The sequence below is a fragment of the Hippoglossus stenolepis genome, chromosome 9 (assembly GCF_022539355.2).
Source record: "Hippoglossus stenolepis isolate QCI-W04-F060 chromosome 9, HSTE1.2, whole genome shotgun sequence".
In the NCBI taxonomy this organism is placed as follows: Eukaryota; Metazoa; Chordata; class Actinopteri; order Pleuronectiformes; family Pleuronectidae; genus Hippoglossus; species Hippoglossus stenolepis.
In genome coordinates, this window is record NC_061491.1 from 26,737,674 (window position 1) to 26,858,699 (window position 121,026).

Consider the following 121,026-nt stretch of genomic DNA (forward strand, 5'->3'; position numbering starts at 1 on the left):
AAATGTGGTGGAGTAATAAGGAAGCGTGGAAAAAACTATAAATCCTGAAAAACCATGTGAAATTCAAATTTAAATGTGACTAAATACTAATTAATTACCTGAGTCAAAGTCGATTAAAAGCCTTTAAGAGTTTATTTCACTGCAGCGAACACGTGAAACACGACACACACATTCAGATCCAGTTCCCGTTTCCCTGCTTCTCTCCTGAAACATCCGAACAAACCGCCGCCGCAGTCTCATCATCTTACAGGACTCGTAAATCTTTTATCAGCATTTATGGTATATTGGGCTTTAAAATTCACAGGGAGCTCACGGGGAAAAAAAGAGCATCGGGATAAAGCTCGGGAAATCCTGAACCGTCGAGCTCGGCTAATCCCCCAACCACCACCTGCATTTCCCACAGCCGTCGCTGAACAGCAGCCCCGCGTTTCGCCTGAGAAGGGGATTTAGTTGTAATGCTCTCAGAAACACAATGCATAAAATCAAGTGTCAACTCTAACAAGCTGTTGTGGGGGGGGGCCGGGCCGGGACCTCGGGGTCCTGAGGGGGGTCCCAACACTTTCCCAAAATTTCAGGGGACAACTGTGCAAATCAGGAATAACCTGGGAAGCCAGACGGGGTGGGGGGTGGGGGTTGCAACAGCTGCTTGAGTCTGCTCGCCGCCTGCCAGAGAAACTTTATCAGGGGAAGTGGAGGCTGAAGTTTTATGGCACTAAAGCCGCCTCCATCAAATTGTGAAAACAGACCCTGGTGGCGCAGCTCAGGGCGGATTTAGGAGTGTGCTTTGTGTTTCCTCGGCTGTTAGCGCTAATACAAAAGTGGGAGAAAAAAAATTGCAAAGAGCTTCGGATGCCGTTGTCCTCGTGTGCCACTTTTTACCGTTCGGACGACGGATCGACTCGAACACAACATCCTGTTCCTCTGTGGATCCTGAGAGAAACTCTCGTTGCAACGTTGCTGCGGCGACGCTTGAAATCTGAGTCAAAAACGAATTCACATCTTCAAAATTCAAAAATTGATATTTGTGAATTTCTCTGCAGCTGAATATTTGCAGCGTCTAAGCTTCTTTAAACACGCAGCATCTTTTTCTTCACTCTCCTCTCACACGTCTTTGATTTGTTCACATCACAGCTCTGAATACTGAGCTCCTCATGATGTACGAGCTGGAGCGGCAGGTATAAGATACATGTACATGAAGACAATTCAACAAACGAGTGATTCTTCTTCTTCCTCTGAATATAAATATGTCCAGAGGAGTTTTTTTGTTTTAGGTTTAATAAGTTGTTTCTAAAATAACACGTTAATTCCCGGGTTTTGTTTTTCTTACGTTGTTTTTAAAGTAATTTGCTGATATTTTTGCACGATTTTGTCGGTTTACCCATTCGACCACTTTTATCTTTTATCTAACTTGTGTATTTTTATGTATTTTCAGAGAGAGAAGATGAGACCGAAGGAAACGACAGAAAAGTTACTGTACAAAATGTTCAGAGAAAGAAAAAAACTTCACATCTTCACACTGTAAAAAGAAAAACTGTATGAACTGAGAAGCTCTGAGAGTAAAGAGACAGATTTGTGAACAGTTGAGTTTTGGGTTTGAATCTCGTCTGAATCTTTAAATAAACTGTGATGAGCTCGTTCTGCGGAAAGCTTTGAAGTCAAATTCAGACACAATGATCACATGAACCTTTACAGAATCACGTCAGCAGCACATGACGAGTCTGAGATATGATGATAGTTAAATATTAGAAAACAAAATACTTCTCTGTTTGATAAAGTCGTTCAAATTCTCTGAATCTACATTAAAATCCTAAAATGAATCTGAATTTTATTCTCTAAATGTTCAGCGATGGAACGATTCTCACAGTCGTGACTTCAGCTGAATGAATTCTAACGACACGGTGTCGCTCCACAAACTGTGATGAGAGGGAAACTCTGATATTTATGAAACTGGACATCAGACAAAGATGATTCTAACAATGAGGAAGGGTTATTGTACACACACACACACACACACACACACACACCTCAGCTGGCATCTTGTCACACTATGCAAATGTGGATAAAGCAGAAGGTGTATGAGCGCATATTTTTACTAAATGCAAGACCTCATTTTTGGGGCGTTGGAAACCTTAGGGGTTTTTGTATACGTGTGTGTGTGTGTGTGTGTGTGTGTGTGTGTGTGTGTGTGTGTGTGTGTGCTGTGCCTCCGGTGACTGACTTCACAGGGGGAGAGGCTGCACACTGTCCACTCCTCTGTCCACACACACTCTGTATAATCACGTTCCCTGTCGGGCCCTATAAATCTGTAAGGGCCCAATTAAAGATGGCCTTCAGCGTGTCCACCCCTACCAGCGCACACGTGTTAAAAAAAAAACACAACAGCACACACACTTTTTCCTACAATGTGTATTTAACACAACAGGGTTTATTCGTCTGAAAATACAAACAGTGTAAAACTCAACAATACAAAAAAGCCATATTTGGTTTTTTTTGGGGTTTCAACTCACACGTGTGAGTTGAACCTGGAATCAAAGGTGCTTCGTGAATATGAGAATATATAAAAAACACAATCTTAAAGACAATGAAATGATAATTTACAGTCGATGAGTTGAAACTGAGCAGAAACCGAAGCAGGCGAATGACATTCAAGCTACAATCTGGTTGAAATGTGGATAAAAAAATAAAATAAAGACGCATCAACGACTTGTTTTCGACCCGAACTGTTGAATTTAAACTGTTGAAAAGTTAAATGTTTTAAAAATAAAAGTAAACTTATCTTCTCTTTTTTTTTTTCACTTTTGAATCTTAAACAATAAAACAACTTTATTTTTAAAAAAAAGCAGAAACACAAAAATACAAATTTTTCATCAAAAACATTCATTTACAACAAAAATATTTATTTTATGTACAATAAAAAAGTGTTGGACAATTTAAATACCGTGTGCGTGCGTGTGTGTGTGTGTGTGTGTGTGTGTGTGTGTGTGTGTGCGAGGACACACAAGGGGACATGTGACGTGTTGCTGCCGTGGCGACGTGTGTTGTGACGGTTGTGTAAATATCTCATTAGTCCGGGTTGAAAACGTCCTCGTGCTCCTCGTCGTAACAAAGACGACAAAAACGAAAACGTCCTCGTCCAGAAAAAACGCTGACGAGCCTGTGAAACATCCGCCCGCAAAAATTATGCAAGAGGCTAAAAGTGTTGAAGTCGGACATAAATACCAGTGCACCCCCCCAGGATTTGATTGGGTTTATTTACGTCCCTCCGATCAGGACGAAGAGGAAACAAAGGAATAATTAGAGCGGCGTGTCGCGCGGCGCCCGCCCGCCCGCACGCGCCCCGCGCCCACCGACCGGGAGACGCCCATTCCCCCCTGAAACTTGATGGTTGTTGAACTTATTTTTAGTGTCATTTGATAAGCTTCCCTGCTTGCACAGAGACATCCCACTGACCCAGCCACTGGTCATTGTCTATACCGCTTCCCGTCAAAGCCGCCGCGCTTTGTCAGGTTTCGACTCGAATATCCATTTTGCATCTGAAGTACGGAATCCGAAGTGACTGGATCATTCGAGCCTTTTTCTTCAGCTGCTGCCCCCTTTCCTCCCCCACAGTGTTTCCGCTCACGCTGACATCATTTGGGATTGGCGTCATGACAGCGCGCTTGAGAAATCCACAATATATATAAGTATATATCCCCTGCTTTTTGGGGTGGGTTGAGGGGCGGGGGGGGTCACATAATTTCTGGAAATGAACAATACTTATCCGTCCATCGCATCCGTTGCTTTTAGTTTGCGTTTCGGAGGTGGCGCGGCGTCACCGCGGCGCCGTGTCCTCTTTTTCCTGAGAATAACGCGGTATTAGGTCATCCAATGTCAAAAGGCATAAAAAAAGAGGCTTCACAGGCTGCTGCTTGCTGTTGCCTTTAATTATTTTAATTAAACTTTGATATTCCGGTGCCGAGAGAACCACCGGGTCGTGACGCGGCCCGGGCCCCTCAGAGGGATTGAGACGCCGGGGCCGAGCGGCGTCGGGGCGGCTGTATCTATATCTTGGAAGTCTTAAGTGATGGGCCTGTTTATGGGCGGTGATGTGCTACGCCTTGCCGAGCAGAGAGCAGACTGCGCTGGAAACAGGGGCAGGAAACACCAAGCGCCATGTCAAGGTCTTCAAGGCATCAATCCCTCAAACGGAGCCGAGGCTCATCGTGGCGAGGAGGCTGTCCCGCGGTCGAATAACGCTCTATTAATTTCCTTGTCCCGAGTGCATAATGAAAGGAAGGTGTCTTAAAAAAAAAAAAAAAACTCAACTACAGGGCGAAGTCTTGATGCCTTTCTAGTACCTTGGGGCATCCTGTCCACAATTTGTCATGCGTGTGCACTTCTCAGTGTTAAAATGACAAGAGGAGCCCGTCAGAGGGCGGCCGCCGGGCACCCGGCCCCGCTGGAGTTGGACAGGAGTCGCGAGGAGACATTGCCAAGAGGCAGTGGACTTCTGCACTGGTGAGGCCCCACTGGGATTGTTCCCACTTCCTCGCCGACGGCAAACAGCCCCTTCCCTCCGTGGTTTTTATTTATTTATTTATTTATTTTGTTAGATAGCTTCCGTCTGTGTACGTGAAATGTGGTTTTTCACAGAAGGCACAATATGGTCAGAATATGTGAAGCCTTTGGTAACGGAGTCCGAGCGCCGGCTTCTGGGGCGACCCTTATTAAAATAAATTAAAACCTTATTTTTTAAGTGCACGTGTGTTTAAAGAAAAGCTTGTAAATAACTTAAGGAATAACAATATTAACATTTCAGCCGTCGTGTGTGTGTGAGCTTCGAGCGGAGAAGCAGAAACTTTGTGCACAAAGTGAAGCGGGGGGAACAGGAAGTGGTTTTAGCTGCAGGATTATACATCTTTTAAAAAAATAAAAATGGAAATAATAAAAATAAAAAAACCTGAAACTTCTTCTTCTCGAGTTGCTTGTCACTCGCTCGTCTGTGTTTTCTACTGATGCTGCACTCGGTTGAAATTAATACAGCGACCCTGAAAACAAGAGACGAGACAGAGAGAGAGTTAACACTTTCAGAATTAACATCAAACTTATATATGACTTCAGTTTTTCACTTTATTCTGAATATTTGCTCATATTTATTATTAATATTTACCATTAATACTATAATTTTTCAAAATATTAACATATTCTATTAATATAGATTTTAGTAATAATTGTTCTACTTTTAACCCCTTAAAAAAATATATATTAAAATAACAAAAATAAAACAGATAATATTCATTGAACAATTACAATCTAATATTTAATAATGATAAATCCTCTTAATTCATTGTTCTCAGTTTTTCGACATCGATGTTTCAGCTGCAGTCGAACAAAACATCATCAACTGATGAACCTGCACCAACGTTTTTACTGTTCATTCACTACCTGAAAATACAACAAAAACACAGTGTGTGTGTGTCTGTCTGTCTCTGTGTGTGCATGTGTGTCTGTCTGTGTGTGTGTGCATGTCTGTGTGTGTTTGTCTGTGTGTATGTCTGTCTGTGTGTGGAGCAGTTGTCTGAGCCTCAGTGCAGCAGTAGGCCAACTGGCACCAAGAGGGAGCTCTCGCACAGTGAATCCTCCGCAACTCGTCGGCCTGCAGCCTCACACACACACACACACACACACTTTCTTACACACACACACACACACACACACACTCTTACACACACACACACACACACACACACACACACACACACACACACACACACACACACACACACACACACACACACACACACACACACACACACACACACACACACACACACGTGTTTACTACTACAACTGTATTTCTTTAACGTCATAAAACAGGTAGTTGTAGTTTTTACGTTTTAAGGAGCAGAGAGACAAACTGACTGACTCCAGATCTGAGGACGAATTCCTCCACAAGAGCAGCAGCAGAGTTTTCCTTCGTGAAAAGTAAAAAACCCACATAATCACACTTTCTTCCAGTTTCATCGTTCCATGCAAACGAACACTACAACAATACAACGCAGGCGAACGGGGATTTGACTTGTGCTTCTCACAGCTGAGGTTCTCCGTGGTGTCTCTGCTCATATCGGGATAATTAAGTCCATTTTAACGATTCAAACAGAAAAGAGATGTTTTGTCTTGTAACTTTAAGTCAAACTCCAAAACAGAAGCCTCCAACTGGCTTTGAACTCAGAACCTTCTGGGTGTGAACTTCTGAGCCTCTGTGAAGGTTTAATGTCGAGGAAACATGAACATGAAGACACACATCAGGATTTCTAGGGTTTCGAACGTGCACATGTACGTAAATAGTTTTATTGTGAAGGTGAGTGTGAGTGTGTGTGTGTGTGTGTGTGTGTGGACATGCGATATCTTCCTCATGCTGCCGTGGCTCAGTGAGTTTTTATGTCCTCTTCCTCCTCTTCCTCCTCTTCCTCCTCTTCCTCGTGTTTTGGGACTTAACTGTGCATCTCCGCTCTCTCACTGTGTGTGAGAGTGTGACGCCCTTTTTACTTGTGAGTTATTTAATCTTTAAATCTTACAAATATTACTTGATATAATCGTGTACAAATAAAAACTGCTCATGTGAATTAAATGTTCTTGGACAGACGTGATCACAACAAGTGGCTTTTCGCTGTGTCGACGGTAAAAACAAGAGTAATTAATCTGGTTTCTCGCTCGGACGTGAACGCTGACGTGTTCTGGGTCGTTCTCTTCCGTCAGCCGTCACTGTCCAGGCCCGATCTCCGAGGATTCATTGTTTTTGGAAAAAGTGTGAGCACTTACACTACTTTGGTTGTCATAGTAACCGTGCAGACCCACACTTTTCTGACCTTCTCTGTCCAGCATCTCATGCTACAACCCCCCCCGACATTTTGCTGCTGCTGCTGCTACAGCACAAACAATAATTTTCAGAAAATATAAAACGTGTCAGTGAGTCTTGAACCTTGTGCCAACAGGTGACGTCATGTTCCAGGTATTCAGTCGTCATGGCGACTCAGAGGGTTGACTCGAGTTTTACAGCCACAGTTGTTGAATCACAACAATATCAACAAATGCTGCAGCTTCTTCTCTCCTGCACGACGCCGTCCGGAGGGAAACCATCCAGGAGGAGCTGAAAACCATGCAGGCACATTCTCGCACATGCAGGCCGCACCCCGTCCAGGTGGCAGCTTCCTTACGGAGGCGTCACGGACAGAAATGACCACGAGGCGCCGGTTCGTCGGCCGCCTGGTCAACGCAGACCTGCCAGTTCCTCGCAGTACAGTATCAGCACTACAGTCTGGCTCGGGAGCAGAAGTGTGCATGGGCCGAGTGTGACGAGGGCTTTAGACAAGCTGGAGAATCTTCCATTCCTCATTACTTGGCAGGACGGCTGGGTGTTTGGTGGGGGGGCGGGGGCTTCGCTCCATCTCTGCATGGTAAGCCCCTCAACGTGTACCCTCTGCAGCTAATCTCACACAGTCAACAAATAAGGCACATCAGATGCTGTTTTGGCCGCGGCCATCAGAGCGGCTAAGTTCAGTGGATTTCGCTGGTTTTACGGCGTGGAGGAGGGAGGGGGACTCAGCGAGGAAGGGGCGCTCTGCAGCGGCAGGATGGGAAGGCAAAGCAGGGGGATCTGGAGCGAGGGGCGAAGCAGGTGACGGTCAAACCCATTCCAGCTCCTCGGTTCCCCGGATGAGCGGGGCCCGACTTGGCAGCGAGCGCTGCCTCGTAACTGGGCCACGCTGGAGAGACGGGGGGGGCCCACCTGTGCCACGCGGAGCGGCAGAACAATAGTCTGAATATGTCAGCACGGAATGTCAGTGGAATCTCATCAGACAGACGGGAGGGAGCGTGACTGCAGATAGACGGGTGGATGAGTCAGGTGGGGAGACGGAGAGGTGAAGAGACAAGAGGAGGGGGTCAGGGCGAGAGGCAGCGACTTCCAAATGAAGACGGAGATTAATCAGGTTCGTTACTGACGCTCCACCGGCATTATGTGGAAATAAATGGAAATATACTGAACGGTGACACAGGACCGCCGGACACGGCTCAGGAGATCCAGCAGAGAATCTCAAATGCAGACGACTGCGTCTGTTTTTGTCTGTTTATTCATATTTAATCTATAAAATATCAAAAAAATAAGAACAAAAAAAGTTGATTCACTGGTTAATTTTCAGCCAGAATGGAGCCAAGCAGGATTCTTGCAGATTGAGCGTAAACTGAAGCATCTGAACTCGTCCTGTGGCGTCTGGACTCCGTGTTGTTGTAAACTTTTCCTCTCTCAGAGTCTCGAGTTGAGCTCGTATCAGATGACGAGCTGCAGAGGTTCTCATTAGTTCAGGCTTTGATTGTTATCTCTCAGTGTTTGACCAAACTCTGTCCCTTTTCTTTAAGACAAACAGATACTGTTCTAATTACCACAGACCTCAGTCTATCTCCTGGATCTGCCTGTTTCTCCTCATCCTGAGGTCAGTGGTTGTTCTCTTGGCCCAAACCGCTCCTTCCACCGAGGCTCAATGAAATCAGCTCAGCAGACAAAACAAAAAGAGAAATGGCAGTCGGAGTTCTCAGACCTCCACCTGGCTGATTGGCCACTTTAACACCATATTGCATAAACGTGTATTGAGATCAGATACATTCAGATCAGTATCTGGATCTGCAGCTGTTCATAGAGACGAGCGGATATATTTATTATTTCTCTCCGGATCGTTTCTTGAGAATTAAAAGTAAAAAACACCCAAATGTTAAAGAGAAGTTGTCTTTGCATAATCCTGCTGACAAACTGACAAACAATTAAAACATTAATTACCTCCTTGCTGGAGCTAAATATTTTTTCAAAACACAAAACTGCTTTTGTAAAAACTAATGAGTTTTGATTTTTATTTGAAGATAAACCGAATGACTGGTTTCTAACTGGGTGACGATGTCCCTTCTCTTAAGTTGTGTTGTGTCCACTTTGCTATTTCCTGGCTTCCCAGTGGGGTTTGGACAGAACACGTCTCGAGTAAACAAGTTTAGATAAATACTAGAGAAGATGTCAAACCACCGTATGAACCCAGGTTAGTTTATTACCCTGCAGCCATTTCCCAAAATCGACTCCCCTCTCTCAGCAAACACGGAGAATCAGAGAGAGAATAACTGAACCAAGACTAAAGCCTTCTCTTGAAGAAAGTGAGAAAACAAGTCCTTGATCTGGCCCCAAAATTTAATGGATTCCTCCCTTTCCCCCCCCACAACTCACCCTTCCACCAAGTTTCATTAAATTGGTTCGGTAGTTTTTGCGTAATCCTGCTGACGGACAGCATCAGAAACATAAACTGAAAAATGAAAGTTGATGCTTTTCTAATGTTTTTCTTGACATGTTCACATTTGTCTGTAAGAAAAAACCTTCAGTGAGCGGAAACAGCTGAAGGTTGAGTTTCTTCATCTGGTTCCACAAAAAGCCTTTGAGTGAACATTAGTCATGTTGTGAGAGAAGGTGCTTCGTCTCAACTACGACAACTTAATATTCACCTTTCAAATCAAACATCAGTCATTTTTCTTTTCAGCTGACAGGATCTGATCCAGTCCTCGAAGTTTCACTCGTACATTTGAATGTTTCCTTCTCTAATATATTAAATCAAGCGTTTGTCTCTCGATGACGTCGGCTCAGAAACAAGTTTCTCCTACGACAGTATTTAGGAGGCAAATAACAGAAAACAAACACAGCTGATCAGGAGTCAGCTTCCTTCCAAATGTTTGCACTGAGCTCGTCGTATTAATCGATTGTATAGTTTGTCACATTTGTGAAATCAAAAAAAAAAAGAAAAGAGAAGAAGCCTAAAGGAAGCATCCATTTAGGTTACAAACAAATCTCCCATCTGGACTGGAGTGCAAAAACACTTTCAAGCATGGGAGTTGTAATCCAGTTGCAAGATGCTTATTTTTGCAGTGATAAGCTTCAGGCTTTGAAAGATTTTATCACCAGAACAGAGACTTTTCTTTTTTTTTTTCCTTCTTCCCACATTAGAGCTTTGCAGCTATACAGTATCTTAGTTAATCCAGGGTTTAGTTAATCCAACAGCAACAGGACGACGGCTACATTACTCCAACACTTGTCTGTTGTTGTGGTAAAAAAATAATGACGAGTTGAACAAGGGAAAGTATTGAAACTGTCGTACGCGTCTCAGAGCACGTTCGACGGCGGCCGAGGGAACTCAGCGCACTGCAAATTATGAAAACACGTGCAAATAGAAACGTCACACGTGCAAATTAGGAAAACAAATGAGCTGCAAAAAGTCACAACACATGCAAATACAGAAACGTGCTGCGATTTGGAAACTGAAATGTTTCCAGGGGACGGAAAAAAGGGATGAACCGACTCTAGTTCAATACTTTGTGAAGTTCAATGACAACTGACGAGTAGCAGACTTCAATAACTTCACAATACTTACTAATACTTTTACGTTTGACTAAATCAAGAAGAGTCAGTCACAAGCTCTTCTTGCGGTCGATCACAAGACACTGTGATGTTGACCTTTGACTTCTAGGAAATAAATTCGAATTTTTATACAAATATTTGTATTAAATTTGTGTTTTGTGAGGCCACAGTTATATTGACCTCTGCACCGAAGTAAAGGCAATTTCGTGAGTTCTTCATATGCAGAATCATAATTAGGTCAGTAAGTGAATATTAATGCCAAAGTGGAAGAAATCCCATCATAGTTTCTGAGATTTCATGACTTTGTGATGCACGTATGGACGAACACGCCGAACAACAACCTCAGCACGACGACATTAACGGAAGATTAACCCAAACTTCAACTTAGAGCCATGTTGGTGCAATTCACCAAACTACTTCTCAGTGTTAGAAATCCCCCTTTGACAAAAAAAAGTGTGAACTGTTCCTTTATCAGATCCACAGTCGTCCTCTCTGCACAGTGTCGTCTCCGTCCTCCGCGCCCCCTGCCTGTGAAACCTCGGCCTCCAGACATGTGTTCTGTTTTACTCCGTCCTCTGCCACATATTGAACAAATTAAAAGTTCAAGTTGGACGGACGAAGCACAGCTGCACGAGGACAGAGGAGGACGCCAGAGTGTGAGCAATCCTCCCTCCACGAGGCTGCTGGCCCTCTTCTCACAGCACCTCACACACACACAGACACACACAGACACACACAGACACACACACAGAGACAGACACACACACTGCCCACACAGCGCAGCCATCTGGCCTGCTGGGAAATCAGAGCCACCTGAGACTCGGCCAAATACATGATGCTTGCTGACAACTCGGGCATTTCTTCTTCTCATTGTAAAGAGATGAACACAGATTGTACAGGCACATAAGGTACATGGGAGGACGACGTTAATAAATAAAAAACAGTTACTCCTTTACGATGCTGCGGAGTTGAACCCTTGCATACGACGTATCGGAGCTGAAATCTACCTCCTCTTACAAATAAGTGAAGAATTATCAGCCTTTGGTTTTGCCACCAACCAGTAAAGTGTAAATAAACACATTGTTTTTTCCAGATTATCATGAGGTCACTGTGACCTGTGACTGATGCATCTTTGGTTCCAAGTGATAACCGACAACAATTTCCTAAAGACAGACTTGAGACATCATCTTCAAGAGGCCAATGACTCGACCCTTGAGCACCGGGAATCTAACCAGTTAATCAGTGAGTCCAAGTGAACATTGAGCATCTCGTTCACTTGCTCTTTGGAAACAACGGTGATCACACTCGAGTCTTTGAAAAACTGCAGGACGTCAGATGTCAGGATCGAAAATCGTAGGCTTTTAGATCGAGCGACAACGAGGTGGAAGTGTTAGCTTTGCATTCACCGCTTGTCGTCAAGTTGTGACTCGATCAGAACAAATCAGGTTGAGATGCCGATCCAGAATACATCCCCAGAGATTTTGAACCAAAATGGCGCAAGAAGCATGTTCAAACTCTGCAGTAACGTGGACAAGAGGCGTAAATGTAGCACCAGTGAGGCCGTAGTACTGTGGATGGAGCGTTGGGCTAAATTCCTCCATTTCCTATTTGCTTCTGAAGCATTTATCAGCCTGTATGTGTTTATTCTTGCAGCTCGTCCCCGGTCAACGTGCTGCGGCCAAACGTCTCCAAAGCAAAGCGCGAAGCAGCTTCTGACCCTGTATCAGCTGTCTGCGACTGCAGGGATAAGTGCTACCTCGTGAAGCTTGAACACGGACGCCACACTGTACTGTAGGTGCAGCTGTTTCCTGTCTGGGCCTCCTGCTAGCCCGCCCTCCCAAGCCTCGCACAACTCCCCACCCCGCCCGCCCTGGTTTTTGTCAGAGTAAGCGCACATCATTGGCAGCTAAAAGCTCTGGGCACCGTCCCTCTGGTTGTTCCAGGGAAATGCCAATCGTTTTGGCGTCGACAGGGCCCTCACAGACGGTGCAGGAAGGCACAGATGGCACTAATGGACGCGCAGAATCCAACCGAGGGACCGGGACAGAGCCACACCGGAGCGCCGTCCAAATAACTGTAGTGTGAATGTACTGTATGGCCAACGCGCCACTCTGCTCTAGCGGGGCCGCTGCCACGGCGATGCGGCATAAAGAATTTAAAATGATAAAATAATCATAGGAGAGGGAGGTGGTGGGAGGAGCGGCGTGGAGCGGCGCCAGGAGGATCAGACAGAGGAGAGATTGTTCTGAGGCCGATATGTGTTTAAGTGACTGAGACAGGCCTCCTCCGGCTAATGATCTGAGATGAGAAGAGCCAGTTAATAGACTGCACCTTCTCCTGGTACAATGATACTTGTGTAGAAGGTGTAAACCAGCTGATAGCCTGCTTCGTGACCCCCCGAAGCGATAGACTCTCTCTCCCTCCCTCTCCCACGTGAGGCCCACATGCTGCAGATTTGAACATTTGTTGTGTAACGCATTCACAAAAAGACACTCCAGTCCTGTTTAGCTGGTGGTGCTAAACAGATGCTTGTAGGAAGAGCTCGTCGGTCGCAGCTTCTCGGCCAATGAGAACCTGTTTGGAGCCGCGTGTTCTTCGGATAAAAGTTTGAATACGTCAACCGGGTCGTGGCACCTTGAGTTTCAACCTTTTTTTTCAACCGTCTGTGTGTTTTTCTAAAAATGTAAGTGGCGAGCGGAAGAGCAGTTAGGTGGGAGGATTGGAACCGGAGAAAGGAAAAGCGTGGCATTTGGAAATGTATGGAGAAAAAAAAAAACTTTCTCAGGTGCTAATTGGCAACGGAAAATATGTACGAGAAAACTGTTTTCTTGCAAAATTCATCCTAGAAGAGCGACTAACGTGAAAAGACGACGATTTAAACTGCAGCAGCACCCGAAAAAAAAGAAATAGAAGCCAGTTGTGCAGTGGACACACAGACACACAGCTGCTCCGTGTCCCAAACGCTCAGATCTGCAGCACAACGCGCTCAGACAACATGTGCAAACCTTCTGAACTCGACTCCAAACTAAAAAATAAAGAAGGAGGGGGCCCCCCCCATTTGTTAATTTCTCCTTTGGGTGCCACCGAGTATCAGCGTCCTCAAAAAAAAAGCCAGTGGGCTCATCTGTACTTTTAAATTATGTGTCATGGCCACAGCCCGTCCTCGCAGAGGGGCCAGGAGAGACGCCACAAACACTCAGAGCTGCACCAAAAACATAAGCTCACTTCATGTCTCCGGGTCACGGCCCCATCAACAAGCATCTCGTGCCGCTGTAAAGTATGTGCACAGTTAGGTTCTCTGCTCTGTGCTAAAAGGGAGTGAACCTCGCTGACGCTCGCAGCTCAGGGTCCTTTTTGTCCTTTTAGATATTTAGAAAGTGCACGAAAAAAATCGGGATTAACAGCAATCAAGGAAGCTGGTGAGAATTTGAATTTGAGCAAACTTGCCAAAAAGATGTAGTTTTTCTTCTTCCTGCACGAGAGAAAGACGGAAACAAAATCCATCTGCAGAGAAGTCATCTATTGATGATAGATTGTCGGTTGTTGTTTTTTGTGCACGTGCAAATTCACATCTCATAAATCCGTGATGCAGTGAATGTGTATTATAGACCTGCATTATTACCAATATTGTATTTTAGAGTTTTAATGTGATCAACAGTGAATCTGACACAATCTACACACAACTATTGAATTCCTGCAGACAAGCAGAGATATTTACAAAAAAAAAAAGTGACCCGAAAATCTGCCATCGCTCTGCTCGGGCCACAAGTTTTGTCCAACTTGACCTGAACCCAGCAGGGATTCAGTGTTTTGTGATATAAGTTCTGCCCAATATAAGGCACATGCAGCATAAAGAAGTCAAGTATTCCAGCCAACGGGACCAAACGTGACACAAACACAAACGTCACTTCAAAATTTTGGTCAGAATCCGGCTCAATATCTTCTCCTGGGCTGTTTTACCAATACTGCAAAGGGTAGAAAAGCTACTTCGGCTAAAATATAGTTTATATATATGTTAAAGGTCCGGGTCCGGACTCTGATCCACTTTTCACTGACCTCTGTTATCGGCTATAACAACAGAAACAACTTTGGGCCACAGGTAAATTCACCAGCAGGTAAAAATGGTTTCCTGTCACTTATTAATAACAACGTACATTTCACACCAGGTGTTTCTGCTGCTTCAGACGACCGACGGAACATTTCTTCCGTTCTCGTCTGGAGTTGAAGACAAAAACTGTTTCCATCCAGATATAAATATGTTTAAAGTCCATCTGGGCCCAAACTTTGTTGCCTTGAATTTTAATCTGTCAATATTTTAAAAACAGACGATTCAATCTTCACAAACCTTTTTGTAAATAAAGGTCTTAGTGCGACTCATTAGCAGCAATGTGCTTTACTCTGATGCCAGTCGTGTTTCTGTGTGAGCGAGCAGATAAATTCTCAAGTGCTGAAGATCTTGTTTTGGAATGGAACTCTTTGATTGGCCTCGATTTTTGGAAAGTGTCCCTTCAGTGTGTGTTAATGTGTGTGTGTGTGTGTGTGTTAATGTGTGTGTGTGTGTGTGTGTGTGTGTGTGTGTGTAATGTGTGTGTGTGTGTGTGTGTGTGTGTGTGTGTTACTGCTCCTGCTCCCTGCATGGTTCCCCCTCTTCCCCCTCCACCGGCGGCATGCTGGACGGGGTCACATGCGATCTGCTCTGAGCGGAGATGCAGGCCATGCGACAGCGAGGGCCAGTAATTGGAGTGAGCTGTCAAGACGAGGTGGTGTGTGTGTCTGTGTGTGTCCGTGTGTGTGTGTGTGTGTTGTGCACGTGCCAGGGCGGCTCCTCTCCTACAGGGTGGCACACATTAAAGTCCCTGATGAGGCTAATGCAGGAGGAAATGGTTTTGGCGTGGCGCCCGGCTGAGAGGTGAGAGGGGAAGGCCGGGCTGGGGCGACCCTGACCTCGACTGAATCTGGAGCAAGTGCAGGAAAAAAATAAAAATAAAAGCATAGAAGAAAGTAAAAATGGCAGAAGATACTGTATATGTGTTAATATTTATTCTGAATATAAAAAAAAGAGAAATTGCAACTTCAGGAAGAAGATATGGACGTTCATGCACATGCAGGACAAAAAAAAAAGCTAAATCTCCTTTAGTTGTACGACAATGAATCTGCTGAACTTGCGTAGATGAAGCCTGTTTTGTATAATTCTGTGTTTTTGTCCCCGTCATCTGCAGATATGTGTTTTTAATGTTGAATTTATGATGGTTTGCATGTGTTTATTTAAAACCTGCCACCAACACAATGTCCCTCGTGCACGATAATGAATAAAAGCTTTTTTTAATTGGTCACCTGAGTTTAATTTTAAACAAATATTCATGTATATTTTTAATAGCGATTCTGAACCTTAGAATTCAACGCCTCATATTTGTGTAATTATTGAATCATTGAACCTTCAGACGTAATAATCCAGAGAGAGATCACAGCCCTCGTTTCTCCGCTCGGAGTTAATCAACTCATTAAAGATGCAGATTTGCAGCTAACGACGTGTCGACGTGAACTCGCCAAGAAAACAGGCGACGTCTTCCTGCCGTCGACGTGATTAACAACAATTACAGACAGAGAAAGTCAGAGAAGAGCATTAATGGGACGCTGCCTAATCACAGGCACAGCGGGGATAATTGTGTTGTGGCTTGATGAATTAGTTATTATTAGCTTCTCTGACAATTTGGTGCGTTTCTCGTCAGCACGTGAACATCTGTAGCCGCGTTGTTAGTGTTCGACTCTGACGGACAGAAAAGTTACATTTCAAAACACACATTTTCATTTTTCTAATATTTTAACAATTAATTCTGCGACATTTTGGGTGTTTGAGGTTTTCTGCTTTATTATTTTGCCTTTAAATAATCATGAAAGATGTTGCTTATTCGTATTCTACATTAAATGTGTCGTTTAACTATTGAACATAAAACAGTCTTTGATAAAAAAAGAAAGATTTCAGATGTGTGGCTGCGTGGCAAAAAAAAAGGCATATATTGTATTAATTTATTTGTATTAACTGTGTTGTAGTTGCTGTTTATATTCCAGGAGGTGTTCTGCTTATTTAGCAGAGCACAGTTGATTTGCACCAAAGGTTCACGGCTCATAATTCACGACCAAAATCTGTCTTCATGTTCAAAGTTGAATTTGACTTTACAGCAGAAACTCTCAGCTTTAAATCTCAGCGGGAGAACAAGTTGTTATTTACGAGGCTGTAAACTAACGGGGTTGAAACGCGGGCGAGCGGCGGCGGCGGCGTCCTGCTACAGCGGGTGGACGAGCTCGGTGATAAAGCATCTTGTTAGCTCTACTGAGGAAAATATGCTTATCAAGCCGCATGTTAATACAAGCAGTAAATAATGTGATCATCGGCCAGCGATGCTGGAAATATAACAGCGTGAAGGAGCCTGAAGCTACGCTGACGACAGGGAGGTGTTTATGTGTCTCTCTTTTTTTCCACATGGGCTCCAAACTGTGAGAACTGGGCTAATGTGACCTGAGCGTGGAAGACATGAGCACTAACACACACTGGGTGGACCAACTGCAGGCTATTTACCCAACATGCACGGAGGAAACCTCACTCAGCTGCGTTAAGGCTGCGGAAACAGATACAAATCAGTTTAACGGGATGAATTTACACAGGAGACAAACTAGAAACAGATTTTTTAATCAGGAGATTTTTTTTTACTGCTGCTGAGTTCTGATGCTGGGAAGCTGTAAAATTCATGTTTTATGAGGTTTTCCGGTGAAGTGAAGCTGCTGCAGCTTCGTTTTTATGAATTATCTCGAGCTCAGTTGGAGGAAACATCCAGGATACTGTACGTGCACGTCGGGACTGAGCACTCAGCATCTTCCAGAAGACTGAGATTAAAATGTTTTCACACACAAACGTATGTTATGCACATTAAGAGGAAGCTGCAGTGAAAAACTTAAAGAGTTTGGTGTCATGTGATGCACAACAGTGAAAAACATCCGACTGCCTTGAACTGATATTAGCAAGAAAGAAATCAGGCTTATCTGGGGACTGGTTTCTACAAGTGGGTTAATTTGGTGCAACTTGATTAAATGTTGTTGGTTATTGGTGCTTTATATCTATTTATATATCTTTATATGTCTTTATATCTCTTTATATCTCTTAATATGTCTTTATGTCTTGATATCTCTTGTCCACATCGCACTTCCTTGAGCTTTGAACGATTCCCACGTCAGTTCCGAAGCCGATAACATAAACAGCCTTTTCATGTAAACTCTAATTGCCAAAACAATAAGCAAAATGGTCTCTAAGTTGATTAAATCGGGTGTTTTGAGATTTTATTTATTTTAGAATTGACCCATTAGCCCTGATCTTCCCTCCAGCTCCCTGCTCGAGCCCTGACACAAAACTGTGTTGAGTTCCCGCTTGCACTCTATCTTTAAGCCGCATGGTGCCATGTGCAGCTGAGCTCTCCGAGTGTGCGACACCTAAATCAGTCCAGATGAAAACAACTGCTGTGGTGCATCTGCTTCTTTTAAAAAGGGGGACGGCCCTCATCAGCTGCACCAACACTGGTCAACATTCTCCACTGTGACAAACGCGCCTGTGAACCCGAGTCGACTCTGGTTGACCTGGGAGTTGGTAGAAGAACGGGGGGGGGGCCTTGATTTGCAGGATGATGAATCGTCGCACGGCTCAAACCTTCCCCAAGGCCCGGCAGTGAAATTAACAAGTTTGGCAGAGCGGCGTTGCCTTCGCAGGCGAGCGCTGCTTCGGCAGGCGGAGGGCGGGTCGCCCCGCGTCTTTGTCTCAATGGAGACAAATCTTTGGCGGCCTGTTTGTTTGGAGAGGGGGTGTGAACAGTGCACGAGTCTATCAAATCAATTAGAGTCTTATGCAGAAATGGCCTGGCCTGGCCCGGGTCTGAAGGAGCTTGGCCCAGATCTTTTGTGAGGGGGTTATGTGAGTCAGAACGTTTCCACAGCCAACAGTCATGATTCGTGTACTCACAACACCAGCACGAGCGGGGTTGGGCGGGCGGGGGGAGGAGGGTGAAAGCTTGCATATGGCCAGAGCCAGTGTGTCACATTTGGGCTAGAGTTCACATTGGGCTCAGACGCTCACACCAGTGAAGCGATGCGAGGATCGGCTGCGGCACCGCGGCCGCGTCTGAGGGCGAGATTTAGCGGCTCAGGGAGCGGCGGGTAGAAACCTGCACCACATGTCCGCTGACATCACCTCCGTGCGCACATTTCTCCTCCATCTCCTCCTCGACTGATACAACGGACAGTGTTTACCTCTTTACGTCGTAAAGAGGAATGAAGCGTCAAGAGCTCCTCTCACGTCTCTGTGTGCCACTCGGGCTGCTCCTGCACGGCTGCAGGGAGGAATCACTACTTCCTGTCCGTCAACGGTGAAGCTTGGATGTCGTCCAGATCAGCGTCAACGCGGAAAACCATCAACGCACCACCGTTTGATTCCCCAGGTGACGGAGCCCTTCACACCTTGACTTTCTAGTTTTTTCGAATTTATGCAAACGAGTCTGTTCTCACTTTCCAACATGTCTGATTTTATTTTTTCTCTCAGTGGAAACCGACAGACAAAACACGAGGCTGCGGGCGAATCACTTCCTCTGAAGGCGTGAGCGCACATGTGTGTTTTAGTAACACGTAGTACATGTTACTGTGATTGACACATAGTATGGAAAGAGTGAAGTATCTTCTCTTTCATACAAACTTCCAGCGGAGGAAGCTGCAGAGTTGACCTAAAAAGTTCTGTGGCGCTAACAACGCTACACATCTTTGTCACATACACGCGTGTTGTTTTGGACACATCAAGAATTTATACTCTACGTTAGATACGTACATACGGGAACAAACAAAGACGTCTGTTTGCACTCGACGTTCGTTGTGTATTTGTGTACGTCTTTCTGAAAGGTATCGATACACATGAAACAGCAGTGCAACCAGAAATCCTGTTGGGGGCAGTGCAGGCAAAAGTTCCAGGTAAACGACACACGAGGAAGAAATTACAACAACGGTGCAACTATGTGAGTTGAGACTTAAAATCTGTTTAATCCGTTAAAATCACTTATCGAGCAGAATTGCGGGTTTAAGAAATTTTGAAATTCGTGATTTACGTTTGTTTTCTTCTCTGATATTTAAAAATCATCAATAATTTATTCAAAACACAAAGAAATCAATAAATAAATCCTCAACAGTTTAATGGATAAAGGAAATCATGGCTTAGCTGCATTGGGATGTTGTGAAAGGTCCCGTTAACACATCAGACACGACTGGAACATCTAATAATATAATATCCGGAGTGGAATCGTCCTGTTGATTTATCAGTCAGGCTCCGAATGTCGACTTCTGCGCCGCTGCTCTTTTCCTGCAGTAACACTGATTGCACTGTTTAATTAAGCAGGTTTTCAGACTCGGCGTCGGGTCAACACTCGCCTCAACTTCTGCTGCCGCCGTCAGCGTAAATCTGAGAGCGGCCTGCATTATCTTAATTTATTTGCATATGTTGGAGACCACAGACATTCACAGTCGCCCGAGGCCTCATCTCGAACACTCGGTATTGAGTGTAATTATTCAACAGGGTGGCGCGGCTGCGTTTTCTATTACGAGGCATTAAAAAGGCTAATGTCGCCGCTGTTTTCCTAATGGCGAGGTTGGTGGCCACGGCATTTATTACCGCGTGCAGATACTGCGAGTCTCCGAGGATATTTCACCGGGAGGACGCACATATGATGCTGCGGGGACGGGCCGTGTCTTTGCAAGTTTGCAAGTTTTTCGGGGGAGTCACGCTGCACTGTTTGGGGCGACGCGCGTCTTTAACTCAGCGTGTCAACATCACTTCCACTGAAGGGAAAACGCCAGCTACCATGTTTTATGCATTTGCTTTTCAGTTCAACTTCTCGTTCACGTCGCCGCAGCGAGACGCAGCTCGACTCGTGCTTCAGCTTTTATATTTTTACAGAAAACAGGTTTCATACGTTCGCTGCGGACGCGTCGGCCTTGATCGCCTGCCAGACGCCGAGACGCCGCCGAGAGGCGATGGAACGTGACACAGACGTGGCGTCTGGATGGGAAAGTGTTTGGATTCAGCCTCATTTCATCTTTGTCTAGTTAAGACAGTAATGACTTTAGGGTTTTCCCTCAATGGGGTAAAGAAAAAAATTGTGTTTGTGGATCAATTAATAATTTAAAAAGATGCTCTCGAAAACAAAGGGAACACAGAACGACAACAGGCGATGACAAACAAGAAAATGTCTGTTACATGACTCAAGTATTGAATAGACACTAGAATTTCATGATACCCTGTCTTAATTATCTTAATTTGGGGGTCATAAGCATGTTAATATATTATATATTTATCTTTGATGGATGTATTAAATACAGGAAACTGTTTCAATCTAACCCAAAGTCTCAAAGAATTTCAATTTTAACAGATAACTCTGGATTATTCCCTCAGTAACTCTGCTGTAATCACAAAAATATTGATAGATCTGTTTTCTCCAATATCAATATAACTAATTATACAATCTCCCACATGATTCAGACAAAACCTGTCACAGGATCATGAATTTGACCTAAATCCTCACAAACCTGATATGATTCCACCTGAAAGTCCATAAAACACAATATGGAATCATCTCCCAGCCTCAGTGACGATTCTACGACATATGAGCAGGAGGCAGCGGCCGAACCATCACAGCTACAGTACCAGAGAATTAACTTATCGGTGACAGAGCAGAGCAGCAACTCTCACGCACCCGATCTGTCTAATTGACTCAAATATTCTGCCCTGAAATCCCAAAGGCCTCGAACGCTGCGCACACACACACATACACACACACACACACACACACACATACACACGCACACACAGACACACACACGCACACACACAGAGGCCCCCTGTCCCCTCTGCTCTCTCCTCCCTCGCCCCGGCTTCATTAGCAGCGGTTTGCATCATCCCCGGTGAAAACGTCACATGTCATCAGTGACTCCATTCTTTATCACTTCCCGCGGTATAGACAGTGTAACCTTCAGAAACCTGCTGCCCACAGTTTTACGTCTTAATTAGGCGCACTGTCACAGGCGCCCAGCGCCCCTCGTCCCGATGTGAACGGACAGAGAGCGATGGAGACGGAGAGGGAGTGTGAAAGACGCAGAGGAGGACAAAGTCACACACCGAGGCAGCAGACAAAGGCCGAGCGAGAGGGAGAGAGTGAAGGAGACGATGTAGAGTGGAGGAGAGAGAGCGACGGGAGCAGGGAGAGGAAGAGGAAGAGGAGGAGGAGGAGGAGGAGGAGGAGGAGGAGGGTGAGGAGGGTGGAAGTTGATGTCCTGCAGTCGATCGGATGAGAGAAAGTAAAGGTGGAGCATTCTGGGTGAAGTTAAGTTTTGACATGTAAAACAGACAATGAAGAGTTTGATGTGATTTTAAATGAAGTAAACTTCCAGAAGAACATTTAAACTAAGACCTGGCGATCAGGGCTGAGCAATAAATCAATATCAGTAATTATCGCAATATCATTTTCATCAAAAACTTTAAAACAAAAAGGTTCAATATACATGGATGTGAAACTTGAGGCAGAAAACTAAATTCCTCTCAGATTTGTAAAATGTTGAAAAGTGAAAAGTCTCTGCTCATGAAGGAGTTTTAAACCACAACCTTCATTCACCAGTAAAAATCCATCTTTAAACTTAAAATAAATAAATAGTAACGCAACATTTATCATGATAATTGGCGATATCGACTCTATGGAATTGTTTTTATTGCGGTATAATTCAGCATGGCAGTATCGTCAGCCCATACTGAAGAACAATTAGAACTGCAGATGACAAAATAACATCTTTTAACAAAAGCACAATAAAAAAATGTTTTCTACAAACATTTTCCTTTTTAAAATCATGTTTTCACACAAGCAGCTGCAACATTTACTCAATGAGCAAAGAAAAAGCAGAAAATCTAAAAAAATAAAAACAGAAACCAGGTCACTTTTGGTACTCAAGTGTTTTTTGATATTCGGTGCTAGAAACACCATTTTCGTGCGTATTAAAAAATAATATTGAATCTCGCTGTCCAACCAAATGAGCTGCAAATCTTCTAGATTATTTAAAAGCCAATAAACTTGTCCTACAAACACACAAAAAAAAAATGCTCCAGTTTCAGACTATGAAGCTTAAGTTGCTCCTGAAGTATAAAAACAAAGTGTGAGAACCATCGAGCCTCTTCTCCTCAGTTACGTTCAAGCTTTGTGATTAAAACCTTATTTTTGAAATCTGGATTCTCATAATTAAAAGCATTTTCATGTAGGTTTTGTCGCAGAGAGCAGAATTCAGTACGAGAGCACGAAGGAGGAGGAGGAGGAGGAAGAAAAGCAGAACAGAGCGGAGAATTGTGTTGGCGACTTGCTCGGCGAGAAAAAGAGTGAAAATCCGGCTTAGCGGCGAAAACACTGGAGATGCTTGTGTCCTCGGTTTGGGGACAGCTGACGGGTTAACACTATTAAGACGGCGGAGAACACAGGACTGAATGTGCATCTGTGCCTCCGAAACACTGCGACCGAGCGGAGACACGGACTCGCAGACAGACGGACGGCAGAGGAGCGAAGGGACGACGCAGGAACACAGATTCTTTCTGTTTTCTTTTTGTTACTCCACGTCCATGACGCCTCTTTATCTTTCCTGGAGGCGAAACACAGCTTTAACAGTATTTTGTACGTCCTCATTTCGTGTTTCCTCTTTTCCACAGTAACATAAAGTATTTCTACATCGAATAAAAAAGATCCTCTTGGCTCTCGGGCCCCTGCTGCCGCGGCCCCCGAGAGCAGACGTGTAAACAGACAAACAGACAAGGAGGGAAAAGCCCACAGACGCTCCTCTGATGAGCTGCTGTACGGCCATGGAAGAAAAAAAATACCATTACAGCACTTAGGCATCAATTAAATCTGTATCATCATTACTCAGTGTAATTGAAGGTGAGACAACCTATCAATTGTAAAAGATCACACTGTCATTAAGGTTAATAAGCTGTTTTATAAACTATCGACATTAACATCGGATACATCTATTATCATGATGAATGACATATTGATAAAATAGGCGGTGAAATTGTCGTCTTCCTCCGGAAAAAAGACCGCGACTCAAACTGCGGAAAAAGTGGAAATTTCCCCCCGAGCTGGGACCCGAGAGGGAAACGACAACTACATCTGGAAGCTCGTCAGCGATGCTTTCAATTAGCCGCCGTGCAGTTTTGCCAGCGATTATCACATCTACAGCTTTTCTCTCAAATCAATTATGGAACGCTGTGATTTATTCATGGGACACTCAGGCTCACGAGGAAGTCGACCCCTGGACTGACGGAGAAAAAACATGTGCAGCGGCATCCTTAAAGAAGACATCTGTTTAAATCAGAAGACATCAGTCAATAAAAAAAACTATTTCAACTATGTGAGCTGCATTTTTTTTAAATCAGAAAAGTCAAATTCTGAGTTTTCTTTCCAGGACATTACAATAACTTATGAACTGTGATGAGACAAAACCACGTCGGAAGCGTCTGAGGTTCTTTTCCTCGTCTCGTCCGAGGTCACTTCACACAAGGAGCAGCAAAAAAAAATTAATTAGTGTCAAATACAAATTAAAACGTCTTTAAATTGCTGTTGAGCCCACAGTTTGGGATGAAAGCGCTCGTGCTTAAGCTCATTAGCGTAATTAATCTCACGTTAAAGAAGTGGCAGAGGCCCGGCGCTGAAGGAGTTAACGAGGTGGAGCCAGTAATTGGACGAGGAGCGACCCTTTCACGGCCAGTGACGCCGACATCCGCTAATTCACTTAAATGGTCACTAGAGGCCGAAGAATTTGGATCCAGAGAGAAACAGTGAGCGGCATGGGGGGGGGGGCCTTAAGAAATATCACATTTTTTTATATTTTCAATCATGATGACACCAGAAAACTGAAGCTTTAATATCCACTAGCTTGTAATAATGCACGACTGTCTGGTCGAACACAGAAACGTCACAAATCAGCTGCAGCCGGAGTGAAGAAGAGATCTCTGCTGTACCATCGTCCTCAAACTGGTTTCCTGTCAGTTTTTAAGTCTTTTACTGGTTTTTAAAGCACTTGTTTCTTGCAGCAGCAAACACACGTCTCACATGCTCCCAGTGTATGAACCAGTAACGGCTCCTCAGGTCAGTTTGCTGAAGGTGAAGCAGGTTTTTAGCTTCTATGCTCCAAAGCTGCCGGAGCACCGAGGACCTGAGAGCAGCCGGACGTGTTGAAACCTTTAAACACAAACTTAAAACCTCTTCATTTTGCCTGGTTTGTTGTTTATAGACGTCTTAATTTATGATCATTTGAAATATCTGGCTATAAATATGCAAGGTGTACCTAATAAAGTGAACAGACATGCTGGGAGTGGACAAGAGCTGAGTGAGAGAAATTTAGGTTTATTTATGTCATATTTACTTCACACTACGAGACACAAACCAATCAATGTTGATAAATGTTCAAGTTATTGATGTGATACTGAAATCACACGTTCATAACAGATCTGAATAAACTGCGACGGTTCTTTAGAGCTGACATCGACGTTTAAAAAGTGAGTGACCTGTCGGAGCTCCACCGTCAACCAGCTTCAGAGGATCAACAGGACACGAGAGACGAGACGGAGAGGAGGAGGTGTGTGTGTGTGTCGGTGTGTGTGTGTGTGTGTGTGTGTGTGTGTGTGTGTGTGTGCGTGCACAGACTCGGGCCTGCAAACCGACCAATAGAACCACATTAGTGACACTTCACCGCTCTGTTCATAATAGAGACGAGGGGCTCAGAGGGTGAGACGTTCGGGTCCACGAGGCCAATTAGTTTATTTTCTGAGCAAAACAAATCATAAATAAAATTTGCTTTAAAGCTCCGAACGAAGGCGAAACGTGTCCGTGTCTGTGGAAAGAAGTAAAGATATTCTAGTTGAGGAGAAAAGTGGAAACAACGTTCAAACTGGAGGATGAAACAAGTAAGAAAGCTGCTGTTGTTATGTTCCGTACATACAAAGCACATATTTACATGTTTATTCATAACGTACGTCTCTTATCAAACATTTCAGAGCGGATCACATTACACGCAGCTCCATGCGAGGGCCCTTCACTACATATTAGCCGGCGCCGTCACACCGTTACATTTATGTATACAAAATACGAGCGGCCTAATTGAATATTCACTGTGAACATATTCCCTGCATAACACGACTCCCCGCTTCCATCACTTTAAAAATTCAAATCAATGGGAGGAGAGGAGGGGAACATTAGAATACATTACTGCATGTATGTGTGATCCTCCTCCTCCTCCTCCTCCTTCTCCTCTATATGTCTGTCAAGAGGTGAGGAGGAGGAGGAGGAGGAGGAGGAGGGCAAAGTGCACGCGACATCGCCGGCCTCGGCAAAGCTGACGTTAACAATAATGTAATTTAATTAAAGCCAAGATCCCAGCGGTCCTCTCCAAACGACGGGGGCTTTTGATTTTAATAGGTGATGAAGAAAATGGCTCGGCGCACGGGCGGACACCGCCACCGACCAGTCTGAGGGACTCTGAGATTTAAAAAAAAAAGGAAAACGGCACAGGCGGGACATCAGTTCAGATCGTATCAGGCGGCGGTGCAGGGGGGTGCAGGGGGGTGCAGGGGGTGGGTGGGTGCAGGTACCAGCCCCGGCCACCCAAATACAACAACACCGATCAGCTAATGGAGAGGAAGAGGGAAGGACCCTGAACGCACCACGGGCCCGGACGGTCCCGGGAAAAACAACAAGGCTGGAAAATACAAAAATACTCGTGCGGCACAAAGCTGCGTCCAAAGTGGATTTCTGCCCCCGAACAAGATTTAAAAGACGAGAGGATGAGGAACAACAAGAGCTAATCCGAAACCGATCGAGAGCGGAGATCAGAGTCAGAATCTTTACATGCTGGTAAATGACATTAAATCTGGACGGATATTAAAATCTCACACAGACAGATTGTTTTCGCTTTGTTTTCAGGCGACGTGTTGCCGGAGAAACGGTTTTGTTTTGTTTTTGTTGTTGTTGGAAAATCTTTCACTAAAGTAACATAAATGAAGAAGAATTAGAGTTTTCATATGTTTCTATTTATTGACTCAAACACGTAAAAATGTGTGCATATGAAAGTGTGTATTCAAAGTATAAAAACACTAATGAGCCTTTAGAGTCAGAGAAGAGTCTCAAACATGTTTTTAATGCTCCTGACCTCAAACAACAAGTCTTAAGAATCAAATTTATACATATTATTATGGAAAAATATTTGTAACAAGAGTTGTTTTTAACTGAAAACAACCTTCGACGACTCAAATCCAAGAATCAGATTCAGAGAAATTTGTGAAGAACATGAAGGGATTTGTTTCCCGACGTCTCTCTAATCATTTTCTCATTAATTCTCTCCATTTCCCACATTAGGCTTAGTTTTCACTTTACTCCTCCAACCAGCCGCCACCAACAACAATTATAACACACACACACACACACAGACACACACACAGACACACACACACACAGGGTTCCCTCATTGGTAATCCTGTTACCAGCCAGGTCCCAGCCTGGACTTGCCGTACAGGGCCGTGCATGAGGAGGAGGGGGGAGGAGGGTGGGTGGGGGGGGGGGATTAACATGGTGGTCATTATCGAATTTACAACCAGTCATACAGACATCTGCCCTACTTTTCCTCTGTTAATGTAAAAAGAACTAATCTGGTTAAGAGAGCACGGGCGCGGCCCGTAAATCGGCGGCGCCTTCGCCATAGTTAAAGCTGTCACTTCTCTTGTGGGGGTTGCGGGCTGAATGGAGCTGTCAGCCGGCTACTTGTTAGGGCTAACAAGGCCGTCCACTGATAGGACTAATGAGGCCCAGGGCTCGCCGCTACCCTGCACAGCAGCCCACCGCCGCCGCCGCCACCACCACCGCTGATGCTGCTGCTGCTGCAGCGCTCTGTGCTGTGCAGCGTCTTAAGAGCTCCAACGTGCACAGATCTACATGGATTATTATGAAAAGACAGAAAAAATAGAGCACCTTTCCTTTTATTAGGAATTATCATCTAAATCTGTTGAATCGAGAAACAAGAAGCCGTCAAGATACCAACACTGGATGTTTTTATGTCTTTACTTGTAATAGAGTAGTAATATAATCTGAAAGAGAGTTTGGATAGTTGGGTTTTGTTCAGGAGAGTTCATTTTTATATTAAATTCTCTTCTACATTCAGGAAGAAGAAAATACACAAATACGCGTGAGACAAAAATATTAAATATAAATAAGATGAGAAACATAAATGACTGAAGCAAACATCTGATCTACTAGAAAAACAAAATTCCTTCAGCACTTTGCACCTTTATATGCAATAAATCATACTTTTTGAATCACGTGCTTTCCCGGTTTCTTTGGTTCTGTCCGATATCACATGAGCAAGAATCTCCACTGTTTTTATTTTAGATAATTTTCTTTTAATTTTATAGAAATTGCTATTATTTTCACATCTCTAAAGCAAAGTCACGGAAGAAAAGATCTATAAAATGTCTAAATATGAGAGGCTTTATTAAATGTATTAAACTTTAACTACAAAACTCACAGGAATCAATGGATTCTATGTTATCACACGAGATTTGCTCGAAAAAATACAAGAACTGGGCAGCGACGGCCACGAGGAACCAAAACTTCAAAAGGTTAAACTGCAAAATGATTTCTAAAGAAAGGAAATGTCTTAGAACCCGGAGATAAACTAAGTGTAAGACTTCCCCTGTGGCCAGAGAGTAAAGATGAAGTTCACCCAGATCTCACACATCTTATTTCCTCCTCGAGCCGAACCCACACGACGCTGCTCCTCCCTCAGCGAAAAACAAAACACCCACCGACTTAATTCCTCCGTTTTCACACAGAGGTAAATTAGACGCCGGGTTAAATGTCAAGCATGAGAATGTTTTTTTCTTACTCCACTCATTTCATCTCTTCTCCCAATGCTTCATTATTTGTGACGCCCTGGTTTAATTCCAATTACCCCTGTTAATTAGGAAATCTCATGCTCTCTGATCTAGAGCTTCATTTCAACCTAATGTCATTTGCCAGGTTGTTTACTTCCGATTAAAAGCCCTTTTATTGTGAAATTAGGTGTTACATTTGTTTCGCTGAGGTATTTATCCGTGTGATGGTAAATATCCCGTCTGATGTCAACACGTCGACGTCCCCTCGCATGCATTAGCCCGTGTTTATTCTACATTAGCGCTGCTGTCAACTCTTTCTTTGGGCATATATTAGTACCACATTAGCATATTGTCTCATCAGACGTTTAGGTACCAAATTATTCTGTCCACCGGCTGTGGAGGGAGCCGAACGTGGGCCTTCCGCCACGCCGCACACCTTCGAGACCGCGACATCTTCGCAGGCATTTTTTAATCCTAACGCCGAACAAATGCAGTTTGACGGCTTGTATTAGTTTCAAGAAAAGATGTTCTCACCATATTCAGCGTGGCATTGTAAAAGACAAAGGCAGGAACAGAAAGGGAAGCGTGAAAGGATGAGTGTGTGTGTGTGTGCATCTGTTTACATTTGTTTTTTCCTTTTTCTTCAAAACGATGCCGAGCAAATGTTTGCTCTGCTTTACATCTGAAGATGAGGCGACAAAAAGATGCAAAGCAGGAAGCTGCCGAATACATCTTTTCTATGTTCGATTCCGTATAAGACTGAACAAGCAGTCTGTCGTCGTGCACGGAGTAAATTCCTCCATATCGTTTTCTCCTCACTACAAATGAGCCTTTAAAGGTTTTTCACCTCTTGCAGGATGTGAACTGGGTCATTGTGTTTTTATCTCGGCCTGCTTCAGTTCCTGTGAGGCGGCCGTCTCCTCTCCTGGACCGCGGCCATGTGACCAGCCTGCCCAGAACATACCGATACACCAGTTCACTGCTGATCCTATGGCGTGGCTACTGTCCAATATTTAAATCTGTATTTAAATCTGTATTTAAATCTGATTTACTGGTGCAGTGAGTCGGGTCGATCTAATCTACTGTTGGTAATATTTCCTTTGGTCGTCCGATCTCTTTCTATTTCGACGACGCAATTTAAAGAGCACATATCATATTCTCGGTGCTTTTATTTTGGAAAAACAGGATGAGCTAAACAACAATATAAAACAAGATCACAGTAAATTAGAAGAGGAACCTAAAACTAAATCATTCTAATCAACAAGTATGACAATAAAATAAGGTCATGGTCTTAATTTGTAATGGCAAAATAAATTAGGATCTGTTGGTGATGTTACGACAGACGACACCATGTTCTATCTCTATTTATGATAATTAATGGTTAAACCTTAAAAGCAACTCTGAACAACCAGTAAGGTTAATATCTAAAGTTGGATGATCAAATTTAAATGAATGGAAAGTAGGAAATCTAAAATCCTGCTTGGTTGACAGTCATCTGTAAAAATGGAAACCGCTCCACAAAAGACTCCATTTCCCACAATCCTCTCTCTCAGTTCTCATAACAAAGACGTGTGTTTTGATCATGGCTGTGGAAGACTATAAACATATTGGAAATATAATTTTTTTTCCCGCCACATTAAATCGTTCGCTCCTCGACCGTCTGCTGTCGAGAGAAACTTTCACTGGGAGAACATTTTCCCACAAAACGTGACCCAGTGGCTCACGATGTAAAAATGCAGTGTAGAGGCCAGAGGGAAGCTGCCAGCACTCGGAGTCATGCTCATTGTTTACCGTCATTATTCTCCCTTCGCCGGCTGAATGACTACTGATGACTTACTGATGTTAGAACCCTACACGAGGCTCCTTCAGTGAAACACTGACAGTTAAAGAGCAAACACCTACGTCCAGCTCCCAGTCTAATGCTTCACTTGGCTCCGGTTCCAAGCAAACAATCACCTCGCAGCCTCCTAATTGAGCCCAGAGAAACCGGCGGCCGCTGCCGAGGAGGAGGGAGAAAATAGACCCGACATGTATTTCTGTGACCTCCGAGGACAGCTCTGCCATGCCATGCCGTGCCGTGCCGTGCCAGGCTACGGCAAGCAGACTGTCACCTATACCCTCGGTGGCCCTCGGCTTATGCCAGCCTCGTCCTCGTTATTTATTTTTCCGCCTTACATCCGTCCTTCTCTCTCTCTCCCTCTCCCTCCCTCTCTCTCGCTGCTCCCTCCGTCTGACGGGACTCCTCCAGAGCAGGTCCGTGGAGTCCCTCTGCTCACAGTCACTTAATTAAACGCTCCCACAGCTCAGGCTACGACGTGACCGACGGCTGTTAAATTAAGATGCTGTCACAGCCGGGGCACGGAGCGCTGGCAGGGTGAAGGAAAGATAAAAACAGCTGAGGGAAGAGGAGAGGAGGAAGGAGGAAGGAGGGAGGCAGAGAGGTGGGAGGCTGGTTCTACGTCCACTTGTGCTTTACTGCCTCCCGTTTGTTTCTGTGAAAAAAAAAACTCCAAATCCTCTCAGATGTTCCCGACTCCTGATGCGAAATGTCTTCTTATCCTTCCTTCCTCCAAGGAGCTTCTATTTCTGTCTGCCTTTGTTTGTTTGCTTGCAGGAAAAAAACTGCAAAAGCTGTTTTAAAAAAGATTTTGCAGAGGGGTGAGGAATGACCGAAGGAAGAAGCCCTTCAATTTTTGGTGCAGATCCAGATGAGGGGGCAGATCCAGGAATTAATTTTTCACCTTCTTTAAGGGGTGTAATAGTTTGTCAACATTTTTATTGATTGCTCAGAGAATATTTCATGGATCCTGAAAAATATATATATATCTATATTTAGGGGACTAATATTATGTGCAGATCCAAATAAAAATCTTGATCGAGTGAATTTAAATGAGACTGTTGGGACTTGGCGGACATATCCTGATTCCCTTCTGTATCTATTATATAAACATTTTATTGTACAATTCTAAAATAATGGAAAATCCCTCTCACAAACATCTGGAATCTAAATCAATGTCTTCACGTTGATTGAATTTCCCCCGTAAGAAAGTCCAATGGAATGAAATTCAAAACAAAGAAAATTATTCTAAAAAGAGATAAATATGTTTCTTTACTTATAATAATAATGCCAATGACGCCAAATATGGCAGCGACATGTAGGATGACAGAAATCAGAGCAACAAAGAAAAATACGTTTTTTCTTTTCAGATGAGGACGATATTTGAGATTTTGACGATAAGACGAAGAAGAAGAAGAAGGTTCTGTTTCTCGATTTGTCTGTTTCTGATCTAAATCAGCAAAAATCGCCTCGTTGGAGCTTTTAATTTAAAATTTCAAGATCTGATCTGCACAAAAAACCCAGATAAAAATGTCTTTTCTGAGCTCCACAATGTCGAGGCCCATCAGATAATAGCATTAACCTCCGCACACACCAGCTCACTCAGCCCACACGTCCCCCTGGCGAGGAGCAGGCGAGCGTGAGGAGAACAAATGGAAATCCAACTGGAAATCCAACCGGACTCACAGGAACTCAAACGCCCGCTCTCCGTTCCTGGCTCGCTCGCTCGCCCGCCCGCCCGCCCGCGTGTCTTTCTCCGTGGCACTCGGAGGGTTTAATGTACAGTGATGCATCATTCATCGCGCACCTTGTTGGGACATTTTGCGGACAGCTGCTTTCAGAAAACAATACCTGGAGTGTGAAGGTGGGGGTGGCGAACGGTAAAAAAAACAAAACAGAAAGCACACCACCGCCTCTTCAAAAAGAGCCGAGTGAGCATCAGAATAAGGCCACCCCCCCCCCTCTCTGCCACCTTCCTCTACCTGCTGTCCCCAGTCGATCCCCGGCAAAACTTGGCGGCAGATGTTGCTGTGCTAAGTTGGCTCTGAAGTGCCTCCCCGGCTCCCCGGTCTCACCGACAACACAGTCAAACCACATTAGATCTCTTTATTTGTGCCCGGGGCAAGTTCGGCACTGCAGCTGTGTCCACCCCCGCTCTACCTTTGGTGTTGAAGGCCCTCAGGCGCTAAATGTGAGACCACAAAAAAAAAAAGAAAAAGAAAGACAGAAAAAAACTGTTTCACTCTCATTTTCTGTCTCTCTCTTCTGCATCTGCTGACAATCCAGCAGTCTGGCTGCGGGCGGCGGCGCTGAGGGAGGGAGGGGTCAGCGAAGGAGGCCGCTGAGCGAAGGGAAGGAGGGCGAGGACGGAAGGAGGAGGAGAGCGGCGAGGTGGCGTGGACACCCGGCTCCCCGAGCTGAACAGATGTCTGCGGCAACCTGCTTCCTTACACCTGTACAAGTCCCCGTAACCTCCGCGGAAGCAGCCCGCAGGAAAATTCATGACCCTGGAGATTTCCTGTCCGCCATCAAAGACCGCTGCCCTGCCCCCCCCCGTCCCCTCCTTCCTCCCTTTCCTTCTCCTCCTCATCATCCCCTGCCTCGTCTCCATGTCCCTGCTGTGCCATCTACAACCAAACCTGCCACCAGACACATTTTAATCAAGCCACGTTTACTTGTAAACACCAAAATCACAACCAGGTTCCAGACCCTGCACACGAAATATATACATACCACAGTCGGCCAAAGTTTCTATATTGAAATAACTCCACTATAGTGGCTAATTATAGAGCTAATTATTTACGTAAACATTTCTATAATTTTTTTTGACATAAATAACTAATTAAAACCAAACTTACACATATCAGTGGGATAATAAACTGCAAAACAACCTAAAATTATGGAAATCAATATATTTGACGTGTACTTTGTCTTTTAATTTTAGTCAATGTCCCAGCTATTAACATGGAGGAGGCTAGGTCTATTGCTGATATTGCAGCCAGCCACAAGGGGGCGATCAAGAGTAGGGTTTCCATTTTAAGGAGCAGTTATTTCATCCATCTTTTACAGAGTCTATGGTTAAAATCCAGCTTTATCAAAAATTTAAAAACATCTCAACTCATTTAAAAATAAAGTTTGATTCCACGGCAGCTCGGTGAAAGCGTCCGTGGCCTCGTGTCTGATTCCCTCCCGCGTCTGATACGTGATCACAGACGTGAAAGTGGCGTTTGGCTCGGCGATCGGCATGTGAATGAAGCGAGCCAGCTGTGCCAGGGACTCCGCTGGCAGCCCGTCCTCTCCCAGCCTAAGTGCTTTGACACAACTGGTTTACCCACCAGCGGGTTTCGCTCGCACGTCTCTCCTCCTTCAGAACAGTTTGCTCGGAGCGACCTCATGTGTGGCGACATCTATCATCTCTCGCACTGTGGGATCGGCCGCTTTCCGACGTTTCTGCCTTTTTTCTGCTCGAAACTCCGACAGTTGGACGAAAGGTCGGGCGAGGGGGAATTGTTGTCAACAAAGGGGCGTCTGCCAATGAGCACACTGCGTGAGAATCAGCAAGTTTGGTCATCTCATAAAATATTAAACCCTGGAGTCATCGTGATGCCTCATAAAACAACCAGGCACCGGGAAGTTATCATCATGGCAGAGAAACAGACTCACATCATACATGAGTCATTCTTACTCTGACAGGGAGAAGTCATGAAGTCGTTCTAAAGGATACGTCAACATTACACACACACACACACACACACACACACACACACACACACACACACACACACACACACACACACACACACACACACACACACACACACACACACACACACACACACACACACACACACACACACACACACACACACACTTCCAGAGCGGCTGTATGTGAGAACGCTTGCTCCAGATGTTTTCTGAAACTCTTCCTGCCGATCACTCAGTAAAATGCCCGCGATGGAAGCGACACTGAAAGACGCTCGTCTGACTTCTTGATAAGAACTAATCTGGACTAATCTGGTTAAAAATACAAGTTCAGGAATACACGTTGACGTCCATGTTCCTTATAGCAGCGAACGTTATTCCCCTTGAGACATTTGCAGTCGTGACATCATTCTCTGAACCATTCAAAACTCTGATGGTTCCACTTCTCTTCCTCTGAAGTTTATACATTAAACATCTGTACAGATGTGTCACTTGTTCCCGTTTGCCTGCAGAGCCTCTGCATTATTTTACAGGAAAACGTTCGGAGGAGTCAATTGTTTTCACTCGAGCTTTTAAATTAAATTAGATTTTGAGTTGGCCTCATGCTGATGTGGTTGTAAAAACAGCTGTGTGTTGCATTAATGTGGGATGAAGGGGGATTCCTGACTCCAATCTTTGACATTCCTTTTGAGATGAAGCAACAGCAGCTCATACCGTGTCCAGAGCAGATGTTGTGGTTTGTTGGTTTGACCGTTTCCTTGTAAAAAAACCCCCAAAAAAACACTCTGACATGGCGGTTTGTGAGGAGCGTGCTCTCCTGACCGCCGGCCCGGTGTCAGGTTTCAGTGAGTGTCGGTTGCTAGCATCAGTACAGTTCCTCTTCCCCCGAGGAAGGGCTGAGTAAAGTCCAGCGTTTGACCGTATTAGGTCTCGTCCGCGTCGCGCCTCCTCCTGTGAGTCGCTGCAGCTGCGGCTCGATTAGGAAACAGCAGCACAATGACAGAGTTGTGCCAGCAGCCTCCTCTGCCGAGGCCCAGTACACAGATCACTGGAACAACACAGCTGTAGTGCAACACGGCAATAAAGTAATGAGTCACTGTGGCGACTCAAAAGATTTGCAATGATAAAAACACAGCGGTTTTCATGGAGGTTACAGGAGCATTTGAAAGACCAGAGTGTCTCATCGTAAACCATTTGAATGTCCCAGGAGTGGAGAGGAATATCTACTGGGGAGCAAAGGTGACAGTAGAAAGATGTAGACATGAAGGACTCACTCTGAGCAGATGGAAAACAAAAAGACGACTGGGATTGAACTGCTGACCCTCTGGTTAGTGGACGACCCGCTCTAACTCCTGAGGCGCAGCCGCCATGTTCACACCAGCGGACGTTTATAGACAACATCACATTTGTATTCTCATATTTCTGTTCTTTTTCCTATTCTTTGCCTTCAAATCTGTATTTTTAACTTATGAAAACATAATCACGAATACTTTTTTCTATTTCTGCCAATAGATTCCCTTTAATATTCCATGGACTGTATTTATATGGCAATTTTCTAGCGTTAGCGACCACAAAAAGTACTTTACATACACTCAAGTCTCATTTAAATCACTATCACTCATACGTCCACACACCGATGCTTCAGGGGCCACCACCGACATCCTGATTAGTGAACAACCCGCTCTACCTCCTGAGCCACAGCCGCCTTTAAAGATGATACACACTCGTCCTCTAATCGTCAGAAAAGACAACAACTTCTGACTGATGAAGGATATTTACTCTTTACATCCTCAAATACAATAAACAGCTCCACTGACCACGGATGAAACTATGACTCACTCCCTTCAGGCGAGAGGTTTGAACAACAAAAAACCCAACGCAACACTGAAACGATCATTTACTGGATCCCACACACACACACACACACACACTGAGGTATTACACATCGTGGCTTATTTATAATTCTTCCTCATGTGTATGATCTGTGCTTTTGAGTGTCGAGTTGTAGATTTTGAGAAGTTTGGTCATTGCAGGTTCTTAGTTTAGTGTCTTACCTTCTCTGCCGAGCTGGGACGCATGAGGGAGACTCGGTCGTACTGCCGCCCCAACAACGCCCAGAAAGCATCGAGACGACCCTGATCAAACAGAAAACATGGGACTGCATGTAAATCACAAGATCCCATTACGTGCAAAACAATGTGTTGAAGGGAAAAACTATCTAACCAACCATTAACGCTCAAAAACCTACAAATAGTGACTGAAACATGATTTATCAAATAGCGAAAACCACAAGGAAGAAAATGGAAAGTAGTATTTAGTCGTTTTTTTGTGTCAGGTTGGTCGCGGGAGTATTTACCTTGATGGGAGTGTACCACTTATTCTCTGCGTGGTAGGTGGGAGCCGGCTTCGGGGGGGGACGTTTCACAATTGGCTCCTCTACGTAATCTGGTAAGGACACGATGGCGTTCTTGGCTTTCTCCAGCCGGGCCCCCTCCTCCGTCGAGCCCTTTTCACCCCAACGCACCTGGACAGCGAAACCAAGAGAGTCAGTAACACAAATATCAACCCAGCACCGAAATGATCCCAGTTCAGACGATTTCAATAACAGACCATGTATTCAAACCCCTTCACTCAGGGTTACTGTTATAGATTTGTAATATCAGAGCTGGATATAAGCTGTGGAGGAGATTTTCTGACTGTAGCCCCTGATTTAAGATTAGTCACAACATCCGTGATGATTATACCAAAGTATTTGAACAACTTCCATCACTGCAGTGTAAATCCATAAGAAAATAAAAAACACCTGAAAAACCTGTTGTTTCCTTTGTTAACAAGCTCATCTACATACTGTATTATTTGTTATAGAGTGTGTGTGAGTGTGTGTGTCTGTGTGTGAATGCAGGTTTGTGTGTTAGCTAAGCTGTCCTGCCTTTTAATTGAATTCATCACATCTGTTGCAGGGAGGAGATAAAAAAAGATCCAGCATCTCATGAACGGGGAGAGGTGATTAATTAGCGACACAGTTTTCAAGCTGTAGGTTAAGCCGTGACAATATAGAACAGCTTTTCAGAATCATCTCTGCGATACGTCCCTGGCCGGCCGCATCATCAAGAGGAGAGAGGGCTGCGATGAATAAAAGATATGTTGTCACCTCAGCCCGTTAAATACACGTTTGACATATTGGCAGCGGGCAAAGTGACGTCGAAAACGTGGATGCAGGAGAAAAAAAGGACGTCTCTCTACAGGCGCCTTGTTCTCCGAGCGCGAGGGCGAATCCTCAGAAGTCAGGAGACAGACCTGTCGGTGGGAATCAACCTGCTACGGGAAGAAGAGAGAGGAGGGAGTGTCGGGTTCGCATCTCGCCCGACACTCGTGGGGATAGAATCAAGCGGTAGGAGCTCCCCGAGGATGCCGGGAAATCCCTGCAATGCCACCAACTTCCTCGAGGCTGGAAAGCGGTAGGGGTAGCGAGCGGGAGGGAGGAGGGGAGGGAGGACGGCTTTCAAACCTGGATTCCCCGTGGACGGAGCAGGCGGATAACAAAGGCCCTGCCAAGGTTTTTGGGGGGAGGTGGGGAGGGGAGAGGTGGATATGTCAAGTTGACAGCAGCACTCAATCCTTCATCCCCACGATGACTTGATCCAATCAGGCCCCGGACGGCCAAGGACGAGATGGCAGGGCCTGTCACGTCGGAGGCATCAGTGGACTGACGAGGAACGGCGGCACGGGTGGACAGCGTCAGTCCCACCTCCCGCCGCCTGTGTGTCTCCGCTAACTTCTAGAAAAACCCTGAACGTCAGCAGGTTTCTCTTGAACATGATGCAGGTTTACTGGAGAACAGCTGTCACACGAGTCACTTCCTGCCCGTCCGGGGACTGGATCGGATATTTGTAGGATGCCAGATTTTTATGTCACATAAATAGAAAAGATTGAATAACAACACATTGTGAAATTTGCTCCTCAGACCATTTCACATGTGGGCAGAGACATTAATCTGTTATGTTTGATTCATGTGTCAAACAGAACAGAAGAGACATGATTTTGTGATGGAAATGTATCAAGAATTACCTCTCAGGGGTTTTATGCCTCCATCAGACACAAAAGTTTTAGTCTACACACATTGAAGTCATCGTGACCTTTGACCTTGACATCTAAGCAGTTAAAAATTTGAACACAGGCCTGAGATATCATGCTCAAAAGGCCAAAAACATGTTTTGTGAGGCAAAAGTGACCTTGACCTTTGACCTTCGACCACCCAAATCTAATCAGTTCATCTTTAAGTCGAAACTGAATGTTTGTACCATGATTGAAGAAACTTCCTTAAGCCGTTCTTGAATTATCACGTTCACAATATCATTCCTCCGGCCAGTGCAGTTAACCCGAAGCCTCATGTTTTGAAAACCAAACACAGAAGAAGAAGAATGATATCAAGTCTCTGACCTCCATGCGTTTGATTCCTCCAGCTCCTCTTCCTCCGTAGTAGGAGGCGTCGACAGTCGGCCACTGCGACTTGGGCAGCGGCTCCGGCTCCTGAGAAAAAGACGTGGAGGGAGATTCAGAGACTCGTTAAAAATCCGAACAGACGCAAACTTCCTCTACCATCATATAAACATCATCATTTATCAAACCTGCAACGCTGACAAGAGGAAGACGGAGCAGGAATGTGCTTGTATTGTTCTTTTCTTTCAGCTCCATTTATATTTTGAATCCATTTCCTTCCGATTGTAAAGATCATTTCCGTAATTTTGTCAAGAAGGAAGTGAGACTAAAATAATGTGATATCTTTATTTTTAATCAATACTTATATGAGGGGCAAACTAGAGATCAAAAGAGATTTGTTAAAACGATGACAAATGGGTTGTTGGACATAAAAAGGTCATAAAAACAATTAATTAACTAAATTTCTCAGAGTAATAACATCAACAGTTTTCAAAATATAGCTCAACATTTTGAGAAATAAACTTTTTGTCTTGAGTCAGAGGAAAAGATCTCAACCACTCATCATATAAAGATAAAATCAATCTCATCTTCTTATTTTGAAAAGAAAGCCATTAGGCCTAATTATGCAGATGCAGAAATGTTCCTGTAATTTTCTGCTTTGGTTTAATAAAGAACAGTATCTGAGCTGTGGCTTTGCTTGATGACTTTCCTATATTTTAATTCTAGTATTTAGAGACAACACCACATTAATACTCACAGGTGGCGGAGGACGGGAAGGTGGAGGAGGTGGCGGCGGGTCTTTGATGACCTGGATAAACACAAAAAGCAAAAGAGCGTCAGCACAAAGTCCACGGAGGGACGAGTGCAAACACACAAACACACACACACACACACACACACACGCTCAAACCGTGTGTCAGGCCGAGCACAGACGGGGCTGACGGAGGTGATTCGTGACAGGTGACTGAGACAAACAGAGACGTCCCTGAGCTCGCTGCACGGCAGAGAGACGCCGCCGCCGCTGCCAGGCTGCTCTGTGTACGCAGCACCACCACCCCGCTGACTACTGATTACAAGGGTTCGGCTTGTAAACCAACATCAGGGGCCCCCCCGTGCAAAATAAAGAAAAGCTGAAAATCAACTTGTTGACAGGGGAGTCTTTGGGGCGATCGCTGTCGCCCGTTTACCTCTTAATTAATTGGACGGGGTTCAGTGCTCCCGAGCAATACCCCCCAATCATAAAGTCCTAAGGAGTTAATTAGCTCCAACGAGATACGGAGGAGGAGGCTCGGGCTCGGCTCGGCTCCAAGCTCCGTCTGGGTGGAAGATGAGTGGCGGCAAACACACAACGACACACACACACACACACACACACACAGAAGACCGACACACTTCACCCGCAGCAGAGTGACCGGCCCGGCGGCATTGTTCATGACAACACTGGGTGACATGGCACCTGAGGAGCAGGTTGTCCACAATGTGATTCCCCTCAAGGACAAGATGCCTCCACGAGGTTTTTCAGATGTGCATCGCGAAGCAAAGGAGCGGCCCGACACTGGCATTTGTCAGGTGTCAGTCAGACGCCTCACATTCCCCACGTCCAACTTTTTACTGCAGGTTTGCTGAAGACGCCACTCGGGCCTCGTGTGTGAGACGGATCACGCCGGGGAGTTTATTCTCTGGCATTTTGAGGTTTCAGGGGTTGTAAGTCATCCTCTGGTAAAAAGTCCGTGGCTTTAGCTCCCGAAACACAGAGGTCGTCTTATATTTCTGAAAATCCTTTGATACGAGAGGCCCTGGAAGCAGTTTACAGGTTATACGTGGTGTCTTCTTTCATATTCTAGACTAAAATTCAATTTGAGTATTTTAAGACTGAGGATTAAACCTGTTCCCGTTAGGTGGTTTTGCAAGGTTCTGTCGGTTGACAGCGTGAAAACTTATCAATCACAATCAGAGGAAGTAGAGACAGCATTAAACAACAGAGGAAGAGAAAGAAGAGGAAGCAGCCGCAGTCTTCACCTCCGACGATATGTTTGAACGCTCGCTTTTTCTATTTTCTATTTCTATTTCTAATGCTTTATCCACATTCAAAATGCAGAGTCAACGAGCCAGGGATCGAACCAACAACCCTCTCTACCTCCTGAGCCACAGCCGCCACAGTGCTGCTCCTGAAGTTGGTGATACCATAAAGGTAATACCATAAAGATGTTACCGTGGCAACCAAATGAACCCGTTCCATTCAAACGGAAAGACTACTACTCGCCCAACTAACAAAACGCCGATGTCAGACGCCGTCTACAAACCAATCAGAGTCAAGTACAGGTAGACTCCGCCCACGTAGGTGATGACGACAGGACTCACGTATGTCAGACAAAACACTTTAGTCCTTAAATTACAATGTGAAACCAAAACAAACCAGATCAGATGAAACTATGGGACAAACAGACGAAGCCTCAGACTCTGAGGAGAGGAAACGTCCTGAACGAGCGTGAACATGAGACGAGGCGAGGAAGGAGCCGAGCTTCCTCTTCTCTCCTCCGCACAGATTGTGGTGTCAGATAAAACCTCTTCACAGTCTCGCGGACGTTAGCGCCACACCGGTCTATAAATACTGTACATACATAATTACAGCGAGGACGTCTCTCAGCTGGAGCTGTGGTTGAGTGGAAGGCAGACCTTTGTCCATTAGTCATCGAAGACAGATAGTACACTGTCATCACTGCTTATGCATTTGCTAAATTGGTTTTTGAGGGGAGATAAAAAAAAGAAAAAAAAAGGAGCAATGTAATTATAGCATATCATAGATGCTAACAGCTGTTTCGTTCAGGGATCCCACCGCATTGGCCACATACTGTTGTCATTAGAATAATGAAAAATAATCAATTACCGTTAATTAATCGCTCTTTGACACACAACTGGCTGTAAGCAAATCCAGTGCGTGGCTGCGAGTAGCCTCTCCATACGCTGATTAACGTGATTTTAAACCTCACCTTACGCCGACGGGATTATCTCTTTTTATTAAGTGCAGCAGATTTCCACGACATATTGTGGGATTATGCCGATGACGGCGGCGAGGCTGCTGTTTCCCAGCTACCTGACGGACAGATGTGAAGAGCGGCGCTCAGCGATGTGGCGGCATAATTAAAAAACTAGACCGCGGGATACTTAGCCATCTGACGTGCGCTCGCCACTGCGGCCATGACACCGGGGGGGAGAATCAGACCAATCAGAGGAGCTCGGGGAATCTTCCCCGTGTGGCCGTCTCTGCAACTGGACAAGATGATCTGTTCGTTTCCAAACTTGCGATCAAAACTTGTCGCCTGAAGCTGTTTTCGGGAGGTGGTTCCATTTTTAAATGATTCGTGTTTTTGTTTCCGGACACATTCGACTGTTTTGAGAGTAAAAATGTCTCCGAGGGAAACAGACACACAAGACTGGGAAAGTTCTGCATCAGGGAGCAACGCTGACGACTCGTGAAGTTAAACAACATGAAATAATCTGAGATTATTAACATATTAGGCACTGACTTGAGTTGAAAATGTGTCCAAAAAGTGCCTCCAAATTATCAGGGAATCATTTGTAATTTGGATAAAGTGCCGATGGTTATTTGAAAACTGCATCAACGCCACAAAAACTCTTCTGAACTGAGGGCGACGCCGTTTCCGAGTTTACTTTCCAAACAAATCATAAACAAAGAAATTACCACTCCACAGCTTGTATGACCTCTCTCCTGGCACCAGGCCATGTGGGAGAGAGGCAGAGAGAGAGGGATTGTGGGAAAGAGGTTGGGCCAGTGTGTGTGTGTGTGTGTGTGTGTGTGTGTGTGTGTCTGTGTGTGTGCGTGGCCTCATCCTGACTGCTGAAACCTGGCAGACTGGGGGTTTAAATATTAACAAGCCACACATGGCCCTCCTCTTCTGCCGCGTCCCTCGATGGAAGGCAACAGCAGCTCGCTCCACCAAGACAAACACGTCCGCGGCCAGACATGCTGCAGGGGGTTTACATTTTAATGCCTTTGTTGGTTTTCCAAAATATGCTTCCATCTCATTCTGGATGGGCTCCCTTCAGGTCCACAAAGCCAGGTAACGTCGATCATTTAGGGGGCGGCGTGATTGAGCCGGAGCGGAGGTGCTGAGGGGAGGAGGGGGGGGAGGGGGGTGCGGTTTGGATGGAGGGTAAATTTGCCTTCATCAGAAAATAATAAAAGCAGAGGCACAGAAAAAGAGCGGGTGCACCATCTGTAGCCCCGCGCTCTCAGCCCCAAACCATAATCTGTTGTGGGTTTTTCTAAATTGTTAAGTGGGAGAGGAAGGAGGTGAGGAGGCAGTGAACAGAAGTTTGAACTTGTTAGAATATCTGATTATTGTGGCCTAAATAATCTGTGATAACTATTTTATCATCATATCTATAGAATGTTTGAATAATTATCAGGTTACCATCAGTGAATTTGATCTCTAATATGTTTATTGTGTGTTTTATCTCATTTATGTCAAATGAAATATGTTCAAAGCACAATAGGATACTTCTTACTATACTATATCATGCTATACTATAATGCCCACTATTGTGCAGATAGGTGATGATAGTTGATCAGAGAGATCATTAACTTTCCAATTAATGTATGAAATTATTATTATTATTCATAGTGGTAACATTTAATGCTATTAAAATTAAATTTGCTTCTCTATATGTTCATGTCCGCATTTATCGAGCACACGCACACACACACACACACACGCACACACACACACACACGCACACACACACACACACACACACACACTTTTTCTGCATTGTTTATTCTGTATAATAAAAGGTTTAATATCGGCAAACAGATAAATCAGTCAGGCTCATGAATTAATTTTAAAAAATGAAGTTGTTCCTCCACGTTCACACCAACACGTGAAACTCGCTTCAACCAGCAGAGTCTGAGACTCCAGCTAATCCGTGTTTACCAGAACTCAGTTAGTATTTTAATCAGGAGCAGAAACACGACGGACTCAAAAGTGATTAAAACACAAACTGATAGTGAATCACTCGCGTCCCCAGGTGGATCGAATATCAGCCCTGAACAAACACAGCTCGTTAACTGAGGCACAATCTGTCACATCTCGTGTCTGTTCTCTGACTTCATCTTTCCTCAGAAACTCGTGGGCGATCACTTCATCACGTCAGCCGCTCATCGGCAGGATGTGGGCTCTCGACTTCCTGGTTGAGGTTCGAGCCTGTGTGGTGTTGCTAAGCCACCGCGGGTGAACGAGGTAAACCGGAGGTGATGAAGTTGAGCAGATGTTCCTGCACCGCTTCCCCTTCACCGCCGGCTGATGAACAATATCGAGCCCGCTGAGCGCGAGCGACCTCGGCTGAACCTGACCCCCGACCGGCTGCTGGTCGCCGCGGTTTCAGCTTTTTGTTTCTACAAGTTACATTAACCGAAACGCTTCCTCAAATTCAACTGCCACAGTTTCAGTTGAACCCAGTTGCTCAAGACGAGCTGCGTTTTGCAACAGCAGGACGTTTGCAACAGAGGGAATAATGTTCTTACATCTTCTTACTGCGATGCCATTTCTTAGAGAATCTTCTACATCTATAGTCCTGTTATTAAAACCAGTGTAAATGGATCCTCAGTGACACTCACCAGTGTGCAGCACAGAGGAAAGAACCACCACATGAGGGCCAGAGCCACGAGGATCAGCAGCACCAGGAAGACGATCGCCACCGCAAAGCCGTCCGACTGGGGGAGGAAACCACAGTAATCAGATTACACGCTCTAATTAGGTCCTTTTAGTTTTGGATTCCAGGGACAAAATCTTTGTGTTTGATAAACATCGCAGAACTCAAGTGTTTTTATATTTCATTTCAAATTAAAAAGTGACGACTGCCACTGGATGTCTGTGTATTTTTGTCTATTTGTGGTGTTTACTGCTCCTTTAAACCAAATTTCCCCCTCGAGGATGATCCACACATCCATATATCAATTCATCCATCCACCCATCATACCGCTGCTATCCTCACATCTGGTCAATTCACATAGAAAATGATTTTAACTTGGTGCTTCAGACTCACACACGTGGAAGCAGTGATGGTGTACGAGCTGGAGATGAAGGATTTGCCGTCGTTCAGGCTGATGAGAACGTCCATGGTCCTGAAGGAGAGAAAAACGTTTCATCCGGATTAACTAACTGGAAATCAAATAAATAAGTTATAACTTGACTTGTGACAGAATTTACTTTTTTGCAGACTGTGTTTTAATCTAATCTATTCACATATGAGGAATAACTATCAAAGATCTGTGTGATTTTAATATAACTAAAAGAGAAACTGCTACAAAGACTCAATATTAGATAAAAATGTCCATTCCAATATCAATAATCATTGATGCAAAGAAAGAAATAAAGGAGGCAAACTAAAAAGCCTTTATTAATGTGGGAGAGATAGAAATGCACCTGGAGCACAAAGGCCTTCATCGGGGCAACTGACTTATCTATAAATCAAATCTTATCCATCAATTATCAGTACTTTCCTCTAATGGTTTGACAAATCAACTGAAAAGCTAAAAGTCATTGTTTCACCGGTGATTTAAAAAGCATCGGACAAAGTGCTCACATCAGCACGACGCTCACTAAAGAACACAACGGCTGCAAAGCTGGATGGTCGAGGCGAGAGCGAGGAAATCCTCATTATCACGGGCGCGGACGCAGGGAATCGGACTTTCGGTAACAAGCCTCGTGAACTCCTACGACTTATTTAGACGGAGGAAAGAAAGAAAGAAAAAAAAAAAAAACGCAGAGACCAAAATGGGTGCAATTAAAACCCCTAATGATGAACGGCACCGCAATTTCCATATGTCTATTATGCCCAATCCAATTACTGCAGGTTTAATGAGAATTCAGGAATACGGAACAAGTGAAACGCCTGAAATCCTCCAACACAAAAAAGACAGAGGAGAGAAAGTGCGGCGGCGGCGTGTGGGTGTGTGTGTGTGTGTGTGTGTGTGTGTGTGTGTGTGTGTGTGTGTGCGAGTGGCCAGCTGTGAGTGTGTGGTAGCGTACAGGGGAGGCCTGCATAAAAACCGGTGCTGCAGAATAATAACAAGAGCGCTTCTCTTTGCTGAGGACGGAGCCTGAGGCAGAGCCTTGGGCCACCAACTCTCCTGTGGTTCGGAACAGATGAGCGACCAGACCATGTGTCCATTACTATGCGTTGTATTTTAAATAGTCTGAACTGACTTCTTATTTACCCACGCTAAATATTTAAAAACAAGGGAACTTTAAAACCGCGTGATGCACTTTGACACTTCGACTTGTTGACGGCTCCACTTCACAGGTTTGACTTGTCGTGTCGTCGAGGAGGTTTCGTTTCACGGAGGTTTGTTTCTGTCCGTCAGCAGGATTACGCAAAAACTACTGAGCTGATTTTGTTGAAACTCGGTTGAAGGATGGAACGTGAGTCAAGAAATACCAGGATCTTTGTTCACTTTTTCTCTGATTTCCCTGAGAATCTTGATGAAATTTGTTTAGTTTTTTTCATGTGATATATGAGGCTTTTCCCCCATATTCAGCAAAATCTTTCAAATCGGTTAATTTCACTGAAAACAAGAGTGAAGCTCGACCCAGTACACAGAACCCCGAACTGGAGAACCAGTTGGCGCTGCCGTTGTCGATGGACGGTTCTCGAGGTACGTGTTCCACTTCAGGTAGATTCCCTTTCAAATAAATAGATTATGTGGTTTAGAATCTTAGTTCACATTGTAGATTTCTCTTTGTTCCTTTTAAGAACCAGTTTAAAATGTTCCCTAAAATCTTCTTTGCAGACTTCCCACGACATAAGCTACGTTTAAAAAAAACGGTTGGTCTTATTGTTGGTGCCAGAGTCGAACCAGCTTTTCGAAACACAGAGAACTCGTTCTAGATTAAACACCGACTCCGAACCTCGGGAAAGGTGGAAAAGGACGAGTCTGATCTAGTTCCATCCTGCTCCGGAACATTTACAGTCCGAGAAACAGGCAAGAGACAACACAAATAGAAGAGAGTCAAAATATATCACGTTATAAACCCGGAGAACCACATAATCTAGCTTGTGGGTTACAGTGCACAGGGTTTGAATCCAGTCCAGCTGAAACACAAAGTTACGTCCCGACTGGACTCTGAACTGCAGCTGAAACGTTTGTGCTCGTTCCTCCTCTGCATTAAAACGAGGAGATGCTCGACAGGCGAGCGCTCCTCTAAGAGAACCCGTTTGCTTCCATCACAAAACGTCTCTTTGTGTCTGAAGACGCGGAGACGCACGGCCACTCCAGGTCCTTGCATGTTAACTAAGTGCTTGAGCTGAATGGGCGAGGGGAGAGGCTAATTCAGTTGACACCCTCAATCCGTGGTAATGGTGGGCAGGTTGTTAATCAAGCCGGAGGAGCGGACCCCCCGGCGTGTGAAGGAGGGAAAGCTCCCAAGCGAGTTACACTGACGAACGCCAGCCCCCCATAACCTGACATCACTGGACATCCTTAACGCACCACAACCCAACCAGCGAGGCCTCCTCCTCCTCCTCCTCCTCCTCCTCCTCCAGACTAATTACAGAGTTACTGTTGAGTGGGCAGAATCTGCTCCAGCACGGAGGCACAAGTCGTATATCCTCGTCTCTTTTCACCCTTTTTATTTCCAAAAGAACGACAAAGTATTTAAGTGGTTCGGCTGTAACACATTTTTACAATTAGCGCCGAAGTGTTTAGTCAGTGTCTCTGTCACTCAACGGAAAATTAAATCAGTTATTCAGATATTTAAGATTCCTACGGGGGGGGGCGGCGCTGCACTGGATTCAGGTTCAGTTCAGAATTGATTTCCAGTTTCTTTTATTTGTTTTTAAAGCACTAAATGACCAGGCCTTCAAAAACATATCCAAGATTTTATACAATTTTATACTTATGCTAGTCTATGTTGTTTTATTTTGCTCATGTCTTCTTTCATTGTGCAGCACGTTGTTCAACTGCAGTTGTTTTTTCAATGTGCTCTATAAATAAACTTGACTTAACAAGAACATCCTGTGCTGCAAACACTTGAGGGTAAGTGTTCGACTTCCTACAGATTAGATGCTTAATTGTTTGACCAGAAGAAAACAACAATAATAGAAGGTCTATGAAAAAGCTGCTTTTCTGACATGAACCAAAGCCAAACTTTTTTCCGGAGAGGCTGAATATGAGAACGCAAAACGTCCGAGTCAGTTGCTCCGGACATTTGTCAGAACTTTTCCTGCAGCCTCAGAGTCAACGGTCAACTTGGTAAGACGACGAGATCTGGGAGCTTTGGGTCACAAGAGCTGTGAATGTGCCGTAAACAAAAACATGTGATTAACACGTCATGTCCTGCCTCCTGCTGCTCGACCACGACAATCCCCTGGTGCACTTTTCATAGGTAAAAGGAAAAATTACACAAAATGTCTGCACCCAATTGTCCCGGCATTTTCCAGAGCTCGTGTCTGAACGCGGCTCAGGTTCGTGCCAATCTGGTGATGTTGCACGGAATATTTAAATGTTGGCACGAGGGTTAGAAAGTGGGGGGAATAAAAGGCATCTGCATGAGTTTAAAAAAAATGAATGAATAATTTAACAACCCTCCCTGTCATTTAACTTTCACGCAGTCAAAGCCAGTGAGTGACAGTGAGGAGAGAGCTGCAGCTGCTCGGTGGGTCGCCGCTTGTGTTTGAATAAATGGGAGATGAGAGGGCAGATTGTCACGGGGGCCGAGGGATCAGTCAGAACCCGAGCGGAGAGCGACACGGGCTCCCAGGGACACCAGTTGAACGGCAGAAGGTTGCTCCTCGCCCCGCCGATCTCTGGCACCGCGCTGGAGAAAAAAAACTTTGTCCCTGGGCTCACTATAATCTGTCTGAAAGTAGGGGGCCCCCGCTGTGACACTAAGCTTTGGTGATGCGATGCAGCTGGAGAAGCTGACAACGGTGACGCTAATGGCTTTCAAACTTCCCGTAAAGATGTGAAAATTGAGGAGGCTGAATAATTCACAGCGGAGCATATGCGAACGGCTGTCACTCGGCATCCAGGAGCCATCACTCTGCAGTCGGACTCCGTGGCAGAAGTTCTGATGGAGGGAAGGAAACTCGGCCGAGGCGAGGGGATCACCTCCTAAAGCACCGGGACCGGGAGACACTTCCACTGTTTGGAAACTTAAAGACCGGCTGATGGTGCGAAGTTCAAAGTAAACTGGAGGTTTTGCGGCAGAGCAGCTGGTGACGCCGAGGAGAGAAAACAAGTGTGTTGCACGACACGACGTCTTAAATACACATCTTTACTTTTTCAATTCATGGGACAGTTGAAATCTATTTTCTTACAAGTCCAGGAAGCCCTTTACTTTCATTACTTTAAACTGCAAAGCATCAAAGACTTAATAACCTATGTTTTCATAGTTTTTCTGATGGATTTACGCAAAAATTACTTGACGGATTATCACGGAACTTGGTGAAATGATGCGTTATTGGGCAGAGAAGAAGCCATACAATTTTGGGATCCAAATAAATCCAGGAATTTTGTTTGCCGAACTCTGCAGCGGAGAGAGAATTACCCAGAATTCATTCAATCTATTGCAGAAGCAGGAGTTCAGGTGCTGGAAACACCAAGTTAGAGATCTCCTATGTCACTATGAGAAGTGTAAAAACTAATGGAAGCAAACATCTGCACTGACAAACTTTCTTTCCAGGTGTTTCAAAAACAGCAGCAGCATATTTTACAAACTGATGAGCTGGAAAATCGATCCCGGTCCCTGACACAAGGACGATGCCTGCAAAGTCGTTTATATTAGATATTTCTTTAATAAAAATAGATTTTCAGAGGTAATAGATAAAATATATATTATTATTTGATCTACAGAAGGTGATGCACTTAAAATAATGGCTCTTACGAGGATCAAGTGCATTAAGTGATGATAATACTTTTACGAATTCTTATCGATTCTGAAAATTCTCTTATTTCTCAATTTGCTGTAATTATTCTTAATATTTGTGTTTTTCCAGAGCCGAGAACAGCTTGAATCCGTCAGCTTGAACACGTCGCTCACTTCCTCTGCCACAGAGAAGCTGCAGGTTCCTGCTCTGTCATGTGACAACGAACCGATGCACGTCCAACACGCCAGTGCCACATGGAGGACAATCAAACAACAGGACATTTCTATCGTAAACATTTTCATACCCCCACTGGAGCAGATGGAGCGGTGCCCCGGCGAGCAGCAGCCCCGGGACGGCCTGTTTAATTATTGACGAGCATCAGCTACTGTACCTGCTTTGTAAAGCAGGTGTCGACTCCCCGCTCAGTTATTTTTTTGCCCTTCGTCATTATTGTGAAAACACCAGGTGAGGACATGCTGCTGCAAGAGCGCAGCCACTTAACCTCTCGATCGGCGGCCCAGCAGGGTTTGCCGGGTCTCCTAATGGGGATACACCAAGGGGGGGAGGAGGGAAGGGGGGGGAGGGCAGGGAAGGAAGGGCATCGGCAGCTGCCAGTGTTTGAAGCCTGATGCCACAGCTGTCAGCACAGATGATGCCTCTCCGTGAGTGCTCCTACACAGCTCAATGACCAACTGAGGACACTGTGATTCCTGGACATCGGGCGTGGATGTGGAGCCGCCGCCTGCTGCGGGACGAGCAGCGGCCTCCGCGGCTCGAGCGACCGCTGTATTTCGAACATGTTTCCCAACAATGCACATCTGCGAGGTCAAGACGGGAAGGTGGAGGCGGCGCTCGCTGAGGAGAGGGCGGCCCCACGTGTAACAAACATGGTGGAAAAAGGGCAAATGCGCAGTGAAAGATTCTTCCTCGGCTGAGTAGAGCGGTGTTCGCAGAGCGCCCCGAGCGTCCCCGCACCAGTGATGGAGCAGAAGCAGACAGATGGACGGAGACGGAAGTTTCCGGGCTCCGGCGTTCCGTGCAGGTGGCCCGGGCGCATGGATTCTCAGTGCTTGGTGAATAATTCAAACGGGGAGCGCGGAGCAGGGAACGGCTGCATCTGTCGCATATCCTTTTAAAGCCCCTCCAACAGATGTGTTTACTCACCGCCCGTACCAGCTAACTACTTAATGGGTCACCACTGGCAGCCAAGAGTTAATTAAGCAGGGCCTTCCTGCAAATGGCGGCCGCGGAGCATCGGCTCAGCCCCTATCAGGCGCCGTAGGCCCGCGGTTTACGGATGCTGTCGCTCGAGTGAATCTTTCCGACTGTATCCTGAACGAGTCGAGTGAAAAACACGAGGATGTTTTGCTCTCCTGATTTTTAGTCAAGAGAGAAAATCAGGATATCAAATCAGTGCATTCCCACAATTTGAGGTAAAGAGATTAACTGTGAAATCAGAGGGATGATAAATACGGAGATTTGTTATTCTACAAATCAATCAAACTTGGGACAGATGCAAAGCAGCAACGTAAAAATTAAATATCGAGCTATGTCGATAAACTGTTTTTCCCCATTTAGTCATTTATATGCTAAAATAAAAATGTGAGGATTTCCTGTTTCACTTAGTTTTGCATCTTTTTAATCCGACTGTCTTTGAATAAAAAAACTGGGAAATGTGAATATTCACCCTGACATTTAACATTCAACAGAGTAATTGATTAATAAAAAGATATATATCCCGACAATTAATCCCTGATAAAATCATAGAAAATAACTGTATCCTGTATTTATCATGCAATACATTATCTACCCCGGTGTGTGTGTGTGTGTGTGTGTGTGTGTGTGTGTGTGTGTGTGTGTGTGTGTGTGTACAGTACATCACTGTTGATTGAGTGACGTACAGACGCGTACGAACAGTATCTGAGAACATGAATGAGTCTTTTTGACTTGTGAATTTATGCTAAATTAATTCCGTTCACGTTTTCAACATAGTTTGATCAATTGATTTACATTTTCTTCAAGACAACCTGCAAACGACTCGATGACTGAATGGTTCGGGTGCATTGAGCAGCAGGTCCCTGTTTCCTGTCGCTCTGCCAAATAAAAGGTAAAAACCCCCAAAAGTCCACTTTCAATAATCGCAGCAAACACAAAACACAGAGGGTCTCACTGCGTCTTTCAAATCCCTGCACATATTCAACCTTCAGCTCTGGGCAGAGCAACACGTCATCCTGAGCAGCGTTGGATTTAAAACCCGAGCAGATTATCTGAGGTGAGGCCGAAGTTGATTTGGAGCCGCGACAGCGTCACCGACATCATATGATACATAATCTGCTTCAGAGCCGAAACGCCTTCAGGAGCCAGCGGCACTCGTAATCATACATTTTTGATTGGATTGCAGTCGGCGAGGACATGAAAATCTGTTGTTCCATCTAGAATGCCTTAGCGATCGTCTGTTGTGCTTCGGGATTAAGAGAGAGTCGGAGTTAAAGTCAAACAATAACTAACGCAGCCAGGAATAAACGCTTATTTACACTGTTTTCACTTAAATCTTTGTGGGTTGTTATGTATGGGATGTTTTTTTGCTGTGGAGCTACATCTACAGTGTTGACTGCGTCTTTACGCTCCTCAGCTACGGGTTTGACTTAGAGACGGGGGACAAACTAAATCAAATTAAAATATGAACAGGACGAAAAGGACGTGAGGGGGTCACGGCAGCTACAGGAGATTTTAATAATAACGACTTATTTAGAACCTTTCAAGGTAGAAAACAAAGACGGTAACATTTGAATAAACCAATACTGGAAAATAATAACGGGAATAGTTCTATTGGTCAAAAGCTTTCGTGAACAGGTGAGTTTTTTGGGATCTCTGCTGGACGAGAGTTCCAGAGGGCGGAGTCAAGAACGTAAATAAAGACGGGCGACGCATCTCCACGCCAAAGATCAGAGATATGAACGCTGCCGTCCTGTCAAATTGGAGTCAGCGCAGTAACAGTGTCAAGGTCCCGCCCATACACGCATTCAACCAATGGTGTGTCAGTCTCAGCTGTCAATCATAGGGTTAGGGTTCCACCACTATTTTTGTCGCAGCTCTACTTTAATAAAATTGTGTAAATCACTTTTACTTCAGGTGTCTTACCTCGTTGTCTTTCAACTTAAATAACCCAAAAACTAAATTAAGAATTTGAATCATGACAACGTAGTAAAATCTTCTCCGGCTTGTGTGAGTTTAAATTAAGAATTAAGATCACAACTGAGTTATTGTTGGATTAAATAATTTAGATTAATAAACTTTCACAACCAAATAATTGACTAGTTCCTAATAAAATCATATTTAATAAAATGTCCACATATACAACACGTCCATTCACCGCCGTGCACTTACTGTCCGACTTCATAGAGCTTGGGTGCAGGACACAGCAGGTAATCGTTCCTCACTGCGCTCGGCTTATGATCTGAAAAACAACATCAACAAGCTTATAACACGAATCAGACAAATTACATTACCTTCAGACATTTTGATATTTTGCAAAATGGGCTTATGTCACTTTTGTGAAACAGCGGCCACTGTGGTCAGAGGTGGTAACTACAGGATATGTCTCTGAATCACGAGGTGGACAAAGTGTAAAACTCAACATCAACGTTAAACCTGTGTTTACTGAACAAGATTCAACTTTGAGTGTTTACTGTGTGTGTGTGTGTGTGTGTGTGTGTGTGTGTGTGTGTGTGTGTGTGTGTGTGTGTGTGTCCGTGCACGTGTTAGTGCATCTTTCAGATTATTGATGATGCCCCAAGTGGACAAATGTGAGGAGGCAGCCTCAAACTGGGAAAGGACAAACAGGAAGACATCTGCTCACGGCCACTTCCTCTTTCAGATGAGAGTTAAAAAAAAAAAAAAAATCTAATATGCTGAAGTATTTTAGTCAAATGATGAAAAATCTAAAATAACTTGTCAGAGAGGGAAGTGTTGTCGTTGGCAGCCGTCGATCCCACAGATCCTGCGGCCAGAGCTAAAAAAAAAAAAACTGGATTTTGGTGCCAAATGCGGTTTGTTTCCTGGAAAAGTATTTTTGCTTTTTTCAACAGAGCCAAGCGAGGCCTTGAAAATACGGAGACACGGCGACCTGCAGAGGCTCCGCCCCTTCTGGGGGGGTTCAGATCACGTAGACGATGATGGAGCTGCCGGGAAGTAGCAGACGTTTGTTTCACCTCCGAACAGACAAAGCATCAACTCACATCACAGACAGTCCATGATGAGATTTAACAAAAAAACACAGAGTAGAGCCCATGGAGCTGGGGCGTGACCTTTAGATGACGTCATCCGTGACATCATCAAAAGGGAGGGGCCTAATGCTGCCTTCCAGAAAAGTTGGAAGTCTCTCGTTTGAATGGAAGAAGAAGAAGAAGAAGAAGAAGAAGAAGAAGAAGAAGAATGGATCAGATCCATGTTTACATCGACTGTTTGAGACTGAGTGACTTTCTATTTTGTTTGTTTGTTCTAGTGAATTAAAATGTGGTTTCACAAAGGGGCCGTTGGGCCTTGGTGGAGGTTTGTGCTGTAGTTTTTTACTACTCGTTGTTTTTCCAGAAACTCACTGAAGGTTTGCTGGTCGACTATGAAGCTGCAGACGACGCCTTCGCTGCTGCGGCCGAGTTTGAAGCCGTTTCCTCTGAGGACGATGTCGAAGGACTCTGTGGAATGTAAACACAAGATAAGACGGGGAGGAGGAGAGACCACCTACGTATAAGTTGGACTTTCTTCCAACTGCATCTTGATGTCGTGACATATACCTGTTGTTTCCATGCAGATTTAATTTTTACAGGGACATTATCACCACATGGAACATTCCCTAACTATGGGATATCTGGTTTTTCCCAATCGTTGTGGTCATGTACACGTTTCTACAGCAATGTGGTGGATTTTCAGAGATTAGATTTATGTATTTGACTTCAAAAAGACAAACTGCTTGAACTTCTCCTCTTTTCCACCTTTCAAATCGTACTACGGACACGAATGAGTCCCTCAAACTGTTATTAACCGACATGTGGGTGTTTTATTTAGGCAATAAAACAATATCAGTTAATATCGCAATATAACAAAAGGCCAATATACATATCAACATGACTATGGGCATTGAGGAGGTACAACACATAACTGATCAACCTCAGATTTGTAAAATATTTAGTTTTGAGTTAATAAAGATGAGTTAAAAACCACGACCAAGTCCAAACGTGAGAGTTAAAAGTCTAAAAACCTTCAGTAATTTAAACGTTCTGTGGGTTTTCGAGTTTCCTGTTATGACCCGAGTGCTGTCAGATGGTTTTCCAACAAGCCACCGTGATCTTCTCCGGCTCTGACTCAGTACGTCACCACTGCCTGGAACTGAGACGTCTTTTCCAGTTACTGTTGGACAGACGTCTCGAGTCCTGCGAGGCTGCAGCAGGAGGATCCACTCACCGTTCACGCAGACACTGGACGGCTCCACGCTCAGAATCTCTGTGCACGATCGCTTCAATATCTAGAGGATGAAGAGGGAAAAAAGTGGGGAATGGGTAAATCATCGCTTTGCAGCCCCAGAGTAAATACATCAACTCCTGGTCGTTATCAGCTCTGTCAAGTTTAGAAAACAGATTAAGGGGCGCAACACCTGAGAAATGTCTCGGCCCCTGATCGCGGCCCCGGCGGCTGAAGGAGAGCGTCAGCGGCGAGGAGGAGAGGAGGCAGAGACGGCAGCTGTGTCAGCCTTTATGGGGAAATTATGCAAGACCATTCCATTCCTCAGTTCTATTAAAAACCTCCGGGATCCTGCATTAACATATAAAGAGGCCCGTGTGAGCCCACTGTCACGGCGCCGCACTGTCCGCTGTGATTCAATAAATCAACAAAGGACAACTATGCAAATCCCCGGACACAGTCGGTAAAAAGAAGCATATTAACGGCAATACAGGACACTTGAACCCTTCATTTGATGTTGGGCAAAACTTCAGTCTGAGGAGTGTTTACAGCGGCCTTATTAAATATGATGGTTTGATGTGGAAGCGTCAGAAAGGGAGAGGGGGGTGCAGATGACAGCCGGGAGGAAACGGATCTGCTGCCGTTCCTCTTTGCCACCATTTCCTCCGTCTGACCACTTCCTTGGCAAAAAGGAACATGAAACAAAATGGACTGCGAGGACGTGAGACACGATGTCGTCTTCTTATCAAGCGAAGTTGACATTCAGACAATAAAAGGGCTTTTTTCCTTAAAGAGTAAACGAAGTGATTTGTGCAGCTCTTCATTTCTCCGGGATCTTGGGACGAACATTCTTCCGCAGGCTGCAGGAGGGGAAAGAGGCAGTCGTCCAAATATCTCCAGCCAGCGTTGAAACTCGTGGGGGTTTGTGAAAGGATGAGGCCCCGAGTTTTATCAGTTTGTGGAAATAATTAGGTGGCAAAGGTTCACGGGGGCCGTTTCTCTCATGCATTATTAAACAGGAAGTCTGCGACACTGTACATGTTGCTGAACTCAGCTGGGTGTGAGTTTAAATGACAATAACAATGTGGCCGCGCTGCAGTTTTGGGGCGGTTTTCCCAAAAGGACGGCAGCTCAGGCAACAAAAGGGCCCAGTGTAGCAGAGAAATAAAAATAAATGTCCTGACTGGGAGCAGAAACCCTCTCTCTCTCTCTCTCTCTCTGTGTGAGTTTTGTCATGCCGGTCACACAGGCAGCGTAGATCCTGCAGCAGCAAGAGGCTGCACAGATGATCTCAAATCCTCACAATCCAGCAGAGGAAGGCGGAGGCCAAGTAGTCAGCGCTCCAGTATTACAAATCAGAGAGGAATGCTGCACGTTTTCGTTGGGATGAAGCGTCACTGCGTCTCCGAGCGCTGAGGGGATGAGCTGTTCAGTTTCTGTGCAGGACCGTCTTATAGAGGCTTTAATAAGTTTCACAGAAAGTGTTGATGCGTCGTTAAAGATGCAGAACATATGACTTTAATGAGAAGAACAGCCTCGTGGGAAAAAGACTGGAGAGCAAATGATCGATAATCAAATCCAAGCTTCCAGATGCTTTGAGCTCATTTTAACCTTAATTATTACAAGATGGATTCTCATGCTCTTTAGAAATGTCAGATATCTTGTGTTACACCTCATTACACCTCGTTTTCATCTGCTTTTGTTTGCTTGTTATTCAGCCGGATTCACCAAAACTATGGTGAACACACTTTCCCCACACTTTCTTTAACATTATAAAACAGGACGTTTTTGACATTTCCGTTTATTTCTCAGACAATAATCATACTTAGGGGACTGATGTCTATTTGTGTTTTTAATTTGTTGCTGGTCCAAATAAACATCTGGATTCAGTGAGTTTTAACAAGGGGCCTGTTAAAGTGCTAAGTAAAGTTCTAGTTCCCTTTTCACTTACATGGTTTTTAACCAGCAACTGTTTTGAACGTTCTTTTTCCTCGTTTTTTTATCATTTTGCCGCAAATATATGCAACATGCAACGGAACATGATATTTTGTGTTCATCAACAACCTTCACTGACACTGACCCATTATTAATATAATGCAATAAATTAATGCACGCACCATTGTCCACCTGCACATGCTCTGCACAATATTTAACACATTGCACATAGAGTATCTAAATCTAAAAAGTTTTTACCTTTAATTTATTCAGTACATTGATTAGTGCATAGTTTTGCAATCAGGTGCAAAACTATACCTAGTATTTTTTCTACCTAATATGTTTGTTATGCACCAAACAACAAAGAAAATTCCTATGTTTGAATAAACCTATAAATAATAATAACTTTATTTATATAGCACATCAATGTAAATAAATACAAGTAAAATAAGTAATAAATAAAGTAAGAAAACAAAAAGGAGATAAAAAGGCAGTAACACGTGTATTACTTTAAGAGAAGTAATTGAATCTACTAGTTTCTTATCCTCGGGCCCTGGTGGCAGAGGCCTGGAGACACAAGGACCCGACGATCCAAGTGGCTCAATGTTTCTAAACTTTAAAAGGGAAAATCTTAAACTCAAATTTAAAGGTGAATTTATTGTATCAAATAGAAAATGCATATTTATCATGAGAATCCAGACATCGTTCGCCCTGTGTGAGACGCAGACTGAGCCACAGTTTCCGAGCCTCCGTCACGTGACAAGCAGCTCTGTCGAACTCGCGCTCAGAAAACAAGTCACACCCTCGTGGCTTTGCATCATTTTTTTCTCGCCGCCCGTCTGAGCAGCTCTGTCTGGTTCCGCTCTGCTCCTCAACACTGCCCGGGCCCTGTCGGCTCCGACACTCGTGTCCAAGCTCGGCTCAGGTCAGAGAGCCTCGGCGACTCTGGGCTCACGATCATGTACAAATGTTGCCACACAAACCCCCGCCTTGGCTGACAGCGCTCAGGCCCGAGAGCCGCAGCGAACGGAAAGTATCGCTAATTGGCTGGCAGCGGAGGACGAGGCTGCACTGGGAGGGGAAACTTCATAATATAAACACTGTTTCACGGACTCTTGCTCTCAAACTGACCAGATGGATTTGATGGGTTTTTACTGGCTTTTATTCTGAAGTTTTTATCGAAATAATAATAATAATAAAAAAACAAAAGCGTTAAGGCGTCGAGGCGCCGATGCTGCTGCCGCTCGGAGAGTTTTTGACACTCAACACAATGAAAACACTGTGAGGACGATGTCATATGGACAGTGACTAACTGTCAAGCTGCTCCCACTCCAGAGTCTAGTGTTCCGCACATTTCCTTCTCCGAGGAAACACCGAGCGGCGTTTCTGGAAAATGTTTTCCACGCAGCTTTGCAGAAAGTTCACCGAGGTTTGTGATAAACTTCCACGAGGTCAAGGCAGGAAACATAATTTGGTGAATTCCCCAAACTTTCCATCAGTCTGCACCTTCAGTTGTTTCTGAAGAGAGCGAAGAGAGCAAAGCCTCCCCCTGATCTCACTTGAACCGACACACAGACGGAGGAGAAAACAGCCAAACTCACCGAGTTGACGATGCCCTTGAGTGCGTGGAAGCCATCTTTGACAGGAAACACTTGGTCCTTGGTGTCGGCGATTTCGGCGAGCTGTCGGAGACACGAGAGAGAAAAGACGTCTGATTTAAACGCTGCTTTCTTCTTCTTCTTCTTCTTAATGACGGAGCACTGTCTTTCTTTCCTCTCAGATCATGGGCAGCAGGAGACGAAGCAGATGGCATGACTGTGGCAAACACTTCATAACACTCAACTGTAAGAAAAAAAAAAAAATCTGCACAAACTGGGAGAGACATTGTCTTTGTTTATGACTTAATAAGAGCTGATCGCAGGGTGGTTACCAATGGTTACAGGGGACAGGCCGTTGTGACGGGTGGAGGAGAAACTGGAAAACTACAGACATCACTGACTTAATGAGACGAGCACAAACTCCAGATTACACCAGCAGACAAGTGGCGAATGAACCAGTGACCAGATTAAACGTATTGATTTCCAAACAGAGTAGAAATGGGCCAGAAACTGATTGAAACAGGCAAAATAAAAACACAGTTTCTACTTTTAACAGATTCTTTTAATGGCTATGTGGTATTTCCGTGTATAAATATATATAAAACAAAGTATTACTATTACTTAGTGTGTGCCTGTTGGTGATATTGATGGGTGTCCTAGTTGCATTACCTTTGCCATGGAGGTAAGATTATGCAGAAAAACTACAGAACGCTTTGTGTCAGGGGAAAACCACGTTAATCTTTATTATACTGAAAATTTCACTTTCTTTAATGTTGCATTTTAAACAATTTCCCAGAGAATAATTTTAAAAAATCTGGCTTATTTAGAGGCCTGGCATCTATGAGTTGGTGCAAATTGGTGCAGATCTAAATAAAAATGTGGATCTAGTGGATTTAAATGTGTTTTTTTTAGGGGTTAGACTTTTTTAAACAGCTGTATGTGTAATAAATGTAATCCATGTTTTCAAACTAAACTAAAAAACAGATTTTATTCAGAAGAACATTCCAGATAAACAGATATCTGCGTCCTTAAAGCTCCAGAGCTCGGCTGGAATCAACATATTTCACCTTATTTTGACCAAACGTGGAGCAAACGGCGGTTTAACATCTGAAAAGTGGATTTTCCTGAAAGAATAGTTTCAAAGTTTTATGTGTGTTCGATTTTTCTGCCATGAAAACATCTCCCCCAAAGCTTCTGTTCTGTTATTAATGACTTCCTCTTTTTTTTTGTTATGGTTCAGGAAGTGAGAGTTTTTTGGTGGAATATCTCTTTAAGGCTGTTTAGTCTGTGATGTTACAACTGTTCACCTTTCCTGTCACACTTCCAACACGGCAGCGTGTCTCGAGCCGAGCGTACGTTCAGCGACAGATTCAGACTAAAGCTCTCTCACCTGCTGCTCGTCGAAGTCCTTGATGCCCACGCAGTAAACACGGGCGCCGTACTTCCTCGCCTCATCCGCCTGCTCCGTCACACACACAGGGGTGAACGGCAAGAAAAGAGAAAAGATCAAAACACTGAGAAAGAAAACGGCACGTGCACTCCAGGAAAGATGAGATGTTCGGTGTGGAGGGAAGCGATCTGACCTCTTTCACTGTGAGCTCGTGGATGTAAACGTCAAGTTTCCCGTCGGTCAAAGCCAAGATGATGCTGGAGGACTTTTTGGACTGTTTCTGAATCTGCTCCAATGCCTTCGGGTTCAAACACAGGACAGATCGTCACATTACAGCTTTTTCAAAAGAGGTATTGGTGGGCAGGTTTGTTGGACAGAGGGCAAACTGACCTCTTTGATTCCCTCGTGCATGTACGTTTCACCGGCTGGTTTCACGGCCTTCAGACGCTCCAGACCCTTTTCTATCTCGTACCTTCAAACACACAGAAGATAAGTGATGAGCACTGTGGTCCACGCGTTCTCTGCTGAGCTGAAATCGCAGCAGGACTCTGGGTTTGTTTGTTTCCACCTCCTTAAAAAGGATCCGAACACAGATCTGCGATTAGTGGGCTAAGAATAAATTTGTGGTTGTGGTAAAAAAAAACATAAGCACATTGTTCTTGTAATAAAGACAAAAAAAGAGAAGTTGTTAATTTAGACAATCTAAGTGTGTTTTTTGTTTCTAAAGTTTCAGCCTGACGTCAACATGCAAACTTTTAAAGAAGAGCTCAAGTTGTAACTGCACAAAAAACACTGTGAGAGATTCTTGAAAGAGAATTTTGCAGTTTTAAAACAAGAGCAAATTTGAATGATGGTGCATAAAAGCCTGCAGATGATTTATTGTAACACAGTATAATGTGAAGCCACTTATTTAGCACCAAGTCATGTTAATAATTTCTATATCTATATCGTATAAACAGTCCTGTCTACATTGTATATATATATATCATTACTATTTTTAGATTACCTCATGTTTATACTGCATGATTCCTGATTTATTACTTTTTCACTTTATCTTATCTTATGTTATCTACCCTTAGTTTCTTATCTACCCTTAGTTTCTTATCTACCCTTCTTGAATCTTTACTGTTTTCCCTGTGCCTGAGGCTCTGATGACCTCAGTGTTGTTCTCCTCTCTTCTCACTGCATGTGACAGGATTACAAGCATTAGATTGTTTAGCAGATTTTTGACACCGACTATATTTTTCTTTCCCATGTTCAGGTTCTATAAATACGTGAATGGAACATAACATGTTCCTGAAGGGAAAATAAAGTTACCTCAGACTTTCCTATTTAAAATTCAGCGAAGATATAAAAACACTTCTTCTTCTGTGTAAGAATGTGACTAAACTTAACGTAAATAAATACAAGTGCTCAAAACTATTACCCAAACACGTTCAGTGATAGAACTGGGCAAAATACAAAAAAGGATAATTTCAGTCTGGAATTTTCTTGCAGTTATATTCGATATTGAGAAGTTCCACGTACGATGGTGATATGATGACGTTAACAGTGTCACACGTGTGCAGAGTGTGTGTTCAGGGCTGAGTACCTGTCTCCGGTCAGAGGCAGCAGGACCGTGGCTCTGGCTGAGAAGACGATGAAGGAGACTCTCATGCTGGGGCTGAAGAGAAACAAGAAAATCAATGATCCTTTAATTAATTCAGATCATCTAAAACCTGGAGGCAACTTCCTGTTTGAAAGAAACACAACATTTTCTTTTTCTTTTCTCCATGAACTCATCTTCACTTGTGTCCTTCCTCCTCTTCATCAAACATCCGCCCACACACACACAGTGACATGATGGAGTCAGAGTCAGTTTCATAAAACAGCTTCTACACGAGTTCACTTCAGGAGGATCACAGAGGCGCCAACAGAAGGAGCCGGTGGACTAATATTAGTGTGTGACTGAAGTGATTAATCGACGAGCAGGAAACATGATGTGGCGACAATGAGTCACACGTAAAAAAAAAAACACACACACACACACACACACACACACACATCCTGTTGCACGAACATGTACTTTGTACCTGTGACTTTTGTATTTTTCAAAAGGTGCGACTGACCACAGAGTTTCTTCACTCGCTCCGTCGCACGACACAAGACTCGAACTTGCCGACGTGTTTTATTTTGCAAACACAGCTGGTTTCTGTGTAAATGTTCAGCTGGAGTTTGTGAAATCACAAATCAGAGCAGAGGAGAAAACTTATTTTAACGTATTTTACCACCTCGTGTTGAGAACATGATCTTAGTTCTTATTAGGTGTAAATATCAGTATTGTAACTTTAATAACTGTGGACGGTTGTGTTTCTGTTTAAATATCAGTGACACAGAAATACAGCACTTCTTCAATAGCGTATTTTACATAATTATAGTAATAATAATAATAATAATATATTGAATATTATTTTCTTGAATAAATAAACAAAAATCTATTGAAATTGAAAAAACAACAAAGTTTTACAATTAAGTCTTAATTCAGCAAAAACAATTAACAAGGAAATATCTGACATCAAAAAAATACACTAAGTGAAAAATATAAAAAGTCTAAATTAGCATTGATCAACAAACACCAGTATTTTCTAAGCTTGTCGACTTTAATAAAAACTACTGATCAAAGCAGATATTAACATTATTAAATATTCAAATCCACATGAAATACTACATTTGTCAGCACAAAGGCAGCAACTTAAAATGTGTTCATTGTGATAAGACATTTGATGAAAAGTCTCTTTGTTCAAAGTACCGGTTAAAAAATTAGGTTTAGTTTGAGTTTCATATGAATTTACACTTAAAAGAACCTTTTTGTTATTTGTATTATTATATTTTGTTTTGTTTGTTGTGTTAATTATGTTTTTTACTGTTTAATTTCTGTATTAAATTATTCCCTGATCATATTCAGTCCTGAAATGTGTCAACAATGGAAAGTGCTTTGTAAATTAAGTTTATTATTACTATTATTATGAAACACAGATATTTTAAAATCAGAAAAAGAGTTTCGTTTATCAGAAATTGTATTTGAAGAGAAAATGTGAGTGGTGCAGGTCCAGCCCTCGTTTAAATGTAAAGTACAAAGTGGATTAATTAGATTACATTGGAGTGAAAAGTAATAAATAAAGTGTTGAAGTAGTGAAGAGCAGGACTCGAGGTAACTTCCCACCTTCCCAACACACGGACTCCGTCCCACAGAGCGACTCAAACCTCAGATAATCGAGCGCTGCCGTGTTTCCGTCGGGGATCCGAAGCCTTCGGAGCATAAGGAGAGGTGCTGATATTTCTCACCCACGTGACACACGGCCCAGTCGCGATCCTCCCCCGCAAACATAGCACAATCTTTAGGCCACACGGGCAGATTTGGCAGGAAGCGGTAGCAGCCGCATACATCCACATCCTGTCTGCAACTTTCAGTCATATGTGGACTAAAAACTAACGGACGAGAAATCGTGGGTGGGCGACTTATCGTATATATACGTTACCGCTTCTGCTGATATTTTCTCCTTCTGAGAAAGAGTTGGGATGAAGAGGCAGCGATGCCAAGGACAAATCAGGGGGAGGTGGTGGTGGTGGTGGTGGTGGTGGTGGTGGGATGGAGTTGGAGTTGTGGGGGGGGGGTGAAGAAGGGAGTCCAGTTTGCTCCACATGGCGGAACAGAAGTGCTCTTGGTGAGCGGGCATTGTTTAGCAGATTGTCCTCGTCGCCTTCCAGTGTTCTTTTGCTTTACTGTACATTGTCGGCCGCCCGTCAGTGGAAGCAGGGGGATACGTGTGGAGCCGGACCCCCCCCCCCCAACGCCACCACCGCCCTCCCCTCTCCTCTCCCGGTGCAAATGGCCATTCTCACAGCCCAGAAGACTGCTCCTCTCTGCCACCCACTCCCACCTGGTGCCTTTGCTATTTTCTTCAACCAACCCCTTCATTCTGGCTGGGTCGCCACCGTCTGTCCTGTGCTGGCAGGCGCCGTTTGACTCAAACGTTATGCAAGCTGAACGCTTTCGAGCCGGTTTCTCCCGATTTTTTTTTTTTTGTGGTCATTTTTTGATTCGATGAATTATGTAGAGAAAGGAAGCCGTGGTTTATGCAAAATGAAACAGGTGGGAAGTCGCCCGCTCGTGAATTATTGACGTTTATCCCATAAAACAATCGCACTGATGTTCACTTATCATTTGGTTCCATTCACTGCTGTCACTTGTGTTGTCGGTGTGCGACGACAACTTTTTAGGAGATGGTGAATATCTTCCTTGGCATTAAATCCTCGTATTTACTACGTACTTGAGCGTTTATTGATTTATTATATGTTCACTGCTATAACTCCGTGTCGTCATAAACATTAAGTTATTGCTTCGCCCCGGCTCCATGCAAAGCCAGATCCAGGGAGTGTGATTTTCACTTCATGTGTTTTTCTTATTTCAAAACACGAGCATTGTGAAACGCTTCCCGATCCACATGAATAAATATATCACACCTCCAGAGAAGACGTGAGAGGACACTTGTGACCTCATACTCACCTCACAAATCTGTCGGTGAGGTTCTTCACAAACGAGTAAATCTCGATCCAGTTGGCGGAGACGCTTCCAGACCTGAAACCAGGAAACAAGAGTCAGCTCACAGCTCGTCAGCCGCAGCAGATTGAGTGCTGGGGAGTTAACAAAAAAATATATAATACTGTACAGTATTTGTGCTTTGTGCCACAGTTGGACATTAACACCAGCCACATGCTGGATAATTGTGCGGATAAATCTGTGTAGTGTAGCTTCAGCTGCTCGAGTCCTCACACGTTCACAGGAGCTTTAAAATCGAGTTGGACGGAGGAGTCGGGATTTGTTTTTTCCGAAAAAAGACAAGGTACGAAAAAAATAGAGATAACTAAAGTGATATGGTCAATGTGAACTGAGAGCTGTGAGACAGAGTAGGAGGGAACTGCACCACCACCATTCTGAGGTGGTCAAGACAACATTAGTCCATTTATAATACGGATAAACGTTTTGGTGCAGCACTTTTCAAAACCAGCTTGAAACAGGGTAAAAACTAATTAGCTGAAAATCAAGATATTAAAATACAAAAAGATGCCGTCCTGTTGTTGTATGCCTCTCTCCTTTTGTCATATTTATGCATCATTCTCTTCATTCAGCCGATATGAAAGCGTGAACACTGAGAATGAGGAGGTTTTCCTTTGAGGTGTTTAGTCTTAATTGGTTTTAAAGACTCTCGTTAAAACCAATTAAGACTTAAAAAAGAAAATATAAATTTCTGGCTGTGACCAAGGACAAACCGCTGTGAGGTGGGTGTCACCCTGTGGCCCCTTGGCCCCCGCTCGCCCCTCGATAAGTCAACCTGACCACAGTGGGTACAGTGTGTAAAATGTGCCCTTGATGTAAGAGGTAATTAAACCAATAATTACAATTCAATGTATGTGCGGAGAACATAAAACAGAAGAGTTTGACCATTAGGAGGCTCATCTTTCATCCTCTCTCTCCTCCCCGCTGCCCCAGTCAAGGTCACGGGTGAAACAAAGTTCCACGGTACTTTGACAGGATTTGAGTGTCACTGGGTAATTAGCGGTGGTTAATTGTGGTTAAGTGTTAGCACCGCGGTTAAAGGAGGGGGACAAATTAATGGTATCTGGCCCCGGAACTCATCTGTTATTGATCAGATGAGGCGTTCGAGGCAATCTGGATTTTTAACTTCCCTGTGATCTGTAAGCATTCCTCCCTCTAGAATCTCACTCTGTTGTGCAACGGTAGCTTCCAATGCTAATGCTACGTCTCCAGATGTTCACATGTTGATCACAAACACACCAGCGGCTAAAAAGAGGCAATAAATCGAGTAGTATCAACTAGTATATAGATAAAACATAAAATGCTGTCAACGTAATCTCAGCCCTGATGAGCATCTTCAAAAACCACATGACCATACATGGAAACTGCTCTTGTGCATGGTACAAGGATATAAACAGATATGTAAATGGACAGAGGCCCGAAAATGTAACTTCTGTGACGGAAAGTCAGAGCATTTCCTTCCTATGCCCGATGAGGTGGAACTGTTACTGACAGAAAGTACAACAACCAATCAGGAAGCAAACGTGTGTTGTTGTTTCCAAAAGTGCAGAACAAAACGAAGCCTGCAGAGTCTGTTCATGGGCTCGAAAACTCAAGATTGATGTGACGTTTACTTATAAATAACTTCTGTTAAATTAGATTATTATTAGATTTCAAAGTCTATTTGAGCGTGAATCACTGTGCTTGTTCAGCAAATGAACAATAGGGAGTTTTTCATTACATCATTAAACTGTCATTCATTCATTGATTCTGAGGAATTTGATTTAAAATAGAACCAGATTCAGAATCTCCACCCGAGTATTTGATCTCCACCAGTTTCTCTGCTCCTCCACTGTAGCTGCAGCTCGAGTGGAAAACTCGCCTGAACAAATAAGGCCGAGAGACACTTCACAGGACGTTTCCTTGGAAGGAGCTACCTGAGTGTGTGGAAAACCAAACAGAAAAACTTTCATGAACTGGCCTCCGGTGAAATCCTCATCTGCAGAAAGTCAGAATAAAGGTCAGAATAAGAAAATCTGCACAAAACCACTTTGTACAGAGGCTTTGTAAATTACAAACTGCTGACGTTAGCACATTAGTCTTATCAGTAGAATCAGGAAGCAGAGCTATTTCTTCCTGCAGACAACACTCAGGCAAAAAAAAAAGGCCTGTGAACTCAGGATGTAACAATCACCACGAATCAGGCTTTTACATTTCACAAACCCAAACTTGCATCTGTGCACCGGACACCCCCTAACGTACAAATGTGCAAAGAAACACGGTCCAGCAAATAATCAATGTCATCATCCTGTAATTTAGCAATTTAGACGAGGGTGGGGTGGTTTGAAACCGGGTCAGGGGAAGCAGCGCTGCAACTCAACGGCCCTGAGAGAGGTGGCTCGTTTCCAGGCCGAGGGAGGACAGGATTAAAAACAGTTGCTGTCAGGACTGTAAACTCTGTGAGGTCTTTCTGCACGACGCCGCCGCAGCTCTGCAAAGTTCTGCTGAACCGTCTGAATCTGGCAGGGAGCTGTCTGAGTGTTTGAAGCAGAGGACTCGAGCACATGAAAGACACAGGAAGTGAAGGCTTCTCTAAGTCTGCTCGAAATGACAAAGCAGCTCTTTCTCTTCACTTTGCACGAGTAACACGCCCGACTCAAAAACGGTTTTTGGTCTCATTCTACGATTGACGAAGGTCGTATACGTTAAGGTAACACGAGGATAAAATCTGTGTTAGATGATCCCATAGGACAGAGAGAATTAAAAGACTAAAGGACTTTTAAAGTTTGGGGGAAAGTACAAACTGACAAGCCTCCATTCTTCCTTATAATCATTCCCTGATGTTATTCAGGTCAGGTTAGCAACAAGTGGACAAACAATAGACTGTGGCTTTTTAATTTGGCCCATGTCCCATCCACTAACATGGAGGAGGCAGTGTTTATGACTGAGACTGCCATGTTGACCCTCTTAATAATACAGGCTGTGGGACAAACCTCATCACACCACATAACCAGCTTTACTCCCTGAAGGCAGCGTGGTTCAGGTTTGGTTAACCCTTCGGCAGATAAAGCTAAGGACGTGGAAAGGTCACGTTCATGTTTAAAAGTGTGGGGGGGGGGGTTTGTTTTGAGCGCTCTCATCCTCCTCTTCCTCATCCTCTTCCTCCTCAGTAACCACTGAACTCAACATGATCGTGTCTGTTTGTGTTTAGTAAAAGTTCCTGTAGCTGCACATTGATTTCTATGCTCCTAACAACACAATGACAGCATCACTTTAACATTTTTATACAATAAAGTAATGAAGTGAAACCAGTGGTTGTTATCGTTTCGGTTGTTTTGGTTGTTTCGGTTGTCATGTTGGTCAGAAACCTGAAGCTCTGGTTTTACACCGAGTGTGTTTCATTGTTTTGCAGCTTTGTTACACCAAACACTGGAGACAGGAGAGTTACAGTGGAATATCAGTGTGCATGTAAACAGGTCTATTTCATAATATGGCATTGATTCAATTCTACTCTATTCGTATCGGATCAAATCAAAACAGATGTTATCTCAAGGCACTTTGCATAGTTAGGTCGAGATCTTACATTTTATAGAGAAATAACAGTTCCCACAACCAGGAAGCACTCGGTGAAAACCACTACAACCACTACAACCACTGCCAATCCATCAATCAATCAGTTTTTTAAGTATGGACCAATCCCAATTTGCCTCATGGGGCTAAACGAAGCTGGGACCCAGGCTGGACCTGCCTCGACCGGTTGGGTCTGAATTCAGAAAGACCTTCACTGAGAGTTTGTCATCACATGTGGAGAAGTGTCTGAAGACATTTGGCCAAGTTCACGAGCCACTGTTAATATCGTGATCACGTGAAAACCCCCTCTTCCTCACGAGGTCTCACCGGCGGCACCATCACAGGTATCGAACCTTGTTCTCTCGTTTGTCTTTGTGCAGCAGAAACATTGTCGCCACTTGTGAACTGAAACAACAACAACCTTCCGCCCCTTCGCTTCTTCTGTCCGTCACTTACTTGTCCAAGACGAAGTACAGGTCGTAGGCTCCGTGGCAGGAGGCTTCCTCTGCCCGGCAGGACGCGGCCAGCAGGGCCAGGAGGACCACGGCCACCGCCGCGGACCTCCACCGACTCCTGCCGTGCAACACGTCCCCCAGCGCCGCCACATGTCCCGAGAGCTTCCGCCACATTGTCTCCGGCTGCGGTGTCGCTGCTTCGCGTCGGAATGAAGAAGAAGATGAAGGAGGAGGAGGAAGCGGCTTTGAAAAGTCAACGAGACTCAGCTTCATGTCAAAGTTCTTCCTCCAAAACAAAGTGAGTCCGCGCGCTGACCTGCAACAGAGGAAAGCACGGCTCTGACGTCAGCAGGCGTGAGGGCTCTGCATGGTCTTGAGTCACGGTTCGGTCACATCCTCTGTGGGGACAGACAACAAGCCTCCAGCAGACCGAGGAGACACCGAGGACACGAGCTGAGGACACGAGCCGAGGAAACTTCACCGAGCTGAAAGGAAACGAGCCCAGGGAACTTCAAAGGAAACTTCAAAGAGAACTTCACCGAGTTGAAGGAATATTCCGAGGAAACTTCCGAGGAAACTTCCGAGGAAACCTCCGAGGAAACTTCCCCCGAGCTGAAGGAAAAGTTCAGGGCTCGGGGGGAAAAGTTAGGCTGCGTTCAGGTGCACCTACAAAGCTCGGATATCTGAGTGATCAAGACCCGACTTACACTGACCTCACATTGTTATGATTTACAGAATTAAAGAAACACAGGAGATGTTTTTGCATGAACCATGGAACTGATTCTAAAGTCTGCTGTGTGCTCGTCCTGGGTTGATTCTGCAGAGGCTCAGAATTATTCTTTGTCATTAGTGAGTCCTCCTCAAACAGAAAAATATGCTGTCACCTTAAACTGTTTGTGTGCTGGATGCTGTTTATACACAGTCAATGGAGCAGAGTGAAGTTAGAAAACTATGAGCTCATCCCACCTGGTTTTATCTGCAGCTCAGACCGCAGCCTGAAGACTCACTGCCCCCCCACCCCCGCCCCCACTGACTGCTGCAGAGCTGTTTGCCTGTTTATACAATTTTCATCAATATTAAACATTTCAAGTGTCCAAGCATCAAACTCAGCTTCTCTGGCAATTTACCAGAGACATGAAGTCGATAATATAAATGGTTCATGAGATATTCACTCAACATACCGACAAACAGACATTTGTGGAATTAGTAGATGGATGTTTACATATTAGTTTTACATGATGTTTGGATTCCAGTGTTTCCGGAAGCTCTTGAAGGCAGCATCAGTGTGAAGTCCAGCTGGAGCTCGCACACCCAATAACATCTGTTTCCTCTTTTGTTCAAGGCCACTTCATAATGTCACGTCCACAATATCTACAATTCATTTAATATCTCCTCAGATATTAAAGACTTTATAGGATGCAAAACTAAGGCATTAACTCACACAGCTCGGGTTGAGGGTTCGATTCCCTGTGGTGGTACCAATGCATAGATATGAAAAACAAAACAAATGTTGGCTCCAAATGACATCATGCAGGTCAAAGACGACAGAGTTTCTGGACAGTGGGAGGAAGTGGAAATGCGTCGTCCATCTTTATCTACAGTCTGTGGTCAGACATGATATTTAACAGTGCAGCAACATGATGGGGATGATGTAATTATGTTGTTTTTTTATTCAAGACACATGAAGCAACCTGCAGGCGCCTCCATCTTCAGCATGGATGGTTCATTGTGTGATTTTAAAATCCCCAAACGTGGCAGACTGGCTGCATCTCCCCGCTCATTGATGTGGACCTGGCAACGCGGAGCTGCATAAAACTGAAGCTGTCACTCGCCGGGCTTTTAACCGACTGCAATATGAACATGTGGCCGAGTGGCGTTCCAAAACCGGGAGTCTTCCAGGAAATACCAGGATGGATGATTCAAATGTTTTTTCACAGTTGTACCTGTTGCATCTAGATGAGTAATTACATTGCGTAACTGCCGTGTGTCTACCGTGTGACGTTATTTCCCCCTCAGGCAGTGATGATGGTGCCCCCCCCCACCATGAGTATGTCAAGTGTCAGATTTTACTGTCGGTAACCGTTCCATCAACAAATAGGGTTAGTTGAAACAATGAGAGTTCCTAGCTTTGTTTGAAAAGCGTGGCCTGGAAAGGAGGGAAATTCCCCGGCCTGAATTATTGTCCCGGTCCGCCCCTGCCCGCAGGTCACAATAAACCTTAATTGCCTCATGTGGTAAGACGTACAGGAAACTCCAGGTTCGGTCTTCTCTGATCACTCACCCCTCCTGTTGGAACAAGGTGTGGCAGAGGATTTGACTTCAGGCTATGAAATGTGGTAAAAACACTGACAGACACTCACACAGTAAATAAATGAGCTCATGAGTCCAGACGCTGATTCTGCTTTCCTGCCTCGACACTGAACTTCCTCCTCCTGCACAATCCCAGTCCTTTACATACAGTGGACAGATGTGAGACAGCGATGGTCTCAAGATGGGACGGAGACATTCCAATAAATCACTGTGTGTTGCTTTTGATCTGCATATAGAGATGATGAAAACATTCACATCCATAAACCACATTTAGTTTAAATCCTGACTGCTTCGAGCTTTTAAAGAGTCAAAGAACCAATTCCTCACGCCGCGGCGTCTCCGTCAAATGGATTCCACACAGCAACTAAATCTATTTTCTTTTGTTTGGCCTCCGTGTGGAAATTGCGCTGTCACACAACTCCATATCAGCGAGGTAATTACCACTAACACACCTCATCAAATCTGAATAGTCCTGAGAACAGCAACACACGAGTATAATTATCTGCCAAATCAAAGTCTAACTGGATTTTAATTAGAATGTTAATTCCTCTGCACGGCGTTTGGTTTTAGTATATCCTACCTAACTCGGTGCATCCAGTCGGGGCTGCGCAGAACAAAGAGAGACAAAGATAAGATGAGGAGAAGCGTTTATTTACCATTATTTGGGGGGAAATGTTTACGAGAATCAGTGGATTGAGAAAATAGTTGTAGTGCATCGATTTGTCATGGGGGCTTTTGAACTGGAGGGGGGGAAATCAAAAGTGACAGTTAAAACCACAGCACTAATTCAAGGAAGCAGCGACGTGTGGAGGCCGATCAAGAGAGAGAGACGCGTGACAAAATACAAAAGTGTTGAGAACGAGGAAAGATTTCTGATCGTTGAGAAAGAAGCACAGAGAGGTTTTGATCACCGGGATTAAAGGTTGGGTGCGTTAGATTCATTTCAATACATTTTTTAATAAAACACGAGGAAACATCACCTGTTACATCTCAACCAGATAACATCATCATTATCTTCGACTATCAAGAGACAGGAGGACGACCGCCGCTACGTTACACGTACCTTTGGCCGTTGGAAATACCAACACTGCTGTCTCACAGGACGTTATACCCACAATCATTAGCGCTCTACATGCTAAGTACTGACGCAGCACAGACCCCAGGAAGACAACGTAATAGTGAAAGATCTGAGAGCAGTTTCAACGAGGGAGGGACCACCAGGAGTTTCCCCCAGCGACCACATGTCAGAGACCTCTTTGGGCCTAAATGTCCAGCGTCCAGAGGTCAAAACCTGCCTCAGCACCGAGCGTCTCCCAGAGAGCAGGTTCTCTGATGGAAGCTCGCTCTTTGTGTTGTTGTGTAAACGATCAAAGGTTCCCAACTCGATGTGTGTGCAGTGCTGAATCAGTTTCCTGCTCCTCTGTGACTCACCGTGGGTCAGTAAACATGTCTGTGAGGAGGAGGTTACTCAGCTCCGTCCTCTGAAGGTCCTTCAAATCAGAACTGCTGCGTGTTTACTTCATCAGGAGCACAGGGGAAAAAAAACCCTCGTTATTGATAATTGGAGAGGCGTCAGGAAATCGAGCCACCTCAAGAAGAGCAACCAAAGAAGTATTAGTCACAATAACAAAGATCCATGGAGCCTTAATAGCGTCTATAACTCATAATTACCTTAATAAGTGTTGTTTTAGCTTGTTTTTCCTCCGTTGAGAAAGCATTGTTTGTCACTAATGGCATCTTAAGTTGAAATTGAGTGCTGTGCCCAGAAGTAAACAGCATCTATCAATCACGACTTGAGGCCAAGTGTCAAACTATGCAAAAGCTGAAAGAGTGTGTGTGTGTAGTGTGTGTGTGTGTGTGTGTGTAGTGTGTGTGTAGTGTGTGTCCTGCTACACTTGTCCAGTGCAGGAGTATCTGTGTGTAAATACTAATGATGCACACATGCTCCCTTGTGGTCAAACAAAAGGTGATTGTGCCTCTGAAGTTGTGATTCTGATTCTCTTCTCATGGACAAACGTTCTGTATTCAAACTGGCGTTTCACTCACCTGGTGCGTCTCGTGTTTGATGCAGACGAGCAGCCGACAGTTAATTTAAATACAAGTGGACCAAATAGCACAAACATAGATGTCACTTAATATGGCTGATTATTTACTTGAAGATCCACGATCGATTCCTCATCTCGCAACGATAAAGAAAGTGTTAAACTAGAATCAGAGCCGTGCAGGTGTTTGTCTCCACCACCAGTTTCCTGCTGCATCCATTGTTTCTCCAGACTCATAAGAGGCGACCTTTGACCTTTGACCACTGAAACCTAATCAGTTCATCTTTAAGTGACAAGGAAATTCCCAAAAGACAAACTTGAGATGTGTTCAAGAGGCATTGGTGACCTTGACCTTTGACCTCCACATTTTAATCAGGTCATTCTCGAGTTCAAGTGAAGGTTTGTACCGAATTTGAGGAAGTTTCCTGAAGGTGCTTCGACGATATCGTGTTCACAGGAGCAAAACCGTGATTGGTACAGTCACCGTGATCGTGTCCTTTAACCCTTGACCAGCAATTTACACCAAATTTGAAGAAATACCTTCAAGGCGTTCTTGAAATATCATAATAACAAGAATGGAATGAATCGGGAACCCAAAAACACAATATCTCCGTCGAGAGAAACGGACGAAGAATGAAAATTGCCACAGAAAAACTTCCCCGATCTGCTGGATTTACATTTTACGTGAACAAATTACCAAACGCCTCTTTGTCGAACTGACTCGTCCCATCATCTCCTCCCTGCACGACGGGCCTGGCTTAAAACACACATGTGCACTGACTCCCTGGTCCTGGGAGGCAGACGTTAGCATTTAGAGAAGGACAGGCAGCGGTGCATCGTCCACATAATGAAATGAATCCACGTTTGATCCTCACGTCGTCTCCTGGTAATTGTTCTTGATTCCCCCTTTGTGTTTCACGCTTGACTCCCCGCTCATATCAGCCGGCGTGTATGAAGACGTGTTCGTTCCCCCTATCAGTGACAGCAGAGTTCAGTGATTAACAAATTAAGGATCTTCTTTGCCTTAATCTGTCTCGAGGCTTCTTTTTTCTCTCTTGGCTCCGGTGGAAACATGTTTGGCAGTGACAGCACCTCTGCTCCCGTCTTTAATTGGATTAGAGGGAAGTCGGGATTAATACCGTCTCAGGCGAGGCGTCTGGGACGGCTCCGTGAGGGGAAAACAGGTGATGAAGTTATTTCAGAATTACCTTTTCAACTTCTTCAGCCGCGTTGTTGAGACATCAAGGATCTCTTTGGCGTGGGGTATCGTGGGAGCGGGAGAAAGCCTGTGTGAGGGCGTATGGATTAATTTAGGGAAACATTAGGCTGAGACGATTAATGTCAAAGTGGAAACACTCAGCGGTTTCCTGATGTTCAGCGGCGGGGGCTGGGGCAGCGCGAGCGTTTGGTTTGTCCTGGTCGGGACGTGACGGGATATTTCGTTCTGCTGTTAAATATATGTTAAATCTAATCATTTTCACATTTGTGTTTCATGAGCGGTCCACGTATTTAGCTGAATATTTTCATGAAAAACATCTGTCAACATCTGTGGTCCCCAAACAATGAATCCAACTAACTTAGGTGACGTCCTGAGTTTAGATCTTCTGCCATTGGTGGTTTTTTAGTCAAATATAAAACTCTCGGATGTCTTTAAACAAAACTGTGCAGATATTGATATAAACATGAGGTTGAGCTTTCAGTGGCAGGTTGCTCTCGTGTAACTAGAGTGCAGCTCGAGTAGTTATTTTCTGTCCAAACCCATAAGAAAACTAACCGAGTTGACACAAACCAGAGAGGTTTTCTGGGTTTTGAGTACAAACAGGATGTTCAACCCCATTACAGGCAGGTGCAGTGTAAAAATCAAAATAACCAACATGACCACACTCACTCTGGTACTTCTGCTCACTCCTGCAGCATCGACCTTGTGGTTTAGTTTGGTCGCACACTTCTTATGTTTGTGGTTAAGCAGCTAACAGACATGAACAGAAACAGAATCATTACCAGCGACAAATTTAGAAGTATTTGGAAATGTAGTGAAATCAGTTTGAACACATTTGACTGAATATGGTGAATGATAGAAGCTCCTGGACTTTAAAAGGTGACGTTTATCTAACAAGGTGAATAAATATGAATCCATGTGACACTTTATATTGTAAATGCTTATATTTCTTTAAATGTTGATTTCCAGATTTGGATTCAAATGAAAACCTGCTTCCTCTCGGTTCAGACCTCGGTTTTCCTCCCTCTCTCATTCCTCCGCTCTGTGTTTTATTTACTTGACGTCCTCAGCTCCTGGTGAATGTTTGCTCACCTTTCGGTCCAGATAAGTGTCGGCTGCGTTCTTCAGTCAGTAAACATCAGGTCAGCGCCGCCTCCTGAGACCTGCTCATCTCTGGAGAAGTCACAGAATTTCATCACCGGGTTGCGTTTGCCACATTTTTTACGGGTGAATATTTTATTGAGTGTCTTTGCAAGAGAGAACAAGTCGGTAGTTCGGGGTCTTGCTCAAGGGCATTTCATAATGTACGACAGTTGGTTGACACACTGCTTATTGTCGCAAGGATCCTGTGAACTTCCATCGTCTGATATTAGGAAATTAAATTCTTAAGGACAGTCATGTGAAAAAGTGCTATGTCACATGTAAACTCCCCACATTTAGGATGTAAAGAAATGGATCAACATCACATTTAGAACATTTTGTCCTCAGAGGTGTTGTGTAAGAATCACAGCGGCTTTGTAATCGATTTTAATAAATACTCCCTTAAATGTAGAATGATGCACGTTGACTAGATTCAGAGTAAACAGCTTTAAGCATAGATGAGGATATTGCTGAGGAATTCACATGTGACACGTGGAGACATTTCCTCAGGCTCAACAAAACAACCCTCTAAAAGCTCAAAGGGTAAAAAAACATGTCTTAATTTAAAAAGTTTTCTTTAACCACAGCGATGATGTTGGTGGGAAAATGAAGATTTCTTCTTCTGCAACTGTTTCGTTTCCCGAACATTTGAGTTTCCTCTTTCCAGGAACATTTAGTACGAGTGCGTGTCTACAAATGATGAGCAACAGCATCTTGCACGAAACAATGGAATGAGGTCACTGACAAACAGGTTAAAGGTCGTTAAAGCTACAACCGTTATCAGCCTCTGGTGGTCACCAGCTGCCACTGCAACGGTCTGACCAAACTTCCTCTGATACCACTTCTCTCACGTCTCCATTGGCAAAATAATCAAACAGCATTTTGTTCCAATTGACCAAAATAAATACTGAATTCTTTAAATCTACACAGCTGGTATAAAAAGTCCTGTATAAATATGTCAGTGGTGGTTTGTCAGATCTTTCTACTTTCACACTGACCTCGCTTAGTCTGGATTTCTCTAGTTTATCAAACTGAACCATGTTTATTTATTTTTGGATAATTCACAGGAAGTAGATTAAACAAGCATTAAACAATAGAAGAAGAACAAGAAGAGGAAGCAGCTGCAGACTTCACCTCCGACGATATAACGCTTGGACGATGAGGACGTTCATGTTACTGGTGGTAAAACCATACTGACGCCACGGTGGGAATGAGATTTCTCTATTCAACACACTTTAATCAAGGAAAGTTAGCGAATTCCAACGTGTTACCAAAACGACCAAGTTAAAAAGAAACGATGGAACAAACACATGAAGCTTGACTCATTTTTCAGGTGTGAAAACGTCTTCGTCTGAGGTTCCTGTAGAAAATGTGTGATTGAAAGTTAAAAAACGTTTTACAGAGTGTAGCCGATGGGAAATCGGGGTTAGCGTTTTTTTTCCCGAGCGTCGTTTAAGAGTGCGTTGGACTGAATGAGTACATAAGAGGCGCGGAGAAACCGTGAGTGGAACAAATAACGACAAAGAGACTGAACAGCAAGAGCGCGGCCGCTGATGCGAGAAGCAAAGTGGACGAGGCTCTCGAGTAGCTGTTGCTTCACATGTCAGGCTGCGGCGCTGCTGAACACTGACGGGGGGTGATTGGTGAGGGCCAATCCTTTTACAGCTTAATGATCGTCCCACAGCGCCCTGTCCCCCCGGGGGGCAAAGACACTTTTTAAAGAAGAAGAGGGAAGTCTACGAGCCTTGCTGTCGCTTAAGTTGGCAGAAAAATAATCGCTGCAACCTCGTCACCTCCACTGCAACCCCCCCCTCCACGCCTCCCTACCACCCTTCTTACTCTCGTTCCACCACCAGCCCCGGTTCAAAACGCCCCGGGCGCTTACAGCAAGATAGCGAAGAACAATTGCCGTGTTCACAGTTCATCTTGCCGATGTTTTTTCCAGCCTGTCATGGGAGTCTTTGCACTTTTCCCGGGCGTAAGAAGGAAACTCGCTGGCACATTGTCGTCGTTGTTGTTCTTCGAGGCTCTGGAGAGGATCTGACCTCCCGCGACCTCTCAGGAGGACAGGTGCTCCACGGAAAGGATCACAGCGCAGCATGTCGGCTGCATTAAACTTTTACATGGATGTGCAGGAAGGATCACACGCGTGGTTGAAGCATGAATATACCGTCGACCCCCGTGATCATGCGTAACCTCCCGGTGACCGCACACTTCTGTTGTAACATCTGGGAGGAGATAAGAATCTTTAGCCGTCTCCAGTTGATCCTCCTTTTGTTCTTTATCAGCAAGAAATATGAAAGTGAGATCATATTTCCAGTTTCGTCTTTTTGGAAGCAACAACACGTTCTTGTCAAATGTGACTGGATGTTGGACACAGAGATTTTAAAATAAATCCATCACATGCATCTCATTATTTTCTATCACTATTTTCTGCTCCAATGTCAGAGATGATCCGGACTTTATTGTGCGACACTCGCTTCTTTTTATTCTGCTTGCATTTCTTTTCAAATTTTAAAAACCAGTGTTGGAATCTTGTAAATAAAAGTTAGTTTTCACTTTTATTCTGGACATGAAGGTTTAAAAGTTCTTCAAAGTGGAAATGGGACCTAAAACTGCTTCTGGTGAAGATTGCGTTATGTAAATTAAAGCTTTTATAACTGCTGCTTATTATTATTGTTGTTTAAAGGTATAAATAATTAAATTGTGGTGAAAACAAGTGACTTCGTGAAGGGTTTGAGAAACATTTGAAACATTCGCGATGTGGACACACGTCATGTCGAACTTGTAGCTTTAGCGCTGCCTGGATTTTATACAGATCCGGTTTCAAATTACATGTTTATTCACATGTTTTATTAATAAAATGCTAAATTCAGAAGATTATGTGTTTACGAAGCCATTTTAATTGTGTTATTTTAAATAGCTTCAATTGCCAATGAGCTGAACAAGTGTGAATATCTTCCACTTTTTGCAGCTCGAAATATTCCAACAGTTTCTTGTGATGCTTGAAGATGGTAAAACTAATTATTACCTGAAGTGAAACTCCTGCAAACTGCAAAGTGTTTTTCATCTTGTGGACGTGTTTCCAAACTCTCTGTGTGTGTAGTGATGTTAGAAGTGATGAGATCTTCATATCAGCTGCTCCCCAGGTTTGGCTGAATCAATGTAAACAATCCCCCCCCCCCCCCTGTTCCTGGAGCTTTAATGGATTTACCTAAGCAGTCACACTTGAGTTCATGCACGGACCTACCTCCTCACTCAACTTGACAAGCTTGCCGCTCCGCATTTACTCTGACGACCACAAGTATCTAACACATGTGACAAAGTCCTCAGACGGGGCAGGGAGGCAGTGGGTGGGGGGTGGGCGGCGGTGGAGGGGGCTGCAGCTCGCCAGCTCCCCCCTCAGCGTCACATCTTTTGACAGCTGCCATTTTCAGTACCGTGCCTCACTCCCCCCCCCCGACCGCCAAGTCCCCATCAAGTCCGCTCGGCGACGCCTTTTCCCTGCTCAAGTTTTTCCAGAACGCAGCGGCGGAGGGAGCTCGGCCCGCGTCGCCCCGGATTAGCAGCAGGAGCACGAGGGCTAAAGGGGCCTCGGCCCGAGCCTGAGTGACAGCCGGGGGGGCCGAGAAGTGAAAAACATCCTGAACTCAGAGCTGCAGATGAGGATGAGACGGAGAAGATGGTTTCACTGAGGCCGAGTCCGTGTTGTTATGACGACTGGAACCAAGGCAACGGAAATATACCAACTATGACAAAACTATATACTCTGCTACTATGACTATAAACTATACTACTATACTATACTGTAAAACCATTGTCTTCTTTGTCTTTGTACGTTTGTGAAGCAGTTGAAACTTTTTCCAAGTCACACGGACGTTTTTCTTTAAACGTAAATTCATGTCACCTTGAGAAAAGTCAAGTAAAATCACGACTTTCCATTTGTGGGCCTCTAAAATTCCCTTAGCGTTCTGTCTCAACCATAAACATGAAGCCAAAGCACCTTGATCGCCCCCTGGTGGCTGTCATAAATCTCATCTCCTCCATGTTAGTGGATGGGAGATGGACGAAACAAAAAATGTTCAGTAGATTCTTCTCAGGATGGTTTCTGTTGTTTTAGTTTACTCTGTGTTGAAGTGTTCATTGCTCCGGAGAGTTTAAAATGGGTTGAAAGATCAGGATTCACAGCTAAGACTCACTCGTGATTGGTCGAGCACATGTGTTGGCAGGACCTCGCCGCCACGGCTCCATCCCACAAACGCTGCTGCAGATTCTGGCTCTAAATGATGTCATCCGTGCAAGATGGCAGCGTTTGCATGCAGGATCTTTTGGATACGCGTCATCCGTCTTAATCTTAATCTTTTGAGATTGAGGAAGCTTCACATAGTTCCAGCTGTTATGCTAGAACAATTATTAACATTTCCACATCTTTCCGTATCATCTCTATGCTTCCCCGTTGAGATTTTTAAAAAGTATACGTTGTATAGGTTGTTGTATTCTGTGGTATTGGAAGGAGTTGCCCTGGCTGCGGTACAGAACCCCCGGTCACAGAGTCGTGCAGCTGATGTTTCTAATTGATAAATGTGCTGAAAATATGAAACTCTGAAAGGAAGAATCCACTTGTGCCTCTTTTTTCCAACGTGAAGCCAAGAATCGAGCGGAATATTGGCCAAAATTTGACAGAAACATTCCCCTGCTGTTACAAACTGACAGTGTTGATTAGGAGGGTCACTACTCATATGAGCTAAGATACACTCGCTGGGAAAGAAGTGAATCTGGGATCCCTGCACTTCTCAGAATCCTAATCAATAACCTCGGCACATTCCCTCCTCGCCAAGCCCCGGGTGAGAGAAAACACATGTTAGGTAGTTCACAAGGATCAGAGTGTTCATGAATAATGACGCTTATGTGAATTCAGCCATTCTTGTAATTGTTTGGAGGAACGAGAGCACGGAGACTCGTCCAGGGTTAAATCTCGTAACCTAGAAAACAGGCAAACAAACAGAAAACACAGTGACGAACTGTAACAGCCTCACACACAGTGTTCGGTTCAGGAGGAGGCAGCGTGATGGGAATCTTCTTGTTTGTTTCTCAGGGGAGAGTTTTCTTTCATTTCAGCTATAGAACCATGAAATTGTTGTTTCTCTCTGGAATTCGGTTCAAGTTCTTTGTAACTTCACTCTGAAAGTTCACAGTTTACAGAATATGTAGAGATCTTATTGTATTTAACTCATTATTTGTACTTAGTTTATTGTTTTTTCTCAGTTTGCGTTTATTTCTTCTTTGATATCAAAGGCATCAAATTTAGATTTCCAAGAAATGCGTTCAAAAGTCACTCACGAGTAAAGCGAAACCTATTTTCAAAGTTTTCCCCGGCCTGTCAGATGAATGTTCAGTTCAGCAGGCAGCTGTAGTTTCTGTCAAAGTTCCCTCAGTGTCTCCGCATCACTCTGCGATCGTCTATAGCACCATCAGCTAACAAGCTCCCCTCTCAGCCCCGAGCCATGTCCCGGTAACGTACACCAGAGCGCTGCATGCTCCCCCTTCACATGGGATCCCTTTGAGCACGGGACTGCACACTCTCCTTCACTGTGCACCGCTGTGTGAACTTTTAATGCGATTACCGGCCACATAGGATGACACGAGTCCAGGCCACGGTCGTCCGTTTTGCCAAAGCAAACATAAGAGGTTTGGATGGATGGTGGGCAAATACCCCTGCACATCCCTCCTGGCAATCACTCCGGCCTCCTTCTCTGGTCATCGTCTAATTTCCAAAGGGTCACTAATCTAATACTGAAGGGCGGTGACAGTAATGAGGGCTGCGGATGTGTGGTCCCGGGCTGCGGCATTAAATGGGCGCACTTACAATACCAGTAAACCCGGGCCAATCTCAGCAATATTTAGCCGGACGTTGAGCTGCAGTGCCTGAGCCTCAAGTCATGTTAGCTTAACACCAAACACCGATCAAGTACAAGGGGTGGGGGTGGGGTGGGGTGAGCGAGAGAGGAGGGAGGGAGGGGGAGTGACGCTCCGTTAGAAGCTTAGACTCGAACCGAGACCAAACATTTCAACGGGTCACATACTTGGCGTCGTGGTTGAAACATTTGCTGCCTCCAAAAGTCGTGCGCTCCAGCTTCCTGAGGCAGTTTGAGCTGATGCACCTGAGCACCGCTGCAGCTCTTTAAGCTCCAGAGTTAAACAACCAGGGACTCATCCATCCCTGCTGCAATTACAGCAGATTGTTCCATTTGCACATTAAATTAAGAAGCCTATTGTGCCTATTGAAGCCTATTTTACTGGAGCTTTATTTTATTTTAGTCCCGTGATGAAGCTGACTCCCTCTTTGATTTGTGTGATTGTTTTATCTGATAATCTCAGGGGTTAAACTCTTAAATACCAAACAGATTTTCTCTTTTGCATAACCTCTATCGCACTTGAGGCCAAGAGTTTGGGACCAATTAAAACTCGGAGCTCCGTCCTGCAGGCGTCCTGGAAACACGTTCTTTTCTCCGTCCTCGTCTCCTAAAGACCACAGACGACAAGCGGGGGACTGGTGGTGCGTGCCAGCCTCAGACGCACAACAACAAAGACAAAGGAGATCACAGTGGGAATTAGGGGGATTCCCCAGAGAGCAGAGGGGAAGATGATGGTGGTTATGAGGTAAATCTGCTGTGAAATCTCCCCCCCTCACGTAGAAAGTGCACGGCCCAACGCCGCCTGCTTAGCCCTGACGTGACAAGAATGAGGTCGATGTACCCCGGGTGCATGATCCCTGACTAAGTCCAGGGAACAAGGTGCCGGGGGCGATGGGAGAGCTTCGTTAAAACCAGGGGTCACTCATTAAGACCAGGATCCTTCCCTCGGCTTAAATGTCGTGAAGGAGAGGGGGGCTTCAAAACGATTATAGTCAGACATAGTTATCCATGTCGACCAGGGTCAGAAGTTAAAGGATCCCTGGTGACTGCCGGCATGTCCCGGGATGGTGTCCCCCCCACCCCACCACCCCCCCTTAACCCCGCCTCAGCTCCATCTGAGGCATCTCTGAGAAATCCTGAGGGATTTATTCTCTTTTTTATTAATGCCACCACTCACGTCCATATGGTCCTGAAACAATTTGTAAGAAATCCTGTTTTTTATCCTGAGGTTTGGAAAAGATTCAAAGTTATAAAGTGAAATATAAGACACCAGAAAAAGTTTATATAAAACATTATTGTCAGATTTACAATATATTTGCAGGTTAAGCTTCAAATAAAATGACTCTTTTAAACTTAGATCATCACTTTTAGTGAGTTTTTACAGCTGCAGCAGGAAACACAAAGCAGCTTCATACAATGTGAAGATTACTATTATTTTTAAAGTGAATTTGTTGGGATTGATGCTGTAAAATAATCAGAGTTTGCTTATGAAGTGTGGATTTTATGAAGTGTGGACTTTATCCTGGATTGAATTACTTCTTGAGGACACATGGACGACACAGGTCTTTCAGTTTCTCAGCATCCACTTTCTGGGGACTTCTGGCAGCTGAAAAGTCAAATCAGATAAATTCTTTGCAGAAGTTTCCTGTTGGGGGCGAAGCCAAAGCTGCGATGTGGCGAGAAACGTGTCACTTCCACCCCAGCTGCGTCTGAGCTGCACGTCTCTGCAGCCACGTGGTTCTACGCTCGCTGCTCGTGAAGGTCCACGACGGAGGTCCCTCTCTGTCACATCACTGTCAGCTCAACTTGTTCCAGCTCTCGGAAAACAGGCACTTTTCTGAATATTTCTCCCCGGACGGGTTCTGGAACAACCTCACCGCCCCGGACGATCGTTTTCTGAGTTTTATCTTTTCTGTTTTTGTTCAGTCTTTTAAAGTGTGACAGCCAACACTCCCCCCCCCCCGACTTCTCATTCTCTTTCTGTCTCTGTGTGTTTTTGTCTCTTTGAGGTGAAACTTTGATGCACCAGTGGAACCCGGAGCTCTCCCTGTGCAGGGACCCAGAGAGGGGCCACACACCCCCAAACACACACACACACACACACATCTACACACAGATCCAATGCCCTCTACTCAGCAGCTGTGCTACACTGCCCTGCACACACACACACACAGACACACACACTGCTCTGCTCACTGCCGGTGTCCGCTTGCCGCTCCCCGTCGGGGCCCCGCTGTGTGTTTGCAGCTCCTGGCTTTGATTTGCTGTTTCCTGGGCCACCGTGGGTTCAGGGGGTGGGGGTGTTGTCGACAGCCCCTCCTCGAGGTATTCCACATCAACTGTCATCTTCATCCTGCACGTTTCTCCTTTTCTCTGCCTCCTCACCTCCTCCCCTTACAAACTGCTTATTCAAAAAGAGGTTCAACATTAACATTGGTGACGTGAACCTTTATTCTCACAGGACGGGTGGGGACGGCGTCATTATGCGGTGAATGGATTTTTAGTTTGTCCCTTTGTGTTTTCTAATTCAGATTCTCATGATCCCAACAGGAGGGAGACAGAGATCACACACTGGAACTAGAATAACACTGAACAGAGCTGATGACTCCACCAACAGTCCACTGGAATTAAAGAAACACTCCGGAGCAGAGGCCATATTAACTTTCTCAGCTACACATTAGTTGTAGTTACAGGTTTGTTAACCAAACAGCAGCTAAAATAATCCTAAATTCCTATGAAAGCACATTTAAAATCACTAAATCCACATTTTATTTCGCAAATTGTGCAAATATACAAACCCCTTTCTATTATGTATGATTTTTTTCATCAAGATTCACATAGAATTCTCTGAGAAATCTGTAAAAATGTTGAAAAGTAGTAGTAGTAGTATTTGATAGATCCTTTCTCCTTCAATTCAATCGAGCTGCACCAAATTTAACACACTCGTAAATATCAGTCCTCTAAATGTCCCGGGGTTTTTTTCATCAAGATCTGGGATTTATTCTCTGGGAAATCAGTAAAAATGTCAAAAATTCCCTATCTTTGGATCTTGTACTAAATTTGACGACTTCTTCTTCGACCCATACTGCAGCCTTCTGTGAAGTTTCATGGAAATCTAGAAATCTTTGCTCACAACAAGCAAACAAACAGACACAAGGCAATGACACGATATTACACATAGTAAGAACTAGCAGCAGTTATATAATCTTATAAAGTCTCGAGCATGTTTTTATTCACTTAAAGTAACAATAAACTCTCAAAAGGGATCTGATAATCATCAGGAACAAACTTTTTAAGCAGCTCACTCTGTCGAAATGATCCTGGTCATGTGCGACGGGCAGAGAAAAGCCAAACATTGCATCTGAAGCCTTCGGAGGACGTCGCCCTGACAGAGGCAGACGCGCCGCTCGGTCCCCAAAGTGTGTTTCCTGTGTTGGGTTGTGTGCGGCAGGACGCCCTGAGGGCAGAGGGACCTGGAACGTTGAGTCTTGCCATGGCAGCTCAGTGCAGCGCTGAGCCCTGAGCCGCCCTGGCAGCTTGCCCGAGGTGGAGGTGGAGGTGCCGGTGGCGCGGGTTTGGAAAAGGCCCCTCGGCTCGCTGCTCCTCGCTGCTCCTCGCTCTTACGGGACACACGAACCCACTCGCTGTCCGAGTCTGTGCACTCCACAGAAGGGCGAGTCGGCCTCCGTGGCCTTTGTTCCACCGTGCACACAACAGGGAGCGGCAAGAATCACAACACTTCGGGAAGATGGATGCCAGTTGATGAAGTCACGTTGGGCAGCTGGACAGTTGTGATGCTGCAGGTGGGAAATGTGTCACCGTTTCTTTTGAAAACGTCCCAAAATAATCACGTTCTGATGAGACACCAGGTTGTTCTCAGCTCTGAGGAACTGAGCTGGAAAGCAACAAACGAGCAGGGTTCACATGACAGGAAATCTTCAAAGGGAGGTTCAGCGCTGCGTTCAGTAGTTTCACCGTCAGAACAAACAGAAGCTGAGAGAGAGACGGAGAAACCACGAGGAAGAAGCGTCCATCGGCAAAATCTCACATCAGCCACTGAGGATTTATTATTTCATCTCAGCTCTGTGGAACTTCGTGTCCGAACCAAGATTTGTTTTTTAAATGATTTGGTAGAACAGTGAATTTAGTCCATATTAACCTCTGACCCCTGTTTTGGCTACTTTTTTCCCACTAGGCCTAAATGGAGCAGTGTCCAGTGTGTTTGTTGAAATATGGAAGAACTCAGGTGTGGTCCAGAGGAATGTTGTAGGTGCCCCCAGTGGGCTCGGGGGCGGCGGAGACCATGTTGTCCATCAATGTGATCAAGACACAAAAAGAGTCTCAGACTTTAACCTGTAATCCTTGTTAGCTTTTGCGCTAACATCACATTATTGTCTAGAATCGTTGAGACATGAGTTGAGTCTTGTGCTTGACACTGAACTTCAGGTCGTAACAAGGAGCCTCTTTGCTGCACATGGTGCACATGGTGCACATGAAGCAACAAGGGCGACGCTTAATCTCCTTCAGCTGTTTGTCAAACAGCAAAACTAAACTTTAATTACAAGTGTTTCAGACTCATTTGCCAAATCTTCACAGCTCCACATGGAGGAAATGCCAGTTTCCTGGAAATACTTAGGTTCAAACTTTGACAGTCGTAGCTTTGCTGCCCCTGGTGGCTCAGACAGGTACCTGGACCCGCCCACTCAGAGCTTTTATATTCAGAATTTTATCAAACAAACAATAACACTAAAAATCGCTCTGACATGATTCCTGAACGTGAACAGAGACGGAGACATTTCGAGGAACCCGAGGGACGTTTGGAAGCATCTGTGTTTTCGTGCCACCTGAGCACGTACGAGCGTTAGAGCGACAGCGTACGAACACTGTTCACGTTCAGAAGATGGAAATGTTTGACTTTCTCTTTGTCTCTTCCTCTTTCTTCCCTTCTTCTCTCTCTCTCTCTCTCAGTCTTTGTAGTTAGAGCAGCAGAAGCTGTGGAGAGTCCGAGCGAGCCAGCAAAGCTATTGATGCATTACTGCCCCCCCACTTCACTCTCTTTCTCTCTCTCTGTCGTTCTCTCTCTCTCCCTCTGTTCGGGCCTCGCTGTGTTTTTGGCAGTTACTACTGACCATCATGAACGTCATTGCCAATTTTTGTGAAAACTGGCACATATGGCAGCTGAAGTGCCATATGCCATACAGAATATTTTTTGGCCGTTTCCCCCATTCGTATAATCGCTGGATCCGGTATAGAAGTGGCTCATTATTAATTCATTCCTTCCCACATTTTTGTCCCTTTTCACTTCCCCTCTGCGTTTGTTCTCTTTTTATTTTTCTCATTTTTGCTTCATTTTGGTCCAGGTCCATTTGATGTGGGGGACGGGTTCATTTCACGCGCTGTGCGAGGATTAAAGCGTTTTTTTTCCCCGTTAATTTAAAGATAAAAGTGGGGAATTAATCTTGTTTGTATTCTGCACTAATGGGGCTCAAATGAGGTTTTAAATGTTTTACATGAGAACTAAGTGGGATCATTGAAACAACAAAAAAACAGAACTATCTATTTACTATTTACTAAGTCATTTACTTTGAAGTTCGAGCCAAAAATAAATTGATCCAACGTTTGAGATAAAAAACAGGCAGGAGGCAATTTGAAGTAAAAAAAAAAATACCATCGGGCATAAACAGAAAAAGGAAACACCGGGAGGAACTGGAGGGAAATGACGGGACAGGAAACTAATCAGGTAACAGGTGTGTGGTCGTCAATTGACAGGAAACCAGGAGCTGAAAAGACGGGAAATGTTTGTATCAACAAAATAAAACAGGAAGTACACACACAAAACATAACGGCATTATGGGGATTTATATTTTTATCATCTCATTCTGTATCTCTGGAAGCACTGGAATCCTTCTGAAGATCCATCATCCATCCACAATTTAGGGTCTTGTGGCTCACTGGTGTGTTTTTAAGTTTCTGGACCACAACAGAGCTCCAGCACAACAACAATACACACTGGACACACACACTCAATACTTGTTTGCAGTGTTTGGTCTTTTATTTTGTGTTGTTTTCCATTTGTCAGTCCAACAAGACGGGCAGCACTTTAACATAGCGTCCGTTTCTCTAGGGGATTTTTGTGAGTCTGACTCTTCATCACTCATTGTCTCGTTCCACATGAGCCAAACACACAAAAACAAACACAACACACTTCCTGTGTGAGAGAGGACCGCACGTTTCAGATCCTTTACTTAAACGTGGTGAAATGAGTCGAACCATCTCAGCTCTTTGCTGCTGCGTGTTCTTCCTCCCCAGTCTCACATGAGCAGCTTTCACATTCCTCTTCCACTGTCACAGGAATTGCCTCCTCATGTGAGTGTGTGTGTGTGTGTGTGTGTGTGTGTGTGTGTGTGTCTTTTTTACTACTCTCACACACACTTCCTCTTCACTCCTGCCTGTCTCTTCCCTCTCCTCTTCTGCCCTCCATTGGAAGGAGACTGAAAGGTCTACGCTGACTCCAGCATCGACAGGCCTGCCTCGGTGCTGGTGGCCGTGCACCTCCACGTCACGCAGGGATCTGGATCCTCTCTGTTGCATCTGGACTGGTTTTAAAACACAACTCAACTCAGAGTGGACTCACATCTGCACAGTGATGATGTCCCTAGTGGACGATCAGGGGACACCGGGGCCGACCTGGGGGCGGGTCAAACATCTGAACTTACGTAGACTTGCAGACTGTCGTGTTTTGACTTCAAAACGTAAAAGAAGATTCATTTTTTGCATGGACTCTGTCTTTGCACACATTCTTGGTCACGTCCACACGTTGGACAGACGTCTTTACATGTCTGTGCCGTGGACGATGACTTAAGGAAACATCCTGAGACAAAGATCACAGTCACTGGACATCTATGTCTCCTCATGCAGAACTTTCCTTTCAAGTTATGTCTCATGTGTTGTGTTAACCCACAGAGAGCTTCACTATATAAACTCAATATCTTCATCTGTGTCCATTTCTTATTGCTGCACGTGTTATTTTAATAAAAAAACGAATATTTAGTTTATCAGCCTCAAATGGGCATCGGCCAGTGACTCAGTCTCTGTGTGTGTTTTGGTATATTTGTCTCTGCACCTCCCACCCGTCTCTAAATGTGCTTTTTATGTCCAACACATTATTTCAGGTGCACAGACCCTGATGCAGATCGTCAGCTCAAAGCATGCAAGAGACAAACATCAATATTGAAACCAATTCCATGAACCTCTTTCATACTGTTAAAATATTAAGAGCTTCATTTCAGATAAAGACAAACATAATGTCCTAAATATCAATATCAGAAAACATTGATTTTATTTTTTTTTCGCAGTGGAAGCTTCCTGGTGCAACAACAGACTTTTACTGCCTTGGGGTTAAGTGCTTTGCTAAAAGGCACTTCAGTAAAAGTGGGTTTTATGATACGTAAAGACTTGTTGATACGATTTAACATAAAACTCAGACGCAAAGTGTTTCAGCAGTTTCATGAGAGAACAAATCTACCCTCCATTTTATCTCTGTGTGTGTGTGTGTGTGTGTGTGTGTGTGTGTGTGTGTGTGTGTGTGTGTGTGTGTGTGTGTGTGTGTGTGTGTGGGACCATTAAAACAAAAACATATTCAACTGCATGTATCAGAGTGGATGGAGATTTATTAAACAGCTTTGTTGGAAACAATAACTGTCAACACGTCTGAGGACGTCCGGCTGAATAACTGTAGTTCTCCTGTGATGTGTTTACCCATTGAAGATCAATGCATCAGTCTCCAGAGCTGCAGGGGGGTCTCCATCCCAAGCAAAAAAAAAAAAACATGCGTAATATTTGATGAGAGACGGTGACAGGAAGACAAGCCAGTGTCTGTCGGCTGAAATCCATTTGCAGGAGCTTCTGTTGTCGTTCCCGTGACACGCTGAATGAAAGGGGGGGGGGTGGGGTGGGGGTGGGGGATTCATTTATCATTACAAGGATGAGATTGAAGATAAAGTTTGGTTCAGAAGTTGCTCAGTTGATATTCTTTTTTGTTGAAAGGAAATATTCACCTGTTGATAAAAATATGAACCTGTCAGAATTCTTCTATAATTGATGGGGGGGGGGGGGCTTATAAGCACAAGGTTGTTCCCACAAGACATCGCATGATGACGGTGAATTAATGATGTCGTGAGCTTCCACGGTGACACGGCAGCAACTTGATGTTTCTTTTGTCAGGTTAATTGAAAGAATAAGTCAATTGAAGAGTTGTTATTCTCTAAATTCGTCTAAAAGTTACTCAGGTACTGTTACGGCTAAGTTATGGTTATAGAAAGACCCTGATTATTGCCATAAAACACTTTCACAGTACAGTATTTTACCCTTCACTCATTCACACACATTCACACACTGCTTCTATGTGCAGCACTTCCTCCACCACACGTCAGTCACTCACTGCCAGAAGCCTTCAGGGGTAATTTGGGATCAAACTGACGAACCTCTGGTTAGTGGACGACCCACTCTACCTCCTAAACCACAGCGGCTGGGGGTAGGCGTCTAAAACATTTGGTTAAGATTAGAAGAAGACCAACATTAGACACAGGTTTACATGATACATCTTTATCTTCCACCCGACAAACACAAGAATTCAGCCTTTTCACGTTAAGGGAATATCACTTATTTAATAATAATAATAATGAGCTATTATTATTGTTTTGTGCTGTAGGACAAAGATGTTCATGTATGTTTGCTTGAGGTTATGATGTTGGAACATGTGTAGTTAGGTAGTAAAGTCATGATAGTAGCTACAGGAGAAGCAAACATTAACATAATTGTTGCCAACAATTTAACGAGCTAGCGGCAGGGAAAGCAATTCAGGAAATGCAAAGTAATAATGACGGAGAGCAGAGATCAAGGATGTTAAGAATAGGATACAATACAGTATATAACCCTTATAACCTTTTCTGAAAACATCAGCCAACACATCACATGGCTCCAGGTGCAGTTTCCTAGCTGAGAAAACAACACAACACCCGACCGGTTTGAAATCAGTCAAATAAATGTAAAAGTAAAGGATCTGGAACCTGCAGGCTGCAAAGCTGCAGATGTGAGGACTCAACTCTAGAAGCATTTCAGCATGCACATCAATATGCTAACATCAAAGGGCAATGCTAATGCTAGCAAGCTAAATTGTAGTACATCACTATCAGAGGATTAACACGTTAACGTGTGTTTCATTAAATGTTATCCTGCTGAAACATGAAATATTACAAACTAAAGCCTCCGTCTATTAACATGAAGCCCACATCAACATTCAGACATCTCTGGACCTAAGTCTTCATCTAAACTGTGGCCTGTAAGGATTTTAACTCTGTGTCAGAAAATTCAGATAAATATCTTTATATCATATTTGATCTTTATCTGGAAAGGTTCTGCTCCATAATAATGAAATATGATGTTAATGACAACCCAGCTGGAATAATGTAAAAGTGGAGCTGAAGGGAGGAAACAATAATATATTCACATTATATCGATGATACACAGACACACTGTCGTTCTGATGAATCATAAACACACACCCTTATAGCAACACTACACACACACACACACACACACACTCTTTATCTGTACACACACTCATCTAAAAGGATGTAAAAGCGGATCTTACTGGAATTAATACTATTCAAATCCTTGAAATTAATTTATTATTTCTAGAAGAATCAGGCTCCAAAAATTGTCTCAACGTGGAGAAAAGGAAAACACGTAAAGGAAAATCTCAATTTTCTAAAAGTGTTTTAATTGTATTGTTTTCCTTTGGGACTTGTGCCTCTTTTATTTTATAATAGCTTCCTTGAAATTACATTAATTCTGCACACAAACCTGTTTTTATTCAATATCTCAGAAAACTACACATGAAAAACCCAGAAGAAGAAAGTGTGAGACAGGAGAGCAGCAGTTCCCATCAAGCTCTGACAACTGGGTTTTTTTATGGGTTTGTTCTGTGAGTGTGAATTTATTCCTTCACCAAAAATGTTCCTCCAGTTTCAGATGAGCTTCACTTCAGCTCAGATCCAATCGCTTCATCTCTAATAGCAACGGACGCTATGATGAATAACATGTAATCAGCGGTTTAACCCACAACCCTTTCTTTTCTTTTCATTCTGTCCCTTCTGAAGGGCCTATGAGCAAGTGACTGTATCCCTGTACTCACTGTGACCTTTGACCCTCCTGTACCTGCATTAGTTTGGATTCTAACATCAATATGAAACACGGTGACTCCAGGAAAACTACAAATTATCTTCTGTGCTTCTGAAATAACTGAATTTTATTTTGATTGTTTTATTTTGAATTCTCGTCACTGGAAACATTGAGTAGATTCAGAGGAGCTGTCACGTTGACGCCTGGTGTTTAGTGGAATAAAATAATTGATAATTATTGTTTGGACCTAATTTATATTCGGTGTTTGGTTTTCCTCACAGTTGATTTGTTAAAACAGAATTTAACACTCTCACACATTGGGGACAGGATAGTACCATTGATTTTTTAATTTTACCTTTTAAAACAATTGGAATCGTCTCCCATGTTTGTATTTATTACTCAAACAACACAGTTAAAATAGATGTTGAGTCAGTTTGCTTTCCTTTCCTCTCCATCAGAATATCCTCCACTCATCTGAAGCACATTATACACTGGCGCCCCCTAAATGAGCCTGGACACAGTACAGAGCAGCAGCAGCTCCGCGTACAGAGCGGCTGGCACGGCGGGGAGGTGGAGGCGGCTCCCGGTGGCTCCGGTGCTGCCTGCCTCGGTGTTCGAGTCCGGAAAAAAGTACCGTGGATGTGAGTTAAATCCACAAAGGGTCCTTGTTATTAGCGTGTGTGCAAAATAAGACTTGTGCGTAAAAAGTGCGTAAAAGTGGCATGGATCACTTTTTGGATGTGAAACAAGATAATAACCCACAATAATAATAATAATAAAAATAATAATAATAATCATCTGAATAATCATAATAATAATGATAATAACAACAATAATAATGGTGATGATGTTTTCTCATCATTCAGCTGAAACTACACTTTCATTCTTGCGTTTTTCCAACATCAACTCCTTAAAAGCCACTTTACTACAATACAACCACCAACTATTGTGATTAGAATTACAATAATAATGTGAGTGGGGGCGTCTGGGTGGTGGTGGGGGGGTGGGGGGGTCTTTATCCCTCGTGCACGTCCATAAATCGCATCAAATGACAGTCGGCCAGTGAAGAGTTAAAGGGAGGAGACGGAGAGTGACACGCCTCATTGGGTAGATTATGTGCCGCAAACAAAAAGTGTGTGTCGGTGTGCCAGTCAGCCAGAGCGCCGGGCCCCATCTGCACGCCTCCTTCTCTCTCTCTCCGTCTCCCTCTGCCCCTGAAGCTCTCTCTACCCCGCTCGCTCACTGCCAGTGTCGGCGAGTCTCTGCAGCGGCAGCACTGCCACTCGCACCGAGGGGGGGAATGTTCTGACACCACGGACCAGACCGGGAGCGCACCACCACCATCTCCATCATCACCACCTCCTCCTCCACCAGCCGCCGCCGCCGCCGCCGCCGCATCCCGCTGCTCGTTCTCGGGGCTTCTTCTTCTTCTTCTTTTTGGGGGGGTTGTTGCGTGTTTCCAGGATCGAGGACCGCAGCCGGGTTTGGATTCGCAGCATCGCGCCCAGTTCATTTGTGGATTATTGTTCATCGACGGAAATCAAAAGGTAGGTGAGCGAGACGCAGAGCTGCTGTGTGGGTCTGGAGAGTTTCAGGGACGGGTTGTGGGTTTTGGGGTCTTTACGCGGCACATGTCCCCCCACCCCTGCACATCCCCGCACATCCCGCACAAACACCCCAACGCAGATGTTCCAGTACCGCGGACGAAAACCCGCAGTTCAGCCAGAGCAGCGCTGATTTAGGACAGTTTTCAGCCTGGCACGGCACGGCACAGCTTTAGCAGATGGGTTAAACACCCCCCACCCCACCACCACCACCCCACACCCCCGAACCCCCATCTCTGCTCACCCCCCACCCCACCCGCAGTGGGTTTGAATTGGAGGGTGGGTGCTGCTGCTCCCCTGCAGTTTATGGATGTGCAAACATTCCGCGCTTTAGCTCTTTTTGCTTCTTATCATCGTTCCCGGGATATTTGGTGCGTGTGTCTCTCCCCCTCGTGCACGGACTCTCTCACTCGACGTGAACACAGAGGAGGTTCTGTTCGGTGCCGCGGAACCAAACGTGTGCGCGTGGAGCCGCGGTGGGAAGGCTCTCCACTGCACCGTGCGCAAAATGATCCACACTGAATATTCCTGCTGCTGTTGGAGCCTGTGAGGAAAAATATCAAAAAGCTTCAAATCAGCAGTAAAACAATAAATAAAAAGAAACATAGATATTCTAGATTATTTAATTTGATTTTAAGTTTTTTAATAAAACAAATAAAAGTACAAATCAGCAGTGGGAGCTAAAAGAGGAGAATCTCGCGTTCTCTGCGTAAACAGTCACAAATTAACAACCGATAATAGAGAGAGAGAGTTGATGGTTCAATTTCCTCTTCACTCATTTTTATAACGAGCGAGTGCAGTTGTCTTTATAAAACTCTTTATTTCTGAATATGAGCCTCTTGGTGCGTAAAAAAAATGATTTCTCTAAACTTTTAGTCCAACTGTGGATTTCTTGATTTAATTTTTTTTAAATCCTTAGTTACATTTATTTTTAGCCCAAGCTGTGTTGATGGATTCAGTTATTCCAGTGGATTCTAGGGATTTATCACACGTATTAAACTCTTACCAGGCAAATTAAACATCTAAATTAATCGCACTGAGGCCAAAATTTACTTCAAGCCCCAAAAAGCAGAAGCAAAGAGTCACGATTTATTGTTTAATTGCAAATATTTAATATCGTAGGCTGGATTATTGCAGCAATTTAGGATTTACCACTGTGGGAAATCCTTGTTTTTCGCGGTTGCACCATATGTTCGTGCGGCCTTGAACGCCACGATTACCATAATTTAAAATTGTAGTTATTTGTTTTCACTCTGCGGTGATTTACCCGCGGAACATGTGCGTGTGTCCGGTGCCGGTTTTACGCACAAGCGGCGGAGGGGACGAGGGGAGGAGAGCAGCCGCAGCCGGGCGCGTGAATTACGCGCAGTCCGAGGTTAGAGAAGAAATGATTACGCGGTCGTGCTGCTTTAATCAGTCTCACGGGGGAAAGTGTGGATTATGGTAATAGGGCGACATACGCTGCCGCTTGTAGGAAGGAGAGAAAGGTTGGCTGACGGGAAACCAGTGACTTTGACGGTCCACTTGAAACCATTGGACACGCTCCGTCCATTGGACACGCACGAACCTCAGCGGGAGACTCGTCTCCATTCTGCAGCGATTCTATACAAAGTTTCTACAAATAAACACGACACAATTAAACGTGTAACGTCACAATATCACATTCATATTTAATACATGGGACAGATTTAAACATATTATACAGTATTTATTTCTGAAGGACCAGGGAGAAATCATTTTAGGATTATTATAACATTTTACAATTTTTTTAATTAAGCCAATCACGACAACTACAGTATTAATATTACCACCTATAATAATAACAACAGGTAAATTATGTCTCAATCAAAAAGGATAATCAAAAATACAAGTTTATCTTTTTATTTAACATTTTTTAAAGGCCTTTTGTAAAATAAAATAATAATAATTTGAATATAATTTCTGCCGGGCTCTGATCTTATTAGTTTTGTATTTTGCTGCGTAATTGACAACATTGGGAAACCGTATCATCAATATGCTGAAGGTGATGCCGCCATGAACTTATTATGGGGTTTGAATTAATTAGAAAGCCTGGCCAAAAAAAAAAAAAAAAGAAAGCGTTTCCCTAACGACGCCCCTGACAGCTGCTTCAGTCAATCTGTCCAGGAAGAGATTTATTTATCAGCTGAGACACAGGAACCAGCAAACAACCCGAAAACACACCTCACATTTATTCTTCTGATATTAAGAATCAATGTTAGGGAATAAAACACTGGGAGGAAAAAGGAAAGTGATGATTTGAAGGTGGTTCGACGTTTCCCCGGGTCTCACGGTGACGTGTCTCCGCAGGGTGTCATGGAGGAGTCCAGCTCTCAGAAGTTGGTGTGGGACGGGGACGCCAAGGCGGTGCAGCAGTGTCTCACCGACATCTTCACCAGCGTCTTCACGACGTGCGACATCCCAGAAAACGCCATCTTCGGGCCTTGCGTGCTGAGCCACACGTCGCTGTACGACAGCATCGCCTTCATTGCGCTGAAGTCCACCGACAAGCGCACAGCACCTTACATCTTCAGGGTGAGTAGCTCCCACAGTTCATCCCCCCGTGTTCCCTCCTTCAGTAAAAACATCAGCGTCTTTATATTTCGTTGTAAAACACAATTTAAAGCATCTATTTATCAATATTTATGCTTTTCTTTCTGTGCAGCTCCACATATATTGAATCCAATGCTTCAAACCAAAAGGAATGAGCCAAATTCAAAAAAATCCCCATGCACATAGCAGCAATATCATAATGTTTAATATTTGTAGTTTAAAGTAGTATTTTTGAAATTTTAAAATATGTAATCCACTCCAGACTGCAGCAATTCACTGAAAATCATAATTTTAAAAAGCAGAATCTGCTCATTCACTGGCATCATTTTATTTCTGGTGCATGCATTTTAGAAAATAGCCACATATTGTTGATAATGTTTGGTCTGGATGAGATTATAAGTACATTTTGTTGTAATTTTAATTATTTCAATCTATAAAATAATATAATTTTGAGGTAGGAGACGTGTAGGAACATTTGTTAACGATGAATTTGACCCGTGTTGTGCAGGTGGACACCTCAGCGGCCAACAGCACCTCCGAGGGCTTGATGTGGCTGCGGCTGGTCCAGTCGGCCCGGGACAAGGAGGAGCAGAACCTGGAGGCCTACGTGAAGAACGGCCAGCTCTTCTACCGCTCCCTCCGCCGGATCGAGAAGGACGAGGAGCTGCTGGTGTGGTACGGCAAGGACCTCATCGACCTGCTGCTGCTCAGCTCCAGCAGAGCGCCGGCCAAGAGCAAAGGTGAGTGGGTTCACATCCCCATCCTCGCTGGAGCCCATCATGGCTCCCTAACACAATCATTTGTTCTTTACGGGTTAATTTGACTCCACAGACACATAAATTGTAGCCGTGAAGCTTCTTTGGAAATGCATTTGCTCTGGAATTCATCATTAGGTCTTAAGCATATTTAAATATAATGATGCACCAAGGACAAATGATCCGTGATAACCTCTGAATTACAAAAGAGATAATTCTTGCTCTGGTATAAGACAGCACATTGAAGCAGGGTGGTTTCCAGAGTCTCTTTTTGTGAGAGCTAATTTCCATCCCTCTTCTTCTTCTCAGGTTCGTCCCACTACTCGTGTCCGGACTGCAGCCAGCGCTTCCAGTTCGAGTTTCCCTTCTTGGCCCATCTCCGGTTCCGCTGCACCAAGAGACTGCAGAGCATCACGGGCGCCGACGAGGAGCCCAGCAAGGAGCGGAGCACCGAGCGACCCAACACAACCCCGACCAGGTCCAGCCCGAAGCTGGGTCGCTCTGAGGGCTTCAGCAGCCCCCAGGACACCAGCAAACCCTCCACAGACTTTCACAACCTGGCCAGGGATCTAGAGAACAACCGGACCAGCCCTCCGAGCGACAAGGAGGCCGAGATCTGCAGCGAGAGTTCGGGGAAGAGGAAGTTCTCGGAAATAGAGGAGTGCCGAGCGCCCAGCCTTACACAGACCAAATCTAAAGACGAGCTTGCGACGTCTGCACAGAATTACAGAGGCGTGTACGGCCTGGAGGATAACCGCAGGCCCTTCTCCCCACCGGGCTCCACAGGAAGTGGGGAGGTCAAACGCAGCGCCTTCACCGAGGTCAAGAAGAACGCCAAACATCACAGCGGCAGCAAAAACCTCCAGACCTCCAACTCTGAAAACAAAGATGGCGGTCGTCCCAGCAGCAACCCGTCGGAGAAGCACCTCAACATCCGGCAGGTGCTGTCGGAGACCCAGCCGGCCCAGACCTCGCCCATGGGCAGCGCCTTCACCTCCGTCAGCCAGCAGGGAGGCGGCAGCGGTGGCGAGAGGAAGAGCGCCTTCAGTCAGCCATCGCGTTCCTCCTTCTCCCAGATCTCGCCACTGGTGATGCCGCCCAAGCTGCTGGACTGCCACCCAGCGGTGGGCGACACCATCTCCTCCTCCAGACTCTACCAGGCCGACCACCTTGCTGCCAAGCTGCAGGGGGCAGAGCTGGGCGCCAACTGCCCCGTGCCGGGCGGCATGGCCAAGCAGAACCCGTTTGTCTACACCACCGCCTTCTGGCCCAAAAGCTCCGGACCTATCCAGATTCAAATGCCCTCGGCGCTCACCCTCCTGCCGCCCTCCTTCACCTCCCTCTGCCTGCCGGCGCAGAACTGGTGCGCCAAGTGCAACGCCTCCTTCCGCATGACCTCGGACTTGGTTTACCACATGAGGTCCCACCACAAAAAGGAGTTCGCCATGGAGCCTCTCGTCAAGCGGCGGCGCGAGGAGAAACTCAAGTGCCCGATTTGCAACGAGTCCTTCCGGGAGCGTCATCACCTGTCACGTCACATGACCTCCCACAACTGACTTTTAAAAGAAGGGAGGGACTTGAACACATGAGGGAGAGAGACTGGATTTAAGCACTGCAACGGGAGATCGGCCACATCAAAGTACAAAAGCACCCCTTGCACTCGTTTTCACTTTGGACTTTAATCTTCCGATTCCTTTCCGGTCTGTTTACTTCTTCTCCCCTGTACAAAGTGTCATGTTTTTGGGTGTATGCAATTGCGTTTTGACTTCAAGAATTTATCTATTTATGAAGCACTGAAAAGTTTGAAAATAAGGGAAAGATTTAAATATGTGTAAATGTACAGTAAGTTGTATTTTATATCATATAAACGCGAAAAACATAGAGAAGAAATACAAGTGTAGTCACACGTCACGGTTTACAGCGCCGCAAGTTTTTCCATGTCTACGGTAAATATGGACACAAATTGGGGATATTATGTCTATAGACTATATTTCAGAGTGCATGTAATATGAAATGATATTGATTTAAGATGCAGTCTATACATTACAATGTAAATAATCGGTTTTATTTGAAATACAAAGTGTAATATTTTGTGTCAGTGGGGAATAGTTTCAGTGTTTCTTCCTTTTGCGGAAATTTACTACTTGATAGTTTATCTAATCATGTTGAATGCATTGACAATAAAATAGCTTTATTTTCAACGCTGGCCTTCGTGGATGTTTTTGTTTCCAACCTGGAATTTAATGGTTGATAATCAGTGTCATTGGTCTGTTTATTATTATTATATTCATAAAAATGCATTAATGAAATAAGTTTAACACAAGAATTTATCAGGCTAAAATACTGCATGTGTATAAAGTGAAAATATAGAAGGATTTACACCCAATTCTAGTTTTTGATTATTTTTATGTAAAACTTATAAATCAAATACTGCCAATATTCATTCTTAATAAAAGCAATTAAAATAAAAAAATTGTATACAAGTACATAAATTGTTTGGTAATTAATTTACAATTAGATATAAATGTAGAAATACTGAGTGATTTATTATTATATATATATATTATCAAGCCTATTAGCATCATCATTTTTATTATTACCTTTTTTTAATTACATATTTTACTGGTACGTGATAAATGTGGACTGTCCACACTGATGACGTCTTTCCTTGAGATGTTGCTTCGTTTACAGTATATATACACATACACACATGTGTATATATATATATATATATATATATCTTATATATATATATATATATAGATTTTATATTGAATACAGTTTAATCCTTAACCTTTAAAATAAATAACACAGTCCACTGTTCCTCGGAAAATAAAAAATAAGTAAGACTAGATATTGATCTTTAATTGGCTTAGATTTTTTGTGAAGAAGAAGAAAATACAGAAATGATTGTGGATTAAACTAAGAGATAATAAAACACTTCTAGACTTGAGACTCTGATGAACGTGTTTGAGTATTTTATTTTATTTGTAGAACAACAGCAGATCAAATAAAAGTACAAATAAATGGTTTTAAGTTAAATCCACAACACAAACAGACACTTAAAAGAAATCATGTGAGAAAAGCTCTAAATTCCAGTTTCCATAAACCTGTGTAGAAGGAAACGAGCTTTCTGAAACTGTACAGACGCTTTTTATTAATATAAATATCACTTTCATCTGTTATAGATTTAAAATATAAAAACAGACATGTTTCTTATTTATTTTCTATGAACAACAAAGAATATAAATATTTTCCTGATGTCTGTGGCTCGATTCTCTTTATTTACTGATAATGACATAATTACACGATTTAAAAAAAACAACTCAACCCGGTGAGAATCTGTCCAGAGGAAAAGTGATTCAACAGCGCCATCAAGTGGTGGAGGGGAAAACTACAAGACAAGTAGGAACAATGGGCTTAGTGTGTATGTATAAAAAAAACTACAGTAGTGAATATAATTACTAAAATAGATATGATTTATATTTGTACACAATCTACTAAAAATCATTGTGCGGCTAATTATATTAATTAGGATAAAATAAGTTTAAACTCTTTTAACATTGAAATAAAAAATGATTTATGAACAAGTTGAAATATTTATGAATCAGATGAAACACTGTGCTGGACATAAACAATAAAGTGCCATTTATCGATCATCGATATCGAACCAAAACAAGAGTAAGGTCAAAGGTCACAGGTTAAATCTGTGATCACTTCATTTACAAATAATAATAATATTGATTTGACTAAAACAATCCTGACGTTTCTTCTTTCGTAATATCTGATGAATAACACTTCTGCAGCAGGGGCGTTACAACAGGCAATCACCTGGGGGCCCCAAGCTGAGAGAAGCCCCCCCCCCCCACAGCAATGACAGCTGCGTGAGAAGTTAACTTCTGTGATCGTCTATGTGCAGGAGTCCACCAGGGTCGGGATGTGACCCCATGACACTAACTCTCTGCCGAAAGCTTCGTCATGTCAGAGGTTTGGTCGAAGACTAGAACGTCTATCATCTGGAAAAGAACCCCTTTTTTTCTGGGGTCCCTAAAATCCCTTCGACACGCCGCAGCTCACGAGGACGAATCATCTGTACAAAAGATGAACTGTTAGAAAACACACATGTATTGTGTTTTTTAAAGAAAAGCCACAGTGAAAGTCTTTGGATAACGTTACTCCTCCAAACTCCTGCTTCAAGTCACAAGAACCTCGTCTCTGGATGAATCCAGAAGCAAAAGGTGCGCTGATCGATAGACAAACTGCAACTCTCATTGACTTCCTCTCCCGTGCCAGCTCGGGCTCATGGGTAATGTAGTATTTAGAGCTTAGAGAATGGAAAGAGGTGATCTCAGAGGAACAAGAGGGGAAATAGTTAAGATGTGATCCCACTGGAGACTCCTGTGATGAACGTTTCATACTGGAAACCAGCAGATCCTCGCACTTTAAAACCTAAATGTCAAACCTGCAGCACAAACTATCTCTCAAACTAAATTCCACCGAGGATAAGTCTCACTCGTCTGCTCCGTGTCACACGACAGAGAAATCAGATCACCATCGGATCCCGGTGGGACGGCGGTGACACATGTTAGCAGCAGATAAAACCACACGTGTGGAGGTGGAGGTGGATTCAGCACCGCGATGCTCACACCATGATTAACGGCAGCACCGGTGCACGTTACATCTCATCTCACATCAACACACACACCTCCCGTGTCAGCAATCCAAACAGGTCAATCTCACCACGCAGGCATGTGATCGAGGAGCGACAACACACACACACACACACACACACACTCTGGTGATATTCAGTGCCCTCATGCTTTGCTGCTTGTGTCATCGTCCATTTTGTGCCACAACTCGCCCCCCCGACACATTTGTCACCGCATCACTCAGCACCGAGCCGGCGTTGGACAGTTTATATCTCTGCTAAGCTGGCACTTCCATTTGGCCGCGCGCCGCAGTCACGCTACATTTTTACATTTCGGGCATTTAGCTGACGAGCAGCGAAGTGAGCGAGCAGGTAAAGAAACCCCCGGGACGGATGCGGTGTCTTTCTTTGGCAGGAAGCAGGGACATTTTTCTGTGACCACAGAGTGTAAATAAAAGTTGGACGACATGACAGCTCCACAAAAGTGAGGCCGAATCGTCTTGATCGCCCCCTAGTGGCTGGCCGCAGTATAGGTCATGTTAAGGTTCATGTACATACAAGATGAGATCACTGCCCACATACTTCATACTCTGGCATGGTTGTTTTAAGTCATACATCCACTAGAGGGCAGCACAGACGGAGTTTTTGGCAACAAAAATCATTATCGGCCACTAGGGGGTGTCTCAATCGAAACAATGAGAAAAGGCAGAACTCGAGAAGCAGCGAGGGATCATGGGAGTTGTGGTTTATCTACCTGACATGACTCGGGCGCAAAATCATGTTCACAGGTGACATCATTTCTTAAAGTTCACGTAGCAAATGGCGAATAATCGTGGCTAATCGGGGTTTTCCTTCGTCATACCTGGTTTGAAGTTGAAGCAGAGACGGGCAAAGTCGCCGGTAAAGCTGATATGATGGAATTCAAAGTGAATCGTCCTGTTAACGTGAATAAAAGTGTGGATTTGTCAGGGTTTGAACATAGTTGGAGACAATTTGGATAATGTTTGTACATTAAAATGAAGAGTTGTCACATATTATACCTTTAAAACAGGTTCTTAATAACTGGGGCCACAAACCTCGTCCCTTACAGCGTCTGCTCGGTGCAGGAGGCCCCGCACCGAGGGCCCCTCAGCTCACCGAGGGGCCCTCAGCTCACCGAGGGGCCCTCAGCTCACCGAGGGGCCCCTCAGCACACCGAGCTAACGAGGCTGTGACAGAAAAAGTTCAGATCTGAAGTATCGACTTCGCGCAGCGACAGCGTCTTGGCCCGCCGCCCGGCTCGCACACATCACAATCTGTTTTTAAGCCGTAATCTTGGTTGACACAAGGCCGGCTCCTTCTGCTGCCGTCTGATTAGGATATCGCTGTCACATCCGTATTTTTTTTTTTTAAAGGTCTAAATATACACAAACAGCTCAGCTCCCCTGTGCATTTGCACTATTTCTGACCCACAATGCACTCAATCTGCGGCTCCGCTGACAGGGACAAATTTACACATCACGTCCACTCGGAGACGATCCCACATGCCGGTGACAGAGTGTCTCTGAGGGACTCTACCTGGATTCAGGGCACGACTCGGGATTCCTCACATCGTGGTGAAGGCGAAGACTCTGGAGTTCAGATATTTAGGTTGCACCTGTTTCTCGGCCTCAAACTCTGCAGGGAGCAGAAAAGTCTGAAGAGGAACAAATCAGTGCAAAGAAATCTGAGGCACGTGATCCAAAAATCACTGAACAGACACATGTACGTATGCAAATATACATACATACATGTTTATGTGTGGATAAATACATTCACACATTGCTGTAACATCTTTGTCATACCTTAGTAATTTATGTTTACAGTATATAAATTATACTAAAGAAGGAAATTGAGTGAAAATGACAATAAATAGGAGATTACACAAACAGATTATGGAATTATTTTATTCCCTTTTTGTAATTTGTGCAAGATTATAATTAAATCTGAATTATTATATTTAGTTTTTCCATTTTATTACTGTAATAGATTATACACAGTTTCTGAATTCAATAATACACTTATTTATACATGAATGCACATATTAAAAAGGATAATAACTTATTTTATATTTTCTAAAGGTTTGAAATGTACTCAAAAGTATTTTACATAAGATACAATCAAATTTATTATTGTGACATTAAATCTATAATAAAAATGCCAACAGATGCTGAATCTGTTTAGTTGAACACGAGCACGATCTGGGACAATGATGTTAAACTCTGAATCATTTAATCTGTGTTTTTTCATGATAAATAAATTCATTAAAGACCAATTAATAAAATAATACAAATTTATATATAGACCTATAGTGATTGTAGATGTTTTTACATCAATCAACACTAAAGAAAATGATGCGTCAGTCTCGGTGTAAAGTTTAAATAAATCATGAAACTTTTCAGCCACAAATGTTTGGATAATTTCGTGAAGTTATAAGTTATTAATACATATAATAAGTTATTTAGGTGATACACAATATTTATACCAATGAAAAGACGTTACATTTAAATATATATATATTTATGTCACATATATACAGAAGGAAAATGTAAAAGTTCAACATTCAGCTCAATTGTTTGCACAGAATCTGAAAAGTTCATTAAATCCCCTAAAATTCTAATATCCAACATTTCTCACTTTGTACTTAAACTACAATATTTAACTTTAAGTTGTTTTTTTGATAAGAAAACGTTTCCCCACTATCTCAGTCCTGAACTGGTCTGTACTTCCAGCAGGTCGGCTGCTGGTTGACGTCCATGATGTAGTGACCGTGTTTCTCGCAGCAGGAGCCGAAGACTCCGAACGCGGTCGAATTACTTTGTTACACATTCCACCGCTCTGCCCCCCCTCCTCCCCCCCACGTTTGAAGTGCATCTCCATAACAGCCACGGCGTTCACTTTTCTCTGAGGCCTCGTGTCACGAGAGTCAGTCCAACTTTTATCAGCCGTGGTAACGACCGCAGCGGCCCGGCCCTCTCTCCGGGCTCGGGTTGAGAGCTGGCCTGTCATGTATGGTACCGCTAAAACAGCAGAGGATACTCTTACTTCTTTACAACCAACAGCCGTCCACCACACGCACACACACACACACACACACACACACACACACACACACACACACACACACACACACACACACACACACACTCAGTGTAACTCATTCATAAAGCTAATGACTAGCTGCTGGATTCCAAATACCAACGCGTCACAATCACCTTAATACTTTTTAAATATTCAATCTGAGATCATTAACTCTCACTGTCGGCCTCATACTCTGTTCCTGAAACCTACCGACAGTTATTTTGCAGAGTTCATTAAATGCAGCAGCCATAAAGAAACTTTAGCATGTTGCTAATGTGAGGCCAGATTTTGCCTGGAGATATCTGCTACTACTTTATTTGTGCAAAAACTAACTTCATAAAGGGAAAAAACTAAAAAAATGCATTTTCATTCCACATTTCAACAAATTACCTTTAAGTTTATTCCATTTCTTGCACCATTGAAACCATTAGGACCTATTTGAGCTGAGCATCTAAACTCCTGTGGCTCCAGTTTCTGATGTGAACATATCTAAGTTATACAACAACAACAGAAAAGAGTATTTTCATTATAAAAATCAGGGCTTCATTCGGATAAAGGGGAAAATAAAAGGCTGCATGAAGACGTATGCTTACGTCGGACATGTGTTTACTTTTGTGTGAGACATATATCCTCAGTTCAAACCTGAGCTCAGACCCGTGAAAGGTCCCGATGAAGACGTATGGTGGCCCGAGCGAGGGCCGGATGCAGAGGTGGATAACGGACGAGTGAAGATCAGTCCGACTGTTTCCTGTGAGAGGAAACAGAGCAGATCTATCATCTGTCTTCAACCCGCGGCCGCCCGGGGGCCACTTCAAGGAAAGAAAGATGTCTGATACATGTAGATATCTTCAAAAGATTTTCGGCAGAGGAAAAAAGTGGATGAACCATTACGACTGACAAGAGCAGAACAAAGAGTGCGACCCCTTGTAAAGGTTCCAGGAAACAAGTGTAAGATCAAATCTACAGTTTAATCTGCTCAACATCATAGGATGGAGCGTTGATAGAACCCGTTAAGGACAGATGTTCACACAGAGCCCAGTTCTGAGAGCTGCTCGTTCAAAGACAAGATGGTTTGGTCAACTAGTTGTTGACCTGTAACTAATTTAATGGGGTTAAATCTACTGTTGCCTCAGTGACTCAGAGAGAGAAAGATAGAAACCGTCACAGTCAGAGAACAGAGAAACGTTTCCCATCGCAATCACGAAAGAATTTGAAAAATCTAAAAGTAAATATAACGGACTTCAATGTCTCGTTACGTTAATCTGTCTAAAAGAAGAAAGAAAAAGGGTCAATGCTTCATATCAGTGATATTTTGGATCTAATTGTAAATCGTTCATCTGGGCCACAATCACACTAAGGTAAATAATGTTTCTACATTTCTGTGGCTTCTTATTAAACTTCACAGCCGTCAAAAGTCTGACATTGTTATTGGTTTGAATTGAAAATACATTTCTGATTTAAAAAAATGTGAGCCGACAGACATTTAGCGCCGACGTCACATTTATATTTAACCAGCAGAGAATGGGATTTCAAGTATCTCAGATATTCTCCGCCGCTAATGTCGCAAAGTCAAATTCCAGCAGAACCACACAAACGAGCTCTGGCTCCGTTCCCGTGCGCTGGCTCTGCTCCAGGTCGAGGATCAGCCGCTCTCAGCTGCTTTCACCGGGAGCTGAAGACCTCCAATCAAGACCCAGCGGGAGACGTTTCATCGCCTGGAATCTGGAACCACAGCGTCAGGAGCTCCGGACCTGAAGGAACCAGTCACACACCTGAACTCTCTCCTCTGTGACTGCATCTGTTCTTCATCTGCTGCGACGGCCAACGGCTGGTTTCAATGAGAACGACTAATTCAGCCCTCAGATCCATCACATGGAGCTCAGACCTCTTGTGGTTCACACAGCTCATGTTACACAGGGCTGATTCACTCTGGTTAATTAAGACAAATTAATGAAGAAAAAGAAAATCAGCACATCCAGCTACAGCGTCGAGCTCGTCTGGGCTTATTCGTCGAGGCTAAAAATCAAAGCATCAGTGTGCGTGTGGTGTGTCAGAGCGACCGAACAGGGTCTGAAGCCGATTCGGACCACATCTCGCGGACAATGACTCTGCAACTATCCCATAATAACTACAAAAGATCCCAGAAGAGAACAAACCACCGCCGAGGCCCAACAGCACCTTCAATAGAAATCAAGCTGCATCAAATTTCTCAGTTTTTTTTCCATCAATACCCTGGGAAAACTGAAAATGTCAAAAAATCTTCCTCTGTTGATGTTAAAGACAGTGAAATGAAATCCTGGATCCGCCCGCCCCCCCCCCATCCGAACCTGCACCAAAATGTAACGTGGGTTCTTCCATGACCCACATCTGTCCACATCTGTTTCGGGGAAAATCCATTCAGAAGATTTTGCATAATCTTGCAAATGGGTGAAAACATAAGTTCCTTGGCCGAAGGTAAACTCACGGTGGCAAAAGAAACTATTGTGATTTCGGTCATAACGGTTTTCTTTCAGGTTCCCTGATGCTTATTAAACACACACACACAGCCAGACACACACACACAGACACACACAGACACACACTCCCTCTTCGGGGGGTCTGTGTGTTACCGGTGAACAGGTGTTGGCTTTGTAGCTCGGCCAAGAGACGCTGAGCTGAAAGACGAGAACAACAACAACAAACAAGCAGCAACGTGTCTCTCCTGCTAATTTCGGCCGCAGCTCTTTGTTCATCATCTCACTCTGAAGTTTACTTTGAACAACTAACTTATCCCCCCCCCTCGTGACTTCTCCTTCTCCCAGGTTTGCGTCTTGTCGTTTCACAGAGCTGTCATTGGACCTTGAGCTTTGAAAGAAGGAAAGCTCGGTTGGGGGGGTGGGGGTGGTGGGGGTGGGGGATCTGTTGTGTGTCAGAGTCCGTCAGTGGAGTGTGAACAACATGGTGGACAGCATGTGGGACAGTGCAGACCACACGTCGGCGAGGCTGCGATGGTGGGAAGCTCTGATGGCGGTGACCCACAATGACACTTTTGACATCGCGCTCCTCAGAGTCAGAATCAGCTGGCAGTCGTGTGTTTGTGTGCGTGGAGGAACATGGCAGCTCGTCCTCGTTCCCGAACAAAGCATGAATATAAACACTGTAGATCACACACAGGCCTGACGGACACGAAGGGAACTTGGCCGACGGCTCCAGTCCCGACAGAAGCTCGTGGACAAGTCTCCGCTGAAAAGCCTCTTAAAATATTGAGTGGTTAAAGAAAAGGTACACACTCGCCGAGCGGTTCGAGTCCCACGGATGTTAATAAACAACAATCTGAGACACAGCTCATTAATTCCGACTCACAGATGCAGGACAAGCAAACGCTGATGCTAATTCATTTATCTACATCGGTGCAGGTATGAGACTCAGGAACCTGCACAGTGTCAGAGATGATTCGGAACATGCAGCCAATGGATAATATTTCAACTCAGTTATTTCCACCAGGGTTCAGCAGTTGTTTGAGGATCAAAACTTCTATAACATCTCATCTCAATGGAAACACAGACGAAATGTAGACTGGTATGAACCCTTGACGGTAAATAAAGATAAAGTAAAGATAAATAACCTCATACTGGACTGTAGTGCTGCAGGATTCTCTGTTCCTCATCTTCCTTTGCTTCCAAGGAATCAAGAAGAATCAACTAATTTCTGTGGCCACTAGAGGCCTTTAGTCCTCTACCCCCTTGTCCCCACACTCGGATATGAAGTGTCCTTCGCTGGGAGTGTCCCCTCCAAACGGAGCCACAAGAGACAGGCTAGAAAAAATCTTCCCCTAGGAATTGGGACACCGCTCGCTACGTCATCGGCAGCCAACCAAGGTGTGGAGGAGGCTCAGTGAGCAGCTCCAGGTGAACCAGGGACAGGGGATTGTCCCAGCTGAGACCAGTCAACTCTCCCTGGACTCAAGGAAACGGCCCTCGAGTCCCACGACCGGGAAATATCAACTAACAGCCGTTATCAAGCAACATTATAACAGTGACACATCTGACAGCTGCAGGACAGACGGGACAGATTCATCTAATGATCAGTCGGTTACTTCAATATAACGTTAGTCCATAGAAACTTCTGCCCCGTGGTGAAAACGTTGAGCGGGGAACAAGTGCACACAGGCAAAGTTTGAACCTGAAACTTCCCACTTGTTATTTAGAAATGAAGAACCCTCTTCTTCAGGGAAACTTGAAAACCTGCAATCTAATTTTACTTCTAGATGTTAGTGTCCTCGTCCTAAACACACAGAGCAAACGACTTCTCGAGCAATGATGACAATGCCGACTCTCTGAGCTCCACTGGACACCAGAGCAGTGGTGTCATCCCGCTGGTGATTGAGACCTTGGCCCGGTCGGACGCTCCCTCAAAGTGCCCTCGACCCCTCAGATTGATCACCGTCTCCGGGCTCAGACATTTCAGGGCCGCGGCAGAACCTGCTGTCTGCCGTTTGCTTAGACTAAAAAGCTGCTAAAAGCTGGGATCAATCGGGCGGGAGAATCAATCAGGATCATCCGTGTTTATACGAGTGCGGAGGATTACCTCACTGTTACTGGAATGGCCTCACAGGAATGACTGGCCATTAGAACAGTGGGACTAAACACTGGCCCGCTGTTTACATAGAAGGTAATGTGGGCTCGGCCCCTGCTCTGTGTGCCAGAGACAATTAGGCCCCTACGCCGGCCGTAATCCACCGCCGGGCACGAGCTAATCAAATTCAAACATAGCTGGGCCCCTGAAAACAATGAGGGCAGGGATTACAATGAAAACACGTGAAGATAGAACATTTATTAACTTAATGCTGAACATGTGCTGCAGTTACCAACATTCAGAGAAAACAGCATCACGTGGATGTTTATAAAATATATATAACATGATATATAAAATAAGAAATAGATCTGTCGACTGAAATGCTGCAGGTTAGACCTCAGTGTGAACATATATGATAATGTGTGATTTTTATATGTCAGCTCAACTAAAGTGAAGCCGAAACATCTGGATCGACCTCTGGCTGCAGTATATAGGTCATAAACTCTGCCTCCTCCATGTTAGTATGGGACATGGACTAAACTAAAACTAAAATCCAAGTACACATCAAATGTTTCTTTCTTCAAAGATGGTTTCTGCCATTTTAGATAATTCTGATCAAGTGTTTCTGGTAAATTTGGTTTGTATTTGTTATTAGACTCTATAACAACGTGGTGAAACGTCGTGATTGACAGCTGAGACTGACTTGCCGACTTTTGCCGCCATCAAAACAAGATGGCGGCACCCGTGTCCAAGATATTTTGGCTTCTTTTTGTGTATAACAGCAGCAAGTGAATCATTGGCGTTCACAGGAAAACTTGTTTGTTTATCCAATGAACTATAAGAGAAGAAATCTAGAAACTGTAAAGAACTCTATCATCAACACATTAAGAACTGTGGCCATTACATTTGTAGATGTTTTATTTTGTCAGCAAATCAATTGTGTTTTTCTGCAAGTTATGTTTTTTTTATGTATGAAATGACAACTGATCACATACAACATCTTCCTCAAAGGCTCACAGGCAGGAATCAAACCTGTGACCTTATAACTACATGAAAGATTCAGATGATTAATTTACTTCTTCTCTCACGTAGAGTCAGTAAAGTCTCTTTCACAGGTCACACAACTGTTGCTGTTGCTGTTATAATAAAAATGTAAATGTTCATGAGATGATATAATAAATCCAGTGAGAGGAGGAACTCTTGGGGAATAAAGTAATACATAAATCAAAGTAATTAAAACACACACAAAATGCTGGTTCCTATTTATTTCTGATAAAATGATCCAAAATCTGATCAATTGTCTCCACAGCCACTACATGTCCACATGCACGAGCTTGGCAGACAGCTTGTGTAGTAAGCATGTGCACGTATCAGATGATAAGGTGGACTAAAGCCTATAAATACAGCGGAGTCTGAGCCTCAGTTTAAACTGTGCAGCTGCAACACCTGAGGATCTGAGCTCCCTGAACTCCTCCTGCGTTTTAACGCTTCGTTGTTCAGCTTCAACTCTCCAGTGAGCACGTGAGGCAACACATCAATCCTTCCTTCAATGCGCGGGATTGATTCGAGTCCTCGATCTGTGACAGCGATGTCTCCTCGTGCGTAAAATGCCGCGCGCAGTGCGTCCTGGCGCGGACGAGTCCTTGGAAAGTGCGCGGTGCGAGTGGCGCTCGCTTCACGCCCCGCGCTCGCGGCTCGATGCTGTGCAGGAGTGGCATCTCGGCGACAGAATCTGGATGAAAGCGCGTCCTTTAGAGCTCAGGCATGCATCGAGTAGTGAGATCATTGGCGTTATAAATATCCCCGTGCCAGCAGAACTACTCCAGCTCCTGCAGCCGGGGTAATGCCCACACACTGCACGCGTGAGGGTGTGCGCGCGTGTGCGCACGGTTTCTGGAGCCCGGACCTCGGGACGAGCGACGCCAACATGCGTGAAGTGGCCTAGCGAGCGTGTCCTCTGTGGAAGAATGAATGTTCCTCTCTACCTCTTGACCTTCGCTCACTTGGTTTGCGCCGCCGCCGCCGGAGAGGAGCGCGTCTCCCTGGAGAGCCAACTTCTGGAGGAGGGGATCCGCTCGGGACGCAGGACCTGCAGGCTCTACTGTCGGGTTGGCATCGGCTTCCATCTGCAGATTCATCCCGACGGCAGAGTCAACGGCAGCCATGCGCCCAACCAGCTGAGTAAGTCGTTCCCTTCCCCGGGTCTCACGGTGCAGCCACCGCGCGCCCTGCATGGCTGCTGAGTTACACGCATGGATCCGAGTGCGTCCCGCGGAGAGGACGCACTCGGATCACATTGTCTCTCTCTCATTGATTCCCCTCCTGCAGCCCTGTCTGTCTTTTTAAAATGTGATCCGCTGGAAGTTGAAACAATGATGATTTACGCACGAGGAGTGTGAGGAGCGCGCGGCCAAACTTAGGTCTCGACCCTGTGAGGTATGTGCACAGCGTCGTGCGGGTGAGCAGCCAAGTCCCGGTCCCTGGAGGTTTGCAGGTAGGACTATTTGTGGAAGTAACAGGTGCAGCAGCGGGGACACTGGACCAGGATGTGTTGGATTTCCAATCAGACCGATTGTCATCACAGCCACGCTGCTCCGCACACTGCAAGAAATATCTGGCTCAAAACTTAACCCCCCCCTCCCATCATCATGATTACAGAATATGTTGAAACTAGTTATTTGTTTTATGTGCAAATTCAATTATTTTAGTTTTTTTTTTAATTAAAAAGACCACAAAACAGTTAAAGAATAAGAATCGACGGAAATAACTTTTCCCTTGATGCAACATAAATGTGATATTTGAGTTATTTTGCAGTGTGAATAATTAATTTGATGCATTTCTCCAGGGTCCGATCCTTTAAGAGGCTTATCCTGACATCACAAATATGCACAACACACATTTCTATAGGAATTAATGTGTTATATGATTGATCAGCTTGTGCCTTATAGTAAAATTGAGGAAATGCAAACATAACTTGTGAATAAGAAAGAGATATTTGAGTATAAATGTTTTAAAATGAGGTAGATGACTATCAAAGACTTTTCAGGATATTTAAATTTAATTATTTATCTGTATTTCTAAGTTAAAAACACAAGATACCAACACTAAACTTCATTAAAAAACTCAGCTGGGTGTATTGGAATGAAGATTGTTCAGCATATACCTGTTTATAGAGCATCGTATAGTTATAAAAGGTATAAAAACATTTATGTAACACATATTTATGCATAATTTCAAATACAACATAGTTAAATACAAGTTACGACTATAGGCCTGTACGTGAATCTCGTCCTGTGCCGTCGGGGGACAAGACACCAGAGCCACAAATCAAAATTCAGTTCCTGCTGCACCATCAGATCCCTCATCGCTCTGTGAAAGTGCACTTGTGCCTCCATTTCATGGTCCCCCCTCAGAAGAGTTGTCAGGTTACACAGATTTCATCGCAACAGCCACGTGGGCTTCAGAGTCCTGCATGACAGCACCGGAGACGAGCAGGCGTCTTGGATCGGCAACATGCAGATTGTTTTACCGTCGCCCTGCATCAGCTCGTCTCAGATAGTCGTGGACACACAGTTTGCTAGAACAGTGATCTAGGAAAACAATTCTATTTCAGTTTAGTCACAGCAGCTCCCCCCCCCCTGTTTGCCCTTAGATAAATATACAACCTGTTGAATTTCAAAGTGTTTTTATGGCGTATGTTTGGTTTGTTGTGACAGATAAAGGTGGAGCAACCGTGACACATGGTTCAACAAAGGAGTCGTTAACATTTGTAGCAGATTTGATGTGGAGGGCGGATCAAAGAATTATTTCTTTTATATTTTGAGATAGGGTTTATTTAAGGGATTGATATCTAAGAGTGTGTGTAATTTGGGGCAGCTTGATTGAATGTAAGGGGCCTTGGTGGGCATATGTACTCATATGAGTGACATTCAAGTTATTTTATTGTATTTAGTTGTGTTCAATAACCCAAAGTAGGAAGGAAGAAGTCGTCCATCAGTTTCGTGTTCAGTGGACTGGTGACATTTTGTGAAGGGGCGGGAGATAACTCAAGAAAGAAGCCATTAAAGTTTGGAGCAGATCCGAGTTAATGGAGCAAATTCAGGATTCTTTCCCACTTTCTTAAATATGGCGAGTTAGGGCGTAAGTCAAGTGTGTTTCTGAACTTTCACCCAGTCTCTGTGGTTCAACCTGTCGACTTTCAGACCATGATCCTGTATCTCTGAGCTCCTGCTTCTGTCCCGTACGAGCAGGGTAGAGTTCCCCACTTCATTAACAGCCTGTCCTTACATATATAAACATCTTCGTGCACAGACTATCCCAGAATGTTTTCATCTCAAACACGATGGCTACAGAAAGTGTCCCTGTACGTGTTTTCATTACTGTTGCATGAGTTCATTTGAAAGCATTTAAAAACTTTTATTTGCTGGATCGTTAGGTTTAAGAAATGTATTCTGTTTGCATGAAGTTTTCATAAAGATTTAAATTCCTCATTGCTCGATTGATGTGTCCTCATAAACACTGTTGATCCTCATGAGCATGTCGTGAGATCAGAACAACTGAGCCGGCTCGACCGCAGTTCAGGTCACGTCCCACTCGACAAGAGACGAGAAACAGAAAATGACGAGTGCAGTAAACCTGTGAACCCCCCCCCCCCGGTCACCGGAGCGTGTTGTTTGTCCTCACAGGTGTCCTGGAGCTCTTTGCGGTTTCTCAGGGGGTCATTGGCATCAAAGGGGTCTTCAGTAACAGATTCCTGGCCATGAATAAAAGAGGACGGCTCCACGCCACCGTAAGTATCTCACTCACTTCACTCGCTGCTTCTGTTTGTCACCTCGTGCTCAGCACACACGGCTCATTCCGCTGACTGTGCACGACGACTGCACGTTGTTTTCAAGTGATTCTTAGATAACAAGCGTTAATTGAGATGTTGTCGTCCAATCGTGCTGCTGCAAAGGCTCCTGTGGTATTTCACTGTTTACAATGAACTTAAAATCAACTTTTTAACCTTAAAAAAGCAGCTTCGTTAAAATTAGTTTGAAGGTTCACAGACTGTGAATATGTAGATGTTTCCTCTTTTGATTCCCACTCCTCACCCTGAACGTCTGTTGTTGCTCTATGTAACTTTGGTGAGTGGGTAGTTCAACAGGAAAATGTCTGGAACATCCAGGTGAGGGTAGAGCAGCAGGACGCGGGACACGATGCATAAATTATGCCGTGGAAATCGCATTTAGAAACATCATCAACATCTCAACTTGCTGGCTGTGAACTTCCCAGACATTTTTCTTGCTGTCTTCTCACATCGGCACAACTCTGACATTTTCTGGATATTTCACCAGGGGGCCGACAGGAAACGTTTCCAGACAATGTCAGGAACAACTGACTTGAACATATGCTGGATTAAATGCGTTCCCAGATACATCCCCTCCAGAAAATGTCATGAAAAATGTCCAGACTTCAGTGCAGGTCTGTAAGCAGCTTTGGGGAATTTATCAATTATTGTTTCATATCGTTTATTTCTGACTTGTTACTTCTGACAGCAGCTCTCCACTGCAGGTCACCTTCATTTGGACCCATGAAACTGGTTTGTTCCGCCATCAAAACCATGTCCAGTGTAGCTATATTTGTTTTATTTATTCATTTCTGCAGCTCTGCATCTGTCCAGAATCCTCCCATCTGACACCAGCGTGTCATGCTGTAATCTTTAGCCTCAGTTTTGAAGATTTTTAAATCCCCCCCCAAACAAACAGTAAACCCAAATCTCCCGACGGCAGCTTGGTCTTGCTGCTGTAAGCAGTCTGGCCACTGTCGAGTCATCTGTGGGAGCCTTGGCAGGCGAGTAGATAGAAGCAGCTTCCTATTAGCATGTGCTAATGGGGGAAGCAGATTAAGTCCTATCTGGGAGTGCTGATAATATAGTGGAGTAGAGGAGTGAGCCCCAAAGTGAAAATCAATATGTGGAGTGAACAGTCCCAGAGAGCTGGAGAGTCAGTGAGCTGCTGCGGCTGTTAACGCTCCGCCACAGTTATTTATTCCCCCTCAGCTCCACGTATTGTTTCATGAAACCATATCAGCAGGGAGCGCTGTGGGGTTTCTTCATCCCAGCTAATTCTCAGGCGTCGCGTGTTAGAATCGACTCCACTGTGACCGGTGGTCGTCCGCCAGCAGAAACACATTCAGTCGTCACTGCAGCTTATATGAGCGAAGAGGAAAACTGCAAACTTTCTGAGGGTCAGAGCACATCACGAACTGGATTCACACATGAACTGAGACAACGTGGGCCCGGATAATAAGAGAAAACAAAGCAAAAACAGCAAACTGAGGGATATCGCCTAAAACCTGATCGTTTTCGTTCTGCTGGAAGTTTGTTCTCTCTAAATCGTGTCTCATCTGCCCTCGTGTCCTGTTCCACAGTCAAAAGGTCAAAAACAAAAGTCCAGCTCTCCACGTCCACGTCCTTATGCTCCACTTGTTGTATCTGCGTCACAAAGTCAATCAGCAAACTCAGGTCGATGCTGTTATTGCCTCCACCAAGGAGGTTTTGTTCATGTCTGTGTTTCTCTGCTCGTCTGTAAATTAGCAGGATTAGACAATGGACAGATTACCACAAAGGATGGAGTATGGGTCAGGCAAGGACCCATTAAATTGTGGTGGCGGTCCGTTATGAGTGTGTGAAACCAAATCAAAATCTGGATCTAATGAATTAAAATGTAGGGACTGGGAGGTTATGCACTGTATTGAGTAACATTCGAGTTTTCTGGAACTGAAATCAAACAAATCCTCAGTTAAAAACCTCATGTCGTCCTTGAGTTGAGATTCTTGGACAAACAAAACTGTGTCGTATAATACTCTCCAAGCTCATAGGTTCTGTGCAGTAGAGCTTTCACTGTGAGAGACTGGTTCTCTGCAGTTAGAGTTTATTTTGACCTCTGGAGAGATATTTTCATTTGTCTAACAAGACCTCAGTTCTGTGGCTCCTGCTTTACGCTGCTGCTTCGCTGCCTTGCTGATTTGGGGCGGATGCAGAACCTGGAGTTCCACAGAGAGGCCTGAGCTTGCGCCGGGTGTCAGGTGACATCCTGAACCTTATCTTGTTGCATCGTCCGTCATATTTAGATGTTTCCTCGGTGGCAGTTTACTGGCTGAGCGATGGCGGAAGAGTCTGATCCTCTTTGCTCTGCGTGACCTTCTCAGCAAGACATCCCAAACATAATCTTTTGAGGGGTCACGGGGTCACGTGCACTGAGTGACAGGTGGACGACGTTAAGGAGAGAGACAGAAATGTTCCTCAGCTCCACGTTCTGGTGGAGTATCATGTCGGGGTGTGATCAGATCACATGACGTGTCTTGAGGGAATTTCTTCAAGTTTGGCACCAACATTCACTTGGACTCAAAGATCACATGATTAGAATGTGGAGGTCACTGTGACTTGTGAACGCTTTATCTCACGAACGTCTGAAGAGAATCATTCAAAGTTTTAGACGAATGTTCACTCGGAGATGAACTGGATAGTTTTCAGTGCTCATGCACAGAGACTGAAACTGCACTGATTGGCTGAGGAATACGACTGCAGGGCACTAGTTCCAGTTCTGGAGTTCAGCAGAATATCTCGACAAATACTTGATGGATTGTCATGAAGTTTAGTGCAGATGTTCACGGTACCCAGAGGATAAACCCAACAAACTGTGACGATACTCAAGCATCGATTTGCCTTCACAGAATGCTTCCTGGGCGTTTATAGGAAAGGTTTTATATAGAATGTTAAGTTCCATTACTACGAAACTAGTCCCTAAAGTTTATGCTCATCAGATGAGAGTCATGAGTTTTGGTCTTAGTCTAAAGTCTCATATTTTTGTGTTATTTGAATCTGTTCATCTTGGTGGTAAGAATAAAGACGGACACAGTGATGGAGAGAAATATTATTTGAGAAGGAGGGGGTGAAAAAAAAAAAGTAAGTCATCAGAAACTTTCCACCTCTGCCCCTCCATACAGCGGCTAAACCCGGGGATCATGGGAAAGGTCCCTTTAAAAGAGTGTGACCAATCCAGCAGGGCAAGAGCTAGGTTAAACAGCTGTACACGCATTATGATTTTAACAATCAGATCTCTGGAATCTGGCAGCAGCCATTAAATCCTATGAAACACAGCAGGCCCCAAATCTTCTTCCTGGTATGCATGCTTGTGTGTATGTGTGTGAGTACGTTGGTGTATGCTCCGATGGACTTGTTTAGAAATGTGTAATTCTCCGACTGGTACCAGAGCCGGTATGTTGCTCAAACGCAGCGTTCTGTTAAATCACGTCAATCCACCCGTAGCGGTGACTCCGGAGTTCCAATCATCTTTAAAGACAACAGCCCAAAGGGAACAGTTGGTCACTTTGAATAACTTAAGACGTTTGTACTTTCCTGCGGCGGCTGCGGACACGCTCTCTCCGGTGACTGGCATGTTTACCAAACGCTGTAATGGCATCATTTTCTGCTATGCTGCACTCGTTAGCAAAGCAGAACAGTTTGTTTTGTTTCAGAATGGCAGGAGGTTACACGAGGAAGCTGTGCTGCGGCCGGGGAGCCAGGCATCCCTGGGTACATGTCAGAGTTTCCCACTGCAGATATTTTTAGGCAGGAAACGGGGACATTAGAAGTATGCTAAATAATCTAAATCTAAATAATCACTGTCGGCTCTTCAGAATCAGAGCTTTCTGGTAATGGCAGAGAGGTTACAGGATCATAAAGGACCCAGTTGAAACTTCATCCCCCCCACCACATTTCTGGCGTCTAAAAAAATTCTCTTGCTTTCCAAGATGGACAGTCCAAACAGGGACGTGAGAGTAATTCAGGGTTTGAACCTCATTTATCACTTAGTCCACAACTGTCATCACAGCAGCATCACAACATTCCTCTGAGGAGAAACTGTACCAAAGCATGCGCCGTTATCCCCATTAGTAGAATTCATCACAGTTTGCCCCCGTGTGTGACAGCAGCCTCTGCTCCACGCTGCATTCTGGCTTAAACGGACGGAAAGCGACGCCATCGACTGCAGCTTCCACTCTTTCATTTATATATTTTTTTGTCCGAGCGATGAAGTGGTTTTCATGTAGAGAAAAAACAAAGTCTATCAATGTGTTGAACTCTGAATTGAAAACACAACTGAACGCTGGATTTTACCCATGATCCTCTGCTTCCTGAACCAGAAGAGCAGCTGCTGTAACAAATCCACCAAACTCTGTTCAGAATTCCTCATATTTTAAGAGTTTTCCTGCTGAATATTGGAGATAAACTCAGGTTTTTTAATAACTTCTGAGTCTTTTTAACTAATCCACAGTTCAGCTTCACTCTTCAACTGGAGCTGATTGTGACAGTTGAGATCGAACCCACTCACCAGAGTTACAGAGAACAGACGTTCAGGGTGAAGAGTGGGAATGTAAGAGGCGCCCGACAGGTCACCTGCCGTTAATCAGGCATCGCCGTGTGCCGAGGGTCGATAATCGTTGACATGCTGTGTTATCAGGGAGAGCCATTAACCACTGACACGACAAAATCATCTACTGGACAAAACTGTGATGTGACGAACAAAGCGATCAACAGCCTGTGTGTGTGTGTGTGTGTGTGTGTGTGTGTGTGTGTGTGTGTGTGTGTGTGTGTGTGTGTGTTTCTTTGCAGATGAAGTTAATACAGCACTGTAATGAGCTTTGACGAGTACAAAGGAGACTCTGCTGCTGTCAGTCAGAGCATCTCTGTGATAAGGGAAGTTATTTAGACGACTTTGAAACCCACCCCCCCCACCCGAGCTCAGTTATTCTGGAGCAGATCACAATCAGAGGGTGTTATGTTGCCTCGCCGTTGTTCTGGTTAGGAAGCAACTGCAGGCTGTTCCAACATTTTCCCCATCATGAATGCAGTTTTACTTATATTACATATATGTAACAGCTCTGGATCATCGATATTTCCTTTTAACTTTGGGCCTAACATAAAGTTCGGATTCCTTTCTCACCTCATCCTCACAGATTTTATACACAGGTCTTTTTTAATAAATCACAAATTGTCTCATGACTGATCTAAGACACGTTTCTGTATTTGTATCCCCATTAAATCAGAGACACACCTGTCAATTTTTTTTATGTTTCCCCTCTTTTGTAGGAAGGGTTCACAGAAGACTGCAAGTTCAGGGAACGTTTCCAGGAGAACAGCTACAACACGTACGCCTCAGTGATCCACCGGAACCACAGGACTGGTCGCGAGTGGTTTGTGGCCCTCAACAAGAGAGGGAAAGCTAAAATGGGCTCGAGTCCGCGGGTCAAATCCCAGCACGTCTCCACCCACTTCTTACCAAGGGTCGACCTGCACGACAAGGGCGAGCGAGGCTTCACCATCACAGACCGGAGCAAAGAGAGGAGGAAATCCCCGCCGCCGCCACCGGCTCCACCCAAACCTGTAGCGGCGAAGGCTAACGTCCACGCAGGAGCAGCTCAGAGACGGACGCAAGTCAAATACTGGCCCAAGTACCGGTTTGGATAGCCATCACAAAGTTCTGCTCAGTTTGTGGGATGTAAGGTTCAGAGACATTGGACCTAAAACAATTGGACGTCACCCAAAAAACTGACGATGGTCATTTATCACATTCAAAACATTCCGGGTAAAAAAAAAAGGGCTGTCAGGTACAAGTGCAGAGTTTGACTTTGATCAAGCTTTGATCACAGTTGTGTTTTCGTTCCTCTTTAGTCAATGATGCCCTGTGCTGTTTTGTGTTATAAGTTGTGTACATGATGGAGACTTAATCTGTGCCCCACGAAATCCACAAGTATCTGCGTTTTGAAATGGTTCTGTGCTGTTCTGCTGTCTTGAATGGAAATGTCCCACTGAGGCATGTTTTTTTTCTTCTTTTGCTTAAAAGTGGGTCATCAAGGGAGAGCAGGGTTGAGTCTTTCAGGGTTTTCCCCCCACAGATTTATTTTATTTCCACAATTCCTTGTGATGAAAACATAAATAGGTGGAAGAAATGAATGGCAATGTAGCAGAAGACAGCAAACATGTCTTCAGAGCCTCATTATATCAACTATCGGCTAATACAGAACTAGTAAAATCAAAAAAATCTCACAATGTCAAAGAAAGCGATTCAATAATTCCTGGATTGACCAATTTCTCCAGATCAGCTCCAAAACTGAATGGGTTCTCTATTGGTCCATGTCCCGTCCTTCAGCCTAGTTTCATTGCAAACAAACAAACCTTTATTAGAAGGGAGGCAAAAAACCTAATTGTTAAATTCTATTTCAGATCTGATCACTGAAAAATAATATCACAAGTATATGTTCTCCCTGCTGGTTGAAAGATAAATGATGTGATAAATTTAACTCCGTCTCAAACCTGGCTTGAAAAGCTCTTCAAACATGTCTCCCACCGACCAACTGTCCCTTCGCTAACAGCGGATTTGTGACAATCAACATGAAAACGAAGACCGGTTCCCTGGAGACACCCTCCTCCTCCTCTTCCTGGACAGCTGTGAGGGATCAAGGAGAAAACTGTCCGTCAAAACCGTCATTTTGGAGACCGGCTGTCCCTTGCAAAAATCTGGAGTCACGACCTTGTGGCATTCCAAGAGGAGCGTACAACCCCCACAGGGATAAAGATGCAGAGAAAGAGCGGGCCTGTGTTTTAGGGAAGGTTTGAGCTGTAGGTGTATCGGATGGCAAACAGCCGGGGAAAGACCAGGAACCCAACGTACGAGGAAAGACAGAGTCTAAACCGTAAAATCAACGCTGTCTTTAGTTCATTGTTTGACATACAGAAGCTTGCGTTACTGAGAAATTCAAATTAATCATATATGGCACAACCTGTGTTTTAACCTTTGGATTTTAATAATACAAAAATCATCTGTACACCTTTTATTAGGGCCCGAGCACCGACAGGGTGAAGGCTCTATTGCTTTTCGTTCAATTATTCAGGGTTGTTGTAAAGTGGCTCAACAGCTCCACCTAAAACGCAGCAATTCTGTCGGGTTTAAACCGATCTTCACTAAATTTGGTAATCACGTGTATCATGATGCAACAGGAAGTCGGCCATCTTGGCTCAACTTGTGTTATTTCATGCACGGCTGGGCGTTTCTTTGATATATTCTTTTATAGCTTATTCTTATCCTTTGATGACATAGAAGACTCATCAGCCAAAGATGAAGACATGTAGGAGAGCTGTATTCCAGGACACACCCACAACTCCAGCTTGATCCTGTAGAACATAGTCTAGGTCCTCAGCGTCACAGATTACAGACTCAGAATCAGTTTCCTCCTCGTCTTCCTCATCCTATTCTTCTTCATAGATCATCTTTATGAACATTTAACCGTGAGTCTGAAATGATTGTGACCAGCCATACTAAGACTCTGGACATATACAAAATCAAAAGCATATTTTCAAATGCATATCAATCAGTCTATTAAGTATTTACTGTTATATTTTTAGTTTTATTTTGTTGATCTAGCTATGGTTAGCTAGCCAGAAAAGCTAGCAAGCTAACAGCTAGTTAGTATTGTACATATTTCTCTTTCTTACTAGTAAAATAAGACTTACATGCATCAGATGTGCAGAAGCAGCTGTGTGCAACAATGGCAGGTGTTCCGTAGTGAATACAAACTGTGCGATGAACAAAATGCACACAACACGGAGCCATTTTGCCCCCAGTCCCTGTTCGCCCTCCTCCGAGGCCGCATTACGTCCCGAGATATATATATACATATACATAACACACAGCCATAAA

General features: G+C 44.2%; 3 protein-coding genes and 1 long non-coding RNA gene across 4 annotated transcripts; 3 read left to right on the forward strand and 1 right to left on the reverse strand.

The window, feature by feature from the left end:
- Positions 1-2,391: 2,391 nt before the first annotated feature.
- On the reverse strand, positions 2,392-68,917 carry antxr2a (ANTXR cell adhesion molecule 2a). The gene is made up of 17 exons (XM_035166726.2): positions 68,249-68,917; positions 64,193-64,264; positions 61,238-61,309; positions 60,037-60,118; positions 59,840-59,944; positions 59,647-59,715; positions 58,260-58,340; positions 54,727-54,787; positions 53,865-53,960; positions 52,654-52,723; positions 44,443-44,521; positions 44,015-44,110; positions 39,134-39,184; positions 38,377-38,466; positions 36,293-36,460; positions 35,991-36,071; positions 2,392-5,027 (listed from the first exon to the last, which is right to left on the reverse strand). The coding sequence occupies exons 1-17, from the start codon at positions 68,518-68,520 to the stop codon at positions 4,989-4,991; spliced, it is 1,584 nt and encodes a 527-aa protein (XP_035022617.1). The 5' UTR covers positions 68,521-68,917; the 3' UTR covers positions 2,392-4,988.
- On the forward strand, positions 42,294-44,260 carry LOC118115528. Its single transcript, XR_004697575.2, has 2 exons — positions 42,294-42,458; positions 43,521-44,260. It is a non-coding gene; the product is annotated as an uncharacterized LOC118115528 (long non-coding RNA).
- Positions 68,918-92,187: 23,270 nt separating the features above from the next.
- prdm8b (PR domain containing 8b) lies at positions 92,188-98,083 on the forward strand. The gene is made up of 4 exons (XM_035166723.2): positions 92,188-92,602; positions 94,988-95,212; positions 95,739-95,970; positions 96,295-98,083. The coding sequence occupies exons 2-4, from the start codon at positions 94,994-94,996 to the stop codon at positions 97,539-97,541; spliced, it is 1,698 nt and encodes a 565-aa protein (XP_035022614.1). The 5' UTR covers positions 92,188-92,602; positions 94,988-94,993; the 3' UTR covers positions 97,542-98,083.
- Positions 98,084-109,662: 11,579 nt separating this feature from the next.
- On the forward strand, positions 109,663-119,886 carry fgf5 (fibroblast growth factor 5). Its single transcript, XM_035166732.2, has 3 exons — positions 109,663-110,467; positions 112,972-113,075; positions 118,419-119,886. Exons 1-3 carry the CDS (start codon positions 110,254-110,256, stop codon positions 118,794-118,796), a joined length of 696 nt encoding a protein of 231 aa, XP_035022623.1. The 5' UTR covers positions 109,663-110,253; the 3' UTR covers positions 118,797-119,886.
- The last annotated feature ends 1,140 nt before the right edge of the window (positions 119,887-121,026 follow it).

Excerpts from the sequence above, each read along its gene's own strand:
- antxr2a (XM_035166726.2), bottom strand. The coding sequence starts at position 68,520 with ATGAAGCTGAGTCTCGTTGACTTTTCAAAGCCGCTTCCTCCTCCTCCT. Across the intron at positions 59,716-59,839 it reads ACGAGCTCACAGTGAAAGAG|GCGGATGAGGCGAGGAAGTA; the intron begins GTCAGATCGCTT and ends GTGACGGAGCAG. Across the intron at positions 36,072-36,292 it reads AGTGGTACACTCCCATCAAG|GGTCGTCTCGATGCTTTCTG; the intron begins GTAAATACTCCC and ends CTGTTTGATCAG.
- prdm8b (XM_035166723.2), top strand. The coding sequence starts at position 94,994 with ATGGAGGAGTCCAGCTCTCAGAAGTTGGTGTGGGACGGGGACGCCAAG. Across the intron at positions 95,213-95,738 it reads CAGCACCTTACATCTTCAGG|GTGGACACCTCAGCGGCCAA; the intron begins GTGAGTAGCTCC and ends CGTGTTGTGCAG. Across the intron at positions 95,971-96,294 it reads AGCGCCGGCCAAGAGCAAAG|GTTCGTCCCACTACTCGTGT; the intron begins GTGAGTGGGTTC and ends TCTTCTTCTCAG.
- fgf5 (XM_035166732.2), top strand. The coding sequence starts at position 110,254 with ATGAATGTTCCTCTCTACCTCTTGACCTTCGCTCACTTGGTTTGCGCC. Across the intron at positions 110,468-112,971 it reads CCATGCGCCCAACCAGCTGA|GTGTCCTGGAGCTCTTTGCG; the intron begins GTAAGTCGTTCC and ends TTGTCCTCACAG. Across the intron at positions 113,076-118,418 it reads GAGGACGGCTCCACGCCACC|GAAGGGTTCACAGAAGACTG; the intron begins GTAAGTATCTCA and ends CCTCTTTTGTAG.